The following is a 144,179-nucleotide window of genomic DNA, read 5'->3' on the forward strand; positions in this document are numbered from 1 at the left end:
GATGTGTGCAGTATGTGAATGCGCAGTAACCACATCAACAATCATAATTTACTTTATCTTGGTTTTTAGGTTTTATCGTTTATTTTTGCACAGTAAAGATCATGCTACTTTATTTAGAAAAACATGTCACATCAGTGGAAATTTAAGATAAATGGTCCCTTTAAAAATGAAAAACTGTAATTTTTAACTCCTAACTATAAAGGCTGGATTACCAGCGCAGAAGCCCCAGATTGATTGTGTGTCGGTTGCTTTTAGGTAATTTGATTCCACCACAAGTATAACATCAAACGGATTCTGCATGATTACCTGGGCTTGTTGCACAGGAGTATAGCCTGCTGGTTGCTTTCTGGATCTCTGTGCAAAAAAAAAAAAAAATGATGAAACTACCATACTGTCTATCTATCTATCTATCTATTTATCTATCTTTCTTTCTTATCTGGCTCATGTGTGCTGCAGTTGATCATTGAATCAGTTTGTCCTCAGATCTGTTCTTATGAGCAGGTGTGGAGGTTTTGGTGAACAAGGTCAATGGCAAATCGGTACCAGCTTTTTATCCAAAACACATTTACATCTTAAGTCTAACTGTAGCCGCCTATGCATCTTCAAAAAGATAAGGAGCTACAGTGGGATGAGCTGCTGCTGAGGTATTGTATGTATTATTAAATGCAAGCAAACAGACTTTTTTTTTTTTTTTAGTTTTAATGGTGGCTGTTATCAGATGCAGGCACTTTGCACTAGCTCAATGTTTCTGATTTGCAGCCCCTGTTCATTGAGTTTATGATAATAATATGGTAATAGCGGGACTCAGCACCGCGGACAGCTCCGGCGTGTCGCCCCGCCCCTTCCACAGGCTGCGTGTCGCGCGCGACAACCAATAGCTCTACCGCTGCCTCACTGGATCCAACAGAGTGCGCTTCAAAGAGCCTGTCCACCCAGAGAGGAGAGGAACCTCACTCCGGCTGTGATGCGTAGCGGGGCTCTGCTGGCTCAACAACACTTCGATGGGATAAAACCTCCTGGTCACATTTAACCGCTTATTGTGTGTGTGTGTGTGTGAGTGTGTGTGTGCCGCGAGGACGGAGACGTGCTCTTGTAGCGCGAGCGCGAATGACATTATCCCCCGCGTTTTTCCTTCACAGAAAATCAAAAATATTTGGAGCTAACTTGGAGCCGTTTGGACGTTGAGCAAGTTTTGTTTTTTATTTACTTGAATCACATTTGAGTCGTTTACTTAAAGGGAGCCCAAAGCCCAGGACGAGATGGAGAGCGAAAAGTACTTGCCGGAGCTTATGGCAGAGAAGGACACGCTGGATCCGTCTTTTCAGCACTCCCTGCGGCTACTGGATCAAGGTAAATGTCCGTGGTTAAATACTGGAGTAAACAGTTTAGCTGTGTGAAAACAGAGTCTATTCCACACTGTGCAGGTTTAACGCTACGGTGTTGAGCTGCAGGCTGTATGACTCCACCAGCCCGCCTACTTCAAGTTATAAATAAGAGGTTTGTGGGTCTGCTTACAATTTCCTGTTTGGTCACACTAAAATAGCGAGGTCCTTTTAGCATAATTGCTGTTTTGCCAACCTGTTATGCAGCCAAGATGCCATGTTAGCCAGCCTTCTTCTGTAGTGTAGAAATCAGTAAGCAGGCAGGTTTGACTCAGCCCAGAGGTTAACAAACTTTTCATGTGAATTGGACGAGCATTGGCACATAAGACCATAAATGATGAAATCTCTACTGTTGGCACCTCTAAAGGAGGCTTTTGTTGCTGGTTGTGATCTGGCACAAAGCTGGAAAAAAATGTTGATGTAGGTGATGACAAAGTGAATATTTGTACAGAAAGTGCACATTATATTACATAAAATCAGAACAGTTTGGTATGGATGGGAGCAGCAGCGAAACACTAAAACCACTTGACATCCCACTTTGCAGGCTGCGATCATCTCTATCCCATGCTGACATGTGTAAGCTGTGGTGCAAGTGGTGGAATAATCGCACTCTTATTTAAATGTACATGTGTTTCCTCCTTTGAAGAAGTGGACGTGACCGAAATGGAATTTTGAACGGATGGAGCAGCAGCAGACGCTTTAATTAATCCGCTGCACAGCCTTCCGCTTTGAAGCTGTCGGAATTTTGCAAACACTTCTTCAGACGCAGCCCTGTGGAGCTCCTCATGTGGGAAGTGGGTACCACTCATGGTCTTTGTCTACAGTCTAGCAGACTGTTACAGGCGTTCAAGACAAAGTGCACTAGTCTGTAAACAGTCCTGATGCACTGTAACTAATGCTATTGAACCCCCAGATGCAGCTCCTGCACCAAGCTGTTTTTAGTCAGCCAGCCATGTCCCTTCTAGTTGCTGCTCCCCAAACTTGGGACCTCAAGGGCTCCTTCAAAGGGTTCCAAAGGAGCCCCAGAATAGTGAAGCATGAATTAATTTGAATGTTGTTTACTTGCTGGAGTTTTACCAAAGTGACAAACAGAATAACAGAACCTATGTCACCCTCTGAACTTACAAAATGAATACACACTTACTTTAGGGCTCCAACTATTGTTTATATTCATTATTGATTAATCTGCAAATTCCTTTCTCATAAAACAGTGAACAATGTACCTCACAGCCTCCTAAAGCCCAATGTGATGTCCTCAAATAGCTTGGCGTTTCCGACCAACAGTCCAAAGCTATAGATCAATATTCAGTTGACAATTACATAAAAAAGAAAAAAGCAGCGAATCCTCACAGTTGTTAAGCTTGCACTAGGAAATATTTTGAATTGTTGCTTGAAAAATACCTTAAAGATGAACTGACTATGAAACTATTGCTGCTGATTAATTTTCTGTCAACTGACTGAATAATTTCATCTCAAAGTTACTTTCTCATATTACTACAAACAGCTGAAATCTTCCTCTCCGGTATAATCAGATTTTATTATATTACATTGGGTTTTCTGGTCAAATTAATTGCTTGTTTGGAATTGTTGTGAGTTTCTGACATGAAAGAGTTTGGCGCTCCTGCTATGTCCTTAGATAGCCTACTAATAAAGTAGTTGTAGTGTGTGAATGTGGCACATTATCCACTGTGGTGGAGAGAAAGACATATGTTAGACCCATTGTATATTATTAAAACTCTATATCACCATAAACTATATTATCGCCTTTTGATATGGTGCTGTGTAAAAGTAAATCTATTCTTATATAATCACAGTCTTCTGCTCATTCATTTTATGTTGGAGTAACGGATGTAATGGCCACTACAATATCAGTTGCATCAGCTGTAGTCCCGTTTGAAAGAACAGACTTAGGTCTCAGTGAGCTGATTCATGTACAGCAAGGTAAATTCATTTCAGTCCGCGAAGAAGATAAGGCTGTGTTTTACTCAGCACTTTTTATTATCTGCTGGTTTCGTTATTCAAATCTGGGTTAGTGTTTTTCTCCTAAGAACACTTATACCCTTCACCAACAGAAAGGGCGGAGCACTGAGCACTGTCATTCTCTTTTCTTTTTTTTTTTTAGCAAGGTAACAGCAAATATTGGCCATTTTCCAAAATCAAATAAAAATGATGGAATACTTAAGAGTAAACAATTTCAGAGTAAATGTTCCCCCTGTGTTTTACATTTAAATAGTTTTACCTAGCACAAGTTCTTGGTATAACAGTTCCAGTAAAGTTAGTTTGTGATATTTCTAGTAAGGGCAAAGATTGCAGTTGGACACCATCGCAAGCAGCAGAATTAATCCGTGACATTTTATGAAGTAAGCAGAACTCTGCGGTGCACAAAATTTTGGCCGAAACAGTCTGCCGCAACTCCAAAACTGTAAATACTGTTATCTCTCTCTTACACAACAGATGGAACACGATGCAGCTTAATAGAGCACTTCTTCTGCCATCTTGCTGATGAGTTCTGGACTTGATTATGCAATTGGCAGGGGAAGCAAGGAACAGAGCTACAGTAACTAGAGTTACTGTGTGCAAGCGGCGAATATGAGATTACCCCAGGTCTGGAGAGACTTCCATTCAGGAGAAATTAGGGAAGCATTGTGTTCGAAGCTCGGGGACAGGGCGGGCTGCTTTGATAAGTTTGGGCCATTCGCAGAGCTCTTCTCCCAAAGGGGCCATATCTCTGCCCCTATGACAAGCCTCATACAGTCAGCAGCAAACACTTGGAGCGGGAAAAAATATCTTAACCCAAAATGAGAGACAAGCAGGACAACATGGAATGAAAGATCCTCAGCAGCATACTAATGACAGGGTTTTTTTTGGCTATTATGTATTTTGTCAGAAAAAACAATTAACTTCAGGGCTGTCACTTTATCATTTATAATTCTGATTCCCATTCTGAAAATACAATCTGTCCCATAGCTTAGCTGTTGCCCACAGTAAACTAGGCTAATGTTCACCAAGTCGTGCACCTAAGCGTCTGGGAAAAATTGTAAACTGCAGCGGGGGCAATGCAAATGAACTGAATGACACTAATTCTACAACGTATTTTAGGATTAGGCTATGAAGAAGTGACAGCCCTCGTCTACTTACTGGCTTTATCTGGACTGGAAGCCTACCCCAAGTTAAAATATTTTCTTTGGTCAAACTGTTTTTTCAATGAATCAGTTTATTCTATAAAATGTGACATATATTTTTTAAAAGCCTGTCAGAATTTCTGTCAGAGCCCAGGGCGACATCTCCAAATAGCTTGTTTTGTCTGACAAACACCTTTAAAATGCAAAAATATTCCGTTTAAAATGCTATAAAACAAAGAACTCCAAACCACAAATGTGTTTAAATGGACAACATGTTATTTCTAGTTGCGTCTTTGTCAGGTCAGATGTTTACATGTGGTCACCACACCCATGTATATCGTAAATCTGTAGACTAACAGGCTCTATGATGACAGGTGTGGTAAACCTTCCACACTGCCCACACAAACAAATCAAAACAATTACCATAATTAAGAAGTAGACAATGAAAAATGCATCAGTCCCAAAGAGTGGGGGTACATAGACAGTAATGCATCAACAATAGGAAATCCAAAGACTGTAAACAACATAAAGCAAAGGTATTTAACCAGAATATCTCCACTCATTAAAGATCATATTTTTATTAATGTCCACTAACACACATGTATGTTATTATCCAATTGAATAAATGTTTAAGTGTATGACAAAAAGCAAGGGATTCAATTACATTGGTCTTATGATTTGTTGGATATTACAGTTTTGTATTTAATATATTTCACCTTCTCTCCCACATCATGCAGACACAAGGCCCACAACATGACTTTTGCATAACTATCACTGCTATGATTATTGTGACGATCACAGCTGTTAAGACTTTACTTTCAAATATAATTCACATGAATATTACTACCTTTGTGTCATTTTCCTAGACAGGTTGTATAAACAATACCACGTTTAAATTGTGAAGTCAGCCCCTGGCCCAGATGTATTCTGTTTGTTTTGTATGTGCATGCAGAGCGGCACGCAGCCCTCTCTGAATGTTTCAGGACCCCTGGCCCAGTTTGGACGTAGTAACCTCTGTGCTGCACATAAGCTCCATATCTAGTGCTTTTTAATTGGATATTCCACAGCAGGAGACCCAGCACAATGTTTGAATCACATTAACAGCCTCATCTAACAACAACAACACAACAAATAACATACATTTTCTGCACAGACTGAGCAGGTGTGGGAATAAGTATCCTTATTTCAGACATGATGCCCCGTCGCTAATTCATACATTTTTATCTCATCAACAGAACAGAGGAGTATTTTTAGCCGTGCTTGAGTTTTGCCCCGAGTGAGAGCAGTTCCTGGGTTAGAACGCCCAGAAGTGAACGAAAATAAGCTCTGGCAAAGGATCAAAGGCAGAGATATCGTTTTGTTGGGGAAACAGTGCTTGATAGCGATAATGATCTGTGGATCTGCGGCTGGCCGACACGCTGAGCCACACAGTGAGGTGGAGGCGCAGCCACAGCTCTGAACCTGTCTGAGGCCGAGCGCTGACTGGTGATTTGGCCTGCAGATGTTGTGAACTTGCAAGTGAACTGTAAGAGGGCAGACGGGGGGGAGCTCCAGCAACCCGCTTTGCATTCAGACAAGCAGTGGACTGATGCTGAGCAGTGCTGTGTCTCTCCGCTTTGCTCCCACTGGAATCTGGGGGCGAAATGTAGGCCAGGACTAACACCGGCAGAGCCCAGCTATAAAACTAGCGCCTCGTTTACGGATGCGACGAGTCACGTGGCAGCACTGATTTCACTGCTAATGTGGGTTGCATGTTCTCACTCTTTATGGCAGCGATGATTAAGATCTTTTCTCACTCAGACACAGCACCTGGAAGGTGTTAATACAGTTAGTGTCAAACCTGGAATATTAACAAGAATTATCCGTGTTCCTCTGCATGTGAGCAAACTGACACAGTAGTTCCCAGTGAGACATTATCAGATATTTCATAACAGTGCTTAACAGAAGCTTCACCTAGCTTCACCTGGATGGGCATTATTGACCCGGTCTAACAACTGGAGAGAAGCCAAGAAGAAAAAGTGTCTGAAAAACAGTAAACAAGTATAAGCTGGATATGTAGTGTGTATATCCTTAAAGCTGCACTAATCAGTATATTGATATCTCAACAATGGCTGGATGGATTATGTGTAATATGAAAGGGGTCACTTGTTGTAACAATCCACAGAGAATAATCCCCCAACTCTGCTGTTCCCCTCAGCTCTACTGAGCGCTTTAGTATCTTTCAGTTCATTGCTTTGGTTTCATGGCCACCGCCACTTAGCTGATTTGTTTCACTCTCGCCGCTCCCACATTCCTCTCTTTTTCAGCTGCTGTCGTACTTCTCCTTTGATCCGATATTTCCTGACCTATTCAGAAAATACCGTGTTATTAGGTGTACTGCTGTATGGCTGCAACTTCAAACAACAAGACAGCATTAAACACTGATGCACTGAGAAGCTCACGGTTTTTTTATCAAACAAGAAAGGAAGAGATTGTAGAAAAAACGGTCGTATATTTTTCAAACTAAAAAAGTATTGGTTACAAAGAATTAATTAGTGCATAATTCACATATGAAATTGGCCTATGCTGTAATATTTTGAGTCTGTTTAGAATTCAGCAACATGTCACTGTCACTTTCACTGGACCTGCTTTCTGCTGGTAAAAAGTCATGCCACAAAACAGAATTGATTAATTGCATTTAATAACCAGCTGTTGGTTCATCTGTCTTTTCTTGCATCTCCAAAGCGATCCCACCACCGCCCATGCAATCCCATCACCATATTGCATGGGATACAGTCTCCACCTGGCGCAAAGCTCGCCTTGGGCTCAGCTTGTTGATTTAGTGTTGAGACTGTCAAAAATCCATGTTGAACATGCTGCTCCGGTATAAATGCTGCATTCATATTTCAAATGCCACGGAAATGCGTATTTCCCTCCGTTGCTGAGGGCCTGCCTCGAGCTGTCTGCTAGGATGGCTATCCAGGAGGAGGCTCTCAATTAAAGTGTCCAGCCAGGGCGTCTTAAATAATGCAAACTGCACTTGTTTGGGCTGGATAATGCTGAAAGCTGATATTTCACTGTCTGGTAAGGAGAGCATTTAGATGTGAGTGTTGCTAGGTCTTCGTTAAGGCTGGGTATGGTTTTAAATGTTTCGATACTGGTGCCAATACAGCCCTCAGTGCTCAGATATTACAGGGAGTCTAAACCCGAGCAGCCATTCAAGAACATTAAAAATAAAATTTGCGCAAACAAGACTAGAAATTGGTGGTGCTGGCCTTCTGTACTTGACACATTTACCACGGTACCAAAAAAAAGCTATGCCATTTAACAAGACCAGGCAGTTTAACTCTTAAATTGCAGGAAGGATAGGGAGAGGACTCATGTAATCACATCGACAATATAGCCCCTGCTTTCCTTCCCTGCATCACGTGTAGATCCATTTATAATCATTTCATTGGATGATAATGCATAGTTCTGACAGGACACAGACAGACTAGGATTACACTGGATTAGTTTAAAAAGCAGAGTAACCCCCCACACTGTTTCAGTGTGTTTAGTGTGCCTGAAGCTGAGAGAGAGAGGCAGATGATGATAGGAACGAAACAGAGGGGATGAATGGGTTGGCAGGGCAGTAGAGAAACTAAGAGTCTCTTTCCCCAGGGAAAGGTTATTTGTAAGGGGACTGTACCAAAGTCCCATACAAGAGGCAAAATGTAATCTGAAAAAATGGAGGAGCGGAATGGAATGAGCTTAAATCGAAGAAAAAAGGCAGTTATGGGATCTCTGCTGTAGATGTGTTGGTGATAACTAAGAAAAGTTCAGTCTTAAAAGAACATATAGAGACTCCCAGGCTACTCTTCACCACCTGCTTTCATACCACATCCCCCAGTCTCCTGTTCTATAACTGGAGCACATTTTCCGTGAGCGTATTCTGCACTTGCAGGTAGAGAGAGGTGCATCTCGTCCATGACTAAATCTCTGTCAAAGACGTGTGATTTCCCACTTTGCCAAGGGATAGGAGTGGTAGAAATTAATTGTTTATTAAATTTTGACACGCACAGCAACCTCCTTTTACGATTAAAGTGCTTTATTGGTGTTTCAGATTCCGTAGAGAATGAGAAGTATTTTCAGCCCACTTTTGTTTCCTGAACTAAACTGCACTGTTGAAGTTAATATTTGACTTTGGAGCTTGTTTTTTCCTTGAAAGGGTCCATTCTGGGCCCCTGCCTTGATCTCCCTGCGACAGCCACCGCTTCCCTTTCCCTCTTCTTTATTTATGTCGTTTTGTGCGGTTGGCACCTCTATAGAGTGGATTGCACTGGATTAGCTTCTCCGCCTCCCCAACTGATCCGATCCATTTTGTGTAATCCAACTCAATTTAATTATGTTTATCGTTCCACCTCGCTGGTGCCGAGGAGCAGCAGCACACCTCTACCAAGATAAGCCCGGGGACCTTGTGCCTTTTTTCTGGCAGTGTCTGCCTGAGCCTGTTGCTTTATAAACAGATGGTGTAAGTCACCTACACTCTCAGTAAATACTGTGTTAGGTACAATATTATGATTCTGAGCTCCCCTCGAACATTACTGTGACATGGAAAAAATATCCAAGGTTGAAGATCGTAACCTCAGTTTTTTTGTTGTTGTTGTTGTACAGTTTAGCAGGCTCTCCATCCCTCGCCCCCTCTGATGTTGGGAGAATGAATGTGCCCACTATGTATACAGTCTTCTTTATTACTTCTGTGCGTCTAATCCTTGGCATTAGATATCAAAAGCTCACAATAAAAGCCTAAAATCTTTTTTCAACCACTCTCTAGTCAGTTGGCACAGTTCAAGGGCTCACAGATTGCCCGCTCATATCTTTTTCATCCTTGTGAATGTAGAAATTGTGATGCAAATGGTATTATATTATTTTGCAGGATAAATGTATTCATAGGTACTGATCTCAGAATTTCTATATAGGCGAGAAACGCCTCCAATCCAGTCTCAAACACCTAAAGTGTCGGTGGAGTCAACTGCACTGAACAGTAGATGTTATATCCCAACAAGTTCTGTTGAGTTCTAGTCGGGAGAAAGGAAATAATAGCCTATGCTCTGTTTTGTGTCCTGAATGCTACAGTGTCATCTGCGCTGCCTCTCTAATCTATTATTTTAGACAGGTTCTTTTGTCAGGGAGAGTCTGCTTTTAATTATTTTTTATTTTTATTCAGAATTTTAAAAAGCGGAGTTATGCTGCACTCTCTTCTTGCTATAGCACAGCATACAAAGAAACTAAGACAATAGAACATTCACATCCTGTACGCCATGTAGCACATGCATATTGCAAATCTCATCAGAAAAAAAAATATTTACAAAACAGAACCAGATTACATTCTTCTATTGCCACAAATAAACGTCAAGTGTCATTTTGATGTAATGGGAAGAAACAAAACAATTCCAAACGTCATCATTCTTTCATAAGTAACCATTAGCAGCATTAATTTTCTACAGTGCGTGTCAGTGTCTACGCTTGATGGACAGCAGCTGGCAGGCTGCCAGAGTGCCCGTGTCACACCGTAGGGAACTAGAGACAAAGTAAACAAGCCTGCGCTGTAGCTTACAGGCCTTGGGCAGACAGTGTGTTGTTAGCGGTGGTCCTGAAGAGTAAGGACCACACCAGCATGTAACCAGACCGAAGTGACAGTGGCAGTTCAGTTTACATGCTGTTTAATGTGCTGCAGCAAAGCAGCTAATTAGCTACCTAGCCTCCAAACTGATGTTGCAGTGCACTTGTCCCCGGTGAATGTTGGTAGGAATTGGTGGCTCATTCAACAAGCTACGGTGCAGGACAAGGTCTTCATGTTTCTAAGCTAGATAAGGAGCAGTAAAATAAAATGTGAGTTGCTGGTCAAAGTCTGATGGAACGATGAGGTATCTGCGATATGCTAGATTTAAATGATTGTATGAAAAAAGGTCTCCATCCACGTAGACGGTTACCAGAACGGTATTCCATCAAATGAATCTAAAACTAGCAGTTCCTATCATGAGCCACAAAAAAAAAACACATATGTATAAAGTAGCAGACAAAAATCATGCAATTTAATTTTAGTTGGACTTTGTGGTATTTTTCATTAAATGTCCTGAAAAAAGGGGCAGAGGCTTTGGTGGCGGTGGGCATGAATCTTTAATGAGCGACGGCGGCGGAATACCAGTAAATGAAAGTTAAGTGCGTTTTCTGGGTTTTTGGAGCAGGAAAAGTTATCTTGTAATGTACTGAGGGAGGAGGAGAGATGGATGCTCATTTACCACCAGTGCCAAGAGACCTTTCCTTGTGTCCTGCTGGGCTGCTTGCTTCGCTGTGTCCCCCGTCTCTATTTTAAGAGCCTGATATTAAAGCCTAATTGTGTTCCGAGTTTTCGGGGGCATCTCCCTATGTTTCTGGTGCCCTTTTTTTTCTCCTTGTCATATGACATGCCAGCACAATTGTTGAAAAGCAAAATTTGTAATTTTCATGATATTATATTAGAGTGGCGGTTTCTAAACAGACTTACTCAATGATCTCATCACCTCATTTCCATTAACACAGCGCAGCGACCAGATGCAGCATGTATATATTTTTTTTGTCAGCCTGTTAACATGTCACTGCTGTTGCAATTGGCTGTAAAACATTCATCAAGTCTTATAGGCAAACCATAAACAGGGGTCAAATCAGGATATACGATCCTCATAACAAGCGCAGTTATCCACTCTCTCCTCTGCAATAAAACCATACTGTTGCTGCTGTTTGTGTGACGCTCAAACTGATGGTCCATATGTGCTCCTTTGCTGTGCCATTTGGCAGCACTTCTTGTTAAAGTTTCAACTAGGATTTTCCCAATAAGAGGTTGGTTACTTTGACCTGGAAGTGGATCTCTGTCTGTTTGCTTGTTAAATCTCTGCCTCTCTCTCTCTGTGGCCATCATTAGTCCACAGAAAAAGTTTGGAGCTTGTATGGAATCTGTTTTTTTTTTTGTAGTATATCCGCCATAAGGCCCTACAGCATACTGAGGAGTGCGTGGTTCTCGCAAAGGGAAAAGATTGAATTTGTACTTATACAAACCTTTATTTAAAAGGGACAGATTTTCCTTATCTGGGCAGAGGCACATTGCTACACTTTCTTGTTATTTGTATGTTGCTTAAAACATTTAATATAGGAAATTAGCAGTACTTGAGAAAATATACTTATCACAAAATAATTATGCCAGTTTTCCCACTTCGGGGAACAAAACCGGATAAGGCAGCTGCTTCATTTTAATTTATTAAATGACTTAATTATTGTTGTTTTGGTCACATTTGACTGAAATCCTACAACTGATGAATGGGAATCAATTGTCAACTTCATTTCAATACAAAGAAAATTATGCAAGGTCATTGGCTCCTTCTGAAGACATATGTCTATGAAAACAGGTCACAAATATAAAGTTTTATCTCCCCAAAATGCTGAGTCATTTCCTTAAAAAAGCATTACTTTTTTTGCAGTTAAACACACATTTGGTCACTAGTGAGTATTTACAGTAGTAGGATGTATCTGGGATTGTCTTATAAACTACCTGTATAAATAAACTACAGTGTGTGTGTTCATGGTAATGAAGGAACATGTCTATTCGGAAGATTTGAGGACTTAATAATAGGCAAAATAACATGTTATGATGTTTCTTTTTTTTTCTGCAGCTATTTATTAGGCAGCTCATTCATTAGTGACGGGATCACAAGTATCACCGCTCAATTCTTTGTCATATGTGATGCATCTCTGGCAAAGATGATTGTAATTGCAGGGAGCATGCAGTCCGCACAGTCAACGCCTCCTGAGCTGGCGTGTCGATGGGAGGCTGCAAGAGGTGAATGGATAGAAATCAAGTTTATAGATCTGTGGTTCGCACGTGCCCACCCTTCCACCAGAGGGTCGAGGTTTGAATTGCCGTCTGACCAGGGTTGGTCCTGTGTGAAGATGGGCTGCGTTGATATGAGAAGTAGGGGGAAGGAATGGTTTTCTTTCTTTGTGGTCGTTGTATTGACAACTTCTCATCCTGGAGGAGCTGATAAGAACACAGGATCCAGGGAGACACCCGGAGGAGTGGATTGCATTACAGGGCCAGGAATCAGAGCTGTATTTTGGGGTCTGGAGAGCCTTACAGGTCCTGCGTCAAATCTCGCGTCTGAGGGCGCAGACGCAGGCTGAAACTTAAGTCCAAAGCCGATGGAGAAAGTGCCAGAGCAGGTGGCATGCATGAGCAGCGAGCCTGTAACCTTGTAACATAAATGAAACAGCTGTATGCACGCGGAGCATCGTATTCGAAATCAATGAGGGAAAGTGCATTGATTTACAAAACAAAACAGAAAAACACAGGGGCCCTTGTTGCATGCTTTATGTTTGGTCACAGATCCAGTGCTGCTTTATTTACTGGAGCATCTGCTCAGACAAATGTAGACAGAAACAAAGTATTAGGAGGAGTATTTATTATATATTTTAAAATATATATACATATTATGTATTTTATTAGCTTTTCACATTATTGAACTTAATTAAGCTTTTTTTAATTGCACAATATTAACAGTAGAATGATGTAAGCACGTATAATAACTTGGTATAATATAGTGTATAGTCATTTTGTAAATATGTAACAGTAGAACTATGTCTTCATAGACAACAGTAGAACTCATAATGATTCATAAACAATGACCGATAACGGTGTTGAAGGTTGATCTCGTTGATTTTGCATTGTTTGTGTGGCCCTTTGAAATGTTTTGCCATTATTATCTTTTTTGTGCAGTTTTTCATCTTTGAATTTGACCATCATCATTAAGACACAAAACAGTAAGATACATGAGGTTGCTAGAGAATAATTAATTTACTGAGCAGGTTTTAGTAAAAATACATAATGTGAAGAAAATGAAATTTGCACACTTTTCCGGTTCAGACCGGTTCAGCTGCGCCTCTGGTCAGTGAGGAACCGCCATGTCTCAGAGCAGGATCACATCACCGATCAATATATGATGTGTAACAAAAGCCAAATATCGGGGCACAAAAATATGCGCATCTAACCCTCGTGTAAAGTGACATCACTCCAAGCGCTTGACTTATTGCTCCGTTTACTCCCTTACATGATGCCTTTGAGGCTGGAGAATCCACAGTGCTGTAGGATAAATTGCACTATGTGTCAAAGATCTCATAGAAGTACATTACCCCCGCTGAGCTCCTCAGGTCACCCAGTGAGAGATAATTGTGAACGCTGCTGAGAAGGAAGAGTCCAGCTTACAGGAGACATCTTCTGTTCATCATCGCTCGTTTAAAGCCTCTTCCTTCCTTCAAGTGGTAGTCTGGGGCTCATTCCTGTGGTGGTTTTCTTATGTCCTCTCACTTTTGGAGGTTGTTACAACCCTCAGCGGGTTTTCCAGTTCCGTTTTCCCACAGGTTCACAGTTTGCTGAAATTAAGGTCTCGGGTTCACATAAGAATCTAAATGCATTATGTCTTCTTCTATGTCATACGTTACCCTCGATTATATCTCAACTGTCTTTGGAGCTGTATAAGGTTTCTGTTTATATTAAAGTTTCAAATGATAAAAAAGTTTGATTTTTGACTTAACAAAATATCAAGCATATTAGCTTTATTTGTCAAAAACACAATGCAAAAGTTATATTGGAAATCTATTCTTCCTTTTAGTCCAATTGTATTCCTAATTCGCATCACTTCCTATGTTGTCTTTTTTTTTGAAAGACAAATTTGCTGACAGAATCTGGGGAATTTTAGAATATTTTAGGTCCATATTTACTAAAATCTTTTTATTCTTAACCACCCAACATCTAGCACGTGGAATGGGATTTTGAATGCCTAAAGTCTATCCATGGATATTTTTTCCTCTTTAAAACTGCACTATGTAACAGTCTCCCTTTAACAGATAAAAACTAAAATTCATAAGCAATAAATTGCACCCTTGCTCAACTCAATACACATAGGGGCTTTGCTGATCTAGCCTTACTTGTTCTGGTAGGAGCAGTAGTTTATGGTAGCTAATGTTAACTACTGTTACACCAAGTTTTAGCATTTACTATTAGTTCAGTTCAGTTTTATTGGTCATGTGTAGGTTAACACAGGGTCAACGGTACAATGAAATGTGTTAGATGAGAGAAACACATGTCACCCCAGCAATACAATCACAAGTCATATTTAAATAATTTAAAATGAAAATAAGAGAATAGATTAAAGAGAAATACAAGGATGGAATAACATCTGGTTTTTTTTATTATTCTCATCATATACTTGTGACCGCTTCAGATAAAATTACATAACTTTAAAATTATATATTTTTTCTTAGTGCTCTAATTTTCAAATTCACACGACTCATATCATGAGAACGCATTGAAGGATTTGCTTGTTAACACCACAAACTCGTTCACACATTACACATACCACAGCAAAGTGCATCCCATCTTTACCCCCATGTGCTGCTGTAGACCACTCTCCCCTCTCCTGGCCTCTCCAATGTAGCAGTGTTATCCAGTTCCAATCTACCTACTGTTCTCTCCACATAACACAAATAACCCCCCTGGCAATCGGTAGTGTCTGCCTCATTATCATATTTATTTAAAGTATCGTATGACCCATTTCATTCCAACATGGGTTCCTCTCGTCATGATTGAGTAGTCCCATATTTAAGGTTAGTCTCCAGAGATGCGGCTGTGCATAATGGGAAAATTACTATTAAGCATAGTCACAGTCATTGACTGTCCTTGTCATTAAAATGAAGAGAGAAACACTTCTTCTGTTCCTAAGTAAGCATTGTTTTAGGTTACAATGACTGCATTATTACAGATACATTCAAAAACTGCAGTCTATAAAAAAGAGCCCTCGATCTTTCTTTGGAGGGAATGCTGGAAATCCAACTCACGCAATCAATGATCTGTCATGTAAGCAATACGAGATGAAATACTGAATATGTTGGCTCGGTGGCTAGTGATATAGTATATAGAGTCTTGTTGGTGAAAGGAAAAGGCTGTGGTGCTGCCCTTTGTAACGTGACCACTCTAATGGACCACATCTGATGAATGATCATCATTGCACCAATAATAGAAGGAGAAATATGTCCAATCGCCAGGTGTACACACCAGTGCGATCTTTAATGGCTGAATCTGTCACGAAACGTCTCAAGCTCATTCACAATGACCATTGTCCTGTGGCTGGTAATGGAAGATTAATAGCAGGCTACCAGTCCATCTCTGATCGGAGTTATCGAATGGTTTCCCTTGGATACGTTTCTCAGGACTTGGCCACGTCTGGGCTGTATTGATCGGCTGCTTGCAAATTTATGGTTATGTTTCTGCAATTTGCACAAAGGCAAAAACATTGTTGTCTCTGCTGGCATCAGTCATTGACTTCCTGCAGATGTGGCCGTGGCAGTAGGTCTCAGCTCTATCTGTCCCTTGGTCCCAGGGGGTCGAACCCTCTCCTTTTGTGACAACGTGAATGTCATCGCTGTTACTTTATCCATCTAATTGACTGTGACCTTCTCAATGCTTTACATTTAGGAAACATTTATTGATAAAGGTTGCTCTCGGGTGATGTAAATACTGCACTGTACTGATATGATATGACAGTTTGCGAGTAGGGGGGTAGATATCTGGTTTGTTTTGTCGGACTATTCAGCTGATTTCAAGTACAAAATGTCAAGACTGCCGTGCCATACTTGAGCTGGGGTTAGGCTTTACTTTCTTATAGAATTGTGGATTCTAAAGCCATGGTGTTTTCCTTAAAAACCTAGCCTAACTCACCCGGCCCTACAGCCCCAAACTTTAACCTCAAACTGGCTTTAGCTTCAGATTAACTCCCCCCTGACCTGGCAAACCCCACCCATTCCTCCTTCCCCATGCTGTCTCATTTAGCTTCATTGCACGGGGTTTCATTACCTTTGCCTTAGTCAAATGGCTGGGAGCTGTGGACTGATATTTCAACTGAGACATAATTAATGAGATGTGCATGTCTCCCTCCTCTGACCGAAGCACTGTAAGACGTCTGCTGGGACTAAGTATAGGAGCTAAGAGCAGCAGGATGAAGAGTGGAACGGAGTCTTACTGCAGCTACGGAGGTGTAGCAACGGCAGAACCTGGATAACAAGCAGTTTCATTTTTGTTCTACAAGAAAAAAAAACAAAACAATGGCTTTGAATTGGCTGCACTCTTTCTGTAACTTAAGTCACATGCTGCTTGTTTAGATTAGGACTTCCAAACACATCTAGCCTATCTGTCCAGGGCTCTGAAATCAAAGAGAACATAATAATAATAATAATAATAATATTTTATTTATAGTGCTTTTCAAGATATTTCACATGCTATGAAATACACAGATTCAAAAGATAAATAAAACACATTAACAAATCACAAAAATCTAATTTTCGTTTATGAAATTCTCTAGTTTATTGTGTATTTTTCACTCATACTTCCTTTATAAGCACATTACATGCATGATTATGTTAGCTTAGTGTCTTATGAATCCATGGATACCAAACACAAGGTGTTCCATCTTCATTACATGTGGTTTATAAGCCCAGATGTATAAATAGAGAAAACGGTCCAAAAAGGGCTTAGGACCTAGAGGTTTAAAAGATATACAACACAAAAAAGCTGTTGTGAAAAGGTTTTAATTAGTGATTTGAACATGGACGGATCAGTACAGTTTGGGATCTGTTTGGTCAAAGAGTTCCAGAGAGGGGGGACAGCTTTGGGAAAGGCTCTATCACCCCAGGTCCAATGCTTGGTCCTGAGTGGCAGAGGCAAGAGGATGGCGTCAGACGAACGGAGGTTATGGCGGGGAGTGTGGTGGTCGAGCAGGTCAGTGAGGTAGGAGGGGGCCTGGCTGTGGAGGGTTTTGTGGATGAGGAGAAGGAACAGGGAGCTAGTGGAGGTTCTACAGGACAGAGTGGTGTTGTTAATGGTGAGACAGAAATTATGTGTGTTTTGGTGAGTAATTTGGGACCAATGATGTGATGTAGTCTGAGTTGTCACAGCTGAGTTTGAGAAAGTTGGCTTGCATCCGTGATTTTATTTCAGTGAGGCAGTTCGTCTGAGTGGAGTGAGTTGTAGTGGTGATGGATTTAGCGGAGATGTAATAATAATAATCCTTATTTGTAGAGCACTTTTCAAAAACAAGTTACAAAGTGCTTTAACAAGTTTAAAGAATAATACAAAAAAACAAGATAAGAGCATGAAAAATTAATATAAAATTAGTAAAATACAATAAAATAAAAGGGATAAAATAAAGTCAAATAAGATCGGGAAAAGCTCTCCTATAAAAGTATGTTTTAAGAAGGGACTTAAAAGAGTTCACTGACTCAGCCGACCTGATTTCCTCAGGCAGGCTGTTCCAGAGCCTCGGGGCCCTGATAGCAAACGCTCTGTCCCCTTTAATTTTCAGTCGAGACTCTGGAACAGACCTCTGCCCGAGGATCTCAAGGTACGTGCTGGTGCGTATGGGACTAAAAGGTCAGAAATATAACAAGGCGAGAGGCCATGAAGAGCTTTAAAAGTGATCAATAGAATTTTAAAGTCAATTCTAAAACATACTGGGAGCCAGTGTAATGAAGCTAAAACAGGAGTAATGTGGTCATATTTCTTTGTTCTGGTTAAAAGCCTGGCAGCTGAGTTCTGGACAGTCTGGAGTCGATCAATAGATTTTTGGGTTAAATAGGTGAAAAGGCTGTTGCAATAATCCAGGCGTGATGAGACGAAGGCGTGTAAAATGGTCTCGGTGTCCTTAAAAGTTAACATAGATCGAATTTTTGCTATATTTCTAAGTTGATAAAAACATGATTGAACAAGCTTTGTGGTGTGCTGCTCGAAATTTAAATTACTATCAAACCAAACACCAAGGTTCTTTGCCACAGGCTTAATGTGATTTACTAGGGAACCAGCAGATGGCAGTATTTGATTTGCCATCTGCTGAGACCCGATGACCAGGATTTCTGTTTTGTCTGAGTTCAGATGGAGGAAATTATTTGACATCCATTTTTGAACTTCACAAAGGCAGTTGTTAAGTGAACTCAGCATTCCAGGGTCTGTGGATCTGATGGGCAAGTATATTTGTGTGTCATCAGCATAAATATGAAAAGAAATGCCATGTTTATGGATAATATGTCCAAGGGGAAGCAGATACAAGGAAAACAAAATGGGTCCTAAGACCGACCCCTGAGGCACACCATATTTAACTGGACAGAATGAGGAGACATAGTTGTTTACAGACACGCAAAACTTCCTATTTGACAGGTAGGATGAAAACCATTCTAGGGCAGTACCAGAGATCCCCACCCAGTGCCTCATTCTGTCTAACATGATGTTGTGATCAATGGTGTCAAAAGCAGCGCTAAGGTCCAGGAGTACCAGGACTTAGCACATGCCTTCATCAGCAGACATTAAAAGGTCATTGGTGACTTTAAGCAGGGCAGTCTCAGTGCTGTGGTACTTCCTAAAACCAGACTGAAACTTTTCAAATATTTAGTTATTTTCCAGCACAGTGAGCAGCTGTTTGGACACAATTCTTTCTAGACTCTTTGCAATAAAAGGCAGTTTTGAAATTGGTCTAAAATTATGTGGGAGGGAGGGATCTAAACCAGGTTTCTTTAAATGTGGGTTCACGCAAGCCGTTTTAAAATAATCAGGGACACAACCAGTAGATAGGGAGCTGTTGAAAATTAGATCAAATGGGGCCCAACAGAATCTATTACTTTCAGTAAAAATTTTGTAGGTATTACATCAAGTGGGCTGGAGGACACTCTCATTTGTGATACTGTTTTTAAAAGCTCAGACAAGTCGATGGGATAAAATTGGTTAAAACTCTCTTGTTGCTGGTGAGGAACCTCTGAGTAAGAGGCAATGGGGGTAATAGAGGCTCTGATTGACACCACCTTATTGGTAAAATAAGATAAAAACAATTCACAGTCATCATTACTTCCAGCTGAGGCACAAGGAGGGGTTGGGTTTACCAGCTGATCCACAGTCTTAAACAGAAACCTGGGATTGTGTTTATGTGTAGTAATGAGTTCAGAAAAATAATGTGTTCTCGCATCCTTAACCATGTTATTGTAGTTAATTAATAAATCCTTCAGACTGAGGTAATGGACTTGGAGACTGGATTTTTTCCATCTGCGCTCTGCTTTCCTGCATTCCCTTTTGAGGCTGCGAATGCTGTCATTTATCCAGGGTTGCTTACTAGCTTTAGACGTAGGCCTAACCTTTAGAGGAGCAGTAATATTTAGTGACGACAAGCAGATATGATTGAAGTGATTGACCAGATTGTTGGTGTTGGAATTAGACAGGTGTTGGCTTTGGCTCTGAAAGAATGCGCAAAACTTTGTAACACTTTGTTCATTAAAGATGCGAGAACACACGGAGCTTGGTGAGGCGGCATGAGTAACAGGCGAATCGCAGCTAAAAACAATACATCTGTGGTCAGATATGGTCATGTCCACTAATTCCACAGAGGAAATGCTGACACCCAGGGTAAAAACCAAGTCCAGTGTATGACCACGGTTATGTGTTTGCCCTTTGACATGTTGTTTGAAGTTAAAAGAAGTGGCCATATTTAAAAAGTCAGTTGCATTTACATTGTTGGGGTCATCAAATATGAATATTAAAATCGCCACAAAGAACAATTCTGTCATAATTTAAAACCAGAGTAGATAACAATTCAGGAAGTTCTGATAAAAATCCTCCGGGCGGTTTTGGGGGGCGATAAATTATAACAAATATGACAGGTTGCAGCCCTCCAACTTTAAGAGTGAGAACTTCAAAGGAGTTAAATTCATCACAGCGTACTTGATGACATTTTAAATTTTCCCTATACATGCTCACTAGCCCACCACCACGACCACTGACCCTCGGTTGACTAAAACAATCATATTGAAGCGGACACAGTTCAGCTAGCTGGCTATAGTCATTCATTTGCAACCAGGATTCAGTTAAAAACATAAAATCTAGATTTGCAGACAAGATAAAATCATTTAAGATAAAAGTCTTACTTGACAGTGATCTCACATTGAAGAGAGCCATTTTAAATGAGTTTGTTCTGGGTGCTGGAGTTGGTGCAGTTGTCCTAATCCTTAAGAGATTACTAATATTTCTGTGTGGGATGTGCACATTTCGGTTTACTGGTCTATGCGTGATGATGACAGGAATAGAAGTCTGTGGAACAGCGCTGGGAGCAGACGGCTTTACATGCCAGCAGGTGGAGACAGTTGTTTGTGGCAGTGAGCCAGAGTTCTGTTCAGTGAGCAGTGGTGTGTCCAGGTGTGCTGCATGAATGATTAGTCATTCACGTAAGTCATGTGTGGACCGCACCACATGCTGTAGCATGTGTGCGCAGCTAACATTTCTGAGCCCCGTTTGTTTGGTTGAAGTCCGTCTGTCTTAAAAAGAGACATTCTTTGCCAGAAAATATAAAAATTATCCACATAACACACACGATGAGCCCTGCAGGCGGACTGGAGCCAGTCGTGGAGGCCAAGGAGTCTACTGAAGCGGCCAGCACCGCGACCAACTGTGGGAATGGGACCAGAGATAAAAACGGACTTTCCACACTGCTTTAAAAAGTTAAGAAGACGGTTAAAATCTAATTTTGTCAGCTCAGACTGCTGAAGAGCTGTGTCATTTGTTCTGACATGGACTATCACTCTTGTGATGGAGGACGGGAGCGACGGCATCAGGTCCTGGAGTTTTTTTAAAATGTCAGCTGTGGTGGCACCGGGGAAGCAGTGAGTGGTAGTGTTAAAGAAACGGATGTTTCTGGTTATGGAGTCAAAGGGGACGAGGAGATGCCGGTTGTGTGGTTCCAGAGCAGGACTGAGCAGTATCTGCATCAACACTGCGTGCGGACTGAGGATGGAGTGTGTGAGCTGCCGAGTGTTGTGTTGGAGTAGCAGTAACAGACCTGAGAGAAGGGCTTCCCGACGGTGCAGGGTAGAGACGGCCTCCGGAGCGTCTGAGCACAGCCTCCTTCAGGATCCTACGTCGGGAAGCGGAGGTAAAGATGTAGAGCTGGATGTCATCGGCATAGCAGTGGAAGTGGAGACCTAGACAATACACTGAAAGTAAATATTATTCCATCACAAAATGAAATGAAAAACAAAGTTATGAAGATATTTTAATCATATTATAATCATGAATGGAAGGTAGTAGTAGGATGCATTCCAGTCAAGTACAATTAATACAGCACTTGGCGTCTGCATTTTTTTAGTAAAAGTCATAACTTTTTCTCACCACATGTTAACTGTTTTGCACCCACAGGTCTGAATGTGTAAATGCTGAATTTGGTCCAAATTGCACTCAGATGTTCAGAGCCAGAAATGGAAGTGGGGAGACTTGGCATTGAATTTCCTGAATTTAAAGCCAGCTGCAGTGCTAAAAGGTGGTGGGGGAACGGTCACTCTATACTTGTTTTGAAAATTATTTTTTATTCAGTATATGCTGTCTAATGCCACAGTGTTAATTGATAGCTCTGGAAAGCAGGGTTGAAAACACAACAATTACAACACAGCTTCTTTGCCACCATGAATAAAGCCTTGTGGCAATGTTAAAATAATAATAAACAGGATATGCGATGTTCTTGCATAACAATGTGTAATGACGGCTTTGGCACTGCATAACAACACAATTGTGTATAGAAGCAATATCTGGCCCTCAATCAAGTGTCTTCAAATAAGTGAATCCAGCACACAGACTCAAAAATAACTGACTCACATGAAACAATACACTAGCTTTCATGCTTGTTTAGTCATACTGCTATTAAAGATGGGGTACGCAATTCTGAAGAAATCCAGTACCATGAAAAATACCATGATATAGAGCAAACAACGACACAGCAAGTAATGTAACAAACATAAACTACGTTCTGGGTTAGCAAACTGTCACTACAGTTGCTGTTGCAAAGCTAACATGCAAAGAGGACAAGACGGTTTCCCACAGCCAGCACAGCAGCTCCAGACAGCGAGACTCACTGCTCTCCTGCCCAACAACAGCGTATCTTGGCAAACTAGAAAGTAAGCTGAATGTCCATGGGCAAGTCATTTAACGTTACCCGACACACAAATCATGGCTGGAATAGTGTTGTGTGGCTCTGTCCAAGCCACTTTGTTTGTTTCCCATTTACAGAGCCAGGGGCTGTGTACAAACACTGGATTTTTTTCAGTGCACACACAGAATGGACAGCTAGTGAGGAGGAGATATTAACTGAATCTGACAAAAAAAACATGTATTGGATTAGAATGGCATGTCCTACCTTTAAGGTGAGTTCATTCTTCTTTTTTTATGAGTTAGATGTTAGTAAGTGTATTCATCTCAATAAAGAATATTTCATAAAGTGTTTTTAGGAGTCAATAATGTGTTTTTAAAGGTTTTATTGATACATTTTTTATTTTTCACAATATAAAATGAACAAGATTGGAAGATATTCTCTACCAGCAGCAGAGTTAGCAACACATAACACGTGCATGACCTTTAGCTGCTGAGATTCCATCCCATTATCACCTCCCCACAGTTGGCATGTATGTGCTTCAAAGGCGTGTTTTGCGATTTTCACAGAGATCATTTAATGGAGAGTTTTCACTGCCAAGTCTCAAACACACTTTCTATTATCAGCCATTGTCACAGCACCACAACTGCCCAGATGCTTTTGTGCAGACTGAAATGACCCATTAACTCTGTAGGGTGCAATTTCATTCTGACCGGCTTAAGGCACCAACTCAGACCCTAACTGGGTGAACCTGACGACAGGAGTGGACAGCTACCTCTTATATATTTCAACTTGGAGCTGCCGTGCTAATGATGCAATGGGTGGTGATGCAGTGAGGTATTACACATGACTCTGCCATTGTGTGAGAAAGATTCTCTCTTTCAGATGACATAAAGACAAGTCTTCAATGTGTTACACTGTGAACTGTCATCCTGAAGAGTTTGCATACACTTCACAGTCCCTTTTTCCCCCTCATTTTCACAGCCTTATTTGCTCCTACGTCTCAGTCGTGGGTCTGACATTGACAAGGCTGTCAAAGATTACTGTCAGACAATATACCCAGAGCTAGAGTGCAGGCCTTAAACACCATATCTTACCTAGTTGTTAAGATGCTCAATAATTGTGAAACTATTTCAGCGATTCCTTACCCCTGAATCTTTACTGCTGTTGTTGTTTTCCCTGCTCTCGTCGCTGTGAGTGAAGCGGCGTGCCAGTGGGTGACAACACGCAGCAAAACATGGTTAACATGTTTCATGTGACACTTCAATTTCCTCTCTGTCAATCAGTGCAGCTGCTGTATCTCTCTTATTGCTCTGGTAGACTGACAGCTCATGATAGATCTAGTTTTCGGTTAGCAGCAGAAATGTGTGATTACACAGAGGAGCATGCAAAGACATGCATATATATGCAGGTGAGATATACATATATCTGCTCGTACTGCGTATGCGCACACTCACTATGCAGAGATTCCATTTAAGGCATTTTAGTCCTAAAACAATCCACCTGTTTTGAGACAAAAACAAATCTTGAAATAAAACAAATTGCTACATTACAAAACCTTTTAATTTAAGCAGCGTGTGTATTTTAATCCTGGGCTAAATGAGTTGTTATTTTTTGCAGTGTACAAAAGAGCAGCCCAATTGATTTATGTCACCACGGCTGGTTCTAAAATAACCTGAAATTCCCTGATAATGGATTTTGTTTACAGTAAATCCTGCACAATCTGGGCACAGAGGTGATGGCTCCTGGGCCCTCCCATATGCCTGCTATAGCCTCGGAGAGATTGTCATAAAAATGGTACGTCCCGAAGAGACAGCCGGCGGCGTTGCTGAGTCGACATCCCCACTGTGTCCTAGAGTAGTCCATTAGCTCTACCTGCCCCTTTTCGCCACAGGATCCCCACAGCACTAAATGAAGCCAGGCATATTTTCATCTTCCTGACAGCCTGGCTGCAGCGGCAACCATGGGAGATGGAAGTCTGTGTCAGCCTGCACATTCTGCCGCATTTCTGTCCGCAGGATTGGCCCAGATGCAGATGCACAGAGCACTATATCATTCATACAGGACTTATCTTTTTTAGAACAAGAGAGTTCATTACAGTGAAGAAGGGGGAAGCTGTGGTCCCCACACCTATAACATCTGACTGTACTGAGTTGTCCGAGTTAGCTATAACCTTTAAGTTCAAATGAGCCATAGCAGCCTGCAGCTACAGTATCTAGGCAACATTAGAAATGCACTGGTGTAGGGGTAGCTGAGGAAGTTGCTATGCAAACCTACACTTGCACACACATTCACAAACTACGGTGTGTATTTAAGTTCTAGGAAATGTATAACTCGAGCAATACATGTCCATACATCCTCTGGTCCTAAGCTGCTGTTTGGAAATTCACCTTTTAGACTAATTATCATCATTAAATTGTTAATAATTTACAAGTTTAGTCAATTATTAAATCACTTTTGATTGTGCTGTGTTGAATGACAAAACAATCTTAACTCAAGGTTATTACTTATTGGCTTTATCTGTAACTTCCAACCTCATCACATGGTTTTGATCAGAGTTTGCTCAGTTTGAGTCAGTCTTGAGTCAGTTTGAACAAACTCCATCCACTGACGAAGACCGTGAGGTGTAGTTAAAAGCTCTGGAAAAAGCTATTAGGTGGGCTTTGAGCTGTGATTAACTTCTCAGATGTTATGAAAGACTTCTGGGTCCAAATCTACAAGAATACTATGTTCAATCCATTATCTCCATCCCTTTGCTTGCTTGGAGATATTGCACAAGTCAACCTCCCAATCAAATACAGAAACCCATTACTCATATCTCTAACCCTTGCCAAGAAAACTATTCTGCTTAAATGGAAATCCAAGCAATCATTAAACATCAATCACCAGATCAACCTACTTTTAGATTTAATTTCAATAGAAAAAATAACCCCTAATAAATGCAATATATCGGTCTTTAATGATACCTGGAATCCATTTCACACACTTCTCAATTAATAGGAAACCCTACTACACCTGGGAACCTAGTCCACGCACATTAACTACTACTAATGTTAGTAGTAGTCTTTAAATCTGACACAGGTGTGTTTTGCTGTGCTTGGAGAAAGTGTGCAGCTCTCTCCTGTGTTTTTTGACCGGCGGAGAGTAAATAATTTTCCGTGTATTGTTTAGCAAAAGGGATTAAACCATTAAATGCACAGCAAAGTCATTAGTAGCAAAGTTGCAGAACGTGTAAATGTGTTTGAGCAATGTGAAGAAGAAATAATCACAAAATCAATGCATTCTTATAGTTGGTAAATTGTACCTGCTGGTTGTTTCACACTGTTTGACAAATTTACCAGTATGTTCTGTTCCAGCACAGGAACGCGTAGACATTTGATCCTTTGTGAATATGAAAATACGGATTTATTCAACATTACACCCCAAATCTACACAAGTATAAAAGAAAACAGCCACACACACCTGTCTGAATGAAATCTTTCCAAGTTCGCTTGGAAGCATTTTCCAGCTTTTATGCATCAGAGGTTATAAAAAGTTGGCTGGCTTTGTGCACAGTTTCTTTATGAATAACAGGATGTTGTTGCAGGTAAACACATTAGTGGCATTTAAGGAGAAGCAAGTAATGCACCCTGAGAATATATATACTTACACCACTGCATACAGTTCATGTATAAATGACAAAAAACAAATCATTGTATTTTTATTTGCAGTCTGACAAAGATTCTTCCACTGCTATTTAAGTTTGCTGGTCTTACAAATCCCAGAAAGCATCGTTTCTTTTCCGAGCTTTGCACATTGAGAACTAACTGAACCATCTGCCTCCAGAGTCGCTCTGCTTCTGAAAAATGTTTGTAGAACAAAAACTCCAATCTGCAGAATGAATGCTACCCCATAACACCAGCTATACCCGGAGTATTTATGTGCATTTTGCTGCAGATGCTAGTCAAGAAAGCTTTCAGAGGTGTGGAGGAGTTTGTGCAGCAGCTCAATCTTAACCATGGTGGCCTATACAAAGCAAACCACCCACTCACGTTAGAGATACTGTACATTTAAATGTCTGTTTGCCAAAATGACTGAGACAGTGAAAAGAAAGGAACGTGCACAGTCAACTGCCATACATTCACTCTTTTGGCAGTGTGTAAACCAACAGAGACAGTAAAATCCACTGCTTTTACTAATAATTTACTTTCTTCTCGCTTCATGAGAACACTCATGAAGATGTGTTAATTATCTTGCCCATAAATCATCTCCATCCACAGATGCTAAGTACGGTGCAATTGTGAACACAATCACAAAAGCAACCTTCAGAGGCACAAAAGCTACATCCGCTCACATCCACTGTGGGTTTCCACTCAACATTCAAGCTGTCAGTCAACAGAGTGAAAGAGTTCAACCGGGCACCATCGTTATAGCCTTCCCTTCCTGCCACTACTCCCCTGCGCTATTCACTTACAGCTTTAATTTTCTCTGTCCTGATATTGTTTGGAGTCATGGCAAAGTTAGGCTGTGAGGGACGCAGGTGCTGAGAGCCAAAGTGTCATCCCCTCTGGTGTGTGGTCGATAATGAGACTGGGAGAGCACATGAATAACTCCATGAACCCTTTTTCATTTCCTTAATCTCTGCCCACAGGCCAGTCTAGTAACACTGAGTCATTATTTTCCAACGGTTTGCTCGCTACTTGATCACACATATCGCCTCCTATGGGGTAGGATAAAGAAGGGAAGAAAAATCCACTGCGCAAATGAAAAACGCTCCGTAATTCAATATCTTTAATAAAGATGGTGAACAAATCTCCTTGATAAGCTCTGTGTAGAATCATTAATTGCAGACTTCCTTGCAACTTCAAGCCCGCAAGCAACTTGTGACCTCAGACTACCAGGCCATAGAGGTGGAAGTAGCCGCAGGACAAGCTCTGCCTCCGCTTCGGGCTTTGACCAAGCACAATGAGCCTCACAAAGGAGCTTATTCTTTCTCTCATTTTCTTTCCCTTGATCTTGTCACCAAGCCGGCTTCCCATCGTGATTCTCCGCAGTATCCTCTTTCATAAAATCCCAGGTTTGATGTGCTTCCCGGGGATCTGGTAAGTGCTTGGCAGTGCACGCCAGGTGACTCAGCGAACACGGATTCAGCAGGCCGACACTATCGCTCCTACAGCAAGGGCCTGAAGTGAGACTAAGCACTCACAATTGATTTAATCACTTAGAATAGGAGCAGAATATAGTGAGGCTCTGTTAATGTCTCCCCCGCTTTTAAAAGCTTGGCCACGTACAAAAGGTTAATCAGATATGGTGACCTACTGAAGACTGTGCTATCAAAGTAGCAAGGGTTATTTTTAATCAATCAATAATGCCATCCACAGAGTCACCCCAACACAGTAACATACTCTTTCTCAAAATGTTCAAAAATAAAGAGAGGGTGAGAATTGTAAGAGAAAATGGATGAGGGAAGCAAAGAACAGCTTGACACAACACAAGTGATCTTTAATAGTTTCTACACTGGGGAACATTGCTATAATACCGGTTAATAATTAATTTGTTGACTGACAGAAAATGATTTACAAAAAAGCTAAATGTTTGCCTGTTCTCAAATTTGATGTTTTGCTTCTTTGTTCTTTTATTATATAATATATTATCTTTGACTGTTGGTTGGACAAAACAATCAATTTGAAGACTTTTCTTCCGGCTCGGGGAACTCAGGATGGGCCTTTTTACTGGCTTCTGGCATCTTACAGAAGACAGAGACAAATACCATCAGTGAGAATGAATTCATTAAGTTGCGAAAATGCCTAAAACGATTAATGTTTACGTTTTCTTTCCCGAGAAAGACCTTCAGCAGCTGTGTGTATTATGACTCCTGTCCGCCAGAAGAAATGGTGGATCAGCCACGGTGGCAGGTGGACAAAAAGGTTAATTTCCAACCCTGCGGCAGACTTTGACACAGGAGATCGCTCATTTCCCGTTTTCTGCCAACAGTCAACATTGCTTTCTTTTAATGATGACGACAATGCCCTAACCCTAACACTTTAACCCAAACCATAGCGTTTTCCTAAGCCTAGCAAAGTTGTTTTTGTGCCGAATCCTAACCAAACTTTAACCATAATGATATGAATCATTTTTGGAAGGGTGATTTGTATCAGTTTCGGAAGACACTGGCAAACAATGATGTTCTGCCCAAAACAGCATCAGATCAGAAAGCCCTTAAATACTGGAGGTCAGTTTGGAAGGCAAAGACAAAAAAACATATTTTGTCATTTAGCATGCATTAATAAAATGATGTAATCACTAGACTGACTGTGATTAAGTGAAGCCCTCCTAGAAAAAGTGTTCACTAGGCCTATCTCATTTAGTGAGTTAAATCATTAATATAACATCAGTGTTGTTGTTATGGTTACTTACAGTATAGCCTAAGAAATGATTAGTTAGCAATGATGATTCAACTGTTGACTAATGATTCAACTGTTGACTAATTGTTGAGATGTCCCAGAATACACTGTTAGTGGACATTTGCCCACCATTTAGAGTATTTTTCATGAAAATTGTCTATTACATTTACCCAGCTGTTATGCGAATGATGTTATAATTATTTGCAACTGTAATTGTTTCATCTACAATTTTACAGCTCTTTTGCCTCAGGCCACACTTTTAGGGAAATAAAAAAACAACTTTATTTTTTATTTTTATTTCAGTTCTTTCCTTAACAAATCTCGCAGGTGTTTAACTGTAAGAAGGGATTACACTTCCGGTGATTGAATTACTGTTACTCTGCAATCTAGCAAGCCAGCCCAGGAAAGCATTTAGACAGGGGGCATGGCTGTGGGATTTCCTTGCTTGAAAGCTTGATGAAGTAGTTGAGAAAATGTCAAGGGCTTTGCTGAGGACTCAGTTTGTAGCTGTGAAACATGAGGACAGCCCCTCGACAAAGACACTATGAGAGGAAATGTGAAAGTTTGCGTGTTTAGCGGAGGTGGGGTGGGGTTAATTTACTCTGCTTTGCTCTTGCACATTGATATTTCACATTATTTATTTAGTCAGAGTACACTCTTAAGCAGCGTGGCCTTTAAGCACAGACCTGATTGAAGTGGCTTGTGTAGCGATCAGCAGGCCCTGATATGCTTTATTCATACTAGAAGAGGCAGTGGTGATCCCTGGTGTCATAACTTGTGAAGCCATGGCTGCAGAGTCACTCCACTCATAGCTGCGCTGCAAATGACAACGAGATAGGATGTGTATGAAAACTATATGGGCTTCTTTCCCGGCAATTAGTCTTGACTGAATCGATGAGCGGCTGGATTGTCTTGTTTTCCAGCGCTGCTCTTGGCTCGCAGATAAAATTGGTATTAGTAGACAAGACATTTCTGTGAAAATGATATCAGATTTGTTTAGAAAAGATCTTTTGCAGGGGTCTCTCAAATCCACTGCTTGTGGTAGAAATGTAGCCTCTCAGATTAAGTGGCTCAGCTGCATGTTCACCTCCATCTTTGGAGACATTTCAATGACGATACAGGCTGAGACATTGTTAAAAGGGGAGGGGTGGCGGTGTCCGTTTACCCAGGAGAGAGCCGGTGTAATCCATCAGCCTGGCTGCTGCCCGTTCAGCACAGCCGGCCCCAGCTGCATACTGCTAACCACCCCTCCACCTCGTGCTCTGGCTTCCCTCTATCAACATCTCTCTTTCTGTCATTCTCTGCCTCTCTGGGCTCACTGTGCAGCAATACTGCACAGTAAAGATTTAAGGATGTATTTGATCACGCATCTGACCTGATCATCTGCGGCTGACCTGACCACTAAAAACAGCAAATAGAGATACCATACAAATATTTAATGTGATGCACTATATACCACATGCTAGCTTGCAGTAAACCTTCGTACAGTAACAAGATGTTGTAAGGAGAGTGCCACTAAGTTCTGCTTAAATATAAATCTTACATTTTTCTTACTGTCAACAATGACCAAAACAAACAAAGCTGGGGATGGTACTTATTAGGAAACATTAAAGATTTATAAGAATTAGTGTGTTTTGGGGGATTATTTTCAGTGGTGAATTAATACACAGGACCAGGACAGTGTGTGAAATTGATAAAAAATATTACCAGCCTTAACCTTTAAAGAAATGTTTGGCTTTTTAGGGGATACACATATTTGCTTTCTTTGCTCTCATGTCTGTCCGATAAATGAAGCAAAAGCAAGCTAACAGTTTTCTTAGCTTAGCATAAAAACTCTTAGCTTAGCATAACCCCCGATTCACCTTACCAGCACTAACATAAACTCACCAACTATCACATTGTATCTTGTTTCTTTAATATGTCCAACAATTTAAATGTAAAAACAACAATTTGTGGTTTTATGGGGAGTAAGGTCATGGAACTATTTCTTGGCCAGGTGCAGAGAAGAAGCATATTTCCTGTGTCAAAAACTTTTTACCGTAAGCAACAGTTACTTTTTAAGAAGAAAATACTGACTTACTTTTGAAAAACATTTGTTCATGCCATCTTTCCCATAAAAGGCTATAAAAAACATGATTCATGGGTAAAGATAGAATATAAAGATCTGAATATTAAAGTGGTGTGTCCAAAAATCATGGAGCTACTCAACAACCAAGATAAATTATAATGCTGTAGTCATATCATACTAATACATGAAGTCTCTCTGGTTTTTGTTCAAAAGCCTGAGGAGAACCTGAAGTTAATTCTCCATATTTGCAAGTAAAACAGGCTAAAGTAAAATAAATTAAGCTTTACTGAACAACAGTAATTAGCTTGAATGTAATTCCACTCTGGAATGTATAATTCATAGTTGAATGTTTAGCACCTTAATTTGCTTCTGCCGATTAAACCTTGGATGTAATGTTTTTGGTTTGCTGTCCTGGTGATGGCCTACCACCGTGGCACTTTCTGCAAAATTTAGCACCTTAGCAGCCTCAGTTTGAAAGTGAAAGGTGCACAGAAAAGTAAAAGTGAACAATGCTTTCGGTGTGCATGCCTGGAAATAAGAGAGGGGTGCATATCAATTTCTTATCCATTCAAGGATATCACTTACTGTAACTCTATAGGCCGTCATGGGACACTGAGTAGGTGCTGAAGTACTTTTCACCGTAGTCTAAAACTGTGTCCAAAGCTGTGCGAAGTACTTATAGAGAATATCTCATTTGAAACCTCTAAAATTCTGTAAGGATTTTTATCTAGTTGAGAGGTGATCATACACACAATTAACCATACTTAGACAATTCAGAAAGTCAGACAAAAGCTTCATCTTGAGTAATTCCCGGCTGCTTTTTCATTGAGGTCAAGTCTCCAGCAGACAAATGATATGGCAAGAAAAAATATCCCATACAAGTCAGGTTATTATTAAGAAATATGAGGGCCAAGAGAAATTATCACACTAGCTGTATTAATATTTGATCATTGTGAAATCATTTTAATCTCCTTTTGTAATTAAACTTTTGACAGTCATGTAATGGAGGTTTGGCAAAAGAAATGTGGAAAATATCACATAACTATTTAATTAGTTCCCCGGACTCATTAGAGAATTTCTGCATATACATTGCCTATAAATCTGGTGATTCATATGAGAATGACACGATGGGTCATTTCAAACGGAAATGTTTTTTTATAAATTCTGCTTTACCTTCCTTTGTGTCAAACCTGAATTATCAAGCTAAGTACAAATAAATCATTAATGTTCTATCAAAAAAAAGAGTGAAGATAACAGACAGACACATATGCATTAACCAGCTTAATCTCTTTTTCTCCCACTCTGCTCAGTGTTTTGTTGCAGTCCCAGAAGAGACAATCTGTCACAGGGCAACAGGAAAAGAAATGGAGTGTATTCAACAAACACAAAATAGAGCTGTTGGTTTTGCCTCCCCTGTGGAGTTGAGTTCATGGTCAAAACATTTTCTTTCAGTAGGCATCTATAAACTGTAAACCGGAGATTTATCCCACTGTGTATCGAGGAGCTCAGATCATGACATATTCCGCACACCAGTTATGACATTTTACATTTGCAGCCGGTGCCTTCTTCCTGAGTGACTTAAAACATTGAGCGCAACAGTAGAGCAGGCTTCAGTTCCCCAGATTACAAAAATATTCACAAGCCACCAAAAATAAGGAGCGCAAAGATTTTGGAGCCTTAGTGGCCTGAAATATTCATGTGACCATAGAAGGATCATGTAAGTGCAAAGTGGAGGAGGAAGGAAAAGAAATAAAATCAGAGCTGAGGCGGGATAGTAGGGATTTTTCCCCTCATAGGAGGGATATCATCCGTGCAGCTGGACTAAGCAACTCTGTTAACGCAGTACGGAGTCACTCTTCCCTCTTCAGAGCCTTCGGAGACTCATTAGGATCTCCCTCATAACTGCAAAACTCGTCATGGTGCTGCTCCCTGAGCAGTAAGTCTGGAATATTTCTTGGCATCTGGTTGTTCTTCAAGATGTCTGACCCCTGCTTAATCAAGACATTTTCTTTTAAATCGTATGTCTTGTTTTACCTAGCTTACATGTAATTTACTCCCCAGCAGCTCTTCTCCGCACTTGAGTAGGTCAAAATTAAATACATACTAAGGGCTAAATAGCATTTTGTTCAGAGCAATTATGAATTCTTCCCAACCCATTACATAAAAGATGCTCTTATCTATAATGGGACTCAAGGTGTACTGAGAATGTGAGCAGGCAAAGTTAACAGTAGTGGTCATAGCTGGTGGCATTGGGACTAAATGATTATTTTAAGGGTTATTTTATCAGCAAAATGTCAGCAATTTCTGACAAACATTCATTTGAAAACCCCTGACTAATCTGCAATGTATTAGCATCACAATGAGCATGCAGTATGACATTAGAGGTCCTTTTTCTTAACATCTTTACAATCTTACTGCATTTTAATAGAGAGTGAAAAAATCACATATTATTTAAAACAGGATTTGGTGCCTCTGAGTGTAATTTCACAATTAAAATGTATACACTGAAATGCAAGCAAATTTTTTCATCCATAAAAAAAACTAGATTTTTCACTACATCTTGACTATAGTGGTACAGCAAGTATTGTTTGACAAGGCTTTTTTCCAGTGTATTGTTTTTCTTGTGTTGGGTAATTACCATTTATCTAATTCTAATGAGTTTTTTTGGTCAAGACATTTTCCACTGCTTGTCAAGACATTTGACAAGAAATTTTCTACAGACATCTTTGGTCCCACACATTTGTGACTTTGGTGATCCCCTGACTTTTCATCAAGCTGCAGCGTCACTTTTAATTTACCCAATGCTTTGGTTTATGACCTGCAAAACTAATGACATTCCCATCATCCTCAGCTGTACTTTGTGCTTAGTGCTTATTAGCAAATGTGAACATTTGAACATTTTGCTCAAAGCAACACAGCTCCTAATTGCAGTCACACAGAGCCGCTGAGGTATCTGTAGACTCTTAGCTTGGTTAAAATGGCAACACTGATCAATCCCATCATGTGTTTGAGCCACCGTCTTTAATGCTATGGTTGTTTTCTATACATTCAAAGAGAGTTTAGTTAGGCTAGAGCTATGCTACACTTACCTACGATGGCATATTAGAGCCAGCGAGGGGAGTGATATTCCAGAGAAAATGTATATTCTCTGAGATTAAAGTTTGAATAGGTAACTTTTATTAAAAAAAAATTGGGGCATATTTGCTATCAATAAACCCTAACAGTAGTACAGAAAAAAAGTCCTTCCTCTGGCTCCTTCTACGGCCCCTAATCCACCTCGCACATGCTCTCACTCCATCAAGCTCAAAATTTTCAGCGTGCGGTTTCAGAAGTTTTGCAAACACAATGAGAAACAGCCCCCAGCAAATAAATGACTGCCCATCCCTCCTTTGCCAACAGCAATGTATAGTAGAAAACATGTGTTTCAACACGTCCCAGCTCCACATGGATTATATGCGATGCATTTTGTTCGTATCGACAAGTGGCCAAGAGGCATGATGACAAACAGTGGGGAATAACTGTGGTGTATTAGCCTCTCATCCTGCTGTTAGATGTTGTTGTTATTTTTATTATATTTAGCTATGTCTGAAGCTTGGGGCTCTCTGCCCTGAAGCTCCAAGCACTGGAGGGGAGCCTTTAAAAAGGCGAGTTGTGGTGAGAGGGACCGGAGTCCTGGCTCCTTCTGCTACCATACAAACTTGATTTAGTGGGAGGGGCTTAGTGGAATAGATGCAGACATAGATGTGAAAGGTTTTGCATTGTATTTTATTTTATATATTATATATTGTATTGTATTATGCTCACTTGTTGCCTGCTGCAGCTTTAGAGTGGTACATTTACAAGAACAAGTTCTTTTCAGTCATTAATAATACAAGAGTCAGTATAGACATAGGAGTAGAAGCGGGTCTTTCACACAGTTAGGCAGATATGAGAGACTGCAACAAAGCCACCTGAAAGCATATGTCACATCTTTGTCATTTATAAATGTCTGCAGTTCTTAACCAGTTTTTTAGGTCTGAACAGAAGGCAGTATCTCATCATACTGGCTGGTGAAAGTAGCTTATATGTGATGGCTTTTGTTATTAAAATCTGCATACCCTGCTTTTAATACATACATAGTACAGAGCCTTTAACATTTACTGTTGCAACTACTTCTACTGTGCAGTGGAGGCTGATAGATCATGACTGTATTACCTCAAATACGGGAGCTGATAGCGATATTTTATTAATTACCATATAGTGTACACAGTGGTACTACATAGCAACAGTGCTACTACCTTTGCTTTCATAGGGCTTTGCAGGGTTCCTTTACTCTTAAATGGCTATTCCACTTATTTATTTCTGTACATCAAGTAGGGCTGCAACAACTACAATTATTTGTTCAGAGATATTCAGAGATATCCATCCATCCATCGTCAACCGCTTATCCTGCATACAGGGTCGCGGGGGGCTGGAGCCAATCCCAGCTGACATCGGGCGAAAGGTGGGGTACACGGGTCGCCAGTCCATCGCAGATATTCAGAGATATACCAGAGATATTAAGTTTACTGTCATAGAGGAGTAAAGAAACCAGAAGATTCAAATTTGAGATGCTAAATTCAGAGAATTTAGATGATTGTCTTAAAAAAAAGGTATCAAAGAGATTAATTGATTATCAAAATAGTTGATTAATTTAATAGTTGAAAACAAATAAATTAATCAACTAATTGTTGCAGCTCTAACATCAACAAGCTGGTTATGAAAAAAAAGATACATCCTGTCCTGACTTTCAGTCCTGAGTACAAGTCAAGTTCCAAAAATGCCGGATCCTACACTTCCCATGAAGCAACTCAATAGTGTTTCTAATTAGACGCTCCCTAAATGCCCATGTTGTTAAATCTCAACACCCCCAGCTTGTGACGCAGACTGTTTATAAAAATATTCTCAATCTCAAACCCAGGCTGAGGTAACCCTGATGATGTTTTTTTTCTCAGACCAAAGCTTCCTTCAGACAACAGAAAGACAGAAGATATTTTACAGACTGAGTGCCACTCCTCGTGAAGCTTAACTTCATGTGTTAAATCCGTGGAGGGCTCCTTTTCTGCATGTACAATATGGTATTATGTTTCTCAGCCTGAAAAACACTGGGCCTTTGGTTCGGCTCATTGGGATTGAACTGAAATGCTTGCAAATTCTATTTTTCAACAGTGAATAATAATGCTGCGAGATATCTACTGTGAACCATCATGTCCGTCTTTAAGGAACTAATATAGATCCATGTTCATGTTTAGTAAGCAAACACAATGAACAACCTGTAATAGACTTAAATGAATTTTATACTTGGACAAAATCAGGCGTGTCCATTTACTGTACGATCATGTACTCATCTGCATCGTCTATTAATCCCAAATACAAAAGTGTCAGATAATTTGTGGTAATAAAACAACAGAGGATGTATTAGTAGAGCTGATCCAGAGAGTCTCTGCCAGCCCCCTCGCTGTTGATGCCAAACACCGTCTCGATCTCTTTGTGGAAATGAGTGTATCTCTGAACCTCAAGTGCTTTATTTCATTTGCAATATTGATCTTTTTCCTTGTTGAATTGTGTGATGCTCACTGCCATGAAAAGATGACAAACTGCAATCTAATTGATTTGGCTCAGTTAGGAACAGAGATTGACTGAGCTTCTTTTGCGATCACACGACAAGCGACGTATTTGTTCAACAACATGTTGGAAAATCTTAGAAAATAATATGCATGTGATAATATAATAACCACTCGCTCACCCTTTAATGCTCCCCTAATGCTCGCTGACTTAGTGTGGAAATGAATTTCTCTATTTACCAGAATCGCAGGAGACGCAAGTCAGCGCCGAATGCTTTCAAGAGGCACTCGCACGCTTTCAACCATTTGTCTGCAGTTTTAATTGACACCCGATGAGTAACTGAAATAAAAAATGGAGGTGGTCTGGTTATTATCAGTTATGATGATTCAGTGTATTTTGATAATGCAGCCTGAGATGAGTCCCAGATAATGATGTACATTAAGCTGCACAGTTTTCATTTTCATCCTCAAGTCCCCATCCTCCCCGGCCCCCCACCCTTTCACAGCCTAATGACAGTTTTATGGGAAACTTCATTAGGCAAAGGGACGTAGAACCGATAAACATCAGCTTATGTTAATTGTGGGATAAAGTGGCCTTGCAGTGGTCCTTTCATGTTGAGATAAAAAATAAGGTTTATTGTTGAGGTTGGGGGTTTGACCAGATAGATGATTTAGTGTTACTTTGATTAGTGTTAATACATGTTTCAAATGATTTATTTTTGCAGCTCCATCCTTTTCACTCCTCCCTGTTCATTTGGACATGCATTTAGTGGGGCTTGGTTGTTTTGTTGTTCACCGTGGTCTGCAGATAGCCTAATGAAGAGAAAGCATTACAGGCTGCACTGGTGCTGTGGGTTGCTAAACAAAGACAGTGATGCATCTATAATCTGAGCAGTGAACAATCAATAGGTGTCTTCTGGTCGTAGACCAACACTTTCTTAGAGGCCTTTTTGTTAAGTATCAGATCAGGTCATGTGGTCCACCTCTGGTATAATGGAGGCTTTTCCTTGACCACTGATGCATAAAAAGTTTCTGCAACGGAATTAGATTCTCATTACATGTGTTATTTATTCACTTACCTATTTAGCTGATGCTTTTATCCAAAGTGACTTACAATAAGTGCTTTGAACCATGTGGATACAACCCAAGAATTGCAATAATCCTGCAAGTGCATCAACTTCATCAAATATGCTGAACTGCTTCAAGTGCTACATTTAGGAACGAAAACAGATAGAGAAAGGCTTGTTTGATTTTTTTATGAGGCAAGGTGCAGTCTGAGCAGATGAGCGTTCAGTCTGTCCTGATTTCAGGGGGAGTGTGTTCCACTATTGTGGAGCCAGGACTGCAAACTCAGATTTTGGAGTTTAGTGGAGGGGCTAGGGTGTATGGTATGACCATGTCTGGGATGTAAGATGGGCCTCAGCACTTATTATTTGTTGGGTTTTTTTCAGATGCATTCCACTTTTGTCAGCCTCATTTATCATAGAGGCTCCCCTACCATTATGTGCAGTGGGTCACCCTGCATTAGGCTTGTCATGTACTTCTCTGCGTACTTTCTGTTTACCCGGAGAATTAGTATTTCCAATAGGCAGCGGATCGGGGCTGAATCATCCCTGGCCAACACCTGAATAGATTCCTATTTTGATGTATTTCATGTTGAAACAAGTCAGTAAGTGCATTTCCATCCACCTATTTTTATGCACATTTTCAAAGGCAAATAATGCAACAAAGTGCAGAGGAAACAGACTTAGCGAATAAATCACGACATAAATAAAGCATGTGACTTAATCGTCGCCTCCACTCAAATTAATAGATGAAACAAACAGAAATATCATATTTCCAGCCTGTTTTACATATATGTTATATATATACAGTATGTTTCCATTTGTTTGAGGTTATTTCATTGTGCTGCATTCGTAAGCGCATGATTGTGCTTCAATCAAGAGTGCAGGCTTCTGAGGGTTTGAGCCTAATTGTCCAGTTCCAGTTTAGCACCATCCTCAGTAACTATTACCACCTCAACACCTTCTCTAATATAAGATTTACGATATGGCAACTCTGGCAGGCCTAAAAGCAGCTAAAAAAAACAAACAACCGCATGTTTTTTGTTGATTAATACAAAATTTGTCTGGTTTGGATTAAGGGCAGCTGCTGTATGTTTTCTCTATCTGTAATTGAATCGTACAGGATATGTGATTTATCTGCAATTGCTCCGATGGATCTGCAAACCCTCAATAGTAATGCAAGACTTTGTTTCAGTGGAAAGTTTGGCTTCATCCTGCTGCTTTCAGGAAACTTCACAGCAGTCTGATGTTTTCTAATGTATTGTGTGAAAACAGAATATTTTATGACGAGAATTATTATGAATTATGTATGGGGGAATTTTATTAACCTAAATAGGATGTTTGAGGATCGAACTCATTTCATATTCAGCCTTTTTAAGGCTACAGTTTTGAATGTTCTATAAATTTGCTTTGGAACCTATATCCCCCCTGTATATTGCATAGTCAGCAAGTTATAGGTGTCCTATTATAATATTCATAAATACACTTAGCACTTCTGTAGTGAGTTGATGTGACAGCAAGGTCACTGAGACATCTCAATTAATTCCAAGGTTTTTTTCATGATCAGTAGTGGCTACTTGTTTTTTCTGATAAATATGCTTTAATTGACTTTTTAGAGTTTATGTCCAATATTTGCGTTGTGCCTCTGACACCTTTATTATCTGTGGAGCAGGAGGTGGGTCTTAGTGTTCAGTCGGGTTATGGCTAAAAAGTGATATCCACACAAACGCACGCACATCCTTCTGTGCCTTGGATTCTTTTGAACCTCTCTGCGTCTGCCTCCATGGACTGCTCATTGAAAATATACATGCTAATGCATTCACAAGCTTCTACTTTATCTTTTTCCCCCACTTTCTTATGTCACGCAGGCAGGGGAATCCTGGAAACTTATTAGGGGGGAACCTTTTAAGAACAATTTTGTTCATGAAGTTCATGTAGTTTTGTATATTCACTTTGCTTTTCTTTCCCTGGTCCTTCACTTTTTTTAAATTCCTGCTAATTCAGTTTTATTTTAAACCACATGTAATACATTAAGTGATACGACAGACAACAAGTTAAACTCTGGATACTTGCACGACACCTCCTATTGCCGTCTTATCCTATAAAACCTCCATCTCTTACACAGCTGCTCATGGTTTCATGGATGAGGGCAAATTTGTAAAGCAAAATCCTTTGGCAGGTTGTGAACACTTTCATAATCTCCTTGCGAGCAAGTCTTTAAATGAACAGGTGCCAAGAGAAATGCACGCTGCAACTATCCTAATGATAAGCAAACCACACAGGCCTGAAGTGTACAGAATGCACGCACACAGTAGAAGCCCGGAGCAATTCTGGCATCTTTAAGGGGAGTTGAACCCTTAAAGGCCTTAAAAAACAAGCTGGTGCACTTTGAACAACCTTGGGGATCTTTAGGGAACTTTAATGTTCTTACTTACACAAGCATTTGAAATTTGTGTATATGGGTGACAAGAGCATTCCTAAAGATCCCATGATTTTTGCAGTGAAAACGTTCTTTTGTATTTGTCTAGCCATTACCACTGAGTTTGGCGGATTAAGATCACATGAGTTTGACTTCCACAGAGATCCACAGAATAGAGTCTCTGACTGAGTGGATGTATTTATGATGCTTCACAGGCCGGATACTGAAATGAAAGAGGCACCACTCGAGGGGCTCTCTGTCTTAATCCGTGGACATTATCTCTACACTGTAAGCGGGTCTTGGCTCGTTACCTCGCAGTAGAGAGCCAGGCTGGCAGGGTTGCAGGGAGAGAGGCAGAAAGGGAAAGGGAAGGAGGGAGGGCCTTGCCCGGCCGCCGAGAATGTAATCTCCAGATTAGGGGGCGAGACGAATTCCTGCTGCCAGCCTGACCTTGTCAAGGCAATGGAGGAGCCAGAGTGAAATTGAGATTTCAGGACAGGAGCGAATCGAGGCATATTTTTTCTCTTTTGTGCGTTAGCGATTCTCTTTCAAGGGTCACAGCCTTGACACCATGATTCACGCTAAATGTGTGTGGTCACACTGGTAGCACACATGAAATGTGTGTGGGGCAAACTGTTTCTGGCACTGACCATACTGCCTGAAAGCCTTGGTAGTCAGTCAGACTACTGCAGTCTTTATGGGATGAAGCAACAACATGAGAAGTGTCCAAAACAGCATAGTTTCCTAATTTATTGAGATTGGGAAAGGCAATATTCTCAATTTTGTTCTTATATGTGAAGGCAGTGTGGATTTGGGTATTTAGAAAGCAGTTTATTTATTCCAACATTAAAGAGGTCATTAATGTCCTAAATTAAGAAAAATTTAATACAGATTAATTATTGTTTGTTGTTAGCTACAGTGCAGTGAGATGCGGTTAAAAGCGCCTGAAAACTGGGTTTTACTTCCTAAGAAACGATGAAGAAGAAGAAGAAGAAGAAGTAGTAGAAATAACACATTTACAAATCTATTACAAATCAAAAGTTTAATTAATAGGCAATGAAACACAATCTTGCTAGCTGCTACAGCCTTAGCTTCTTGGTCCAGAATGACCACTAGCTTATTGTGGCTGTTAGCCAATGTTAGCAAACTTTAGCTTAATATTGCTGAGTCACTTCACTGACTTTATTACTCTTTTCTACTTGTGCTAATGTTTTAGCATTTACCATTATACCAACTACCCCTTTTGGTTCAACAAATGTGAATTTGTATAGCTTTAAATATTTATGATTCAATAAGCATCAATCTACATTAAAGTTAAAGAAAACATTTGGATTCAGATGTCGCAAAACTCTGAATGGGGCATGGAAATACAAAAATATCTAGGAAAAATTATGTTAATATAGGATTCTATTGTTCATTGAGGAAATACAGGTTTTCATGGCCTGACAATGTGTACTGGAAGTTTCATTAATGTCAATAAGCTTCCATCTCGAATGTTCTCACATTAGTTTTGACTATTTCAACTTTCTGAGTGCCCTCAATGTCCTTGATTGGTTTATGTAAGCATGTTCTGGTGGATAGAAACTGGAAAATGAGAATAATGATGTGACATTCCTGTTTGAGCATTTCATTCATTTGACCCGTAATTGCAAAACAACAAAATAATGAGTCTGTCTGCCACAGACAGCAGCACACAGCATCAGCTGCATAAAGGAAGTGGCGGAAAGCTGCCGATAAACTACCATTGTGCTATTTAGACAAGATATTTTTTTATTGCCTCAGACAGTTGCTGGAGCAGAAGAGAAACTCACTGTTTTCCAATTTTCAATTCAATTATTTACGCAAGGAAACACACTGAGAGCGAAGCTTTTCTAAGCAGGTGCATCCTTTCTGTGCTGTGGTGAAATGAAGAGCGCTGAATATTATATTAACATTCATAAAATACAATGAATACAGAAAAATTGTCAGTTTTGCTGGCATTTCATGATAGGAATGCGAGCAGCATCGCTTCGAGATAACAAATGTGACTCAACACATACAATTTTATTTCAAATACAATAAGAGACTATACCATGTTGCTTAATTGACATGCCAAATGTTTCCTCTCATTATTTTAGACCAAAGATATTTATATGAATAGTGCATGAAGGCTGATGCACCTTCTTTCTGTAGCCTATTTACTGCAGCTTCTGTGAGAAGCGTACATTGCCCTTAAAGGCACCACAGTTAGATAAATACCTGTAAGTTGAGCCACTAACATAAAAAATTGTGGCATGAAACGCTTTTTATGTATTAGAAGAACCAGTCGGTTTTGCTAAATTGAACCAAGATAAGGGGTTATATGAAAGTGGTTGGGTTTTTATTCACTTCCATGCTACCTTAATGTCATCCACAGCTTTCGCTCACAGCACAAAAAGGTGTCATAAGATCTATAATCCAAAGTCTGTGTCGAGGTAATTCACAGTTTGACACACAGCTGTTGTCAGAATACCCTTGAACGCCCAAAGCCACTTTGAGGTCATGAATAATTAGTGTTTGAATCATTGTGTACACCAGGGAGAATGTACTTCTCATTATATTTGTTAGCTGTGAACCTTTGCTTCACACATATTGTTTACCAAAGTGGCACAACTAAGGGCACCCAGACTGCCTTGTTAGAGAACTGCTGACCCAATGATATTTTCAAATTTTAAACAAAGGGAACACAGGCTCTTACCATTTTGATTGTATTGGTAATCAGTTATGGTAAATGAAACTAGGATAATTCAAAAAGTAAACCTGCCATTATATCGCAGTGTAAAGCAATAGTGTTCATTAATAGATTGGTGTTCTCTGCTTCCCCCCAGTGCATTTGGGTTATCCTCCAGCAAGCATTAGGTGAATAAATAAACATGGGTATCCCTTTTCCTGGATCTGTTTTGTTGACATTAATGAATAGTTCAACATTTTGGGAAACATGCTTATTAGGTTTCTAAACATCATTTCAATGAAAAGATTCACGCGACTCTCGTGATATGTTTGGAGCTAGAGCAAGGAGGTGATTAGCTTAGCTTAGCATAAAGACTGGAAGCAATGGAAAACAGCTAGCACAGAAGCACTGGGGGATGAGTAAACTTTTGTTCGTCAAGGAAAAGTTACAGTCCCCCTTAAACTCATAAATAATAAATTTTACATTTACTTTTTTTGCACAGATTATGAGATACATCATTATTATCAGTAAATTTTTAGAGGCATCGGTAGATGTATCTTTAAACTGTGAAGAGAGCCACCCTAGCTGTTTCCCTCAGCGTCCTGTGTTCATGCTAAACTAGATTAACTGGCACTTGCTAGGGATTCAGCTTAGATAGAAGATAGTTGTGTGTCAGTTATTTGTCTAATCTAGAGTCAGGTAAATTGCCTCAGTATCCTTTGTGTCATCAAATGGTGTATAGCTTTGGGAAAAAGTTATTGTTTAGTATTTATTTTTATTACTATTTATTGTTATCATAAGTATTAAGCATAAAATAAAGGGTTTGTACGGCTGGGGTTTTCCTTTTAAAGAGGCTCAATGAGAATTAGAAGTACTTCTTTGTCACAAAACCCCTGTACTTTAATGTGATATAAGTCCGAATATTAGAATATTTTACATACAGTTTATGATTTAAGTTGAGGGTGAAAGGGATTCTCTGTTGTAGCCGCACTTTCTGGTGGATGAGAGCAAAGAAACAACAAAAAGATAAAAGAAAATCTTAATAAACAATAGAGCACATTAAAAGAAAACAATGCACTTCCAAAAAATAAATTAATTAATTAAACAGTTTACATTTATTCAGATCATCATATTGAGGAACAATACATTCACTACATGTATAACACAGTGACACATGATCCTGCAGCTGTGGATTCCCCGTCTGTGGTGTCCAGTAACGAGGGATGCACCTGCTGTGCAGACACTGTATCTCGCCCCTCAACATGAAATGGTAGACTTAATGACCCAATTGCTTCCCCAACGAGACTCTCCAGCATGCAGCTGAAGTCATGCATAATCCCACAAAATCTACCCAGCTTATGAATTTTAAATGGGGAGGCCTAAATCACAGAGCTGCTTTAAAGTGAATCCATTTCTAATAAGAAAGCAGAGAGCTGGGATGGTGTCCCGTTGTCGGGGATCGTCACCCAGGTGAACGCATGTTATAGATTTTAAATATATGTGTGCAAAGGTTGTAAAATTGACATATTTAATGCAGGAGAAACCCTAAAATAACTCAACCGAGAAGAACCCCAGGGAAACAAGACCTTGGTCTTGTTAGTGCTCCCTGATTAAAAGATAATTCTGGTTTATTACAACTTTGGCATTATGTTAGTAGTTTTGTACTCACAAAGTTAATTGCTCTTATCTGAGATTGCCATTGAGTAAAAGTGCTAATGCAAATAATTCAGCTTTGTGAGCCAATATGTCTCAGCTGCTCTGAGACCCAAATGGAATTAATGAATGAATATTGAATGTGAAGATTTTGTTAAGTTGTATTTGACTCTCTGATCTATTTGCTCTGGAGAAGCTGCTTGTCCTATATATCACTGAATATGTATGTGCATCCTGTTCCCCTGATAAGGGCCGTTACTGCTGAAAAATGTTGGATATTGTTATTGCTGAAGAGCAGCTGAATTTCTTTCTTTCCTCGAGTTTGATTTGAGTCTTGTAACTTAGAGGAACTGCAAATGTGCAGCGCATACAGTATAGTGTAGTATCCTTTAGATTTTCTGAGGCTTCAAAATGGTTTGAATTAACAAGAAGTAAAGGATAATTTATTACAACATAGGTCTTATCTTCGTTGTACTTTCCTTCAGGTTGTGGTATGATTAAAAGAAAGTACTATATATATAGTATCATCCAACCATGTCTCTGTCCAAATTTCAAGGCCAGGTGAAAAACCTCATATCATACAAATGGGGATAACGGCACAGACTATTCAACTGTATCTCCTCAAAGGCAGTCATGGTGTTGCACTCAGTTGTACACATGAACAGGGTTGGACAAGTTACTCAGAAATTGTAAAAAGTTACTAGTCACTTATTACTCTGTAAAAAGTAATAATATTTACTTATTACTTGGTGATGAAAGTAAGTAGTTACGTTACTATATTACTTTCACTACCACCCTGCCCTCCCCCTAAAACAAAATGGTTTTTCAAAAATATATGGTTTCTTAACGCCGGCTGAAATACAAAAAATAAAGTCTCTCCCAACTTTTGAACTTTTTCTGCAGATGTATTTATAAGAGCAGTACTCAGTATTTTTTTAAAACATAAAATGTTGCTTAACGCCACACTCTCCCTATTCACGAGTCCATGCATCACTGGCAGCAGCAGTCGGAGTTTCTTTCTTTAAGTTCCACGTTGCTGTGCTGCTTTAGCAGATGCTTCAATAAATTAAATAAATAATTGTTTGCGGTTAAAACTTATTGCTGCTCGCACAAAGTTTACAATGGACCACAATGTTCTTTGCGTCTTAGACTGTGACACAGAAATGGTGATAGGCTACTTACAGTTGTGGAAATACGCCTCTCTACCTCGTTCTCCATTCTTCCTTTAGTATTTTGGCTGACTTGAACAACATAAGGTCCGGTGCCGCTGACCTGCCGCATAGTCGCTATTTACGTGGAGGTGGATGGTGCGTTCAGTAACGCAGTAACGCAGAGTTACCTGGATCAGTAATAATATTACTGTTATGGAAATAGTAATCCATTACTAGCTACTGGGAAAAGTAATTATTACAAAGTTACGCGTTACTGTAACAACAATGCACATGAAAATCTACAGAAGTAGATATTTGAAGAATGAACAAGAGAACTTGGGAGATGTTTAAATCCAGCATTCTCTCTCACCAGTCACTGCAGTGGCCATAATTGCCAGAATATATGTTTCGGAAAGCTAATTAAAAATGGTTGGAACTCTCAATTGTAATTGTGTGGCGGGACGATCTGACAAGCACTTTGTTTGAAGGGTTAGGGTCACCAAGTAAATTGCTAAGCTTTTGGGAACTTCACTAAAAACAAGTCTGACAGCGCAATAAACATTTCTAAGCAATGAGATGATCACACAGGTTTTTCAGAAACGCTCGTTTATCTTACGTCGTTGTTTCGACCATGTGCGATGTATTAAGAGAGCTGGATATGCTGCGACAATTTGTTCCAGTGGCCACTGCCACTTGCTGTACGACAAGGAAAAAATTCCCCGTGGTTTTTCCCCATTGAGCACCAATATAAAAGATTTTACATAAAAAAATTGACATAAATTTTTATACACGAAGGCTTTATATTTATAAAGCTTTTCCACAGTCTATTTTGTTTGCATGACATCACCAGTGTAAAGTCTATGGGCCGAGTGGGAATGCGTTGGCAGGGCCAGGGGAAGAAACACTGATGCACATGTGCAGCGGGCGTCACGATGACAGTGTTTCCCACACATTGATTTATTTGTGGCGGCCCACCACATTATCAACACTTACCGCCACATATTGATTATTCTTTTTTTTTTTAAACAATTTAAAATGGGTAAAATCGTATCTCATTTCAGAGCTGTGCGCAGCCCATAAGTCTGCTCAGCACTTCCTTGCGCCTCAGATACCAAAATTAGTACATGATATATAGGATATAATGTAAATTAGCAACTCTTACAAGACTCAAATAGAAGCAAAGGAATGGAAAGGATACAGCTGCTCTTCAGGAGTAAGAAAAAACGCCCATGTTTCAGCAGCAAAAGAGCCCATAGAGTCAACCTAAGATACCTTAAGGAAATCTTCAAAACTGAATATTACATCCATTCATTCCATCTGGGTCTTTGTGAAGCACAGCACATTGGCTTTAAAAGCTTTATCAACCCACTGAATTCCTTTCATTCTTTGCATAGCAAAAGTCAGCATTGTTGTTAAATGGAAGATGCGTATTCACATAAAGGACACCAACCATAACAACAGAGAGAGAGACTTCTAGTAATATTTTTCAATGAGTTCCAGGATTCTAAGGCAGTGATTCAGTAAAGGTTTGTGTTGTGCCTCTCAAACGGCCAAATTAGAAAATCAAGCTATTCACTATCCATTTGCAGCCAGAAGAGAGGGGTCTCATAGAGCTGGAAGGGGGGACAGACACATTGTGCTTGTGTCAGTGATGCATGTTTAAATTTCTTTCTTTTGAACAGTTGGTAATGACTCGGAGGTGGAGGTTGTTATCAGTTCATGTTGCTACATTTTCTCCCTCATGAACTCTGGCACAAACAAGATCTTTTGAAAGTTGTTTAGTTAATTCACACTTGCTGATTCTGTGTTGCCATGTTCAGAGGGTGAGCTCATCTGAAGCTTCAGTTTGGCTGCTTATTACACCTGCTGATTGATTGCCGTGCACTGTTGGGGTTTATTTAGACTTGAAATGTAAAATCTTTCTTTGTGGGCAACTCAGAAAAAAAGTGTGGTTTAAGCTTTTAAAAAAAGCATTTTAGGATTTGCTGTTGAAACACAATTTCAGTCACAATCTCCCAATAAATCACAGCTTGAATGTTTTGAGGACAACGCCTGGTGGAAGGAGGAAACTCCATCTTGGCATGTTGCTAGGCGATGCATTAATATTAATATTGTCTTTTCTCAGAATGTGTGCACTCCCTGCCCCCCTTGGGATAAGCTGAAGCTTAAAGATATCTCCATCTCACTGATACTTCTTTTATCCTCGTTAAAACTCATATCAAAGGTTTAATTACATTCTGCAAATGTAATGCCGCAGAGCTTTGTTGAGAAATCACAATTGCCTTTTTAGTTTCTAGTTTGCAGTGCTGATATGCTGATTTATGACCTAGTCTAATTGAAAAATGCGGTATATGTGGTTGTGACGTGTTGGAACAGGTGAACACGTTTGAGGTTGTCATGTTTTCAGGTTAAAACAGGGCTTATTTTGCCTGAAGCTCATAACCATCACATCTGATTCCGAACCAATCCTCAAAGAAGACTTTCTTAAAACGTGAACTGTAAGGCTAAAGAATCATAACTGCTCCCTTTTAGTCTTGTTTTCTCTCCCATTCAAAAACCATTTTGAACACGAGAAATAAATCTGTGGTGGAGTTCGCCCTCTGCCTCACCTCTTCCCCTGCCGGGCTTTTAGCCTGGAGACTTTGTCGTACCCTCCCCATACCTCTCAGCTGCCCTCTCTGCAAAACCATTTTCCTGGCACTGAAACACAGATGTTATCCATCTGATTAAACGTTCAAGGTTACAACTCCAAATGCATCAAAGTCTGCCTCTCCCATAAGAGAAAGCGTGACAGCCAATATTTTTGATAGCCTGGAGGTGCAAGCTCCAGTGTCCTCCCCATAATTTTATTCAGTACAAGTAAATTAGTATCTCTGCTGAAATTATAAGGGAATATGGTGATCGAGACTCAGTCAGTAGGTGAGATGAATGATGCTGAAGATATATTCTTTGTCAATAAAACAGCATTAGTTAATTGTTTCAGTCATTTATCAATAAGAAAACATTCACTTGTTCCATCTTATAAGATGGGATTCTTTCTTTTACATCATTGTAAATTTGAGTCTTTGGGTTTGTGCTTATTGGTTGGACAACTCACCAACCAACACAAGATAGGTTAAGATGGAGATGCTGACCAAAACCAAAACCTGTGCGGACCAGCTGTATCTGGCAACTTGCGCTATTAATAACGCAGACACTACATAAAGCGCTGTATGGATGGAAAAACTGTTGTTTGCCATGAAATGGTTACCTCACCTAGCTCTTGAACCCAAGCTGACTGCTTAAAGTATTTATGCTAAGCTAGGCTAACCACGTCCTGACTCCAACGCCGTACTTAACACCCAGACATAAGAGCGTTATTGATCTTCTTATCTTACTCTTGGAAAGAACGCGAATAAGTGTATTTCCAGAAATGTTCTTTCTTCGATAATGAAGATATTCATTAGTTGCTGTTCCACTGCAGTCATTTTACAGTCTTGTATATTTGCTACTTGTTAACGCCGACTGATTACTTTTTTTCTTTTGTTTTTCTAGAGATTGAAAAAATTCAGAAAGATGAGGGGAAGGAAGAGGAGAAGTTCATCGACGTCGTCATCAACAAGAACATGAAACTGGGCCAGAAAGTTTTAATACCAGTCAAGCAGTTTCCTAAAGTAAGTGCTATAGTACCACCACCAGAGGCATCTCCACGAATGTGATGTGCACAGATAGAGAATTTTAGATTTTGTTATTTATAGATAATGAAGCCAACTACAGTCGCTCTGGTTTTGATTTAAATTCCTTACAACAGCCACTTGACACTTTTTGTTGATGCTTTATGTTATTAGATGTAGCATATCTGGAAGGCGGCGTACAGGCAGAGTGTGGGCTGACAGAACTGGGGTAGGGATGTTACCTTATGTCTGAAGATATTGTTAAAGCTTTTCAAATGTTACAACTGTAATTCTCACACTCCTCCCTCATACACACATCTACTCTATCACAGTGACCTTGGTCAATGACGCTTTGATGTCTCAGTATATTAATTTGTCAATGAATATTTATGAATATATGATTCAAAGGAATTATCTGACAGTGGATTTCATTTTCCTGAGTGGATTTCATGTGATACTTGGTAGATACATACACTTTTTCCAAGTTCTAAAAGTCTCTTTTTTTCATGAAGATTTATAGCTTGTAGGGTGAGAGGATTTGCAGCACATATAGTAAGTCAGTAGACAGTCAGCTTCACTATGACCTCCACATGAAGCCGCTTTGAGCGATAACACTATTGCCACCTTTGAGAGCACTTCAGCCTCGCCCGCCAAGAGGAGCCTTCAACGGCAGCAGCATTTATTGAAGCCTCGCACTCGGTGCATGACAGGGATTTCCCGCTGGGAGCACGATGGGGAGGCTGGTGTAAAAGTGAGAGGGCCGGTCTTGGACAGGGACATCACTCAAGTTTTCACCTCAGCCCTCCAGGGGGAAGGACAGTGGTAACCTGCAGTATGTGGATCGGGAGGACAGCAGGGGGGAAACACACCACAGGAGTCAAACACAGAACCAATAAAGCTCTAGAGGTGCAGTTGGGTTTAGTTTCCTCAAAACATGCTTTTCTGCTCAGTATCACTAGAATTTTAATGACATGCACATGAAAAATGATGCCAACGTCAGTTTAACATACAGGGTGTAATATCAGCGATATACCAGGTTTTTTATTAGTCTACACCCAGCATTTAATTTAACACTTTATCATAGCTTTGAAGATCCACCATAGAGCCCTATCATCTCTGTGACAGTCTCAGTCAACACTCTTTAATTTAAAATATTTGTCACTGAAAAATCTAAACTTGTGAGCACTTGGAATTTGTTTGGGGCAAGAGGGGAAGACACAATCAGAAGGGAAACAATCACCAATATTAAGCAACTCTGAATTTAGCCTCGTTTCAGAACCAACAGCCATGTTAGTGGCTCTGTGAGGCTGTCCTCAGGCACAGCAAAGCTTTGAGTTATGTCTAACAATAGCATCTAAATGCTCATAATGACAGCACCAGCATGCTGATGTGTAACAGGTTTAATGTTTCATCATGTTCACCGTCTTAGTTTAGCGTGTTAGCAGGCAAACATTTGCAAATTAGCACCTAACGCAGAGAACATCTGAGGCTGATGGGGATGTCATTCATTTTGCAGGTATTTGGTCATAAACTGCAGTAACTGACAAATGAAAAAGGTGATTACAATTCATCGTGAGGGAAGCATGAATGTCTGTACAAAATTGCATGTCAGCCTATCCAATAGTTATTGATAATTCAGGCTGGACAAGTGTGGCCGACTTAGTGACGGAAGTTACCATCTATAGAGTCATGCAACTAGCATGGCTAAAACTTGTCTGGACATCTAGGTTAATCTCTAATTGATGCTTGCAATGAATTTGGATGAATTAGGAGTTAATTACATTGTTGGATTGCCAGACTGCTATGAATGACACTATATTTTTAAGATTTTAGTGGTATTCTCCATCATGCATTATATATTATTCTAACAACAGGGCATTCTTTTTGAAAGAAACCACAGTGTACCAATTGGACCAAAGTCTAACATACCACTACATATATTACATGTTCACATTCAATTAAGTAAATCTCCATGGTACTAGCAGTTAAGGTTATATTGCACACAGTACTAGTATCTTGCTAACAAAGGTTTTTTAGACACCAACTTACGTAGCCATTGTTTCAAGGGAGAGAGAGTCATTATTCTTACCAGGTTTTTAGATGAAATTAATTGATGGCGAGCACTGAAGGTTCAGTATGTACATTTACATGTATGTAGTGTCATCTGGAGGCTGATCTGAGTCTCCTAGGTTCACAGCTAAACAGATTTGCTTTGACAGCTTTGATAAGTAGAGCCACTAATACGCTGTTTAGAGCTCCAACAAGCCACTGAAGGAAGACAAATTCAATTTGTTCTATCTGACAGGTAGCAATGGCAAGAGTGATCGGTTTGACTTGAATGGGTTTTCTCTTGAGCTGCAAGCATCACCTTTTGGCTTTTGGCATTGAAGTGGCACAGACATTTTCCAAATAGCCATTTAGGAGCATGTGCGAAGAGGTTAAATCCATCCTCCGCAAACATAGCTTTTTATCAAAATGAAGCGGGCAAGGACGCCGCGCTGCAAGATCCAGGCTGCTGATTCTCTGTGATAAAATGGAGCTGTTCCTCAGCAATGATTTTTAATACCCAACACTGATGAATATTTTGACTTTCTAAGATATTGACAAGATTGATGATATCATACATAGCGTTGTATGGTATAGTTCTGTTGTGTAATGGAAACTTCAATTCTGTAGAGAGCGCTCTGCGGGAAGCAGTGTCTTATACTCATCCAGCATAAGATTTAATTGAAACCTGCAGAAATAGAGAGAGCCTAAGATTTTAGATCCTGATTTAACCAGTATGACACACAACGTCTCTCCTACTCAAGAACTAAAAATACCCTACCTTTTGAGCAAGGATGCACTATCAGCGCTCATCTGTACATTTGCCGGATCTGTGGGCCCTCCCCCAGAAAGCATCTTTTGGCAGTAAGCACCGTAGGCCATTAGCAAGGCGTAAGGAATCCCATTGGTTTATTTCCAGTTCAGACTGTGGCTTTTCTCTGCACTGGGAGTGGTGATTTATCCTTCTGCTGTCGTTCCTGTCCTGCTGTCCTCAGCACAATCACTCTGAGCCGGCTCTCTGTGAGCACACCTTTCGCCAGACTCACAGTATTACATTCTGCAAATGATCAAAAGATCCCAGATGTGCCCGCCTCCCCCCCGCACCCGTTGAAGTTAAGTGTGATTAATCATACAACTTTTCTCTACTTGTGTCCGCTAACTTCCTAATCATCCACATGACGCTTTTTGTTTTAGCTGAATATGGTACAGCCAACTCAAATTTTGTGTAATTTTGTGTATATTTTCAGTGTTTTCTTTTTTAAGCAGCACCGCAACAGAGTAGCAGGCGACAGCCTGTGATTAAACACATCAGCTTTTATTGTGGTGATTACAGACAGCACCAGTGCAATCCTCTCATACAGTCTAATGACATGAACCAGCACAGGAGCCCAGGCAGGTTTTTGTAAATCACATAATCCCTCGTGATAACTAAAGCATTAGCAAAACCCCAAAGTCCCATCAATCACAGTAGGAGTCAGAAGGATTTTGATTTCTGATAAACAGCAGGGATTACAGTTGTGTTCAGTAAGACTCATTATACTTGGAGGACTGTCCCTGTGAGGAGATGTGTGTGTGTGTGTGTGTGCTTCTGCAAACGTATCGATTAATAGGTAATGTGTGAAAATGTCCAGATTAAGACGTCTCTCTGACATTTAGTCAAACAAATATAAAGCAAATCTGCATGATCTCTTTTTAAAGAGTCAGGAACTCAAAATAGTGCCTATCTAATGCCATTATATTATGTCACCATATTATCTGTAATACTGTCTGAAGGGACTCAGGACAGTGAATGCCTAGTATGAGAACAAATTGGTGAAAGTGATACCCATGGCTGGATTAACCTGCTGCAGAGCCCGGGCCAAAAATGAGCTGCTGGGCCCCTAATACCCCTCTGTTTCTCCCCCTCTCTGTGTATAGTGCACATATTTCTTATGCTAAAATATTACATGGCCTCAGGTTTACTGTGGTGTAACACCATTTAAGCACCTTGCATTGTAATAACGAAGGCCTACGCTAGATTTAAAACTAGACAGGGCCTCAAGATCCAACCCTGTCTACTAGAAATCTATATACATATATACTATTTTCTAAACTGCTAACTTGCAAAAGCAAATTAATTTTGCTTTTGAGAGAGAAAAAAACGACACTGACTTGAAGCACGAGAAACTACAACCTTTTTCCTAACTATAACCAAATTTTTTTATAGCCTAAACCAAACCACACCCATCCTCCACTCCAGCCACCTCCCTACAACTTGCGTACAGTAACACAGCACTTACTTGATTGGACGTAGGCATAACAAATTTGTGCTTTATAAATGCAATTTATGTACCTTTGCAGAGTTGCAAGATCAGGTAATACAGAAATACCCAGATGATGGTCATTGAAATTGTGCTTTAGTTGTGCCTTTTCCCCTACTCTTAAACTAAATCCCAATAAATCAAATTGTCACAAATCAATTGGGGCTTATAAACCAATTTGGGGATCTGGGACTGGGGCAGTTTTCCATTTTGCTCAGTCAATAATCCAGATGTTTTTAGCAGTATGTATTTATTCGCGAAAACAGTGCTCCTTTTTAAACTTGACCAGCTATTTGTTGGTCAAGCTTGAATTTTGCATTTGTATTTTTGAATTTTGAATTTTGCATTTGTGTATTTAAATTTTGTATTTTGTATTTTTGGGGGCATTTAAGATGTATAGTGGAGAGACAAGATGTAAAAAACATCTCCGGCCAGGCTTGCACTGTGGACGCACTCTAAACCCCTGCTTGGTATTTTAATCCCTAAAATACATGAGCACCTCAAACTTGATCTCGAAATTAAAGAAATTTAAGAAATAAAATGAATGGAAAAAAGTGCTCTTTAATGGTTAATGAACGATACATCTTTACGTTTTGTGTGAGTTGAATACATTTTATTTAATATGATTAAATGAGAAACTTGGCCACAGGACATTAAATAGATTAAACCACATTGTTTGCAAAAATTTACAGTCATTCAGTTAATCAAGCAATCAAATTAATACAGCAATCTTTAATTAAAAATGTGTTTTCAGTGGATGTCAGAGGAGGAGTTTTTTTAGGTGTTCTGGTAGATTGCTTGGTTAAGCACAGAGTTGTGACGCAGCGTACTGGGTTGAAAAAAAAGCTTTTCTCCAAGCATGTTGATCCATTGGTGCGTAGAACACTGGTAGGCCGAGGACTGAGATATCCATACAAACATCCCAGACACTGTGTCCGATACACAACATGACAGAAATGTAGAACGAGTGCACAAAAGCTGTAGTAATGCGGAGAGATGTCGGCTGTGTGATCTGGCTTAGCAAATCATTGTTCAAGAGACGGCACAGTTCAGTGATCAAGGCTCTATCCAGGTGGAAATGATGGATGTGCAGGACGTCGGTTAAACTCAGCTCATTTAAAACATTTCCTGACACCCTCTGTTCGCCCCGGTAGCGCTGTCTCCTTTGATGATCCTTTTGTAAACATGAATACATTAGAGGCAGGACCTCTCTTGTTTTCTTTGATACCTTTAAATTAAATTTTCCTGACCCAACAATTTGTGTTCTCTTAATATATTTGGAATTAATTATTGTGCAAATTTCACTGGAGGTATTGCATCGCTTCAGGTGATGTATGAAGCGTACAAATGGACCCAAGTAAGCATCTAAGTCCACATCAATCCAAGGGCAAAGCTTTGCAGGAGGCCACTTATTCCCATTTGCAAATTGCAGGGTTGGAATTAGCACAGTGGGGCACATTATTTAACTGGAGCTGAATAGGGCCCTGTATGATCACATCCAGTCACAGGACTTGGGGTAATTATAAAAGTTGAAGGAACATACAGTACAGTAGTTGAGAACTGTTGGAGTTCAGCCCGGCCAGGATAAAAACCCAACAGTCAGTTACTGCATTAGAGCGAATCACTAAAGCTCGCCTCTCAAATCCCTCACCCAGGAATTGGCAGGAGCCTCCTAATAAGTGCTCGCTTTCTGAATAAAAAGGTTGGAAAGATATAGGTGAGGTGCAGAACCAAACTGATTGTTGTTGTTTTTTTTTAACCTCCTGCTAGCTAATTGATGACCTAGATAGTTGAGGGAGACAGCTGTATAACTCACTGTTAAAGGAAAACATGAGAAAGGTGAGAAAAGCATTGCTCTCCTTTTGTCTCCCTGGCCAGCTCCAGCTGACGGTGGAATTATGGGTAAAGGTTGCAGGACTTAGATGGGCATCTGCAAACAGCATAGTAATGCATAACGTTTGGTTTTTAAGGGTAAAATAGCGGTGACCTTGTGAAGTAATCCAGGAAGCCTTTGACAGACGGTGGCATGCCAGAGGTAGTCAAGTTCAATGTTAGCTCAAACCAGCACATTATGAAAATGTAATGTTATGTTCAAACATTCAGGAACGCAGTTCGGGCAATGCTTTGAACTTTTATCAGTAAAGTTCTGATTTCAAAAAAGGAGACGGGCTGAAGCTATGGGCGATGTGACCTAAAATACTGTCACATGATTGTCGTAATGATTATTTTATGCTTTTTATCATATTAATGCATGATATTTCCATCCTCATGTTGACTCATTTCTGATTCGTTTGTACTAATCAATTAACAGTCTGTGCAGTTTAAGATTCTGGGCTTGTAGACAGCACTTTGAGCCTAATTAGGTGGTTGAACTACTGCTTAGATGTTGATTGCCTGTTGTATCTATTCTCAATTTAAAGGGTACTTAAATTTTATTGTTGTTATTTTTTTTATTTCAAAGTCATTTTACTAGTAATAGAGAGTAGTACAATGCCTGTGAAAACAGTTGTATGTCTTCTCTGTAGGGAGCTTTAGAGAAGTGTATAGGAGCTTGACCTAGGGACTAATACTCAGGATATCTTTGCTTCTCGTGCATCAGTTATGACATTTTTTTTTGTCTGTGACCCTTTAATACAATGGGATTGTGACAGTTTACCGAAAACACGAGTCAATTATGGTTGGTTGGGGCACGCTGGTGGCCTAGTGGATAAAGAACGGTCCGTGAACTGTAACGTCCCTGATTCTGGCCAGGAACCTTTGTTGCATGCTATTCCCCCTTTCTATCTCCTTGTTTTCTATCATCTCTAAATTGCCTTTACTGTTGCCGGTCTAATAAAGCCATATGAACGCTTTTGAAATTGAAGGTAGGTTTCAGATTTCATAGAGATAATAAAATGTAACATATGTAATTTTATAATTTAGGCTTATTGTACCTGCCCTAGTCTCTAAATTATTACTACTGGACAAGGGCATTATTTACTCTGGGGTTGTGGTGTAGAGTGTTTTGTCCAACCCGTCACATATGGACGCATCCCTTTAGTGTCATAGTTCAACGCAGTGGGTTTTTGACAGTAAAGGCAGATATAAGATTCGTGTCCTGTGTGAAACAAAAAGTCAACATTAAATATTTTTATTGAAGTTACGTGAGTTATGTAAATTGCGTAAGTTACGCAAGTGACATAAGTTAACTTACATGTTAACTGACGTTCGTAGTTATTTTAACCCAAACCATGATCTTTTCCTAACCTTAACCAAGTAGTTTTGTTTCACAACTTTAATAACGTGCTATTTCAAAATAGCGATATTTTGAAACGCAAGCGTTTTATTTTGAAATTCTTACCGGGCGTTGCATATTTATTGTTTCTAAATTACCGGACATTTCATATTTGTTTTTGCTTAACGTTGCTAACTTGACCGCGGAGCCTTAAACGTCTAAAAGTGACGCCTTGATCAAGCGTCAAGATGTGACAAGTCGAGAGTGAGAATGTGTTGTTTTGTCTTTGCCACATCCCTGGCTCCAACCCAGTTGGATTTGACCGCTAAAATTGAAAAAGTCTCCAGCTGCCAAAATTCAGAGTAGAGAAGTTAATGAAAATGTTGATACACTGATCTAGATCACCTTCAGTTGTTGCCATAGACTAATTGGAGTAATTAAGTTTTAGGAATAGCGTACTTTTTTGTTGTTTTTGTTTTATATTCTTTTAAATTGTGTATAAATGTATTTATATATATATATAGTAAAAAAGTGAGTGCACCCCTCCCTTTTTTGTAGATATTTTATTATATCTTTTCATGTGACAACACTGAAGAAATGACACTTTGCTACAGTGTAAAGTAGTGAGTATGCAGCTTGTATAACAGTGTAAATCTGCTGTCCCCTCAAAGTAACACATCACACAGCCATTAATGACTAAACCGCTGGCAATAAAAGTGAAAATGTCCGAATGGGCCCAAAGTGTCAATATTTTGTGGGTCCACCGTTATTTTCCAGCACTGCCTTAACCCTCTTGGGCATGGAGTTCACCAGAGTTTCACAGGTTGCTACTTGAGTCCTCTTCCACTCCTCCATGTAGACATCATGGAGCTGGTGGATGTTAGAGACCTTGCGCTCCTCCACCTTCCGTTTAAGGATGCCCCAGAGATGCTCAATAAGGTTTAGGTCTGGAGATATGCTTGGCCAGTCCATCACCTTTACCCTCAGCTTCTTTAGCAAGACAGCGGTCCTCTTGGAGGTAGATAGATAGATCTTTATTGTCATTGCATGCGTTCATACAACAAAATTCTGTTAGAGCAATCTCATCTTTGCAGTTTATACTAACAATAAATAGAGTAAAATATATTGCACAGAGGTCATTGGTCATTAGTTATTGCCACAAGACATGTTTTTACTCAAAATCTAAAAAAGATACTTAAATATAAAATATAAACTTATATATAAACAATCAAAAAATATGAGAATAATATACATTAAAAATTTATTAGAAAAGGCGCTGTGTTTGGGGTGGTTATCATGTTGGAATACTGCCCTGCGGCCCAGTCTCTGCTTCAGTATGTCACAGTACATGTTGGCATTCATGGTTCCCTCAATGAACTGTAGCTCCCCAGTGCCAGCAGCACTCATGCAGCCCCAGATCATGACACTCCGACCACCATGCTTGAGTGGAGGCAAGACACACTTGTCTTTGTACTCCTCAGCTGGTTGCCGCCACACACGCTTGACACAATCTGAACCAAATAAGTTTATCTTGGTCTTATCAGACCACAGTACATGGTTCCAGTAATCCATGTCCTTAGTTTGCTTGTCTTCAGCAAACTGTTTGCAGGCTTTCTTGTGCATCATCTTTAGAAGAGGCTTCCTTGGGGGACAACAGCCATTTAGACCAATTTGATGCAGTGTGTGGCGTATGGTCTGAACGCTGACAGGCTGACCCCCCACCCCTTCAACCTCTGCAGCAATGCTGGCAGCACTCATACGTCTGTTTCCCAAAGACAACCTCTGGGTATGACGCGGAGCATGTGCACTCACCTTTTTTGGTCGACCATTAGTGGAACCTGTCCTGTTGAACCACTGTATGGTCTTGGCCACTGCACTGCAGCTCAGTTTCAGGGTCTTGGCAATCTTCTTATAGCCTAGGCCACCTTTATCTAGAGCAACCATTCTTTTTTTCAGGTTATTTGCCATGAGGTGCCATGTTGAACTTCCAGTGACCAGAATAAGGTAGTGTGAGAGCGATAACACCAAATTTAACACACCTGCTCCCCATTCACATTTGAGACCTTGTAACACTAAGGAGTCACATGACACCGGGGAGGGAAAATGGCTAATTGGGACAAATTTGGACATTTTCACTTAGGGGTGTATTCACTTTTATTGCCAGCGGTTTAGACATTAATGTCTGTATGCTGTGTTATTTTGAGGGGACAGCAGATTTACACTGTTATACAAGCTGCACACTCACTACTTTACATTGTAGCAAATTGTCATTTCTTCAGTGTTGTCACATGAAAAGATAGTGTGAGGGGTGTACTCACTTTTGTGAGATACTATATATATATTATATATTATTGTCTATTTTATTTGACTGTTTTATCTCATTGCTGTCTGTATTGCACTTTAACATATGACAATAAAAACCTAAAGGCCCTACACTGTATTGGAAAGATGAACAGAATTTTTAATCATACAGATGATAAATAACCTGTGTCAAGTCTCTATTAAGGACACTAAAGTTCATACATTTTTGTTACGTCACCATCATTGTGAAAACATGAAAACCAATTCAATGAAAATGTGTTATTTCCAAGAGTTGATATAAATACATAAAAATGGAGAAAATAACATTCACATGGTTTTTTTTTGGATGAAGAACCTTAATTGTGTCCTCCCCACTTCTGAAACCAAAGTTACAGTATACCCTTGCTACTGTACTTGTAAATTTAATATAAATTTTATGATAAGGTTTTCAAACAGAGGGTCAATTGGAGAGCATCTTCATGCCATATGAAACCATAACCCGCGAAGAGATGACACAGTGGACCTGTGATAACACGTCTCAGTAATGGACACATGGACAGGCAAAACTGCTGACACGTTTTCATCAGCTTCAGTCGCTGGTAGAGCCACGTGTGACTGACGTAAGAAATGGCTTTGCTCTTTATCTCAAACACACAGATTCTGATTGATCCGCGCTCTCGCTCTCTGTTGCAGTTTAACTTTGTCGGCAAACTCCTCGGGCCACGCGGGAACTCGTTAAAGAGACTACAGGAGGACACTCTCACAAAGATGTCAATTCTCGGAAAAGGATCCATGAGAGACAAAGAAAAGGTAACACTCCACTTTTTGTCCCCTGCTCCCTTTGCTCCTTTCACTCTTTCACCTCCATATCATTTTATCTTGGTGTGCTGCAGTAAGTCTTTGGCACGGTTTGAAGTGAAGGTATGGTGGACCTACCATTAAAGTTAAGAAAGAGGAACTTTAATGTAGGAGGTCCAAGGAAAATCCATCTTAAATTAGGATTTTCTGACAAACTAATGCATTGACACGGGGTGACTATCTTTTCAAGAAAAGTTGTAAACAGCTGATTTAAAGGTTAGGTGTACGTTATCACATTGATCCACAGTTAGTCAGGTTATAAGAGAGCCACCTTCATCACATTGAAAACTCCTTAGACTCAACATACTTTGCTAACCAGTCTTGCTTCATAGTACACCCCTCAGATCACCACAGTAACTCAGACTACATGTGATTGACAGCTCATGGGTCACATAGACTGCATACAGTTTTGAAAAACAGCTTCGTTTTGAAAACACATTTCAAAGGTTTATGGAAATGGAAATGATCTCGGGTATCATCAAACACATCGGACATCTTTTAAAGCCTGCTCTCTCATAGTAAACAAAATACACACTCAGCCTAAACACTCAGGCAAATCAAGTTCAGACTGCACACAGGACAACACTCTATCTAGATCTATGGCTTTGTTTTCCTGTTGTCCACAGGATAAGAAAAATGCCCTTCATAATGATTCGACCATAAATGGAAACTGGTCACAAAAGATGGATTTCATGAAAAGACTTCTAACACTATTCAGTTAAACAACTTCTATCATCCATGATCATGTTGGTACATAAAGAGAGGATATAAATAGCTCTAACAGCGACTCTTTAGCAGCAGAACTGATTGCAGACTGGACTGGTTAACAGAGAATAAATTGACTTCGCTTGGCTCGTCTGCGTCTCTCCACTCTGTCAGGGGTGATTTGTTGGCGGCGATGATTCTCGCTATCATACAGCACATTCTTTTTGATTACTGTGATCAATAGTCTTTGATGGTCGACTCCTCTCGAGTACCTAGAGAAAAGATATGTCATGGAGATGTGCTGACCTCAGCAGCCTTTACCTGTCTGCACAAGCCCTCTGCGGGATTTATGACTGACAGCTTTCTGTCGGGGACGCTCTGTTTTTAGGTGAGGGGATACACCTTTGCTACAAACTACTACTTTACCTTCAGCTGGTTGCTGACTTTCTCTTTTCAGCTGCACACCATGTGGGATCGTAGTTTTCAGCACCTGAAATTCCTCGTGTAGGTCAGGGAGCTGGGCCACTGCAAAGGAAAAAGTGGGGTTCACTTTCAAGACTTTGTCAAGTCGACTGAAAACAAAGCTGTCTTGCTATTATGCAAGCACCAAGTGAGGCACTGTCGTCTTTAAGGACATGTTTCTATTTATATTGTTAAAATACATACTGTGCTGTATTTCTGGGTTGCACCTGGCAGACTGGAAAGGAGATAATGTACAGTTTTCACCCTGGGAAAGACATTAGATGGAAATGTAATTGTACTCTTGCTACTCAGAAAATATAGTATACTAGATGTGTTGGAGGAGGAAACTGTACAATGTTCAGTTCATTCCCTTTTAAGCTCTTACATGTGGCTGAGACACACACCAGCCGTGATAATTGCTCAAATATTTGCTGCTGCAGGACCTTGATCCTGTGTTGACAAGAATGTGAGTGCAGAGAGGCTGAAAGGCACTGAACTGTCGGAGTCAGAGTCTCCCCGCCTGGTTATGGCACCTCGGTTGTCCTGCTGCTGTCAGAGCAGGATGATGTAAAGGCTTCTGTGTTCCGCGCCCCTTCTCGTTAGCGCTTTGATTAACTCATCCATTTTCCTCTCTGGGACTTGTAGTCCCTCTTAAATTTTCCTGATAGACCAAACTATCACATTGTCTTTGTTTCACTTTTGGTAAATCCTACGTTGGGTTTAATTGTGAGCTTCTGCAGAAAAAGACCTTCATTGTCTGCAAGGACTGGTCTGTATGTGTAAGACCTGTCCTGCACCGAAACAATGAATCCACCTGTGTGTGCATTGTCAATTCAAATCACTTTAACAATCATGTGAATTATAGCAGATAAAATGTAAAAAAAAGTGTTTTGCAACAAATTACATATAATATTTACTTAGCTTAGAGGCTTACTAAAACATAATTATTTATTAATTACACATACGTGTAGAAAAAAAAAATACAATGGGCATATTTTGTAAAAAAAAAATAAAAATTCTAGTCCTCATAACACTATTAAAGGGTAGAGTAGATTGCAAATATAACCAGTTAAACCAATTTAGATAATCTTAAATAATAAGGCCTGTGTGATACAATAGTTTTATTGTTGTCAATAACTACACTACTTTGTCTTTCTTAATTCTTCCTGACTTCCCTATCCTTCCCTATCGAGCCTGTTTAACAAAGAGTTAAAACAATTATCAGTCATTTCCGAAAACAGCTGGCCATTGTAGTTTTTAGCAAATGTAACTCAAACAGGGGGGAAAAGTACATTTGTTATGGGCTATTTGCAGACTTGGATTAATACGCATACAGTATGGTGAGCTAGTGGTTATTTATGGCAGCAAGATGGTGTATGTGGACTGAAAATATTGCCCATGCTCATGGTAACACATCACCCTATAAAACGGCTCATTGATAGTAGTCATATTTTTTGGACAACAATGGAGCTCTGTGGCACAGAGGGATCATTCTTATCAGTCTGTGGAAACACGCACAATACTTTACTTTGGATCAATTCATTGTCAGTTTTGGTCTTTTTGTGGCATTAGCTGACAATAAGAAAAATAAAGAATGTTATCAGTCTTATCTTTAAGACATGGTATTTTAAAAATATCACTGTATGGAGAATATTTAATCATGAACAATGTAGGCATCTAGAACTCAATCATCGTTGGATTTGAGCTGGCTATTGAATGAAGAGCAGTGATTATTAGGTGGAATAGAAACTGAAGAAATTGATGATAAAATAATCTTTGAAATCAATTCACTGTTTAACTGGTAACCAGTAGAGGGAGGCCAGTAAAGGACAGACATAGTGTGGTCCTCTTGGTAAGGGTGAGGATCATTGCTGTTGCAAGCTAGCAGATACATTTCTTCAGAATATATATCTGAGTATATGTTGGCATCGCCTTATTAGGAAATGTGGCCTTTGTGTTTATAAGCACCCTTGAATGTCAGAAGTGTAAATGAACAAGGCTGATAGAACTAAATGGCTGTATTACACACAGTAGGATGTGACACTGGCCCTTTAGACAGAATAATAGAATTTGCCTCCGTTTTCCTGTAACTGACCTGTCTTTAATTATATTTGAATGTGAATGATCAGAGCTTGACATTATTCTTTACCTTTAAGCTCCTTCTGCAGGAGCCGCTGTGTCCACAGCGTTGTGGCCTTCTGTTTCCACGGTGAACGGCTTTACATAAGCAGATTTACGGAGAAAAAAAAGTAAACAGGAGAAAGATGCTGACAATAGATATGAGAAACAGACAGCTCTAATCTTGCTTAGCTGCTATAGTACTAGTTCATGGATGCTTCTTATCAGCGCTGGGAAAGGGGCCCCCATGTTTGAAAACTGCTATTATATCTACAATATCATATGCAAATTATGTGGTCACACATGCAGATTGGGTTAATACCAAATGAGATATCCACTAGATATATCATTGACACTTTGTATGTGTTACATGCTTTTTAAAGAAAAGGAAGCCCTCAGATGACACACGCTAACATTGAACTGAATCATCAGTTTTTTGGCTGATGATAGTTGAAGCACACAATAATGATTGTTTTTCATATATTTTTTTCATGCAAATATACCAAGGAACACATGAAAGGGAAGAGGAGCGACAGATCTGCAAGCAGTCGTCTCTTTCTAACACCCTGCTTACATTCCCTTCTCTACACCGGCAGCTCCGTCAGCGCTGGGGCTATGCGCAAAGGAGCCCTCTGCTCGTAAAGCACAGATTTATGAGGGAAATTAACATATCATTAACATACCACAGGCAGTCTTAAAAGAAGGTTATTTATAATTAGGTGACATCAGAAACACTGGCTTGCATGGTGCTGGAGAGGGAAAAGGGGAAGAGGAAGTTGCCGCCATTGGAAAGGCCCCGGAGAAGACTTTTTCTTTTTTGTTGAAAAGAAGAAACTGGGACGCAAAACCTGTTGTTTCCTTTGTGGGATGTGGAGGGAGACAGTTGGGGGTTTTGCTGTCCTATTTCTCATCAATAACATTGTACTGGCCTGCTTCTGTCGGGGCTCAATGGCCTGTGCTGCCCCCTCACTGTTTACATGGTATATTTTTCAGTTTTCAGCAGTCTATTTGAACTTTGCTTCTGCAGACAGTGGTTGCATCTGCTCTACTTTCAGGGGTTTGAGTATACAATGACTGAACAACAAATATATGCCCATATAGGTCTCCACTTATACCTACACCTGTTTAAAGCTAAAACCTCCTGACATCCTGTGTAGGTGACTGACTTGATGTTGGAACTTGGTACTTTGCTCCAGCTAGTGAAGTGAGACACAACTGAGTTTATGTAATGTTGAGTGCAATTCGTGAAAAGAAAGATGTCATGTGAAATGTAAGTCTGGTGCAGCAGTTGTTTTGAACAGACTTTATTGGCAGTGTCAGTCACAACACGTCTGACCTGACAAGCTGATGGACATCTTGCGAACAACATGACATCTTTCGTGAAACTCCACCATACAGATGGATCAATGTATTCATAAAGACAGTATTTGAAAATATGGACACTGTGGTGCAGCTCTAAAAACTATGTTCATACATAGTTAATTAGGAGTGGCAATTACCATACATTTTGTGGGAAACATATTACCTGTCTGATTACATTTTTAGCCATGCTAGCAGTGTCATTGAGTTTGTTGTTTGTCCAGACTGAAATAACATAGCAAATATTGGATAGGTTGTCATGAAACATTTTAACAGACATTTGTAGTCCCCAGAGGATGTACCCCAACAACTATTAATAAGATCCCATGACTTTTTCTCAAGCATCCCCTTGAGGTCGACATTTGTGGGTTTGAATAGAATATCTTCACAACTATTGGATGGCTTGCCATTAGGGCTCTCCCTGAATAACGATTTACATAGTCCAATCAGAATTGTCAAGTCTTGCCCATCGGCAATTGCGAGCGAGAGGGGGGGTGGCAGAATCTGCAGAACTGCAGCCTCTATTCATTAGTCACTGTAACTTACACTGTACATTTAACGTTACAGATAAACTGAGCCTTATTGTCGATCATTTCCTCTCTTCTTGCCTGCCATTCACACGTAGAGGAAAACTCTGCACAAGAGGTCCTCGTGGGTCTATTTAAAGTAGTGTTTAAAAATAATTAATCAGTGGTGATAAATGATTCGAATGTCCCGCGAGATGCCGACAACTCATCACAACAGCGGTGAGGCTGGGGTTCCATCTCTCTGCCACTAGGCTACATCATAAGCCTGCACGGTACCAGCTCGCCTCTTTTTGGTTTTCCATTGGGAAAAGTTGTACTTGTACCTGCTTCCAGGTACTTCTTTTCATATCACCTCCGTCGAGGTTCCAAGCGAGCTGAGGCGATACTAAAATGTGACGTCAAAACACGGCAGACTACTGATTGGTCAGAGAGAATCGTCACTATTCACTGCGTCTTCATTGCGCGTGCCTGACAGAGGACATTATTGACATTATTTCAGCGCTTCTGAGAAGTTTTGAGGTGAGAAATCAACTGTGTAGATTTTGACAGTTTTACGAGAAGTGATGGCGGAACAAAAATGTGCTTGAAAGTTTTCGGAGTTGAGGAGCTCCGCAAGTGGCCGTGGGGGGGAGCCTGCGGCAACCCGTGGGTGGAGGTCGCAAGGCCGGCCAGCCGCCCGCTCACAGAGCCCTCTGCTCCTGCCGTCACACAGACCGCTGCAGCAACAATGTCAGAGGAAAACACAGCTGGAAGGTTTTTATACCGCTTATCTGTCTTTACATTCTGAGGAATGTTGAAACGTTTTAACTTAAATCAAGAGACAGCTGTATGTGGGTCGCTGGTGCGTGTGTCGCATTGAAAATTACGTCGCGGTGGCTGTGTGTGGCATCGCTATGACAACCAGCTACATTGAGGGGTACTACCTCTGGGTACTATCTGCAATGGAAAACGGAGTATGGCCATACCGAGTCGAGTAGAATCGAGGCGAGTTTTTTTTCTTTTTACATGTTTATTTACAGATTTTTATGTTGAAATTTAAACAGTAATAGGCTGTATATTAACTTATTGGGAAGCTTCGACTGTGAGATTGACAGTCGAATCAGGCTCCGCCCATCTAAGCATTGAACCTTTGGCTATGATGTTTTCTTCTGACCTTCATGTTCCCTACAGGATGTATTGTAATATTGTGTTATCTATCTTTTCACCTAGCACCATCATTGAGCCAAAATTTCAGTTTTTCCAATACCTGATAAATGGATGAAATTCCCATCAACACGCTAGACTTAGATGGTAAACATAGTAAACATTACCCCACATAACATTATCAACTTTTACGAGCACAGTGTGCGAGCAAAGACTACAACCTACCACCGTAGGTAGCTAGAGCCCACTGCCTTTGGGCTAATATGTGCTCCTTCTAGCCAGCTTCTTCCTGTTTTCAGTTTTACATTTGCTATAATTACTGTTATAAATATTGTTTAGTAATGTTGTTTACATAAAGTGTGGCATGGGTTTTGTGGGTGGTGCTGGTGTATAGTGTATCCATCACTGTTTCAAAATTTACATGTTAGTAATCCGTGTTTTATAATCCGTGTTTTATACCGATCGATTTGATTCTTTCATACGAAGCGAAAGAGCCCACTTAGGATGTTCTGTTCTCAACTTGTGTGCCTGTAAATCACGGGAGTACTTTTGGTCACAGGAATATTGATCAATATTCACTGTTTTTATCAAAATCTCAATGTTTTTGAAGCTTTATGCTATTTGGAACGTGGTTGTATGGAGAGAAATAGTGTTTTGATAAAAGTGAACATATGTAAATATGGCCAAAACCTGGACATTCGCCAGGTATATTTTTGAAAAATGATGTAATAACTGTATATTAGTTTCTTTTCATCAAATTTATAGTTACACTTGTATTCCAGGTGTATTAGAAGATATTCAGTTGCATTATAATGAGTTGGATGATGGTTTTGATGGTGATATTGCTATTAAAATATAGATTTTATATCAGGCGAGGATGAAAATATATTTTCCTTTATTGCATCTCCATTTACTCTTTCATAGAAAAATACATAGTTCAGTTGATCCATATACCTTAACTTCTGACCTGTCAAAGTTAGTGTAGAGCCCTGCCTTGATTTCCCTAAGATTAGCTAAATTATCTACGTTTTGACCAATAACATAAAGGATAAATCCTCTGGGCACCGAGGATATCTGGACCAAATTCACCAAAGTGGGGGATTGATCAACCGTCAGTCGAACATTACTGTGGGAGTTATGTTTCCTCCAAAACATACTTGGCAAAATAAATGAGTAGTATATAAACAGCTTTGTAGGAGAAAGGGTTGCATGGATACCATCTTAAAGTATTTGCTCTTTTTTTTAAGGTAATAATCCTTTAGACGCTTACTTGAATTAGTCTCAGGGGTGCAGTGTGCTCATTGCTGTGTGTCCGGTACTATGAGGTTTCTTTCTTTAGACTTTCTGTTAATGAAGATGACTGTTCTTGTACTGCTGTAGATCATTAAATAACATTTGTCATTTGTTGAAAAAATGGTCTGTCTGGACTCGGTGATATGATTTTGCCGACACGATTAAAAATACATTATCACATCACATGAAAACTAAGCGACAGATAATGGATCCCCAAATTTTAAACAGGCCCTTCACTTTGTTACTGAGCTACTCTTGACACGCACTCTTAATCCATACACAAACTACTCTTTGTCCACATTAATGATTTTTAAAAATGATCCTTTTACATAAAGCACTATGTTGTTAAAAATGCTTTTTAATAAAGCTACAGCGATCACATAGATGAGATAAAATGCAGCGAACATGGTAGATTATGATGAAGTGTATGAGAGCACATACTTTATCTGTACATTTGTTATGAAAACAGGCAGCTGTGTGAGGACAAAAGCAATCAGTTAAATGTGACAGCCGCAGTTGAAAGCATTGTAAGAAGTGCCTGGTTTCAGACATACAAGTTTACAAGAACTCACATAAATATGTGTCTTTTCGTACCTCTGCAGCGCCGAGACATCAAACCACATTATGTAACAGTTATGGAAAAGCTCCCCGCAGTAAATCTTTGCTGAAGATAAATGTTCCTGGCTGTGACAGCTAACTCATGCTCATTCCCTAGACAGAGAAAATGTATGATACCAAACTGTCCTTTTGTACCAACAGGAAGAAGAGCTACGGCAGAGCGGCGAGGCGAAATATCACCACCTGAACGAAGACCTGCACGTCCTCATCGAGGTGTTCGCCCCGCCGGCTGAGGCCTACGCCAGGATGGGTCACGCTCTGGAGGAGATTAAGAAGTTTCTCATACCAGTACGCTCCCTTCGTTCGACACATACGCACACTTTTTTCTAGCTTTCCTTTTCCTCCACCTGAATCTCTTGTCCGCTTCTCTTTGGCCCCAGCCAACTCATTTCCAGCCTGTCCACTGTGAAGCGTGTGAGTAACAGCAGAGACAGCTGCTGTTTCACTCACACTCTTTGTCAGTTACTTGCACTGTAATTCAGTCAGTGCCGTCGGAGTGTGCGTGGAAAGCTTCAGATTCAGTATGTGTGATCCAGGGTGGGAAGTCGCTGGTATAACAGAAAAGAGCGCAGGAGGGATTCTTTGCATGGGCCAAACCCCGCCTTGGCAGCAGCATGGAGCTTATTTACTCTTCTTCCATTCATTATGGATGATCTTTCCAATGCTCAGAGCTATGATGATTTCCATCTCACCATTAATTATGAGCAGACCTCTCCCCAAATCCCAAACCCTTTGCCCGTTACCTCTGCCCACTGTTGCCATAAAACATATTTATTGGTAGAGTGGACGCATGACAATCATGTTGTTTTATGATTAAAGACCTATTTCCATGTTAATTATGTGTTTTAATTTACCGGCAAAAAACAACTGTGGGAAAAGATAAAGGCAAATGGGGACCCGAGGATTTATCAGCGGGAGATCTGAAATGTTTTGCTGCCTCAGGAACAGCGGTCACGGCAGTACTGTAAAGTACATTAATTAGATATTCCCGGGGCTGTAGCCCTGGAGATAAAGGACGGAATTTAATACTGTGTAATTGAAAGCAAGTCTATTGCTGTGTGTGTGTGTGTGTGTGTGTGTGTGTGTGTGTGTGTGTTTTAACATGCAGCCTCTCTGTGTGCAGGATTACAATGATGAGATCAGACAGGCCCAGCTGCAGGAGCTCACATACCTGAACGGCGGCTCGGAGGATGCCAAGGTGCCATCGGTGAGGGGCAAGTCAGCCGCCCGTGGCAGAGGGACACCTGTTCCAGGGCCTCCCAGGTAACCTGCTTCCAAGTGTGCATTTGTGTGTGAATTCGTGTGTGCAAGTTGTTGTGTATACGTGCACTTTAGTTCAGCTGGTGAATGGGTATTATTTACAGTTAAGGAGCTACTGGGAAGGCAGCAGGGTTTTTTTGTTTGTTTTTTTGCAAACGGATGTGTACAGGATTCTGTTGCATTTTCAGAGTTAATGGTACAGCACATTTAGGATTGCCTCTGTCTGGTACAATAATACCAGACGTATTTAGTCTTTTTTTTTGCTGTTTTTCAGATACCAGACATGGATATCACCGTAGAGTTTACTATGTTTTTTAGGCCTTATACTTTGTTTGTGTCAGAGTAGACTAGTTGTATGTTCAAATGCCTAAACAATTTGGGCCAGATTAAACAGATTTGCTAAATGTGTCTGTGTAAATGTTGGCTGCAGTTCTTAATGAATTTGCATAGTATTACAATCTTTATGACAACTCATATTAGTCATACAACAGGAGACAAACTAACTTTGTCAGAAAAAAGATGTATTACTAGATGGATGGATGGCTTTATGATGCCCACATTATATACATAAGCCACTGTAACCAGTGATGGGATGGTTGGTTAGGGGGAGAATGCACCAGAATGCATTAAATAAATAAAATAAATCAAAAAAAAGAAAAACAGATCAGTGGTAGTAGTGTAGTGATTTTATAACACAATCATTGTCTTGTTCTCATTTAAGTTTAATTAACTCAAGCCACAGCTCCCTGCTCTCTGGTCATTTGATACAAAATAATTATGCTGATTAATAATTATTGTTGTATTTTCTAAAACAGAAAATAAGTAGTAATGTATTTATTTTATTTATGGGTCTATTTTATTTGTTTGTATTTTCAGATAACTGATGAACAGTGTTGTTCTTTAAATTGCTTTGTTTATTAGGGTCTTGGAATTTTTGTAGTATAAAGGTAAAGTCATGTTCCTTTTTCCATCACCACCTCCTCTAAATCTCGTCTGTGCTATTTTTTCGGCTGGTTTGAAATGACACGCAAACAGTGGCTCCAACCTGGTGCACCTGTTTGGTAAATACACCCCATGTTTTTGGGGCACAGTGTGTCAAATGAGCGGCTAAAAAATAGGTCTGATAACTCCAGCCCTCCATGTTCACACTTTCCTGACTTCTCGTGTTTGGACAAATAATGCCTGTCTTTTGTCAGAAGAAAAGGTGAAAGTGGCATGGGGTTACAGCACAACAAAATCTCTTGGATAGGAGGTTACGTGTTTGGATCTACAAAGTGTCTGACTTTGACAATGGAGACTGCGGTTTGTGGCCCATCATGCCCCAATTTTGCTGGTTTCTTTTAACCATGTCCCCAATCTTTCCCCAAACAGTTTGTTTGCCATAACAAACCTTAACCACAGAGGTAGCTGATCAGAAAACAGTTGAAATGATTTTTTTGGAAGGCAATGACCAAAAATCTATTTTGCCATTTATATCTTGTTGGTGTTAACTACCTGGCAGGAAACAGTATAGCATAATCAGCGTGTACATACTGATAAAAAAAAAACAGGACATAGTGCAATAAAACAAAGACTTCTCGTTCAGTGTGATGAGTTATCTGTCTCTGTGGAAGTTGTTTCTCATATTTTACAAGAATGAATGGCAGCAAATAGCTTCTTCTGAAGGCAGAAAAATGAGCCGTGGTATGTCTAACTATGCTGACTGTGTGCAGACATCAGCAGGACTCTACAAAGAGGAGGCAGAAACCATAGATGATTGGCATAAAACTACAGACCAAAGCACTGCTGTTATCCTTAAAAGTTGCACTGTGCAACTTTGCACATAGCTGGGTATTTACTGAACCTGCCAGGTTGTTTTCTGTGCACCAAAGGAAACACAATGGACAAGAGAGGCAAAACGTCTACTGGTGGGTCCCAGGTTCCTCTAGGCAGAGCTGTCAATAAAGCTTAGAGAAAGTTCAGTCAGAAGGACTATTTCACTCTTTCCCCCCCTTTTTTCATTGATCATTACTTCCCAGCCACACCTCTTGGCTTCTAACCATTCATATATTTTACTCTGTCCTTATTACCCAACACCATATACCCACATGGGAGCTAATTGTTCTGTTGTTTTATGGTGTTACACCTTTGTTAACAAGTTAAATAAACTGTGCAGACCACGGGTCTCTTTTTTTTTTTTACCTGGGGGACCACTGGCTAGGTAGAGATAAAATGAAAATTAGAAACACTGGGCTACATGTTTTATAGTTTCCTGTGAATCCCTCGTGTGGAGGTAGGCAATTTGAATCCAGCTGCTAACAATAAGTCCTGTTATAGTCCTGTATAGAGAGGTGATTACAGAATGTAAATACATTTAATAGTTGTTGAAGAACCATAAATAGTATCATAAATAGATTTGTTACTGAACACCTAACTCGTGGGTTGCAGCCATTTTGGAATCAGCTTGTCAGCATTTGTCCCATACTGTACTTCCTATGCATAATCACAATCACGATGTGTCAAGGGAATGCCATCCAGCCAGCATCTTCCCCTCCGTCAAGAGCATCAAGACTCCATCTAGAATCACAGTGGTGATGTTCAGCAGTTATGCTGTGGGCCAGCTATGGCAATCCACAAAATTGGACATTGACAAGTGGAGTTTATGACATAAACAATCTAATCTACATTTAATCATCAGCACCTGATGTCATTAAACATCCTGATTAAAATTAGGAGACAATTTCATTTCGGCAAATATGGAGCATTTGAGGTTAGGGCAGCCTCTCCTGCTGGTGATTTATGCTGATACTTCGTACATTTGGTGGAGATAAGTGTTTGTTCAATGTTATGCCATATTTTAGCTGTGACTAATATTCATATGCTCTGAAACAGGTCAGACTGGCCATTAAGTGAGCAAGTACCTTCAATAGAAATCAGAATTAATAGTAAATAGTGTCTAGTAATACACGTTGACGCAATGTTTGGTGTCCATAAACATTAGCAAAGCAAATTTGCATAAAAACCTTTAAACGCAAATGATCTCCAGTAGATGCTCGCCTCTCTACTATCCCTGTGAACCCACGCTAATTCCAGCTCCTCTGAGACCTCACAAGACTACAAATAAAAATATTCATGTCCATTAGAAGACTTCAACGTTCTCTGTGTCAGCGCTGTGCTTTAAAAGAGAGGAAAAAAAGGTAAAAAAAAACAAACAACAACTTGTGTTGTTTGTTCTTTGTGTTTATCAAAGAAAATACACTTCTTTCATCAGATTTTGAGATAAACAAGGTCACAGAGATGGGGTGTTTGTATTGCTCTGAGTCAGAATATAATTGGCCGTGTTTTAAATCACACTGTAATTAGAATTTACCATGCCTAATTTGAGTGTGATAACACAGGAGTCCCACAGGCTTCTGTGCAGGAAGTCACATGTAGTTTTCTCCATATTCACACTCACATAATTACTTTTTATCAATACCACTGCTCTGGATCGAGACTTTGTAGAAGTCAAATATTCCTCTTTGCTGTGACTTTGACTGGAGCTGTTGCTGGAATAGAAAAACTGCTCTTAAAGGGGAATCACTGTACAGCTAAAATGGAACACATTGAAAGAAAATGACCCAGAGAGCAACCTTGGTGGTTTTCTGCTGCTGCTTCAGATCAGTTAGCTGCTTTTAAAAGAAAGCTCGGTGTAAAATGCTCAAGCAACACGTTACCAAACCACAAGGTCAGAGTGCCTTTGATTCCCAACAAAGCAGCTTGACTTTTCTTCCATCTTGATTACAGTGCAGGTTCTGTGTATATTCATCTAGATGACTGTACAGATCAGTATCTCACAGTAGCTATTTTGCAGCAGAGCTTGATAAGAGTCGTGCTTGCTTACCTAAATAATAAAGTTAAAATCCATAACTTGAACCACAATATCCATTAGATGAATGGTAATGGTTTTTATGCCACATACTTATGTCCTAATGCAATGCGTTGATGCTTTATTTCAAGACTGAACATTACAAAATCAACAAACACACAAGGAAACATCCATCGCGGAACCGGCAGAAACTCTTTTTTTCATCTGCATTTTCCTCAATAGACAGAAAAGCAATTCAGCCGCAAGACATGCTGTGTTTTGAGTAATGGACGTGACTCACTTTTTCTGGACTGGAAGAACTTGCCCTCCACCCTCGCTGTTCCTCTGTCTCCACCTACACATATAACCTCCCGCGGAATGTATCAAATTCATCGCCACGGTTGTACCAAGTCATTCTGGCCGATGTAGGAAATCATTAGCTGGAGTGGAAATAGACGAGGCAGCTAGACTCCAAGCATAATAAACAGCTCATCATAAAGACGTGGAACTCAGTGGACATCCCGTTTTGATGATATATAATACTATCCTTGTAATAGTATCTTTACATTCTTAAAGATCACATGAACATGTTTTGCTGAAAGAGGATATACTGTATGTTACCTTATCCATCCCAGCTGTGCACACATATTCATTTCCCTCTCCAATAATTCAAAGAATTTATCAAATTGGCGGATGTCTCTGTCTTATGTCAGGAGTCGAGGAGGAGTTCCTCCCCTGCATGCAGCGGTGCCCCGAGGAGCAGCACCCAGAGGGGCCCTGCCCAGCCGGGCTCCATCTTCCAGAGGGAGAGGGGTTCAGAGAGCCAGAGGCGCCCCCCCAACTGCTGGATACCGACCGGCTCCTCCCATAGTTCAGGACACATATGGCGAATATGTGAGTATACTGCCACCCAGTACCCAAAAAAGGACTAGATCCAAGTCCACATTGATCATAAATACAAATATACTTGTGCTTGTCATTGTGATAAGGTCTGACACTACCAGTCCTTTAGTCAATTAAAGTAAAATATAATGTAACAATATTTATGTATTTATCAAGCAACATGAAATTTGCTTATTCCATAGTGAATTGGATGTCTTTTGGGCTAAACAAGCAAATTGATTTGTTTTGGGGTAATAGTAGTAGAATGGTTAAAACTGAAGCAGTATCGGCCGACATATCCAAAATCCTTCCCATAATGCAACTCAGTAATGTCTGTCACTTAACTCTGCCTGCCATAAACTCAACTCCCCCACTTTGCAAAACAGGTTTTCTTTTGTATTAACATCATGAGGGTTACTTTCTCAGAAAGAAACTCAGAAAAAGAAGTACTCCTTGTGATGGGTAAATTGATTTGCATCTATAAAACTGGTGGAGTGCCCCTTTGATATCCACAGAATTAAGACATACAATTAGCAGTCATTGATGCTTGTAAGTTTGAGCCAATAAAAGAACTGAAAGAGACAGGTGTATTGCGATATTCTTTAAACAACAAAATGTTGGTTATTTAGTTTGGCCCATTGATTTGGCCCGCTCCCCAACACAGTCAGCTGTAGCAGCAGCAGTCACTGTGACACTCAGCTCATAGAGGCAAATACAGTACTTTAAAACCCCTAGTACCTGATTGCTGCAATTTGTGTCAATCTTCATACTCTTGAGCCACTCTCAGTCAAATCTGAAATCACAGACATGATGCACAAAGCAAGATTTCCAAATGATCCACAACGATGGGGGCACTGTTCCTGTATTAACTGTATTATGTTGAATATTGTGAGCATCACAAATTGTATTCCACTTATCTCTTTAAAGGTTCAGTGGGTAAGTTGTAGTGACATCTAGTGGTGAGGACTGCGACCCCCCCTCCCCCTCCCCTATCCAAGCGAGTAGTATAGCTACGGTGCCTGATACAGGACAAAGAAGTCATCTATGAGAGAAGAGATTGCCAGTCAAGAAATCAGGTTTCTTTAGATAGAAATTAAATTTACTTAATTATTCAGTAAAACCATATGTTTTGTTTTATTATTAATTAATTAATTATTATGATTACTTGTTCATTAATAAACAACAGCCACATCAAGAATGAAGTACTACATGATGTCTCATATTCCTGTAATACAGTATTTTACATCTTGGGAGGGTTGGCTCATCTGGACTAACATACCAAAGTAAATGATGAACATCTCAAAATCACATCTAGTGCATCAAGTATGACCACTGACAGGACAATGTAAACTCACTGTTTCGGCACCACAGTCCATTATATACCACATAATACATGAAGTTTACAAAGGCATTGTCAGGTGAGGATCAAGACTTCTCTGGCTTTGATAAATTAGATAAGCATGCAAATATTACCAATTAAAATTTTTTTAAATACAACAGAAATACAAAGTAGTACTGACAGCCATAATTTCAGCATGTGGTAAAACGATGCAACGTTTTTAATGGGCATTCAGCATTAATTGAAGTACAAATTACACATTTGTGTGCACAGTGGGGAAGCAATATCCAAAAGAAGCCATTTTTTAATGCAAATTCTTAAAGTATTTATTATTGGTCATTTGATAGGCACACGGTCTTGTTATAAATCCCCATTAGCAGAAAAAAGAAAGACATGTTTTCCACCAGGGCAGTAAAATGTGAAGTTTAGCTGCTGATCTGAGCTTCTCTGCTGTTAACGTTTTATTGCCAATAATATTCATCAGCTGTTTGTCTCAGGAAGGTAAGGACACATTTATGTCCACGTAACAAAGCCATAACAGAGCGCTGGAGAACAACTACATGAAATTACAATCCAACTACATATTTTACACATATACACATATAACGCAGTAAAAGTTTAGCTGGCTGATCTGAGCTCTGATGCTGGAAGCTGCCGTTTTATTGCCAATTAGTGATCAGCCTATTGTCTCACCAAGGTAACAAAACCAAAACAGAGTGCTGGAGAGAGAGATTAACTACATAAAACTAATCCAACAACATATTTTGTCTACTAGCACAGTAAAGGTTTAGCTGTCTGATTTGAGCTTCCAGCTGTAAGCTACCGTTTAATTGCCAAATAGTGATCAGTTAATTATCTCAGGAATGTAACCAACAAAGTCAAAACAGAGTGCTGGAGAGAGAGAGTAACTACATGAAATTAATCCAACGAGCCTACATATTTTACACCACAAGCCAAAGCCAGCGCTGTAGAATAAACCAATTCAACTAACCTTACATGATTTTTCTACCAGGGCACTAAAAGTTTAGCTGGCTGATGCTTCCATGCTCTAAGCTAACGTTACGGTTTTATTATCAGCTGATTGTCTCGCTAACGTAACCAGCAAAGTCAACCCACAGACTGGAAAATAAGTAGGCGATGTGAAATTAATGCAACTACATATTTCACACCACAGACAGGGGAAACACCTCAAGTCTCTCTGTGATTATGGCCAGCTATCAAACAACAGCTTTCATTTGCATCGCTAAAGTCTGACAAATTTAAGTTAATTACCTGTCCAGCAGAAAACAGACAACTTCAGCACCGCTTTGAAAACATCTGTCCCACATTATAGCCTTCAATCTGGGAAATTCCACATCCGTGATTTCTGCTGTCAGCTGTTTGTATCCGTACGGACTCCTCTGGTTTCATGGTATAAAGAGCCACAGGCTGACAGCTCTCATGCCAAATGACACGTGTGCTCCTTAATTTGTCCAAATGTCACTTCTCTTTTTACTTCTAATAAACCAGAAGACTACTCAGAGACTGCATATTATTATTATTATTATTGTTATTATTATTATTATTATTCCCTCTTCTTCTATGTTAGTATTTAATGTAGTGACGGGCGACACTGCCAGAATTAAACAAGCAGAAGAAGAACGTTATGACAAAACACACTCTGTACCGCTCTTTGTTTTTGTCAGCTACGGTAGAAACATGACGACAAAATATAGCCCGCGGTTATGTAGATAAAAATGGCTCATTCTAAGGTAATAAAAACACAACGGTTCATTATGTAAGGTCTTTATACACCACTGTAAACATAGTTATGCATATTATATTGCATTTTTGTTAATAGATCCTCATAAATATTACACACTGAACCTTTAATATTGAGGTGGCAGCATAAATATTAGAGACAGATAACTTAAAATAAAAACTGTCCACGTGACTAAGTTCCATTGTGTGTGAGAAAAAAATGTTTTATATGCAGGGTAAACTGGTCCTTTAAAAATTAAATATTCCAGAGCTGCTTGAATATCAGCAATGAGTTGAACTCAAACGTACATGCAGCACTGAAAAGCCCCCCATAACCTATATTTAGTTTTCTGTCTTGCTACATGAGGTGTCAGCATAAAGCGTGTGAGTTTGTTATTGTATCCATTATTGTGATTTGGTCTTGTAGCTTACCTGCACAGTCTTATGGGAATCTGGCTATGATATCAACAGCTTCCAGAGATGAATATATTAGGTTTAGAGTCAGAGCCTTTGTGCATTTGCCAAGAGAGTCTCCTGCCGCACTGTCAAGACAAAGTTCCCCAGGGACTCCGGCATCAACATCGCATATTTAGCCGATAGAAGGAGAGAGAAGGTGGCCCGCGTTGGAAAATTGCCCCAGCAGCCAATACCTAACCACATATGACAGGTTTATTCAGAGGTTGCAATTCAAATGTGTGGAGGTCGTAGAGAATGACTCCTGGACCAGCTGTTTCCCATCATTGTCACAGTTGTAAACTGCATCCCCCAACACCTGCACCTGTGTATCCGGGAGGGGAAAAAAAGACCCCCAACATCTGCCAGATGATAAATCTAACCACATCACTGCAAATTAGTAGCTGAATGAGTTTGACTCTGTGTTATGTGAATACATCCCCATTCCAGGACAAGTGTTCTCTATCCGTCGCTGACAAATTGGTTCTTGTATTCATCAATGAAATGATAAAGAAATGTTTCTTTTTGCTGCCTTCATTTATCACTGTTTAACATCCACTCATATGCATGCTCCCATCATTCTCTTTTTACCGTCTGGCATCGCCACAGGCCAAAACATTTGTTCAGCTGGAGGGGTATTCTTTCTCTATCTTGTTCAGACAAGAAGCACCAGACCTAGGTTACCTCATGGTGATTTTGTCATGATGACACACGGGTGTACAGTATCTTTGTCTAGATGAGGTTTGGTTTACATTATATACCTCTGTTAAAGCTTCCATTTGTACTGAAAGCATCAGTATCAAATTACTTTGAATCCAATTGTTGCCAAACAAAATCACATAAATTATATTATCTCGTGATCCAGTCTTGGAAGCCCAATCAGTCTTGAAGTTACTATGATTGCAGCTGGATCTCATTTCATGTAATTGATTAGGTGCATTGAGATATCAGTCTTACCTGCAGCTAATCCCATTGGAGAAGAATTAAACATGATGTAGTTCTGTTTTTTAGAAATTCGTCTCTGTCTTTTTTTGGCGCCAACATGAAATCCGTGGAGGCTAATCACAGTAGCTAAACTTCACTTTCACGCTAAATCTAGAGCTATATGTAAGTGTACCTGTTTGTTTCTGTTCACACATAAGCTTAATTCCTTTGGGTGAGAAGACCAAGAAATGTGCACTACACGTGGGTTGGTATTGTATATGTTAAATCCTCCAGATACAGTAATCCGTTCTGAGCATTGTGGGTCCTTGCTGACAAAATCTCCCTCAGGCTCTTCTCCACATGTCATGTCCAGCCCTGTTGACAGCCAAGCATTGTTAATTGAATCGTGTTCTCTGTGGCACTGTCCTTGTCCTTTTAATCTAAAAGGGGTATAATGGTTAGGAAAATATTTCAGAGTAATAACAAAGCTCTGCATCCAACTGGTGTGGCCGGCAAGACCAGTCATGAAGATAAGATTGAAAACTATTCACATGGGACACTCCCTGTGAAGACAATTAATTATATATACTATATATTTATATCTCTTGTACATGTGAATCATATGTGGTTGAAAGTCAATCAGACATTTGAGTAATATTTTTAGTAATCCTTAATAATTTTGTGTGATTTGTTTTTGTAGTACAAATTATTTCTTTCATCTCCTAGCTAGTTAGTTAGATGTGGCTTTGGAGATGGTAGTGTTAGTTGGTTGGTCCAGACTATCTCAACAACTATTGGATGGATTGCCAAGAAATTTGGCACAGACATTCATGGTCCCCAAAAGATGGGTCCTAATGACTTTGGTGATCCAAAGTAAATACCTGAAAAAACTAATAACATAGCCTCTGCTGTACACTGTACTGTGTTTAGTGCTACATAGAAAATGTTAGCATGCTAACATGCTAAGCTAAGATGTTGAAAATGTTAAACACGGTGTTGCCACCTTTGCAACTTTTTTGCTATATTTAGCGACTTTTCAGACCACTCTAGCTATGTGTTTGACAGTGCAGTTAGAGTTACATTTCACACTTTGCGGGTGCTTTGAGAATTACACATTTTTATTTTATTATTTTTTTTGTACAGGTTTAGCGGCCGCAAAAGCAGTGTAGTCCTTTTGTGATTGCCCCTCACTCTTTTTATCTCACATGGGTTTTAAAAATGAAAGGAATCGTTGAAAACCATGACCAGCAACAAATATTGGATATCATAAATGATGAAATTATGAGATATTAAATCCCAAATGTGGTAATTTCTGTCTGTGGCTACCTCACAACTCACTGGTCAGCCTATGGCCATTCTTTCTGCATTTCCTCCCAGTGCCTGCTTGGGTTCCTCCTGGCGGCCCGGTTTCTTCCCAAAGATCAAATACATGCAGGCTGGGTAAACTGAGGACTCTAAATTTGCCTGTATGTGTGAATGTGGGTGTAAATATTTGTCCATGTGTTATCCCTGTAATACACTGGGGACCTCATCGAGGATGTTCCGTGCCTCTTGCCCAATGAGAGTTTGGATAGGTTCCAGCCCCACATGACTCTGCAAAGCAAGCAAGAACAGTCGAGTTCAGCTAATTGCATCAGAGCTAGTGATACTGAACTTTACAATATTTTCCAGGGCAGGTGTGTTTCTGCAGGGCTATTTCATTAATGACATGCATTCCCCTGTTAATACTTATCAGACGTGAATAAGCTTAATTTAAAACTTACCAAAGTTTAAAAACAAAGATGGTGAAGTAACAGTACAGAAAGCAAAGACATTTGTTAAGTGTAATACAGAGTAGTGATACTTCAACTTGATGTATGGGCCAACTTTTTGGCGTCCTCAATGTGATAGCTTGAGCAGTATTTTTATCCCTGCAGCGGAAAAGCTTCAGCAAATTCCAGCCTGTTCAGCTTTCTGAAATTTGCTGGCAGGAAGAGCCAAATGAATGCAGATAGCTTTGAGCAATTTTGAGACCAAGACAGATGACCGAGGGTTACAAATACTGGATTATTTGTTTTCGCTGAGCAGTATCATGGGGTGTTATTTTGCTTTTATTGTTAAGGAGTTAAGAGCGTTGTTTGGCACAGCTGTGCGGAGGCGCAACATTTTTCTTTGAACAGATGGTATCGTAATAAAGTCATCTGGGAAGAACAAGGCTTTTCTTCTTCTTTTGATTTGCTTAATTTTCTGGCTTTGTTGTTTGCATTTGTGACACCTTTTGGGTTTTAGCACAGGCCATGCAGCATGTGCAGTTCTCTACAAAGTTCATAATGTGAGGACAGTGTGTTGTTGAACTCATTCGGATTTAGTACAGTGAGCAGGGAACAAATCCAGCGCCTGCTCTGGGTGTCAGTGGCATCCTATCTCTTACAGTGGTATTGTAGAGCACACTGGAGCGGCTGTGATACTGCTGTTGTAACATGCAGTGCCAGGCCCTCTGGTAGTCTCCAGTGGCCTCAGAGGCCAGTCCTTATCTTTTAACAACACGCCTCTCAGCAATCCACTGGCATACAAATGAAAGACTCACTTAGGGGCTGCTCTCTCTCTCCCCCTCCAACCTCTCACTGTCACACTAATCCTGTTTTGTGTTGGAAACACAACACTGTTGCAGTATTGTTATTGAGTAAATGGTATATCAATACAAACACATCAGATATTACAATAACTTCATTATAATCACACTGTCATCACAGTGTGCCTTGCATTTTAAAGTGATTCTACATGTCAGACATCAAAGAAAAAAATAATTTTTAATGTGCCAATGTGATTTATAAACAAAGCATGTTCCTCCTTTCAGCTCACTTGTTACTTAATTATAGAGTAGCTGCTCTAATAAATGGCAATAACATGCCATTGTTAAAGTTTAATGTGGTCTTTAATACCAGACAGTGTTGTCCAGTGTGAGTGGATGGCACATAGATAGAGTCGCCGTTGAGGCAAGAGGAGGACTCTGTGAACATTAATGGCTTGTGCTGAAAACCAATCAGGGTATCTAGCACTGCTCTGCTAACACTGTGTATCTTCTGCATTAAATATAGGGCGTTGTGTATTATGACACAGCATAGTTTATGACAAGAAACAATACCCTTTAGTTCATATATTTCAATTGCTACTGAAAATTAATTTGTTAATAACGTACCAAGAGTACAATACCTGAAAACTCTGATAACCCTTTTCACATTTGCTTGCTACCTGCAAATCTAATGGAAGGATTTCTGTGAAATTATGGTGGATATTCATTGTCCCCCATAATGTCCAATGTTTTGCAAACCCCCCAACTTTTCCCCAGCCCACGTTCATGCCAGAATTCACACTTGTTCACAAGAAATATCATATTACCATGAAATTACTGAGTACATTCATGCTTCCCAGAGGATGAACCTTTTGCATTTTGGTCATTCCATTATCTTTCTTGCAGCGCCAGCCTTAGGCTAAACTGCCAACTTTGAATGCAGGATTTCCTCTTGTTTATTTGGAGTTTTGAGGGGATGAACATTTTAGATTTTAAGGACCTCATGCTGTTTCTCCTGGCAATACCATTATACTGTTGGTAATTTTGTCCAAACACTTTAGTACTGTGGCATGTAATGAGGCATAATTGCGGTCTCTAGGGTTTGCTAGAAGGCCTTTTGAATTTAAGTCTTGGTATGACGGTCATGCCATGTTTTCACATGTTTTTTTCTCTGACATAATCTCATGTCAGTCCCAGATATCAGGCTGTCAGGTGTAACAGTCCTGATGTGGGTATGTTTTGAATTTGCAGCTGATATTTTTCAGTTCATTAGCACTAATGCATTTCCACCTCTAAGAACCAACTGACAAGGTCCTACCATTTTTTGAACAGCCTCTGGATGCTCAAGAGGATGTTGGTAAGGCCTTGATCCCTGGCTCCTCCTGTTCACATGTCAAAGAGTCCTTGAGCAGGACACTGAATCACAATTGCTCCTGAAGGTTAGCCCAGTGTCTTCCATGATAGCTTTTCACCATGGGTGTGTGAGTGTGTGTGAATGGGTGAATGAATTCACTCTCTCTCTTGAATATTAAACTTATTCCATATAGGAAGAGCAGACTGAGCCAACAATGTTTATATATCAGGTATTGTCTATTTATTTTACTTTTTTTGCATCAATGCTTACATCACAATGCAACTTGAATAATATACAGAAGCATACCAAGACTAAGTATGGTAAGGAGTACTACATACTACTATTTTAAATTCAGACATGTCTTATTAAATGGATATTTCAAAGATAGTGTTTTAAACTTGGCTGACTTTGCAGAAGAAATATTTTTTTAAATTGGTGCTACATGACCATAGAAAACAGAGAGAAAATAGTGCTGGGGTATTTCCCTTTGCTCAAAAGGTAGAAAACTTACAACAACCAGAATGCACTGGGCCCGTAGCCTTCCAAGGCCACTCTCACTCCCACTTAACCATTGTTCTTTTGTGTTATACTACCCACATTACAATAATGATACAAAGACAGTTGAAAATCAGCAAAGTGTTAGCATAGGTATATAATAATGTATATATTAAAAGAAAAAAGATGTTGGTTGTAAGATCTCTATGGGGTCTCAGTGTTGAACTGAAATAACCTAACTTGTATTAAACTGTGATAAAAGTTCATGATATCAGTGGCTAATATGACTAATACAGCCCACGCAGCTCATTATTTTTAATTAGCCCCACCTTTTTAGTATGTTACTGCCAGCATTTCATGACACTGCTGCTCTGTGTCTTTAACCATTGAATATTCAGCCCTAAAGGCAGTCATATGTCTGTTAAGTGTGTTTTTCACCTCAAATAATATAACTCTGCAGCCAAGAAGCCTAGACTTTGGTAATTTCTGACAATCACAAGTTCACTTTCCATTTTTAGTCCTGCCATACCAGAAGCTTCTTGCCTGGGTGCTAACTGATTATGTTAATTTATCTTGCGATAATGAACAGTAGAGTAAGAGTTTACATTTGAATTGCAGTGCGTGATGTATAGATAGTTTTACATCTTTAGTTTTTGAGTTACCATGACATATTTGCTGTATTAGAAGTCAAAGTGGATGTATGCCATATACTAGTAGAAAGTTACCTGTTAGCGGTGTAAAATGAAGGCAACACATTGCTTTTTTCCCTTTTGAGAGCTTCTTTATGATCATGTGTCTGAATGGCAAGCACAGTTATGGATTTATTGTGTGTATTTATTTATGTGTAACAAATCTGTGGTCAGTATGGAGTAACCAGCAGAGACAGTTTACTTAATCATCATACAGGTTTTGACTGTCCTCATGTTTTCATACAGAAAGAATATATTATATTTGACAACTGATGCTGACTTCACAATCACAACGATGTGATTTAACTTTTTGTCCTCGTGCCGAGATTCCTATCATTCAATATTTATAACCAAGCTTGTTTATTCCAGCCTCCAATAAGCACTGTATAATAGAGACAACCTTTAAATACCTGAGTTATGTGACAAAAACAGGTATGCTTCTGTCAAAAACATTATTTCAATTTCAAATGGGATGACATTTCTAGCAATGCACAAACTTACTTCAGTAGTTGCCTTTTAGCTAAAGCTGTGTCAGCTTCAAAGACTTTAGTCGTGGCTTTGAGCAACTTGTGTATATTGCATTGTTTTTTTGTTGTTTTCACCTCTTTGAAATGCTAAAGTGTTAACAATTCATAGATAAAATACAGCTGCTTGTGTGTATGTGCACACACACACACACACACACACACAGACACACATACACACTTATACTTATTCAAATATGTTTATTGATTTTCACATATTTTGTACAATAACAACAACAGTGCTTAGTACTCCACAGTAAGATAAACATACAAATAATAATTATTACAGTTATTGCTAGGTAGAAAGATACATACACAGGCACATTTAACCAAAAACCATTGGCTATGATTTATTAATGGAAGGGAACTTGGCCAACTCACAGATAGGTGTAGTCTATGCAGAACCTTAAAGTGATCGTATTATGCTCATTTTCAGGTTCATAATTGTATTTAGTGGTTGTACCAGAACCTGTTTACATGGTTTAACTTTCAAAAAACACCATATTTTTTGTCATACTGCACATTGCTGCAGCACCTCTTTTCACCCTGTGTGCTGACTGCTCTGTTTTAGCTTTGGAGTGATGCATCTCACTTCTAAAAGATCTTTGTTGGGAGTTGCACATGCACAGTACCTAGTTAAGGACTAATTGCCAATCAGAAGCAAAGTAAGGCGGGTCTTGACAAGCCGGTAAACACGGCTTCAGTTCAGCTGTAGGCTACATGTTCCCGAACCAGCTTAGCAACCTAGACTAGAGCAAGAGTTTCAGAAACGACACAGTGATCTTTCACAGGTAACATTTTAACTGCCCACTGTCTCTACATCACCCAACTCTTCCTCCAAGTGCCTCTTTAAGTTCAGACCTCTTCCAACTGGATCCATGCTCAGACATTGATCTATCCAGGTACTCTGTGGGGTTGTTAGAGAGAAGTGGGTTTTGATATAACTACACACCTGTAAATATCTTAACCCAGCTGAGGGATATTAAACCCCTTCTTTAGCTGTTCAAAGGAAATAAAGTGCCCTTCCTTAAAAAGGTCCTTCACACACTTAGTTCAAAAGATGAGTCTGTGAGAGATGGTGCTAAGTTGACATTTTCCAGAGTAGGAGAAGTACTAAGAGCTTGTTGTTTAAACTGAGACCGTATCCTTAGAGAACCATGAAAAATTGGGTTGTTTGTCCAATGATGTTTAATAAGGGGAAGTGGGGCACAAATTAAAGAGCAAAGTGACTTGAAAGCTGTTCAATGAGACACTAAACAGTTGTCTCATGGAACAGTGATCCAAAGTATTATCTTATGGATGTTGGCTGCCCAATAATAATACAAAGAACAGACCATCATCCTCCTTTTTTCTTTCCAAATATTCCTTCCTTATTTGGGATATATTTTTATTCCAAATAAAGGTAGATGTGCAGTTATTTAATTCCTTAAAAAAAGATTTAGGAATAAAGACTGGGATTTGACATAAAATAAATATCTAGAGTATGCCAGGACATTTTTACACAATTGATCATACCAGCAAGCGACAAGTGGAGGGCCAGCCAATTAAAATAATAACAATAAAATCATATTGTGTTTCCAAAGACCAAGATGTTCAAACAGAAAATGAGAGCATGAAGTTTGTTGATCTACAGAGTTTAGTATCAAAATCTCTAACATATTCATGACTGAGGCCTTGTTCTTCTGTCACATCGGTCCTCTAAATAAAACCGATGATTATCCTTTAAGCAGATTCAGTACTGATTATTGGTGTTGATCCTTGCAGTATCGATACTAATGCTACTCAGACGCTTACATTTGCCATTTATAGAACAACAGCGGCTCTGCTCAGAAAATCCAAAACACTGCAAGTATATGAAATGTTTTGCCTTTAGGTGGCCAATGTTACCCTTGGCACACACAACATTTATACACATATAACTAGAACTAGCTGTGTTTTTTTAGCTTTGCTGTCATTAGTGCACTCTTCAGAGCATTTCAAACTGACTGCTCTACACTCCAAATGATGTAAAAACACCCACAGTGCAGTTGTGCATTGCTAAGGAACGTATCATTAGTTGAAAAGTTAAAGTAAATAAGTTACTTTAATGGTAGGTAAACAGAAAATGCAGAATGTTCAACAATTGAAATAATGATTCTCTTTTACAACAGTGACTGCAGAAGGAGCTCATTGGTATCAGGAGCCAGTACCTAATTAAGACTGGCCCTCTGTACCCATCCGTGTCTGTATTTTGGATGGAAAAAATAACTTAACACGTGTTAAAAAAAAAGTGAAGCACCACAACATGATAAAAATGACCTGAAAATCCCCATTAAAGGTTCAGTGTGTCAGATTTAGTGGTATCTAGCAGCAAAGTTGCGAATTGCAACCAACTGTCCAGTCTACCACTGCCCCCTACCGTTTCAAAGAGCGTAGGACACGGTGGCTGACACAGCACAAAAGGTGTCTCTTATGAGACAGAAGAGAGTAGCCAGTCAAGAAATTAGGTTTCTTTAGGTAGATATATTAAGAAATTATATTTACTTAATTATTCAGTAAAACCATATGTTGACTTGGCCAAAACATGGAAAATGTAAGCCAAGAGTGTGAAACACTGTGGCACTGTTTCTGCACGACAGTCCATTATAAATCTTACATCAATGATAAAGGAAACACGTTACTTCTCTTGGTGATTATGGACCCTCGCCAAAACGGCCTGCCAGTAATAATATCTGGCCCGCGCCCAGGTATTATAGATCTCAGTCATGACAGCAACAGTTGCTTACATAATCACTTCCTTTTGAGTGGTTTTGCCTGCAAAATAAAAGCGCGAGAACGTTTTTTTAACAGCAGTGCCTTCTTTTGATGTAAATTGAGAGCTTTTACTTTGAAAAATTAATAAATGACATTACAACAAGTCTGTAGCCTACCTGACGCACCTTTAAAATAAAACCTGATTCCCCTGAATGTCCTCTGCCTGGAGATACTGGGGAAATAAAAAAGCGTCCATAGGTTGATGGATGCATATCAAACACACACACACACACACACACACTGCAGCACATGCTTTATTGTGAGCATGTGAAACAGTCGCTTCATGATCAAATTGTTGAAGAGGGGAAAATAAATTCTTGCAACATGGGATGAAACACACAGCCTTCTAGGTGTGAGTCCTGCGCTTTACCAACTGAGCTTACTAAACACCTTAACATTTAGTTCAAATATTGTCTGATAATTGTCTTATATTCTAACCCACCATCTAATGGATGAAAAAATGGCTCCGATTAATTATTTTTTCTTTGAATGTACATATTCAACGTAGTGTTGAGCGCCTACACAGCCAGAATTCTACAAGAAGAAGAAGATGAACATGGTAACGAAACGCGTTCTGTAGCGCTGTTCGTCCATTTTAGCCTACTGTAGACACATGGTGCAACATGGGGACGTCCATGTAATGGGAATCCGCGGTTAGGTAGATAGAAATGCCTCAATTTAAGGCAGGGGTTCTCAAAATCTGAGACTGCCGGTTTCACCTCAGACAAAGCTTGGGAAATGGTGCCCCCCACCACATCTTTAGTTTACTTTGTAAGTTTTGCTCAATTCCTGGATGCCTATGGGATCGTGATTATATTTTGTGATCCCATAGACACTCAACTTTTTTTCCAAAATAGCCTAATATTTCTGTTTGACATAACTGCTGACTGCACCAAATAGTTTTATAAAAGGTCTGTCTTTATTAGTTTCTGACTATGATGGGGGAAAACAGTTCCCAAAAACTACCGTATCTCTGAAGTCTCATACATGTAGGCTATTCTATGTGATCTCCTTTTGATAGCTAATGAAATAAGTAATGTCATATTGTTTCACTTCCATCCACTGAGCCTCCCCTGAAACTGCTTGGAGGTCCCCTAGAAGCCCGCCTCACACTTTGAAAACCCCTGTTCTAAGATAATAAAAGCATAATGGTTCATCGTGTAAGGTCTTTATACACCACTGAAAACATAGTTATGGATCTTATATTGTATTTCTGATCCTCAGAAATATTACACACTGGACCTTTAAGTTGAATAATCCTCTATCGCAAAAAATGGAGCATTTTTTAATATTTGTTGCATAGCTTGATTGAATTAAACATTTGAACATCATTACAATCAGAAATCATCATCAAAATCCATGCCAACTTGTTCACCTTCTATTGTAGATTATTTTAGATTGCCTTCTTACTGTAAGCCGGTGCCCTCCAAAAAGCATCATTTAAATATTAACAATTAACTGTTGTCTGTGTTGTGATGATTATCTTTGACTATTGAAAACTATTCAGAAATTACAAGGGAAATTATTATTTTGTGTTTTGTGAGGCAGAAAAGGGTTATGATAGGAAATAGCAAATCAAAGTCTGCAGTTTCATCTGCCTGTTGAAAAGTGTTTTTAATTAATCATTTTTGACAAAATTGCACTGCTTTTTGAAAACCACTGCTCCTATTGTTTTTGAAAGTGTTCAAGGGGTTTAATATCGTCACAAGTGCAGATGCTGACTAAACTTAGTCCTTGCATTAGCATGGGGAATTGTTGTTTTGCACAAGCTCTTGTAACTGAAGAATTACAAATGCCAGGAGGGACTTAATTCCCTCCAAGCTACTTCAACACAAATAGAAGGGAACTGACAAAGACCTCCACAAAAACCAGCAGACCTCCCAATGACATGCAAACAACAAAGAAATCACAAAGTAGTCTTGAAACCAACCCAATGGGATGACCAAGGAACGTTTGGAGAATGTAAAAATGATTCCTAAAGCGCAAGTGTTTCCCTAATAGTGACAGAAAACCATGTCCAAGCAACTGTTGCACCAAATATATTACCCACAAAGCATTACCTCATCCAGGTCACTTTGTTGAGAGTGAAATGTAGCTTCTTTACACTTACTTTGTTTCTGGAGTATTAAAGATAAAAGAGTCAATTGAAATACTGTCACTTGGCAAATGCATGTTTCTAATCAGGAATTAGAGCCTTAATAATATGGATGCGATGAGCATTTTCTTCTGGTGCTAAATCTTACAGACATTAATTTCAAGCATGCAAATCAAGGGCAGATGGAATTAGAAAAGAAGTGTGTGGGGGATGAGAGATGTGTCGCTAGGGGTCGATGCCTTTTGTGGAACATAAGTCCCATTTATCCCAAATTAGGACGGGTGCGGCATTGGTTTGCTTTGATGTTCCTCTTGGCGGGGGTCTGGGTGGAGTGCAGAAGGGGGACGGGGCAGATTGCTGAACCACAAACAGATGTTCAATGCTCATCCTTTGAGGTGCTGATGAAACATTGCCACAGCAAGAGTCTTTACATCCCACTGTCAGTCAGTTGCCACTCTATTAGTAGTGCACATAGGGTGCTATACCAACAGCAGCAGATGAAGCAGTTTGACCTATATCTGTGCTAAGTTTAAGGCTTTGCCTTAGAAATGGTTGCAAACCAATTTCAGAAATGTGTTTAGCTCACAATTAAACCAAACAACAGAGCACAAGGCAGCTCTGATCTGACATCTGTCCTCTCGGCTTCTTCACTCTATAATGTTAGTAACTGGTTGTGTTTTGTCTCTATTACTTCAGGAATATGATGACGGCTACGGAACAGCTTACGATGACCAAGGATATGAATCGTATGACAACAACTACAGCAATCAAGGACAAAAGTAAGTTTTTTCAAATAACCCATACTAATATTCCTAGGAATACTGTTCATATTGGACACACCTGCAGCATACAACTCACCCAATCCAAAGGTTCAGGACAGGAAGAGCCTTTCTTATGTAGAGCGGTGGCAAATGTCGGTCTTAAATTTCTTAAATTTCCTATTCCAAAAATAAGGCCTTAGAAGTCTTAAATTTCGTTTACCAAGGTCTTAAATTTTTTCTTGTCCTTTAGTAGGACTTAATTAATGCTGTAACATCAATGAAATACTGAAATGAATACTTTGTGTGTGTGAGACTTCATAATTTACTCCGTTTGGTGTGACTCTGATGTTATACAGCAGTACAGGTAATGTTCCTGTTTACTTCAGTGTTCAGCTTTACGCTCTGAACTGTGAAGTTTTTGCGGTGCAACAGCTCTGGCATCCAGCTCTGCGCGAATCAGTCAGTTGTTAGAAAAGAAAAGAAAATGTCTCTGTAATGCTACACATTAGCTCGACGACTCAGAATGGGCAAGTGTCTGAAATTCAGAAAGCCAGAGATACGAACGAGGCTGAGGGCAGTGGCGCTGAGGTTAGCACAACAAGCTGATCGGCGTGCGCTAATGGAACAGCAGAGCTGGAAGACCCGCAGAAGGTTACTGGTCAGTGAACAGCAATGGAGAGACAGGTGTGTATGAGACGAGTTGTAGGGTAACGTTATGTGAATGGAAACATCAAACTAAAGCACATTAAACTTACATCACCCAGATGCGCCGATCACGGGAACGAATGAAAAACAAACCGGAGCCCAACTCCTTATCCCCGCTGTTTTCAAGCCAATACTATATAATACTATATTTCAAGCAGCCTTTAGATGCTCTAGAAAAACAGACCAGGATGAATAATCACTGAAGAAATTGGCATATTATATTACATTACCTTATCTAGCCAAGGTGTAACTAATTGCAACAACTCATACCACACAATTTGTTTGTATTTTTGATTTTACCCCTTAAGAGTTCTTAGTGCACAAATATTGTATTCATTTCATAGTTGTCATTTACACTGTGGATAGTGGGGACAGGTCTCCTTCAATTTTTTTAAAAGTATTTGTTAAATATGTTCTGAAAAATGGCTTGCAACAAGAAATGTTAAAAAAAACTTATGAAAATACTTTGAGAACGGTTTATTTGCACTATAAGAAAACATGCAATGCAATTTAAAGATAAAAGACATAAATGTTCATTGTTCAAAAAAGTTTAAGCTAAAAAATTTAAATAAAGACAATTCTACCATATATTGGTGCAGAAAATCTCTCCCATTTATGTATTTCAGCATTGAATATTTCATCAAATAGTGTTAAAATGTCTTCTTGTCTTGTTCTCGTGAACCCAATATTGTGAATCGTGCATGTGAGCTAAGTGTATCGTCACACCCCTAATCTGAACCCTTAAATTCAGGTAACTTCGTAAATAATTGTCTCTGGCTTAAAATTAAAACAGATTTTCCATTAAACGGAAGTGAAGTTGGTATTAAATTGCATCCTTGGTGGTATTAAAAAGGTCTTAAAAAGTCTTAAATTTAACTTTGAGAATCCTGGGGGTACCCTGATGGAATAAGTCTGTGTAATATGAAAGGAGTTGCTTATTTTAACATACAGAAAACTATCACCTAACTCTGCGGTTCCCATCAGCTACACTTTACTTTTAGCCTCTTTTAATTCATTGTTTTTAAGGCCCAAAACGTTATTGTTTAACTCATCGCTGTCAATAACCACTTTACCCTTACCAGGAGGTGAAGCGAACAAGCTCTGATAAACCCACTGTACAGCGGACAGACAAAATTAGTAACTAGCCGGTGAACATAGCGGAGCATTCAGCAGCTCAAGAGCCAGGTGTTTTTTTCTGTTGGTTGGTGGAGACAAAAACCGAGCTAAAGGTTAGTGAATACTTGATTTAGGGTGGGTTCACACCCACCTTGTCTATTGAGTTGAACAAACCCTGGAGCGTTTACCTCCTTGGTGCTGTTTGTTTAAGTTGGGGTAAACGTTAGACTCAAACTGGTGCGAGCCAGTCAAAGGGATCTTGATTTTCAGTATGGATATAGAGATTAGAAGAATTACAATCAAAACAAGAACGACATATTAAAAAAATACTATAACAAAAAATACATGCATTATGTAATAATAAGTCATATTATTATTATAATATGTAATATTTATTCTTGACAAAAGGTCAGCACCGGATATATTGAACATTTTTATGTATGTAGCATGTAGGGATATATATACATTAATTCATTCATTCAAGGAGATACATTACAGATTTTTTAAACATAAAAGATTTTATGCTGCTGTTTGTACCTGCCAACTATATGACCTGTAACCAAACATTTCCACCACATGGGTTTTGTTTACAATTTCTGACCGAAGTTTTTGCCTTTGTGAACGCAGGTGGAAAATTTAAACAATGTATCATCCATACGTTCAGGAACGGGATCTATAGTTGTATACCCTTACATTCACCAGGTATGACAGCCAGCCATTTACATTTACTCTTTTTGGTAGAAGCTTTTATCCAAAGCGACTTACATTTGATGAACAACATACAAGCATCAATAAAGCATAAATAGAGTAAGAGATCTACAAGATACTAGCAAGAATGGCAATAAATACTAGTACGAGCTATTAGCACGTGCAACATCAATGGGGTAAATACCTAGGGGAAACAATAAGAGTTAACGAATAGTGCAATCAATGCAAGAGAATTGTAAGAAGATACAAGAAAAAGAGCACAGGAAGTTCAAGTTGGAGATTAGAGGTAGTGGTGTTATAAGAAGAAGGGTTCTTGGAAGAGATGAGTTTTCAAGAGCTTCTTAAACTTAGAGATGGAGGCCCTGCTCTGATGGCATGTGGTAGCTCGTTCCAACATCGTGGTGTTACAGATGGGAACATCAGGGACTCAGATTGCTTTGTGTGTAGAGATGGCTGAGCCAGACGGCATTCGTTGGACAAACTTTTATAATTGAGTTTAGGTGGATGGGTGCAGACCCAGTAATCACTCTGTCTGCAAGCATTAGTGACTTGAATTTGATTGTAGAGGCCATGGGGGGCCAGCGGAGGCTGCTGAGTAATGGAGTGACTTGAGTCCTTTTGGGTTGATCAAAAACCAGACGCTCTGCTGCATTGTGGACCATTTGTAGGGGTTTCATCGCAAGACAACACAGTCTGAAGAGGACAGTTGGTCATCAATCATGACACCCATGGCTGAGGCGCCGATTTCTAGTTTGATGTTATGGTAGATCGGTTACTTGGCTGGAATGACCAAGAATTAAGTGTTAGAGAGGTTTAGTTCAAGGTGGCAAGCCTTCATCCATGCAGATATGTCAGAGAGACAGTGATTCATGCTGAGACAGTGGTGTCATCTGGTCGGAAGCATAGGTAGAGTTGCATTTCGTCTGCATAGCAGTGGTGAGAGAAGCCATGCGAGCGAATGATCGGCCCCAGTGAGGTGGTGTAAATTAAGAAGAGAAGGGACCCTAGCACCGAGCCTTGGTGCACACCTGTTGAGAGGCAGTGAGAGAATGACAATTTTCCTTGCCACGACACATTGTAGGAATGCACAGAGAGGTAAGATTTGAACCATAGGAGTGCTTTGCCCAAGATGCCTATTGTCAAGTTGGTGGATAGTGGATAGTGATTGATTGTGTGAAAGTTAGCTGATAGGTCAACCAGGATAAGAAGCGAACTGCTCCGTGTGTGCTAGATCTGTAAATGGGCAAATGTTTGTTAACACATTCACCACCACAACAACAACAAAATTGCAGTTTTTTGTTGTCTTATTTAAACCACAATAAACACAATATTTCCCTAACCATACTGTGGGTGCCATATACTGTGTATTGTAGAAATAAATAATATTAAACATGTCGGCATTGAAAGTGTTCTCTATGTAATGCAATACAGTTCAACAGCACCACAAACTACATCCTCCAAAATGATCATACAGTTGACTCCCTACATCACTTAACTGAACTGAAAATTATAACCTTCATGAAGGTATCCAAGGAAGGTTAAAATCAAGGGCAACTGGACTTGTTGAAGATACTCAAAGACAGTTCACTTCTCATCTGAGAGGCTTCTTCAGTTCTGACTGACAGGTAGCGAAACCCAGCTATTTAACCTTTGTGGGGTCATAGTCAAGATGATCGATACAGTTTGGTTTGTTATTGCTCCTTGCTGTTGTGATGACAGCCATTATGGTTGTTGGATACACATGAAGCCAAGTTTGAAAGACCATTGTTGGCATTCTCACATACACATTGAAGAGAACAAGAGCCTTCACATTTGAGTATACAGGAAACCCACACAAACAGACCAATACCTACTTTTCAATTCCCACTACCCACCAGAGCATATGCTAGCGCCATCAAAAGAAGATTAAACATTGTGATTCTATACATGTCTGGAGTATCAGGGAAGCTCAGGAGAATTTTCACCACATCCCAGTGTTTTTTAAGCCCAAGAAGACGCTAAGACAGATACTGGTCCACCCTAAAGACCGCACACCCAAACACAAGAAAAGCAATCTTGTAAATGCTGTCCAATGCAGTAAGGAATGCACATACAGAGTATATTGGGGAAAATGAAACAGCCTCTACACAAAAACACATGGCCCAACATTGAACACCTCAACTCAAGACTCAGCAGTTTACTTGCATCAGAATAAAAAAGGACATTCTTTAGGGACCACCATGTACATATTTTAGACAGGGAGGAGGTTGAAAGAGATGTCAAGGAGGCCATTTACACCCAAATGGAAAGACTTTCACTTAACAGGGGAGAAGGTTTGCGACACCACTTATCCCCCACTTGCAATGCTGTCCTTTCATCCCTTCCCAGGAAACTAAACAAACACTCACATTTGGCCTCATGAGAATGTCAACAATGGTCATTCAGACTTGACCTGTTGGTGTTTCAAACACAACAGCCAGGAGCACTAACGAACCAAGCTGTATCGATCTTCTTCACAGTCACCCCACAGATCTTAAATAGCTGGGTTTCCCTACCAGTCAGTCAGAACTGAAGAAGCCTCTGGATGAGAGGCAAAACATCTTCAAGTCTCTTCAACCAGTCTAGTTGCCCTTGATTTTAACCTTCCTTAGATAGCAATGGCCTAGATGACTGAGAACCTTCACAGACTCCATGAAGGTAGGATATATAACAGGTTGGTCGTATTAGACTGCATTAGTTAAAGCTAACAAGAGTGTTCTTACAAGTAATAAATAACTCTGGGTTCTCATGTTGTACTTTTGAGTTCATACTAGGGCAAAAACATGACAATGACAGTACTTCAAACAGCTTCAGTGAGTGCACTGAATTGAAAAGCACTTGAATATGCAATGTGTTGTATTTATGTCTCTCCAGGTCTAAATGAGCAGCATCTAATGCCAGCGACTTCACTGCAGTCTGGCCATTTGGCCTTGAGTAAATGTAAAAGAATATGAGGTAGAATTGAGATTTTAAAGGTTCATAGCAGCTGGATTATGGTGCATGAGCTGTTAGGAGTCATTTATGCTCATTTTCTGCCCTGTTTGAAACTCAAAAGAACACTTCCTGTTAATGAAGTACTTTGTGAAGTGTGAAATGTTTTGACTGACCTTTGGGTTGTCCTTTAAGATTCCCTTAAAAAAGCAAAATTTAACATTGAACCCTACTTCTTAATAAGCAATCAGCCAGGTTTAGAAAATGTAGAAAAAAGATCGGATGCATCGCAGGATCTTGAAACAGTATTCTGTTTTTGAATCTCTGATCCCAAAACAAACCCAGCAGACTCAATGACACTCCAATGTGTTTCTCATGTCGATGCAAAATAAACAGTCCTGTATGTTGCTCCATTTTAAAAAAGGGCAAAGCTAAATGCAGAATATTGATTTTATCTAGGGAGGTATCACACTCTCCAAGCCACACAAGGTCAAAGGCTTTCCGTTTGGTTTGTTGGTGTCCCACTGTATTTGATGAGCACACAATGTGCTACAAATATGTATGCCTGCCTGCACCACTTCAAAGAAAGAATGATTGTTGCCACATTTAGTGTGTCAAAATTGGATTGAATTGACAGCAGCTGGAAAAAGGAAAACAGACACAGAAGAAAAAAAAAACATTATTCTGTCCCTTGGCTTTTGTTAGCAGGGTGGTCAATGTTTTCTTTTGTGGTGGAGTCAGAATGTCACCCAGGCTTCATCCATCTTTTGTGCTATCTGTTTTTTTTGGGGTGGGGGTGGTGGCAGATCACACGCCTCCACACACACGCACACACTTCCTCTCCCTCTCTAACACAGTGATGTATCTTGAAGTGTTGCTGCTTAGGTGTAGAGATGCTTGCTGGGGAAAACGCAGGTCCGCCTCAGGAATCTGCAGCTATTTGTTTTAAAAGCAGCATTGTGAATAATGGTGGGGGTGGGGCTGGGGTACTTGGTACTTGGTGGTGGAACAGAAGAAAAATGGAGTCCATCATGTAAAGGCTGGAGGCTGGGTCGACTCAAAGAGATTTTCATGTCTGCTATCTGGCGGGAGACAAAGCAACTAATAGGGCCCAGCCTGCGCCTCCAGAGACAGCTGATTCACTTAGTTTTTCTCTTATTTGTGTGTCCTGTGTCCTGGATTTGGCTGAAAAGATACTGTTACTGCAGGCTGACATTGTGCATGTATACAACATAAGCGTTATTCTTTGTTTTTGTGATAAATGATCTAATTTGATACAATTTGGGTCATCCATAAATATAAGATACATTGCGTGACATGTTCGCTTGGTCCTTTGTTTAGTCCTGCAGGCAGCACATAAAGAACTACTTACATAAAAGACATTCTAATGCTATCATAAAGCCACAGGTCTGTGGTACATACAGTAATCTATAAATTATGTTTATTGTTGCATTTTAGCAACCTCAGTTAATACTGCAACATAATACTGTCCTTCCATTGCTTCCTCCTCACAGTCACAGTCCTATTAAGCTTTGTGATGGACAAAGGTGCATTATTTTCACCCAGAACCTGAGGAAAGTTATAGCAGGTCCCAGCTGCGGCAGGGCCTCCAGGAGGGTGCGTGCATGTGTGTGCGCCCGTGCGTGTATGCTGGTGCATGTGTGTGCGTATGTGGAAGTCTCCTAACAATGTTTCTCGAAGCCTAAGGAGCTCCCAGTCACCAATCTGAGCTCTGACTGCGTGGCAGGATTTCAGTTGCCGGAGGATAACAAGCAGAACAATTTACAGTCTCTCTGTCATGGTATTACCCCAATGGCTTATGCTAGAAACAGGCCTGCCATTTGTGAACAGGAAGAGAAAGGAAGAGGATGGTTTTAAAAGGCTTCTGCTCTTCAAAAGGTTGTAAAGCCGCATCAGTGGATTTATTGATACCTTAATTATCTTGAAATATGTGTCCATAACAAATGAAATACATTTGGCTGTAGGTGGTTATCAGAGTGCTTTGTCAAATGATAAATTCTCTTACTATCCTACAAAATATGCCCACAAAACTATTCCTATTTTAACTCAAAAGATCAGGTCTGACTTTCCACACCAGACTCACCATCACCATCACCAATGATAATGATTGATTTTAATAAATAAAAGAAAACTTAAAAATTAACTCATTCCAGCATTTCAAAGATAGATTTGCTGCTTTGCTGTGTTTATTATCCTTTTAACTGGATATCATTGGGTTTTGGGCTGTTCGTCAGCCAAATAAGCTATTTTAATATCACCTTGGAATATTTATTTTTTTTGCCAGATTAATCAGTAGTGAATATAATTGTTGGTTACAGTTTTATTGTACATACAATGGCCATTGTAAAGCTCAGTGCTCCGGCTGTCGCCATCTTGACAGTGCATGAATCCAGCTAATCCAAACATGGGCAAAGAGGTGGAGCCGAGGCGGCTGAATGAAGTCTGTTTGCTGAACCACCAAGTGGGTAGCCACCTGAGAGGGCACCAACCTGTCACCCAAAGCAGCCGCTTCCTTTTTGCACATAACTTAAAATTATAATTGAAACTGGTGAGTTTTATACAAATTCACTCTTTGTACTGTAGTCATACATGGGGAAATTAGCTACAGCGACCAATACTGTTTTTTGTTCCAAGCTGTAAACATGCTTATTTCTGCCGTAAAATTTGGGCATTTTAACATAGTGATCTATGAGGACTGACTTGCTTCTGGAGCCAGCCTCAAGTGGCAATTAGATGAACTTTGGCTCTTCCAAATTGTAAGTACTATTATCAGCAAAATGTACTCAACTATCACATACTTATTATTTCAAGTGATTCATTCACTTCAGCCTTTACCTGTAACTAGCGTTTTAATGTTAGTCCAACTCGGAGTAGTTAGTAGTAGTAATTTACAGCTTGCTAATTAAATCAGTGGATCATATTTTGTGTACTAATTGAATGCTGTGCACATTCTGTAAATAGTCAAGTCAAGAAAAAAAAAAGTTTTACAAACTTAATAAACTCATTTTAAAATTCCAGAACATAGTAAACACCAGTTTGATTAAGTTTTGTATACACATAAACATTTTCTTAATCAATTTCAGTATTTGAGGACATGTACTCAGTTACCATCACTGTTGAGCGTTTTAACTGGTATAAAATGTTATACTGCACACTGGTTATACTAACCATTGCCAAATGAGACAAGACAACCTATGAAACTATACTGTACACATTCTGTCACTCCGAACAGCTGAAATTGAGTAATTTAGACATAATTAAATTTGAAAGGCAAATAAGGCGCTCACAACCTTAAGACATGAGACTTAAGCTAAAAAAAAATGTTTTAGATGCTCTGAAGACATTTTGGGACATTTACATGTCTCAGAAGAGAGCTGACGCCTGGGGGAACCTCATGGAAATGCTACCTCAGCATGACAGCCATGGCAGTCAGTCTGCCAGCTCCTAGATCACAGCCTCCTCTTACCGTGTTTATACAACGCAGAGCACTGAGCCATCATCTTTTTTTGGAGAGACAGCAGAAGGCTTCATCTCAGGAGAGTTATCAGAAGCTGCAGTGCTTAGGTACAAATCAAGTGCTAAGGTCAAGGAGGATGAAGAGGGTTGCTCATGTGTAGAGCGTCTTTAATTTTATCAGCAGAGAGAAGGTGACGTCTCTGTAGGGAAATGAGAAGGATGACAGCTGTAGCATAGCCCTGGCTGGACACTTGGCGAGGTCACGGCTAGGTCGTCTCTCGTAGCTCGGGTGCGATCAAAGTATTATTTTATACTTGACACCTCAGAGACGGCTGCTGACACCTCGCACCTTCCCCTGCATCTTGCTTTGGTACGCCACATCGTAGGCTGGATCCCGGAGGCCCGTGGGCACAAGGATAGCTGTGTGACAGTGTTTTAAAGGGCAGAAGCATCCCTGAGGAACAACTGTAAATCTTAGTACAAGAGACTGGCACGGAGGAGAACTGAGGAGGAGAGTTGCAGGATTTCAAAGTTTCATGGTGTAGCAGTTAAGAATTGAATGTTTGAAAGAGCCCCAAAACTACTGAAAAAACGCCTCATCACCAACACACACACACAAACCCCCAGTCGTAGTATTTTTCACTGAACAACTTATGGACTACACCAAATTGTACAAAAAGTAAATGTATCAATACTTCTTTGGGATGGTCTTTAGAACTACCTCTGTATTAACACTAAGGAGCAAGATATCAATCTAAATTACCTGATGGGTTTGTCAATATAGAATGCCTGCGTACATATCCAGACAAGGGCACCCAATATACCACACATAGGGAGGATTAGAGTTTGCTAACACTAGCTAATGCTAAACAACATTCACCATGCATGCTTGTAGCAGCCTGCTTATCCTTGTAACATTAAGGAATGTCACAAAAATATACCAGCATCCATCCAACGAAGGTTAAAGTCAAGGGCAACTGGACTTGGTTGAAGATACTGGAAGACGTTTCGTCCCTCATCCAAAGGACTTCTTCAGTTCTGACTGACTGGCAGGGAAACTCAGCTATTTAACCTCAGTGGGGTCGTTTGCCAGGATCCTGGCAGGATTTTAGCATGCTAACATGTGCTTGTTTGCACAAAACAGTCTGATGTCATTAATCTAGCAGACATTTGTTCTAAACCAAAGACCTGATTGTGTCACTAGATGTAAAGTGAAGGGTTCACTCACGTGATTATAATTCATCCTGAAGGGGACATGAATGTGTGTAGAATATTACATGTCAATCCATTCAACAAGTGAGACATTTCACAAACTAGAGGAAAAGTAAGAGGATCACTAGAGTCAATAGAATATATCACCAGGTCAATAATATTCATCCTCAGAGAACCATGAGTAGAGGGTAGAGTGGAGAGCTGGACCGAGTGGCAAAACATCTGTTACCATGGCTGCATTTAGCAAACCGGGAGTAAAACAAGTGATTATTTGCTCAAATTAAAGGTAGTCGGACTCGACAGTGATCCTTACTGCTTACCAAAGAACCAGCGGTCCAGCTCTTTCCCATTTTGGATGTGTTGTTTGTGTTTTAGCCGATTCAAGCAAACACTGCTGCTCGTCTTTCTGCCACTCAGTGGGCGTAACTGCGTTCTGTGACATTATGCGCTTACCCTCTATATCTACATTTACATTTACATTTATTCATTTAGCTGACGCTTTTATCCAAAGCGACTTAAAATTGCTATATACGTCAGCGGTCACACGCCTCTGGAGCAAGGCGTTAAGTGTCTTGCTCAGGGACATTGGTGCATGTTTTACATTGGGGAATTGAACCCAGGTCTCTCAAACCAAAGGCATGCATCTCATCCACTATACCATCACCACCCCATCATCTCCAAATTTCATGGCAATCCATTGATTAGTTGTTGAGATATTTCTAGTGTTGTAGTCAAGACCGCCCAAACCGTCAAAGTCAAGACCAAGACCAGAGTTTATCAAGACCGAGACAAGACCTGAGAGCAGTCGAGACCAAGACCGAGGGAGGGCGAGACCGAGTCAAGACCAAGACCAGTTCCCTGCATTGCATTGCACGCAATAAAATGTTGAACGAGATCATAGATATTCACAAATTGATCTGGAAGATCCACATTCCCATTAAATCACCCACATACAAACACTAAGAGCTGAAATCAACGTAAGCATTGCGGGGAGGGGTGACAGTTGTTAACAGGAACAACACATGTTTAATTAGGGTTACTGGTTGCATTTGAAACAATAAGTTTTACTTCCAATTAAAGTTAGGATGTTATCAAATCAGACAATGCAAAAGCAATTTATTGATATTCCCAAAGTTATAGTCTTGACTGGTCACGAGTCCTCAATGTCCGAGACCGAGACAAGACCGAGTACAAAGGCGGTCGAGTCCGAGACGAGACCAAGACCATCAAAAAGTGGTCTTAAGACCAAGACCGGTCTCGACTACTACAACACTAGATATTTCAGTCTGGACCAAAGTGATGGTTCCGGCCAACAGACATTGCCATCACAGCTGAAAACAGTAGCCAAAGCAGTGGTTTTCAAGGGCCGCAGAGTTCCAGCTACACCCTTGGGTGAACCTAAACTGTTTTTTAGATTAAAGATACAGAGTAGTGACTTGTTCTGTCCTCTCTTCCAGGCGCAGAGCATATATGCATGTCAGTGGGCAGCAAGCTGCTGGCTATACTTTTTGTGTTGTGTTCAATTGCTGGTGACACAATGTATTTGATCAGCCTGCCTTTGTCAAAGCTACTTCTTTGAGGTGTGCTTGTTTTGTCAAGGCCCTAAGGCAGACAGAACCCATTTAGTACAATGGGAATATCAGCATTTTTTTTTTTTATCTTAGTGCAGATTGGCAGTGTTAGCTGTCTGCTAGTGAAATGCCTGCAGTGCTTCACAGATGCTGGGTAGCTAGATGCCGTTTTCCAGGTAGACAGCTTGTCAAGATGAATGACAGGTGCTGTGGCAGGAATTAGACCATCTGAAGGGAAGGAGGGCGGGATTTACAACAATCTCTCTGTCTCAAAACAAAAAGTTGCATATTGTAAATGTAATTCCCCTTCACTAAAATGTAACAGAGATTCACAGATTCCAAATAACAATGTTACAACCCAAACATGTTTCCAAATGTGGGATTTGAAAGAACACTGTAAACTGACTTGCCCTAAAGAAGCAGCATTTTTCCAGAAGGAGGATTTTGTGCACTTTCCAAACAGAAGGGGAAAGTAACATAAATGGTCTGTACCAGACAGAAGACTCATTTGTAAAGTCAAATCTTTGCCGTAGGCCATTTTGTCCGTCTTTGTGGCTCTTCAGCAGGGGGTCAGAATTGGAGATAGCTTTGCAATCAGCCACCACACTGAGCAATCACCACTGTATCCATAAGGATGGTTTCCATTTGAAATTATGTGAGCTTCATTTCATACTAAATGGCGAAAAAAAGGTAGTGTTTTTTCCCCCAATCCATTTTCATTGCATTGTTGAAAAATCACCAGTGAGCTGGTATAATCAGAGCGTTCGGTGTGGGGCACTCTTGTCAGCATTTTACCTTTTCAACCTTGTGCCAAGAATGAATGAAAAGTTATTACACAAGAAGCATCAAGTAAGTTTTTTGAGTATTCACAGCCATGATCAGCTAAAATGTGCAATCTCCAAGAAATAGGCTAACAGAAGAAAAGCAGCCACTCTCCACATCAGGCCGGCACTGTATTACCTCTCAGCCCCTCGTAATGTCCTCCTAGATTTCTTCAAATTTATCACAGAGGACTGGAAGAGTAATGGCGATGTAAGAAAACAAAGTCCACTAGGGACGTGTACTACATCATTCAGATTTAACACCGCCATCTGTTTCGTGGTGCCCGGGAATGGCAACATCAGTGCTTAAGACGAAGCGTTTACAGAGATGACAGATGCTCTAGAGAGGCAGGGTTTTTACCTGTGGAAAATTAGGCCTGGAATCAGATGCCTGATGAAAGAGACACACTTATCTAATAGGTGTTGTGTTTGCCTCTCGTGGTGCATGCCTGCGTTGAAGACAGATGTGTTTTTTTTCCTTCTTGGCCAGTGAAGTTAGGGGGGACACAAACCAGGGGACACCTTCTGCTAATGAATGTCAAATCAAAAGCTGACCTATTTAGAAAATCAAAGCACTTTCACACCTATGACAGGGCAATATCTCGAGTGAGATCTAACCACCCCAGGCACCTCATCTCATGCTTGTGTTCATGCTGCCAGCTGTGCACTTCTGACCAGGCGAAGCTGTGATTTGGGATCAGTAATGATGAATGTTGAATGCAGGAGGCACTGGAGAAGGTTTTCAGGTTAAAGCTTCCCACTGTTTTTCCCTTCCTTTTATCTCATACCACCTTAAATTAGAAATTTCTAGGTTTTTTTTTCTTCAAATGAAACCAGCGAATGGAGAATGTGCCTTAATGTACCATCTGCATGATGACACAATGTTGTATGGAGATAAAGTGCATCAAGCTAAATATTATTGTGATTACGCAGTACCACACATACAGTATACCATTAAAGATTTTGTATTCTTGCTTGTTAGCATTTGCCAATTTTAAAAAGCCAGCATTAATCTTATTAAAACATGCTGGGGAAAAGGTTTACTAAATTTTAATGCTAAATTGGTCACTTAACGTTAGCATACTTTTGTCTAAAATGTTCAATGTCATATATTGGACCTGTATCAAACTTTTCATTAAATTATAGATTTTGTAGATTGGATAGATAAAATAGATAATGTTATTTTCCATTAGATTTTTGTCATTTTACTCATAAAGTACTAACAAACTCTGAACAACTCTACATATATGGCCAAATAACATAAACATATATTTTCTCACCAAGTGTCCCTTGCTGATAGTGCTATAATATAAACTAAAAAAAGCTTTACCGTGTAGCATTAATAGGTAATTTTCAATTAAAATGCTGATGTTAAATGTACTGTAGAGCACTAGAACTTTTGGCTACACAAAAGCAGACTTTTACCGGAAACTTTGACCTTCAGGATACGTCTCAAGGCTCACCGGTCTCTGTAATTGAGAAGAGAAAGTAACTATGGAGAGACGTTGTATAGCAATATTGATAAAATGTCACCTCAGAAATTAGAGGCACCTAACAGCTTTTGTTGCACTCTTCTCCTTTGTGCAAAGAGCAGGTCTGTACTGGCAGCTTTCCGCACAGCAGACTGCTATTATTGGTCCTTTCTGCCCTAAGCAACAGAGAAAAAAATGTGGGTTTTTTTCAGTTTTATGTGAGATAAACAGTGAAAATAAATGAAGGGGGAAATGCTGACAGCATGTAAGCAAGCCTCTGAAATATTGTTAGCATTGCTGTGGTTTGTGTTATTTGTTATGTTTTTTATTGTTGAATATGACAGAGCTGTACAGGAAAGCCCAAGATTACCAAATATTTCACATACTTTTCAATGTGTCTGCAAGCACCTGTGAATTGTGTCAAATTGATTTCCTGACATTCATAAAAACTGATGTTTATTTTGAAGGCGACCTCTCTGGAATACACCTCTGCATTTTAGCATAGTGTGAAATCTAATTATTTAGTATCCTGTCAGGACTTGTCTCGGGGTACACAACATGATGAAAACATGCATTCAGTGTCTTTCTGTCTCCCTCTCTTCTCCCTCCCTCTGTCTCTGTTGGCCAATGAGTGGTGTCAAGGATATTGCAGTGACTTGACATCCGTGGCAGATGCACGGTGGCACGTCTGCCGCGAGGGCTGACTGGAAACCTGACGCTCAGAGCAACAGCAGCTGGCCTCGCTTCTTGGAGGGAGACTACATTAGCACAAGGGAAAAGGCTTGTTTGCTTCTGCTGGCTTGGCATTGTTTGTAGTTGAATTATGATCTGTGTAAAATTTATGCTAAGCCTGACTTTAGGCACAAGCCTCTGTGGGGAGCTGTCTCATGTCTCATTGAGCCACCAGTGCTCTTAAAATGATTCCCCCCCACTGTCCTCAATTGGTCATGTTGTCTTGTTCGTCCTTACCAAGAAATTGTTGCAGGAAACAATAAAAAAGCCAATCAGTTTGTCATGTTGTTGCTGTTGAGAGTCATTGTCAGTTTTAGTGAGGCTGCCAAGGTTTGGATCAGATCACCCAAAATACAAAAAATCCCAATTTTTTCACTTACATTTTATAGTTGCTTTACCCAGGTTTTGATATTTGTGTTTATGATATTTCTGGCTCCACCCCAATACACAGGAGGCATAGAAACTGTTGTTTGTGGTGATCACAGCATTAAAACAATTCAGTTTAAAAAAAAATTCTAAGCAAAGTTTCATTCAGGACAGAAAGTCCCCATTACTCTCGATAATCAAAACAATGCGACAAAAGTCACTGGAGACCCCAGTGACTTTTGTTGAGATTCAGAATTTTTATTGGCAAGTGAAAGGCTGCGCATGTGGTGGGTTTAATTCGGAGCCTGGTATGAACCGCTGGAAACCCGGGATATTTATGATGATCGTTTGACACAGATCTAGCCCGGGCACTGGCCTTTATCTCACCATGTGCTGTATAAAGTGTGAAATCTTGTGTGTTTGACAGGCTTTGACATTGCTATGTTTTATTGACTGATTATTTTACTGTTTTTTTTAAGTTGTTGTTTATGATTTATCTGTTGATTAGTTTTTACTGTTATATGATGTTGTTGCTTAGGTTTCTTTGTTGTTTCTTATCTGATGGTCTTGTTTTTACTGGCAGTGGTGTAATCTAGTTTTTTGTAGTGAGTATACCGTGATTTTTCCCTCCCAGCCTCATACTCCCCCCGCCCCAGAGCGACGTCCCACAAGCACCACTACTCTCGCTAATACATACAGTAGGCCTATACATGTGCATGTAATAGAGAGCATTCTGAAAGACTGCAAGGCTATGTGTTATCAACACCGCAAAGACTTAAACAGCCAATGACAGTTACGGGTGGGCAACCACGTCACTTTGTGTCGACATGTGTCGACATGTGACATGGGGACATTTAAGGGCTCCGATCAGGAGTTGTAGCAAAACACTTGCTAGTGACAATTCAGAATATAAAATACATTGGAATATGGGCCTAATGCTGTAATCAGTAAATAGTTTTTTTTTGCTTAAGTAATTTTTTGGACAATGCTTTCTCTATATTTACATTGCATAGCGTGTTTTCTTATTGTGCCAAAAAAACATTCCCATAGCACTCACATTTGTTATTTAACATTTCTTGTTGCTATTTTCCAGAACATTTTTAACAAATGCTTTCAAAAAGTGGTGGTGACATGTCCACAGCGTCCCTAGTGTAAATGACACCTATAGGTGGGGAGAACAGACTGATTTTCTAGTATTTAGTGTTGATCACTATCTTACTCAGCCAGTTAGCAGCTGCATAAAGCCTTAGATATATGAATGTGGTCACTGGAGCATAGGTTTCATCAGCTGGCAATTTTCAATGCACATTTAAGAGTGTAAGTTGCAACTAGTATTATCTTTTACCATTCCTAGTGGGTATACGCGTATACCTGCGTATCAGGTAGACTACACCACAGCTTACCGGCTAACCGGGAGATTTATTCCTACTGATTCTGATGTGTAAATGCCACAAAGCTATAATTGAGTGAACTGACGAGGTCAACTGAGCTGAGATAATACACTTTGATAAATTAGAGAACAAACAAGACAAGAAACCATAGCCGGGCTGGCCATCGGGAGCACCGGCACAACAAGAGCGAGAGAGATGCGTCGATAAGATAAGCAAGGTTTGTGTTTGGCTGGCTATTCAGCCACAGCATGTGACTTTTGCTGAAACATTTTCATAAAGTTGAGACAAGAGAGCTCGTGATCAAGTGAGAGAGAGGGAGCATGCTTAATGTTACACTATAGTTGTGTGATTTATCAGTGAAGTGTATGAACTACTGCAGACTGGCGTCTCTGTTAACAGTGACATACAGACACACATCTCCTCTATGAAACATCTGCATCCTCACTGCGCTGCGTTATTATAAACTGTGATGAACTGGTCATGCGTCACATCTCTCTCTCGTCCAGGCGCTGTCACTCCCCCTTCATCGCTTTGCAGTTGTCATGAATTAGTTCCTGTTGTTGACAGTGTAGTTGCTGTGGCTGCCTTGACATTGGGGTTGGTGTTCAACTTTTCAATTGTTGTCAAAAACGATTAGATATAAGTTATCCTGGTCATTCAAATAAACACAAAAAAGATGAATAGTGCACACCATTTAGTATGTCATCATTACATAGATGGACCTTCTCTCAGCAAACCCTAACTGTGACTGACTTCCAGTGTCCTTGATGAATGGTTATAATTCACAAGAATTAACAAATTAGAAATATATCTTTGACCTTTAAGATAATTTCTTAATTTCCAAAAAATATAAATATTTTTTTTTGTTTGATGGGCTTGCTTCTCTGGCATTTGGCCATTGTGCCTTCAAAAAACTAAAATGATAAAATTCCATGCTTGGTCTACATACAACAAGAGGTATGAGGAAAAAAAGGCTTTTTATGATTCGGGTGAACCGCCGAATGAAATTAAAGCCAAATATTCCAATATAGAAGAGTGCATCATTTTAATTTCTTTTACTAAAAGTGAAATGATCCATCTGTACAATAGAAAGTTAAAAAATATACTTCATGTTAACGCAAAGCAACAGACCAATTTAGCTTTATCATTCAGCTAGTGTGTAGCATTTAGCATGATGTTAACAGCTCCTTCAGCAGTATTATAGCTGGCAAATTTAATACACATGCCAAACGAGTACAAAAGGTTTTATTGAATATGTGTTGTATAATCACAAAATCTTTTAGTTTGATAGCCTTCTGTATCATCCAACAGACCAGTACATTTGCATTTCATGTAATAGACCTACAGGAGCACTATAAATAATAGTAAGTAATAGTGGAAACACTGAAAGGTACGTCTTCAGTTTGCCAGTAAATTTATTGGAATATACAAAATGGAAAAAATAATGAAAGGTTATGTGACGATATAATAATTACTAAATGATTTTCAACATTGTGCAGCTTCTTTTTATGAAGTGGATACTGTTCAGCGAAAAACAGACTTAATGGTATAACAGAATTAGTTGAAATTGATTTCCTGGAGTGCTGCAAAAATGTGCTGTAATTTGATAGAGGGGTGGAGTGTCTAAACCTCTCAGGCCTTAGTTTGGCTTTTAATGATCACACCGCAAAAAGCTACTCCATTACAGTAACTGGAGTAAAATGTAATCCGTTACTTCCACCGTGGTGTGTCATTTCCGTCACCTCTTTGCCCTCAGCGGTCGGGCGGTGTTGATGTGTTGTGTTGGGGTGTTGGATGGTGCCTTCAGCTCTCTAATCCGGAGAGCAGAGAGGTGCTGCTGTCGCTGACAGACTGACTGACAGGCAGGCGGAGAGGACCCAGCTGTGATGGCTGGTGTCGGCTCAGTGGCAGCCTTATGATGAATTGCCTCTCTTGAATGATAGCGCTGTTACCGAATGATACTGACGCAGGATTGTTCTGTCAGCATCTCACCGGCGACCGCAAATAAAAAAATAAAAAAATAAGTGAGAAATGAACCGCTATGCAACTTGCCTCCCCATCTTTTTATTTTTCATTAAAGATGCCACCTCTCATAGATCTCCATATGCAGTGATATGGAACTGGAAGTTTGTGCAGAAATACGGTGGAGGAAATTGCCTTGTAGAACCACAAATGTGGCTGAACTTTTGAGCGATTGAAAGCTGCCTCTTGTTTGCTTTTTCACTTTTATATCCAGCAGAGTATATATGGAAAAAAATTTGTTTCTCTTTATTGCCCCTGCATAAATTATATTTGATTGCATCATGATAAATATTACTTTGATGTTGTTCAATAAGACCGAAAATAAGTTACATTCCATTTATTTGCTGATAACTGCAATTTCCTTGATGCAGAACGTATTATTTTGCTCTTATTTTATGTTTATTTATACATTTTGATATTCACCTCACTGTTCTGTCTGTTTACAGCTCAGATGACTACTATGAATACGGACACAGTGGGGAATCATATGATTCATATGGTGAGTTGCAGACCTCTCTTCCTCCAATATATATTGTGTCAATTGTCGGAACAACATCAATTTAGTTTAGTGACTGCACCGCTGGCTTCATATCAGTTGCCATAGCACCGGGTAATTGCGTGATGTCTTAGACACAATCAAAATAAGCCTGTTTAAAGTGATTTCCACAGAGTGGCATTGTTCTTCTCCCAACGCAAATAAAAACCAAGAATGATTAACAAACAAGTAAACTTTTTTTTTATGGCGTACAGTGTTAATTAAGCTACAGGAAATTACCCTAAAAATTGTAGTATTAAAGAGTTTGCGCACTAAATCTATTTTTTTATTTTAATGCTTTATTCAAAACAGCATTACTAACAGAAACCTAACGCAAATGCTGGCCTCAGGAACTGATGACTCCCTTCAGAGCAGAACTGGATCTGCAAAAAGAACTACTATGCTTTAACCTGCTATGTCTTTTGAGAAATGCAGATTTTTTTTATTCTTATGAAGTAACAGAAACTCATTGCGGGGTTTGTGTGTAAACATCAATGTATTAAATGTGAGTTAACATGGAATGTTTAACCTTTTCAGAGTGTGCAAAGGCATTTTGAAGAAAATAGCCAGCAGCTTATGAGGATATTATAAAGTATGCTTATATGAAGAAATGTCAGTGTTTTCTTACACATCATGCTAAGCTAAATATACAGGGCAGTAATTGTGTTTGATCCCTTTATTCCAATCTCCAGCTAACACAATCTCTTACCTACACTATGAAACTGTATATTACTAAATCCTCATGTGCCTTCTTTGTTCAAGCACTGTTTTAAAAGCCAATACATGTTGGTGAGTGTGTTTGTGGGACTGCCAAACAGTAATGCGTGGCTCTGCAATCAGCGAAACAGAACAGCTTTATGCTTAGGGCCACTTTCAGCAACTGAACTCTGGTTCAGAGGCTGAAAAGAGCTGTCAATAGCTCCGGTTGCCGCAATGTTCAGACAAAGTTAAAACCACTGAGATAATGTTCAACAGTACTGTGTCAGCTTTTGACAAGATACAGTAAAAAGTGTGCCAAGGTCATATCTGCTGCAGAGTGCACTTTCATGATAGTAGAGTTAATATACACTACAGCACAGTAGACCATGCTGCTGTACAGCTGACGGTTGACTCTGGTACAGTTATGCACCATTTAATAATCTAAAACAAAAAGTATTAGCTTAAAATATTATAAGAACGCAGTGTGATTTGAGTTGTGATGATTAGGTTGTGCATTTGTGTCTGCTGAGCTAAAAGCTCCAAATAGAATTCAGCTCTCAGACAAGATTACTTAAATGTATCATGTATTATATGTAAATATTTAAAAGAAAATTAGTTAGCAACTAACTGCAAAAAGATAACACAATTAGTTATTTTAGAATCACTGCAATCCATAATTCTTAAGTGTTATAGAGATTTATGTTGCATGTCTTTTCACATCTTAAAGTAAAATGACAGTGACCGTTGGGATTTTGTTTTGAGAATTTTTTGGCCTTTAAAATGTACTTGTCTGGCAAAACAAGGTGAAAATGGTCATTACATCCTCTGCATCAGGAGTTTATAATATATTGAAGACCTATGTGCATTCATTGCATGGTTAAGAGATTTGAATGTGTTTTTTGGAAGTCAAAGCTAATAAAAACTTTCCCCAACTTTTCCGACCACACAAGTGGAAGAACTAAGTGCCTTCAACTCATTAGAGTGCTGCGTACCTCCACATAAAATAAAAACTCTGCCGCATGGCTCACACAGAAAAAGGCCGACAGTACAAAGGAAACAGATAAACAGCGTTGATGTGCATCCTTGTTCTCAAAACACAAGGTTACCTTGGTCTGTTTCTTCAAAGTGACTGTCAGTGAAAGGGTGACAGGTTTAATTAAGGGGTATTGGCTATGTGCTGCCAACAGAGAGCCTGTACACAGAAAAAAAACAACCCTTTGTGAGCCAAAGCTCTAGGGAAGTCTCAGCGCTGGCTGAAGATCAGACAAAGGGTGCCATCGATACTGGCACTTTCACATTGACAGTACCAGGGGGTGAACAGGGGCTGATTTGGGCTAATGGTAATTGTGACCTTTTTGCCGGGAGCCACTAAATAGCTCCTTTTCAGGTAGCTATTTGATCCTCGCATTCAATTATCTGAGATGCATCCTTCCAGGTGAAAGGCAAGCTTTTTGGTGTGAGTTACTGTTTGTGTTCCCGGCTTGAAACGGTCCTTTTGTTAAGAGATGAGCGGCATCGATAGCACACATTCAGAGTGCTCACAACTTCTGCTGCATTATTTTCATGGACATTTACACAACATTTGCATAGAACTTCAAAGACTTACACGAGTTGTTGTAAACGAATGATTAAGTATAAGGCCTCTGTAATCACTCCCCATCTTTTTCTTTTCTTTTCTTAATCAGGTCTGGAAGATTGGGCAAGCAAGGCACCATCAGCACGAACAACCAAGGGAGTGTACAGAGATCAGCCATACTCCAGATATTGAACTGTTTATACAACTGGCACCTGAGGCTATCACAAGTAATGGATTTTTTATGGACGCTCCCACCTTTTTAGAATTGAAAACTAAACCGCAAAATAATACGAAATGGAACGGTCATAGTGAGACACTGAATGAGTAAAAACTGATTTTCAAAAATGGCATCACCATGATTATAAAAACATCCTCCCACTGGGTAAAATGTGTTGAGGTAATCTATCCTGTCCTCTAGGAGAAATCGACTGGACGTTGAGATTAAGAAAGACTCCAGAGTACATTAAGTTTCTCTCTCAGCTATGTGATTGTGAAGAATGACATTGTATCAAGCTATTTTACTTGGTAATGATTAGTGAGTCACTATAAGTTGCCGATACAATGTTTCTACACAGCTGCCAGTGCAACTTAATTTATCACCCTCTATTCTTCGAACCTTGAACTGCGTCGTTGATCAATTTAAAATGTAGTAGCTTAGTTCTAGGAAAGTGCAGTACTGTAGATATTTTTTCTGAGGGTAATTGGTGAAATTGTGTCCCTTGTAAATTAAACATTTACAAACTGAAACGTCATAATGTATACATATTGTTTTGCTGTTTCCTCCTTTTTGTAAAATAATAGTTCTTTAGTGTTAAAGGGCTTATAAAAGCATGGTGTGCAACTGTGGATATTGTCAGCTGTTTTATTTTGAAAAGCATATGTAGTTGTGTTCATGATTACCCCCCCAAAAACATCAACTTTAAAACATCTATAAATAGCTGCTCATACTTTCTGTACACCAAACAGCCAGAGTTGCAAAACAGTCAAGGAGCTTTTTAATTTTTGTGATTATAAAAAAAAAAGTCATTTAGATGTAATTTTTTGATTTAATCAAAGAAACTTTTCTGACTTTGTAGCCATAATAATCAATCTTAAGCTACTAAATCACATGCTGGTGAATTGGTAATCATTTCCATCTAGAGATTTGTTCAACTATATTGATTTTGAGCTTATGTAAGCCCTTTAATATTTTCTTCTTTGTTGATGCTGAATAAACATTTTGAAAGAAAACACTTGTGTTCGAGAGAATAATTATGGACTTATAAAAAAGCCTCTAATTTAAACTAACAAACCCAAATGAAAAAGCTACATACGTTTTGGAATATCTATCCAGTAGATAGAAGCCTGTAATGAATTTAAACATGATGTGTATCTTCGTAACGGAGTGAAAAACAAAATGAAACATATGTTATTGCTTTAAAAATCCAAAGTGGTAGCAAGATGGTATTACCAAAAATACATACAAACGGTACAAACAGCAAATGGCTGTGTGCGACCTTGCAGATGATCTTGGTAATCTGATAAGAACGGTTTCCTATTTGTGTTTGAACGCCATGTGATGCATTTTGTTGGAAATCTCTCCGACTGAGATTTAGAGGATTTAGCGATAACGACATTGCCACTTTTGAAACACTCTCCACTCTGTTTGTTCGTATAATTCGGTGTGAAGCGAACGCTGATCACGTCAAGCATCATCAGTAAACACACATTAACTCTCTGAGTGTTTACCCTGACAGAAACGTAACACTGCATGAAAGCCTCCTTGACCTCTGGCCATGTTCGGTTCAGAACGGGGGGGGGGGGGATTGCTCTCTCTGCTTGTTTTGCTCTTTCTGTTCTCCTCCGGTCATGTGACCCTCTCCCAGTCGTTTAAAGAGCCTGCCTTTGCCCCGTCCATTAAAGAGACTCTAAATGACCCCCAGCTGACCTCCGCAGAGAGAGGATGGCAGTAGCTGTTTAAAAAGACCTCCGTCCCACAAGGTAAACAACCTGACCCAGTTTAACCTCTCCCCTAACGTAGTTGAACATAAAACCTCTCTAAACTTAAATGTAATATGTTTTCCTGTCTCTGTTAAGTCCGTAATCTAGCAACAAAGCTGGGAATAATTAGATTTCTGTAACAAAAAACTGTAAAAAAGTATGATAAATAGCAGTGATATTTCAACAGACTGTATAGTGAAATAACTTTCTTCTAAGGCTTTGATAAAATATATAATTGAACCATAAAATGTTATGTGTCTTGGAATTTGTTTTCATTATATTACTTGTAAAATATGTTTATGGTGTGAACTTGTATGGTCATAGCGTTGTTTATATTGCTTTCTAGGTCAATGTCCCAGCTATACCAGGCCACCCATCCAATTATCTCATTGGCGCTAAAGGTATGTTGTTTTCTGCATTAAGTGTCAGATGTTTATGATGATGTTTTGCATTTACACAACAAAATATACTGTGGGGTCAAATTAGGAACAAAAATACTGAAAGGTTGGATCAGGTGAAGCTTGGAGATAATTGAAAACCTTCCAAGAAGTCTGCAGAAAGGGACCTAAAGCACACTTCTTTTCAGCTCCTAAAAGATTTATGTTATGTCTCTGGTGTCCATGAGGATTTTGTACATGATAATATCCTGAAAACCACGGGTTCAAGTATGATATCTGAGCTTTGAGGCCAGATCAGGCGAGCTCTCTGTATTCTTGAAAATGTTTGACGACATTTACAGAAAAATGGATAGCTCAACTTAATTTTTCTTTCAATTATTTGTAATAATATGCATTGATCTAAAACCAAAACATGCAGTATAAGCAGTTGTATAAGAGTTCGGGTTAGTAGCAGTTTAACAACAGAAATCCTCCGAGATGAAGGGTTGACCCTCAGAGAAATTCTCAAATGTTGGTCTAACCCATTAAAGTGTTGATTGATTTGAAAACCAGAGGACACTACTTTATCATGACATATGAAATATTAATGTGACTTTGAAGCAACTTGATGTCCTCTTGACAGATATTTAATGTTGAAATTTTTTTCCAGAGCTTGTGAAATCCTCACAATCGCCCCTAGTTTGGAGGTTCGACCCTCAGCTCTCCTGTTATACCTTTCCACAATCTCCCCAAGGGGATTCTTGTCCTGCTGGATTCTGCCTCACTTTGTACCTATGCAATTAGTGTATAAGAGCACTGTGTCATCTGAACCACAATGGGGTCCCTGTAGCTGCAGTTTGAAAATGACACCCTGCGCTTCTATTAAGGAGAGAAACGTAATGCCTGATTGATTGTGTTGTTCCAAAAAAGTGCAGAAACCAGAATGTATCAAAAGGACAGTCCTAAAAATGTCCTTCTTTGCTTTTTAATGTTTTTTGAAGCTCACATTGTTCATCTTTCTCTTCTTGCCTCTCTTAATAGACTTGAAAACCAAACACGAGCTTCCCTCCAAACATTCTAACCAAATCCTGACAAGGCCGTCCGTCGTCACAAAGGACCTTCCCTTGGCCAAACGGTGGACTTTCAAGTTTTCACAGTCTGGACTGAGATGAATCCTGTGGGGGGACGAGACTGAGAGTGACCTGTTGAGGTGAAGAAAAGGAGGAAAAAGATAATGCATGTATCACACATCGTCATTCTCCGGAGAAAGGGAGGGAAAGACGAAACCTGTGAGGCAAATGGAGTTCCTCATCCTCTGGGATGATCTGTCGGAGGACATTTCCTTTAGCGCTTCACCAACCCTGTATACATTTTACATACACACCATAGTGTGCTCTGAACTGGCTGTGAACCTGCCCTGTCTTTCTTGATTCACACTGTTGCCACAGTGGGCTCATCTACTACATACTGTATATTAGAGATGAACTGTCGGTTACTAGAGAGGATGAGTAAACGAATAATGCCATATGCATAAGGGAATCATATTTCACATATTATCATATTTCATTTGATCTTATATTGTTGCGCTCATTAACATAAATCCAATCCACTCCCCCGAATAAATAATTCACCAAGTGCCTTATTGTTGAGTTGTTATGGCAGTTTTAGATGTTTAGTCCTATTGCCAGAGTTAAAATATGGGGCAGAACACTAGAAAAGGTCGCTATTTTTTATTCTTTTACGCTGTTTTTTAGGTTTGCTGTATGCATTACCGCAATGCCGGAAAAAACACCACCGAGCCACACACAAGAGTACAGTCTATTCCAGATGTATGGCTTAATCAGAATTGACTTCACTGGATATTACAATTCCAAAATAGCTTTCTATCGGATGGAGAGCTTCATTCTGTCTTGTGCATAAGTCCAGATAGGCTGATCCGTATTCCACACAGTTGTATGTCCTCAGTGGCAGACAATAGTTTTCCATTAGAGGAAGTGATTCTCTCTGGAGCCTCGGGCCAAGCCTCACACAATAACACTGCGACCTAAAGCTTGCATCTCGGGCTCCTCGAGTCAACTCTCATCACCTTCGGGGGTTGATTCCCCCTCTGAGGTGGCTTAAAACGACAGGCTTATCTGAAGTAAGCTTGTCCAAGTTAATAAAGTAAGAGCAGCTTATTTGATTAGGAATGCATACAAAGGAGGATGTACTGATCTGTAACTGCGAGACAAGTCCATTTCAACAGTAGAATACAGATCGATGGGTCCTGAACATTGGGTGGAGGGACTACTGGAGTTTTTTTTAAAAGGCTTCAGAAAATCTGGAGCAAAATTAGAGATAGCTTCAAAGCCCCGAAATCTTCTCAATCAGCTTCTTACTATGAATGATGGGGGCCTACATGAACACACATTGTTCCACCAAACAGTTTTTTAATGAATGAGAGATTTCTACATTTGTCTATTTGTCCTTTGCTCCTTCACTGATTTTTAATAGGCAGGGATAAATGGAAATATACATGGTGGGATTTTTTTTTCACATACTAATCCGAGTTTAGCAACATTTGAATCTAAATGTGATGACAGTTGTGGTGTTGTTTGCTCATGTTGCCGGCACTGTCAATCAAATCTGATCATATCACACACACACCGTCCTAAGAAAAGCAGATTAGGTTTCCATCCCTACAAAAAACCAAAGTCCCAACTTTTATAAGAAGGATATGTGCTAGAAAAGTAACTTCTTGGAGTGCCCACTAGTAACTGGTTTTGGTAATTATTGTTTTTACATTTTGACTTTTGTAATTAAACAAACAAAATATAAAACATTAGTGAACCTTGGAGAAGCTGGTAGCTGGTCATGAACATAATGGAAATACTTTTTTTTTTATCAGATTAGACTAGATTTGATTTTTTATTTTTTTTTTACAGCCACTTGGGGCACCATAGTCAGAAATTTTTTACTTTCATACTTGGTGGCTTTGCTCATTTCCTTTCATTAATAATCTCAAAGATTTTCATTAAAATGAATGTCTGTTCAATCACTATCATCCATTTCTATGGCCCCCTGATGAAAGTCCCAGCATTGGCTGTAATATGAACTAAGTGTCTATGGTGACATTTCAGGAAAAAATGTTTTATTAAGGTAGTGCTAATGCAAAATGAACGTTTCCTACTGCTGCAGCTTCACATTAAAAGCATTTAACTGGATTAACACAAATTGACTTTTATTATGAAGTAGTCATAGTAAATGTAATTTGTTTGTCAGTGAGATTAGGGCTTACCGCTATCGTCGTATCAAAAATGTAGTTATTGCCAACATTTTTGACAGGTGATCAGTTTGAGATATTGCAGGGAGTAATGAAACAGTCAGGAGCAGCCATGGTGAGGTGTTAGATGAAAAACTGGAGGCAACAGGCTGCACACTTCCAAATTCTGAGCGAAAAAACCAAGTCCTTTCACTGTGCGCTGCTGTTCGCGGACTCATGCCGAGTGCAGCATAAAATCAGATCATGATTGCTCACAGAATGATGGAGAATGGCCTGTTACTGCCTGACTGCTTTATTAAAATGACAATAGGTTGTTTTTCCTGCACCCAGAATTCTGTAACCTATGCTTGCTGTTACGCCTTCCACCAGTAACCACATGTGTCAACAACCAGGACTAAAATCTTTGTTTGATTAGAAGGATTACAATTTTAAAAGCAAATGCAACAAAAGATAGTTGGCTACTACTAACAACTTTCAATATTGTTATTAATCTAACACAGTAATGGTCAATTTTATCTGTGTTTTTTTTTTTTGGTTTAGATTCTATTTTAGGTTTAGTGTTTTTTAAATAAATGGCTTTTTGAAGTGTGCTTATGTACTTGGATTCTTCTTAATCATGTTCAGGATCTAAAGAGGCCGCCTCCTTCCTTTTGTTCTGTAATTAACTGGAGGGCTCTTAATCTTACTGAGATTAAAACAACCTGATCAATGTTGAAGTGTCCCTCTGACTCCTTTAGAACGGAGCCCTAATGTGACCACTGGTCAGTGTGCATTGCCTGCTAAGTGGAAACTCAGATTGTGAAGGATCGATCATTACAGGGCTTTGAAGGAACATGGGTGAATAACAGCAATAATACAGAAATTGCACCACCATTATATTGACCAATGGAAATCTTTTCAACCAAAAAATACCCAAGAAACTTTTTTTTTATTCAGGAAATATAATTGTTTTCATGCTCTTATATTTGTGAGCATTTTAGTCACTTATAAGGCAAGAAAGCACATGTTTAAAAATATCAGATAGGCTATAAAATATAGAAAGATAAGTCACAGGTAAGGACAAAAGACTGTGAGAAAAAGGAATAGGGAAAACAAAAGAGGCATACTTCCATTAAAGGTACAAACCCTTTCTAGGGAGAAGCAGATATCAAACAGGAACTGAAAAACAAAACGTTTTTAATACATGTGTGTGTAAAGTTATTGTGCACTTTTCAGCCATATGCTGTATATAAATTATGGATTGTGAATATTGTTCGTAATATTTGTCTATAATTTTCATGTGCTGTTATGCGTTGAACTCAAAATCCATACGTAAATACATGTTTAGGTTGTAGATACCCTTATCGGTAATAAAGTTTTCCTCTTGTTAAAAAAGCATGATACATAGTCTTTTGTCAAATACATTGTGATAGAGCAGCACTGACTACAATGTGAACCTCTTCTCCCTTTGACAACCCACTTCAAAGTCAGTATTTGTCCACCACACTGTGTCATGTTGGGAAACAAATCATAAAGGTAATTCCACTGTCCCGACTGTTGAGGATTGACACTCTGTAATGAAGTCTGAACTAAATATAGTTTTATTAACTCTGAGGGGGAAGCTCATGATGAGTTTTGGCAGCTGGCATGTTTTTCTAACTTCAAAACCCAACACTGCAGGGATATTATTTACCTTGATACGCCCTTGAAATAATAGTTGCAGATCAAATAAGTTTGTGTTGCAAAGGCTGTCTCAGTCTCCAACCTTTTAAATATTGTATGTTCCCCTCCGCTGCTGCCTTGGATACATCTCTCTCCTCATGTAAATGCTGCTCTTCTTTATTCTTTCAGCTTTTTTTCCCCCTGCTTCCATCCTTCAGGCCGCTCCACTTTGAAGTTGTTTCTCAGCCGTGTGAAATTCGAGATTAAAGTCCATCTGTTCATACCCACCCATCCCCACCGCACCCCCACCCCGCACCCCACCCCGCCAATACATACACAGATGTAAACAAAAACAAAACCAGACAAAAGGCGGCTGTTGCTTTTAATAGGTCAAAGGCAGCCGGAATATGACTGAGCTAGAAATCTTAACGGGCCACTTTCAGCCTCACTGGATCAGTTACACCTGACATTGCTATTGCAGACAATGAATATCTTATCTATTTTTTATTTATTCATCAGTGCAGAAAAAAGTGCTGTTGAGGCAAGAATTCTTTAAGGGTTTGTGCAGTCCTCCAGGCCTGAAAAGGTGTGCTTGGTGGTGTGTGTGTGGGTGTGTGCACTGCAAACAAATTTTCTTCCTCTTTTAATTCTTCTTTCAGGTGGGAATAGCAACATACTTTTTTTCCCCATAAACCCAGTGTGAGGTTTTTCCAACAGTCAGCCAGGTTAATAAATGGATGGATTCTGATGATATCCAGTCCCACCTCTACTGTACTGTTCGCTTTTCATTCCAGCTGCAGCGGCGGCGAGGGAGAGCCCTTGGCGTAAATATTCTCTGTAAACCAACAGCGCCAGTGGAGTTGGGAGATTAAAACAATTGTTTGTGCTTTCAGTGCATATGAGGAGCTATAAGCAGACAGAGTGCTCAGAATGCAATAACAGAAATTATGCTATCATGTTGCGAGCTTAATATGAATAGACTCGTAGGGTAAGAGGATATTGACACCGCCATTAGGAAAGTTAAGAACCCATCACCTGTACTGTTTACCTTAACACCTATTTCCACTCATGGAACATTGACCTTCTAAATGATGTTTGCCTCATGTTAAGGTGAGCGTGTTTTGCATTTAAAATGTCCTTATTCAGCCACTACACCTTGGCCCAGCCCAGGAACATGGTAAAAAATGGAGGAAAAATGTGCTGCCCTCTTATTCTTGAGGAAAAGTCTGATTACACTTCACAATGAGGGTATTACCTTGTACTCTATAATAGCCTTGGTGAAATATTATAACTAGGAAATTATAGACTGTGTATTTCTGCTAATGCACAGTATACTTGCAGTACAGAGGCGCAACAACATTAGTGTGATGACAAATGTAATGTACTACAGGTTTTTTCAATTGCTAACCTGCATTGGTCAAAACTCTTCACACAGTCAGCGAAACAGAAGTGTATGTGGACCAAACTGTGAATCATTTTTCATTGCTTTCACACAAAATGCATTCAATGACTACTTTCTCCAGAATCCATGAACTCTTTTTTCCATTACTACTTCACCACCTGCAAAACACTGTATATCTGCAGCACATTTTTCAATTGCTAACACACTTTGTCCAAAACTGTTAAAAACACATTCAAAACAAAATGTTTGCAAATTTCCTGCATTTGCTGTAGCTGGACAGATATACAGTGGGTACGGAAAGTATTCAGACCCCTTTAAATTTTTCACTCTTTGTTTCATTGCAGCCATTTTCCAAAAATCAAAAAAGTTCATTTTATTTCTCAGTAATGTACACTCAGCACCCCATCTTGACAGAAAAAAACAGAAATGTAGAAATTTTTGCAAATTTATTAAAAAAGAAAGACTGAAATATCACATGGTCATAAGTATTCAGACCCTTTGCCGTGACATTCATATTTAACTCAGGTGCTGTCTATTTCTTCTGATCATCCTTGAGATGGTTCTACACCTTCATTTGAGTCCTGCTGTGTTTGATTATACTGATTGGACTTGATTAGGAAAGCCACACACCTGTCTATATAAGACCTTACAGCTCACAGGGCATGTCAGAGCAAATGAGAATCATGAGGTCAAAGGAACTGCCTGAAGAGCTCAGAGACAGAATCGTGGCAAGGCACAGATCTGGCCAAGGTTACAAAAAAATTTCTGCTGCACTTAAGGTTCCTAAGAGCACAGTGGCCTCCATAATCCTCAAATGGAAGACGTTTGGGACGACCAGAACCCTTCCTAGAGCTGGCCGTCCGGCCAAACTGAGCTATCGGGGGAGAAGAGCCTTGGTGAGAGAGGTAAAGAAGAACCCAAAGGTCACTGTGGCTGAGCTCCAGAGATGCAGTCGGGAGATGGGAGAAAGTTGTAGTAAGTCAACCATCACTGCAGCAATCCACCAGTCGGGGCTTTATGGCATAGTGGCCCGACGGAAGCCTCTCCTCAGTGCAAGACACATGAAAGCCCGCAGGGAGTTTGCTAAAAAACACCTGAAGGACTCCAAGATGGTGATAAATAAGATCCTCTGGTCTGATGAGACCAAGATAGAACTTTTTGGCCTTAATTCTAAGCGGTATGTGTGGAGAAAACCAGGCACTGCTCATCACCTGTCCAATACAGTCTCAACAGTGAAGCATGGTGGTGGCAGCATCATGCTGTGGGGGTGTTTTTCAGCTGCAGGGACAGGACGACTGGTTGCAATCGAGGGAAAGATGAATGCGGCCAAATACAGGGATATCCTGGACGAAAACCTTTTCCAGAGTGCTCTGGACCTCAGACTGGGCCGAAGGTTTACCTTCCAACAAGACAATGACCCTAAGCACACCGCTAAAATAACGAAGGAGTGGCTTCACAACAACTCCGTGGCTGTTCTTGAATGGCCCAGCCAGAGCCCTGACTTAAACCCAATTGAGCATCTCTGGAGAGACCTGAAAATGGCTGTCCACCAACGTTTACCATCCAACCTGACAGAACTGGAGAGGATCTGCAAGGAGGAATGGCAGAGGATACCCAAATCCAGATGTGAAAAACTTGTTGCATCTTTCCCAAAACGACTCATGGCTGTATTAGATCAAAAGGGTGCTTCTACTAAATACTGAGCAAAGGGTCTGAATACTTATGACCATGTGATATTTCAGTTTTTCTTTTTTAATAAATTTGCAAAAATTTCTACATTTCTGTTTTTTTCTGTCAAGATGGGGTGCTGAGTGTACATTACTGAGAAATAAAATGAACTTTTTTGATTTTTGGAAAATGGCTGCAATGAAACAAAGAGTGAAAAATTTAAAGGGGTCTGAATACTTTCCGTACCCACTGTATATATAGAAAATCTTTGTAGAACATCCATCGTCAACTGCTTATCCTGCTTACAGGGTTGCGGAGGGCTGGAGCCTATCCTAACTGACATCGGGCAAAAGGTGGGGTACACCCTGGAAAGGTCACCAGTCCATCGCAGGGCCACACGTAGACAAACAACCACTCACACGGACAATTTAGGGTCACCAGTTAACCTAGTCTGCATGTCTTTGGATGGTGGGAGGACTCCAGAGCACAAGAAGAGAACCCACGCAGAAACGGGGAGAACATGCAAACGCCACACAGAAAGGCCGGGGCAACCGGGGTTTGAACCCACGACCCCATCTTGCTGTGAAGCGACAGTGCTAACCACTGCACCACCGTGCCGCCCTTTGCAGAACATTTACATCCATTTTATGTTTTAGAGAAATATGTGTAATGTTTTGAATGTGGTTTTACTGTAAAACTGCAAGCTGAGTGTAAAGCAAGTAAGTGCTTATATTTTAGCAGAACTGGTTCAAGGTGGTGGTACATCAATTACAGGCTGTGGTCAGAGGGTCTCAGGTACTAGTGTTACAGTTTTTTTCAATTGCTAACGTGCATTGGTCAAGACTGAAGTCACATTGTCAAAACTCTTCACGCACTCAACGAAACAGAAGTGTATATGGACCAAACTGTGAATCATTTTTCATTGCTTTCACACAAAATGCATTCAATGACAACTTTCTCCAAAATCCATTAACTCTTTTCTCATTACTACTTCACCACCTGCAAAACACTGTATACGTGCAGCACCTTTTTCAAATGCTAACACACTGAGTCCTGTAATACCCTGCATTTTTGCAGCAACCAGTCTGAAATATATAGAAAATATTTTACATTTACGTACATTTTATGTTTACATCTATGTGCGTAGAGAAATGTTTGTAGTTTTATGAAATTGGTTTTACTGTAAAACTGCAAGCTGAGTGTAAAGCAGGAATTGTGCTTGTATTTTAGCAGAATTGGTTCAAGTGGTTGGTGCTTCTATTACAAGTTGTGGTCATTGTGTCTCACGTACCAGTGTTACTGTGTAAACAACTGAGAAAAACTGAATTGCAGCACTGTAATTTCTGGAACTTTTCACAAGTACATTGCTGAATGCAGTTTTTCTTCAGTTGCTTTGGTACATTTCTAGAATCATTCACAGATTCTTATTGACATCATAACAGATATCTTCTTCAATTTACTGTAGCACACAAAAAAAGTACATGTGGAATAAATTATTTGCACATTATTACATGTTCAACCATTTTGCATGTAGCGACTTATGCAGTGAACTTATGACTAGATGTTTTGGGGGGTAAGGCTACTCAACAGAGAACCAGTAAACTGTAATACATTGTAATCAACATGACATGCAGTAAGCAACTGATAATGTAGGAAACAGCAGACAATTGTACATAATCATTTGCATAAATGTGTCAAAGCATTTGCCATTTGCAATTTCGATCATTTTGAGAAATTGCTTTTACATATGATGTGCACACATGACTAGATGATGTGGTTGAACAGGTAGAATTTCAATTCTGATCTGAGAAATGTATCAAAGTGACTGAAAGCAACTGGATTCTATAATGAAATACTGATTTATATGAAAATATCAGTCACATTTCAAGGATAAAAGTTCAACAAATGTATGTAAAACTTCCTGTTGTTAGTGTTTTGTAGGTCAGTGTGTTATGAGTGAGATTGTATGCTTTCTGAATGGGTATTGTTGCCAGTGTTTTGGCTGAACGAGTTTATTTTGAGGCTTATATGAAGTGTTTTGGTGGTTTGAGTGACTTTTGGAGGTGAGATTAACTGTTTGGCCAGGATGCATGTTGGTAATGCAGACTGTGTGAAGAGTTTAGAGTTTAGTCGCTTCAGTTTTGACCATTGCATCTTAGCAATTGAAAAAAACTCTAAATAGCTACTTACAGTGTACAATAAAACTTTAGCATAAGCATATGACAGCAACTCTCACTGTTATTGACAAAGTCAAACTTTGAAGTTCCTCAATCATTGTCAAGGTGATAAATAATTAGAACAAGTTTAATGCCAGCCAAGGAGGTGATTACTGGGAGGTTCTGGCTCCAGGACGTAAAGCAGGCCATCCATTAATTGGTTGGTGGTTCGACCCCCAGCTCCTTCTGTCCCAACAAGTACTCCAACCTAAACGACAACATAGGTCATTTTAACCAACCTCCAAATGCGACTCATATGAGCGTATCCTACAATAGCGCCCCTACAGGTGGCGTTTGTCCATGCCTCCCAAAACGGCAATGTCGAACTCCATTTCCCAAGCGGACCAAAGTTTCTTTTTTGTTTTTTTTTATTTGTCACATACATGTAATGAAATTCATTATCTGCATTTAAACCATCCCTGAAGGGAGCAGTGGGGCAGCCACTGTACAGCGCCCGGGCAACACCTCCAGATTTAATGCAGCGTCTGGTCAAACAGCACTGACTGGAGAACCTACCTAACATGTTTTTGATGGTGGGGGAAACCGGAGCAAACCCACGCAGACACGGGGAGAACATGCAAACTCCACACAGAAAGGCCGGAGCCTTCTTGCTGTGAGGCCCCAGTGCTATCCACTAGGCCACCAGTTTTTGAGTGGTCGAAAAGACTAGAAAGACGCTACACAAATACGGAGCATTTCTATTTACACCACATGACATAAACACATGGAGATGCAAAGGAGGTGAGCCGTGAGGCCGAAGTGTGCAGGTCATCAGGCATTCAATAGCTGACTTAGATTTAGGCACACACTCCTGTAAAGGTTAGGCTTAGGGTAAGGGGCTACGGGGGGCTGTGAGTGCCTTTAAGACTAACATAGCTTTAGTCTTAAGTAGCTAGCTAACGCTACGTAGCTAATGTCGCTTTGGATAAAAGCTTTCTGCCAAATGAATAAACGTAAATATAATGTAGCTAATGCTACTATGTAACTTATATAACTTACGCTACCTTCATAACTTAATTAAAAAGACCAGTCAATCTTGTTTTACGTGGGAACCGAACGTTGGTCTCTCAGATGAAAAGCAGCTAATTCGACATCCATCCACCAGAGATGCTCACAAGTCTTTGAGCTGGAGTCCAAGTCAAGTCTCAAGTCTCTCGTGGTTATTACAAATGCTGTATGACCTGCTGCGTTCAATCCAGGTTGCTAATTAAACTGCATAGCTATAAGGACTTCTGTAACTGTAACCTGCTTTTCATTTACAGAGCACAACCATGTAATGTACAATACAATACTCCCCAGACTCTTAAACCCAGTATAACATTAACTAAATAAAACAGTGACGTTGCATAATCAACAATAAAGCTGTAACCTGTTTTTAACTTACAGAGCAGAACCATGTAGCCTAATGTATGTGTGTCTACAATTATTGACAACTTATAAACTACTGTAAGTCAACAAACCCTGTTGACTCTCAAACCCAGTGTAAAGTTATAACTAAATAAAACATAATCAACAATCACATCAACAATAAACTGTAACCTGTTTTTAACTTACAGAGCACAATGTGCAATGCAGTCAATGACAGCTTATAAACTACTGTAAGTCAACAAACCCTGTTTATTTTCAAACCCAGTGTAAAGTTATAACTAAATGTAAACTAAACTGTAAAGTTACATAGTCAACAATAAAGCTGTAACCTGTTTTTAACTTACAGAGCACAATGTGCAATGCAATCACTGACAGCTTAAACTGTAAGTCAACACATCCTGCAGACTCTCAAACCAGTGTAAGTTAAAACTAAATAAATCTGTAAGGTTAGATGATCAACAATAAACCTGTAACCTCTTTCCAGCCAACGGCAATAATTAAGGTGATGGCAGCCAGCGGGACGTAAATAATTACCTTAATCAACCACCACAAGTTTGGCAAGTAAACAAACGCTCGTTCATCTTTTCATAACGAACGACAGTTGGAGTAAACCTCTCGTAGGTCGTAGCTGAAGCAAGAAGCAAGCTAACGTTAGATGGCCAATGCTGAGCTAAACATGTTCACTCACCACAGGTTACTAACCTATTTGCGTTCTTGGTTTGGGTCTTGTTTTATGAAGTTTTAAAGCCAAAGTTTATGATGAATGGCGGAGCGGCTGCCGGTGTTTGTTGTCCTCTCTCACATGCGGCTGCGCGCGGCAGGTGCTACGTGTTACGTAGGCACCATACTTAAAATAAGAGAAAACTGATAGCCACTTACCTAATTTAGTCTCATAAAATATTCTAATATCACTTTGGAACTAATAATTAAATGATTAACTATAACCACAGTTAAAATCAATACCTCGTACCCTGAAGGATTTGGAGTTCTACATAGAACAGGTTGGCGATGCATCTAGATATACTGTATATACTAGCACTGAACCACAAGCATTTATTTAACAGATTAGAAGAAGAACACACAACATGAAAGCTAACTAAAATGTACTAAACAAAAGAACAAAGTGTGCGCATGTGTGTGAAAAGAAGAGAATGTGTGTGTGTCGTGTGCATGCCCGTCTGTTTCTGGGATCTGCACTGAATGCTCAGCATGCACATGCATGAACACACGTGTTGCAAACGAAGAAAACAGAGTTAAGCAGGAGTTTTAAGATTTCTCTTTGCCTGTGTGATTGTGTTTGAGGCCAAATCAGAGGTGAATATGTGTGATCTGTGTCAGAAAATGGTGCCAAGTAAAAAGAGTTTGTTGGCATGATGATGTATAAGGCCACCAGGTTGCCTGCTTGAGCTAAGCTGCTTTGATCACGCATAACAATATAAATGTTAAAACTTTTGTCATTATGGACATCGTAACATCAGTTAGATTCTCTACAGCTAAATCGTTCAGTTAATTTTATGGAAACAATTCAGACAAAAAAAACTATTTCCAATTTTTGCTGAGAAAGACTTTTGTGCCTGTGCCATATAGACGCCAGTCCTAAATATAGGCAAGGTGAGATCAGTGATTGAAGCAAATAAAGGACTGGGCTATTACAGTTTTTTTCAATTGCTAACCTGCGCTGGTCAAAACTGAAGTCACATTGTCAAAACTCTTAACACAGTCAGCGCAACAGATGTGTATGTGGACCAAACTGTGAATTATTTTTCATTGCTTTCACACAAAATGCATTCAATGACCCCTTTCTCCAAAATTCATGAACTCTTTTCTCATTACTACTTCACCACCTGCAAAACACTATATATCTGCAGCACATTTCCAAAACTGTCCAAAACTGTTAAAAGCACATTCAAAACAGATTGATGGTAAATGCACTGCATTTCTGCAGTGACCAGACTGAAATAAGTAGAAAATCTTAAAAGGCAGACAATATCACTTTTGGAAATGTGAATTCGGTCAGCACAACAACAATTGCCAGAGTCCTGGAGAAACATAAAATAAGGACGAAGCAGTTGTACACTGTACCATTCGAGAGAAACTGTGAACGTGCGAAAGAACTCTGTTATCAATATAATATAATATCTATAATATAATATCCAGGTAAGATGTCTGTTCAATAATCAATCAGGGAAGATACACAGTGATGCATAATGTGAAGTCCATTAAAACTGTATATTTACTGTATTTTAGAGAGTAATGGAGCTGGAAGCCAGGGAAACTGCACATACATTCATCTTTGTGGATGAAGCTGGATTCAACCTGGCAAAAACACGCCGCAGGGGAAGAAATGTGATTGGATAGAGAGCAACTGTGGATGTCCCAGGGCAGAGAGGAGCTAACATCATGATGTGTGCAGCACTGTCCAATGATGGTTTGCTGTTACACAAACCCCTCATTGGCCCCGACAATACGGAGAGGCTCATGTCTTTCCTGGATGACCTGCATAATCGCCTTGCGCCAGCGGAGGAGAGAGGAGCAAGAAACTCCCCTATCTTTGTTGTTGTGTGGGATAATGTGGCATTCCACCACTCTGCTGCAGTTACAGACTGGTTCGCTGCTCATCCCAGGATGTCAGGACTGTTCCTGCCTCCATACTCCCCCTTCCTAAACCCCATAGAGTTTTTCTCTGCATGGAGGTGGAAGGTGTATGACCATCATCCACATGACCAGATGACCTTTCTGGATGCCATGAATACGGTATGTGGAGACACTTCTCCTGAAGACTGCCAGGGTTGGATTAGACATTCCAGAAGATACTTTCCAAGATGCATCGCCAGGGAAGACGTGATGTTGATGTTGATGAGAACTTGTGGCCAAATGCAGCAGAGAGGGAGGCCTAGCACCCTCAAGTACTGTACATTATGCGTGTTTGAGGTGTTTCTTATTTGTATTACTGTTTGCAGCCCTGGAATTCCAGAAACTTGTGGGGGGTTTTGTTTCAATTTACAGTAACATTTTTCACAGTTTACAATACTATCCACAGATATGGAACAAGTAAAGGATATTGAAGCAAATTGCTGCATTTCTGATGCATTCTTGTTACATATACTTTAGTACTGTCAAAGTGAAAATAAGTTATTGTTATTGTATAATGAAAACCTAATTTATTCGCTCATGCTTCAAAGATAAAAGTTCTTCATTTATGTAATGCTCCCTGTTTTTAGTGTTTTGTAGGTCAGTGTGTTATGAGTGAGACTGTATGCTTTCTAAATGAGAATTGTTGCCAGTGTTTTGGTTGAACGAGTCTATTTTGAGACTTGTATGAAGTGTTTTGGTGGTTTGAGTGACTTTTGAAGGTGAGATTAACTGTTTGGCCAAGATGCATGTTGGTAATGCAGACTGTGTGAAGAGTTTTGAAAAAGTGGATTCAGTTGTAACCATTGCATCTTAGCAATTGAAAAAAACTGTAATTGAAGTTTTATATTATTTAACAAAAGTATTGATGCTATTTAAACCATAATTCCCAACACTATTATAGTGGCTGCCTTATTAGGAAGTGGTACCAGTAGAACTCAAGACATACATGGTTTAAGTCTGTGGTCAGTCATTTCCAATGGCTTTGGGGCAATCCCCTGGGAAGCCGGGTGAACACAACTCAGCTTTAGCATTACATCACTGTTGGATGAGATGATGAAACTGTCAGCGCTCCTTTCTCTGCATGCCCTCAAAATAAAGGTACAGAGATGAACCTCCTGACCTCTGGGATTGTCCAACTGTGTGTCGTTTTATTTTTTTTTTCTCACAGTGCAGAGGAGGATTTCATGCACTTTCATCCTCTGTCTCAGACTGACCTCTTCATTCTTCTAACTTTCTCCCATCCATTTTTATTTTCAGTGTCATTGTCTAGCTTACTCTAGGTCAGCCAGATATGCAACCCCCTGGGCATTTGACTTCTCACAGCCTGACTGTGTGTGTACTCTCAGTACATTCAAGTATTGAAAATACACAGAGACACATTCTTTTGGAAAGGCCAGTTGTGTAGTGTATTGTTAAGATTAGGCACATAAGATGCAAACTCTACTGCTGACATGGGGAACTTGAAAGCAATCCTTTCCGGATGATTAAGCTAGGCCAATGTAACTAAATACATTTACAACAGTGCAGTAAAGTACAATGACCTGCTCTTTTATGAAAGCGCTCTGAGATAAATATTGTTGTGATTTGGCGCTATATAAATAAAATTGAATTGAATTGAATAGTTATTAGTTACAAAAAATCTACTAATAATTAAAACAATAAACTTTATTTATAGAGCACTTCACAAAACAAAGAAGAAAGTGCTTCACAAAGACACAGACAGAAATATAAAATAAAATACTACAGTGAAATACATACATACATAAAATACATGACTGGCAAAATAATCATTTAATCAAACATTAAAATGAGCAGGCAGCTCAGATAATATCAGGATATGTTTTCCAATAAAAATGCATTTTTAAAATTATTATTAATTTTGGCTATGGCCCCGAACAGTATAATATGGAATGTTCTTGTTCTTTCTTCTTGGAGCAGTAGTGTGAAACCGGTGGCAGGACTGATCATGCAGGGAAAATGACAAGAATTAGTTGTTCTATCTCACACAGGCTCCGCCCTCTACTGGACTCTATAGGTACTACCTCCTCCAATCACAGGCACGCACTTGCCCACTGAAATTTTATCATGCACGTAGCCGACCAATAGGATGTCGCTACCGATACGTGCGTGGTGTATAAATAGCAGTGTCCCTACTGCCTCAACATCCTTCAGCGAACTGCTCACTGAATTCACCATCTCTACGGATGGAGTCGCCACTTCTAGAAAATTATCTTTGCACCCGGGCGAGGTGACCCATGTCCTGCCCGGACAAGTCCAGGCCCCCACCCCCTGCCCGCCGACCTGCGGATGGGGAAGGGAGCGACTGGCCAAGTGACCATTATGGAGGGAGAGAGGCCCGCTGATGCTGCCACAATCCCCCGTCTGGTGTTCAAGACGCTATTGTTTTGTGCTGCTTGTGTAAAACTATGGTAGGGCTTTTGAGAATGTAGAAACCGTTTTTTGAGTAAAACATGTTAATTACATTCCTCAAAGAGATAAGTTAACTTCTCTCATCAAAGAGCTAACGTTAACTCCTGGGGTGAGGCAAAGGGTTCGCTAAGGGTTCGCTGCTGTGCTCACCGATGCTAAGCTAACGGTTCGAACCGAGTGAGAGGGTGGTTGAGGCCTGTTACATAAACAGACACGCCGCCATGCGGACATCTCTTTCGCGAGCGGTCACAACGCAGCTAGGCTAGTCCGCTATAGCTGGAGAGAGACAGCCAAAGTCAGGGACAACAGAGATCGCTCGCTGCTTCGGTTGGGGCTCGTAGTGCCTGTTGCAGCAGGCGAGGCTGTCTACCCTGCCGCTGCTTCACATGGAAGCTGTGAGCTTGAGGCTGACGTCAACACTGGGTCAACACCAGTCACACTGGCTGTGGTGCATTCAAGGCCCGGTCAGCCTTTTCTAACTCCGGCCTAACACCACGGCCTTTTCGATTGCAGCCCATGGAAAAAGTCTGCCTTATTGTTTATTTAAAAAAAGGACAGTGGCTGATGCACACCACCAGACCTCCTCCCTCCGTTATGTGTCCAGCATGCATTTATTTGTGTTTCATGTGCTGCTGTGTGGCCCTGCGTGCTGTGCAGCCTGCTGTGTCCAGGGTGTACCCCGCCTTGCGCCCGACGTCAGCTGGGATTGGCTCCAGCCCGCGACCCTGTATGCAGGATAAGCGGTTGATGATGGATGGATGGTGCTGCTGTGTACACACTGAAAATGCTGTGAATGTTCAACTGATTAAATACAGTACATTCCAAGAGCATTCTCCTCCCTACTGAACCCCCTCCATCTTCGGCTTCAGTCCCCACATAACTGCACGTTCAACAATGCTAAGCTAATGATCCGACCTACGGCCCACACTGCTCTCCTTGCTAAGCTTGAGAGGGACAGTAGGAGGGCCTGGGTCTTTGCTGTGCTATTCAAACCACTGGGACAGAAACCCATGTCCCACGTCATTCTCCTGGTGGCATCCGAGCGAGACGGTAGTAGGACCTGGGATTCCTCCTCACTAGCTAGCTGTCCGGCCCACGCAACGGGTCGCCTACATCGCCTGGCAGCCGAATGAAGGACTGCTGCCATGACGGTGACACAATGCAGCAATGTGAGCTAACTCTGCGTTCCCCGTGCAGTCACGGTTCCACGGGAACACTGCTAGCTCACTGACAGTGTGTGTGTTCCTAAAACACACAACCACATTGTCAACATATGCTCAACAGAACCAGCGCAGCGTTCAGCTGACTATCTGCGAGAGCACGAGTCGAGCTAACGCCAATCTAGGTCAAATATAGCCGGAGAAACACAACCAGACAACACGTCTCTTCCAGCGGTTTATTACAGTGGACAGCGGCTCATTCTCCCAGCAGCAGCTCGCTGCAGTGGAGAGAAGGATGCCCCGGCAGTAGGGACACTGCTAATTATACGTCACGCAGGTATCGGTGGCGATGTCCTATTGGTCGGCTACGTGCACAATAAAATTTCAGTGGGCAAGTGCGTGCGTGTGATTGGAGGAGGTAGTACCCAAAGAGTCCAGTAGAGGGCTCTGCCTGTGCTTATAGAGCTAGGGTTACCATATCGTAACCTTCGTGCCCCAAAACAATTTATGTAAAAATCAGTGGTGGAAAGTAAGAAAGTACAAATACTTTGTACTTTACTTAAGTACTTTTAGTTGTTGCAACTTTTTACTTTCACGTTGCTACATTTCTAAGCCAAATAGAGGGTATGGGTGTATGGGGGGAGGGACTGAGTGACAAAACATCTAATACCATGGCTGCATTTAGCAAACCGGTAGTAAAACAAGTGATTATTTGGTCAAATTAAAGGCAGTCGGACTCAACAATGATCCTTACTGCCTACCGAAGAACCAGCGGTCCAGCTCTTTCCCATTTTAGATGTGTTGTTTGTGTTTTAGCTGATTCAAGCAAACACTGCTGCTCGTCTTTCTGTCACTCAGTGAGTGTAACTGCATTCTGTGACGTCATGCGCTTACCCTCTATAATGACTTTTTACTCCATTACATTCTGCATGAGACATCGTTACATCATTATTAGCATGCAGAGCACTTGAGTAGAGCGCATTGAAAAACGAATATATAGCTGGTATAGCCGACTCTGCGCGAATCAACTTCGCCCAGCCGATGCGACACCGGCAATGGTAATCTAAATAAGTTACTTTTGCGCGGACCCGCCTCACTCTCTTGTCAAAAGTGAAAGCGAGTGTTAATGTTAATGTGTAGCCTACCCCTTTCATGAGAGGATGAAGAGGAACTGTACTTCTGGGAACGAGAAGAGAAAAACTCAATGAGAGTGAACTGCAGGAACAGCAGCCAGCCAATGTTTGTTCTCTCCTCTCAAAGTCTGATGTCAGCAGATCACAGTAATGTTAGGTTAATGTGCAGCTGGAGTGCGTCTCTCTCTAGTCTGTCTGTCCTGTTAACGCAGCTGTGCAGTGCATATCTTGTCTGTCTGTGTCCTGGTTGCTCGCCAAACTGTCTGACCAATGTTAGAGTGAAATACAACTATTTATTACTTTTGATAAACGCCATCCGGCCATAGTGTTTATAAACTGTAGCACGGAATAGATAACCGTGTTGAAATTAAATTTGCGTATTCCAGCAAGAAACATCTGTGGGACCAGTCCAGACAATACAAGGATGTGATGACAGTCCTCATGGGCACACATTATTTTAAAACAAGAAAGTGATGATCTGTTTCTCAGTCAAGACTTAGTTACAGCTCTGGACTAATACAATATGGAAAGCAATGAATTGACATTGAATATTAAAATGTTGATTACCTAGGCAGACTGGGCAATATGTATTCACATATCAGTAAATAATAAGCATCACATATTCAGCCAAGTCAGAGTATAAATAGTATTTTATATTTGAAAATGCATTGAAGGAAACCTGGAGCAGCCAGTTTGAATGGGCCTGATGCAGCTGATAACATTAATAAATAGAAAATATATATAATTTGCAGTGGCTATTCTTTAGTTTGTCAGTAGAGTAGATGAGGAGAGCCAGTACAAGCACAGTTGATCAATATCCACCCTCAGCCAGCACTAGCAAAGACCCAGTATAGACTAGACATCTTTAGCAGGTCACACAGACCCAGGTGAAACACATCCAGCCTCAGCCAGTACTAGCACAGCCAGAGAAGTACAGCCAGCATCAGATACAAGATACTGTGAGTCGCAGCCAGTTTGTGACCGAGCAGAAACGTAACTGGTAGAATTTTGACTGGATAGATCTAGTTTGTTTCCTGTTTCAAACAGATCGTTCCACAGCCTTAGCCACATGATTATTATAGTTCCCCTAACGAAGCTCTCCTAACTTGAAGTAGTCATTTCAACTCAAACCACAATCCCTAAACCTAACCAAGTCGCTTTTGAACTATGATCCCCCGCTGTCCTCCCACCCAAGTACACAGCCAATTGCTTTACAGCGTGTCTACACAGCCTGTTAGCAGAGCAGCAGCGGCTTCAGCCCCCCGTCTGTCTCTACAAAGGAGTGTACACATGCCATTAGGAGGAATTCACAACAGGTGGTGGTAGGTGAGTGTTTTGCCCCTGTGTCACACTTCAAAATGAGTCTGTCTGTACAAGAGCTGAAGTTTAGGCATTCATTTTAAAAACATTGTGTGTAAACTATGCAATTTTCACAGAATATTTAGGAGACAAATGTATTCTGATGATTTACCACATGAGGGATGCTTTTTATGGAGCGCATATATTTAGTTCATCTTTTAATTAAATATGAACCTTCAAGACTGGTGTCTCTATGATCTGCCAATTAGAAGAAAAGAGCGTTTGGATTTAAAATAATACACTACCGCTGCTTTATGTTGCCTGTACCTCCACAGTCATTAAATCCCTGCAGACGAATAACTCTCATGTGGCTGCTCATCCTGAGAGATCATTGCGTGTTATGGTAGGTCATATTTAGGGCAAATTCAATGAGGTAATTTGGTTTTAGATTTAATGAAATGGCTCCATTTAACATGTCCAAATGGTCAGAGTGGCTGCCGTCTCCGGGAGTGGTGAGATGTCATAAATCAGCTCTGAGGACATTTCCCTCCTCCCTTCTAGATAAAAAAGGCACTTTTTGATGTTAATTTGTCTCATAGCTGTGTGCACACACATCCCAAGGGAAAATGAAAGTGGGCCTCCCCCCCAATCACGGACATCCACTGTTCTACAACCGGCCCCATTTAATAAATCACTTGGGGAAAAATATCACATCCCTTGAGTGCTTCAGACAAGGAAACCCAAACCACCACCACCCCTCTGGAGTTCCAGCAGGGTCACGTTCGTACAAGAGCTGGGGAAATTAGCATTTTTTTGTCTTTATCCAAGCAATTCTTTAAAAGAGAAAAAACTGGGCTTCTTCAAATGACTTCCCCTAACGATACTCAAGGGTACACTGTGCTTTCACTGTCTTTGTTAAAGGACAGCGCTATCCTAATTTCACTTTTTGTTGTTTCCCAAGCCATTTGTCGGACAATGCGACAGCCTTTACACACATGCTCTTGGGAGAAAGACATCTTAAACTTTTCCCAAATGCCTTCGAGTCATCCACTCCAGTTCCGTCACGCAGAGCATAAACAACCGGAGACTTCAAATGCAATCAGAACAGGTAATCCTTCATTTTGAATGAGAGGAACAACAACTGCATTTTGAAAACTGGTATCACAACATGAGTACAAGGTTTTACAATTTTACACTTTCAAAGAAGCTCATGTTGTGATTGTAGAACACCCCAGGAGATGTGACAAAGCAGATCACGTTACTTTTCCTGCCTCCTTGTCTGTTCTTTGTTCTTCCCAAAATAACCCTTTCATGCAACACCATACAAACATTCTCCGTGATTAGTTTTTTACCCTCCTCCTGTTGATCATCAAGAAAAAGACATTCACCTTGTTACGTCAATGTGATATTAATACACATGTTGGTACAGTCTGAATAAACTGTACACTTTTATGTAGAGTTCATGATAGCAATCTCTAACAGTGTCAAGGTGACACAGGTTGGAACTCAGTGCTGTCAGGTAAAGGTTAAAATCCACAGAGAGACATTTTCACCTTATTTAGCACACTGCAATAAATGACTTATCACTTAAAAACAAAAAACACACTGTGAATGTAACAACATAAGTCGTTGAGGAAATGCTTCTCATGTCAGATCACTCTGTAAAAAGTATTTATAATAATAATAATAATGAATGAGCACAAAAGGTCAAAGTACATAAATAAACGAGTACAAAGAGAGGTGCAACAAAGGTCCCCTGCTGCACTTGAATCTGGGACGTTGAAGTTCATGGTTGCTGTCTTAAGCCCTAAGCAACAGCAGTGCCTCCTTATTCGCTTTCGAAAGTTAGATGAGAAGATCAATAGTTAGTTAGCTTAGCTTATCAGTTAGCTTAGCATAATGACTGGAATCAGGGAAACAGCAAGCCTGGCTGTGTCTAATCCATCTCTACAGCTTACTATTTAACATGTTGTATGGATGTTTTTTTAAAGGTTCAGTGTGTAAGATTTAATGGCATCTAGCGTTGAGGTTGATATTAGGTTGACTGGGTGATGATGGGACAGTGGATAAGACACATGCCTTTGGTGTGAGAGACCCGGGTTCACTGTGGGTCACCAATATGTCCCTGAACAAGACGCTTAACCCCTAGTTGCTCCAGAGGCGTGCGACCTCTGACATATTTAGCAATTGTAAGTCGCTTTGGATAAAAGCGTCAGCTAAATGAATAAATGTAATGTAGGTTTCTTTAGGTAGATATATTAGGAAATTATATTTGCTTAATTTATTAGTAAAACTCATATGTTATTGCAACTTGGCTACAGATGGAAAATGGAAGCCAAGAGTGTGTAACATTGTCACTGTTTCTGCAACACAGTCCATTATCAACCACATAATAAATTAAGTTTAAAAAGGCATTTTATAACATTATTTCTCTCTGTTATTATGGACCCTCGCCAAAACTGCTTGCCAGCAATAATATCTGGACCGCAGTCAGATTATGGTGCTTGGGTAGTGGAAAAAAATGAAAATAAATAAATACTTTAATAGTGGTGCAGAAATAGACCTCAGTCATGACAGCAACAGTTGCTCACATAATCACTTCCTCTTAATGTTTTTTGCAGCCTTTTTGCCTTATTTCGAGTTGAATTGAGAGCTTTTTCTTTGAAAAATTCTGAACGACATTAAAAAGGGTCTGTAGCCTGCTTGCCACACCTGAAAGAGCTGTGAGAGAACGTGATTCCCCTGAATGTCCTCTGCCTGGTGAAACTGGGGAAATGAAAAAGTGTCCATAAGTTGATGGATGCGTATCAAACACCGGAACACACACACTGCAGCACATGCTTTTTTGTGAGCATGTGAAACTGTCGCTTCATGATTCAATTTGAAGAGAGAAAAAAAATTGTCATAACACCATTATATGCAGTGTAAATATTATGTTCTCACACACTATTTAAAGGATAATAAAATTGCTCCGGCGCAAAGCTTATTTGCCTTCCCTGCTGTATAGGATTACTTCTCCTTTTTCTTTGAACGTACGTACTCAACGTAGTGATGAGCATCTACACAGCCATAATTCTACAAGAAGAAGAACGTAGTGACGAAACGCGCTCTGTAGAGCAGTTTGTCCGTGGGACATTGCCGCTTGTGTCTTGTAAGGGGGACCTGCGGTGTTGGAGATAGAAATGGTTCATTCTAAGGTAATAAAAACATTTCATTATGTAATGTCTATACACTTAAAACATAGTTCTGGATCTTATATTGCATTTCTGTCAATAGATCCTTAGAAATATTACAGACTGGACCTTTAATCAAGTGTAAAAGAACAATTTTTGGTTTGACAGGGATTATGGGCGCAGTAATTTTCTTGAAGTTAGCTAAGCTAACCATGTCCTGGCTATAGCTCCATAATCAGGGGGCCAATATTAGAGTCATATCAATCAGCTCATCAAACTCTTGTCAAGAAAGTTGTCCAAAATATCAAACTATTGCTTTCATGTGTTGACATTGTAAGGTTGATGTTGGTGGAAATGTTTTTGGTTGATTCACTTGTGAGAAGAGGAGGCAAGTATCCCTCACACTCCATTAAAGGGAGAGTAAGTGATTCTACAGTAGGATTTCTGATGTCTGAACTCAACTCTAAACAGCAAATACACCCCTCCCTTCAGTGCTCCGTCAGAAGCTCCTCCCCCCAAACTTAAGATCTCTGAGGTTTCTCCAGCGTTGAAACACGTTCGCCCTTGCCTGGTCATATAACTTTATTTTTCACCCTTCTTCTTCTTCTTTTTCTTCTTCTTCTTCTTCACAGTGCCTGGAGTCCTGCATGTCATACTCCCCACATTACTCCACTGCACGAGGTAGGAAAACAGTTTTTATTAACATCTAAACCTATATATGTTTCTAAATATGTACACACAATATGAATACATATCATATACATCTCACAAGATGTTTGAAGCCTGGAAAACTATATGTACAGCGATGTAAAATAGTAACTAGCAAGTAGCTGGTGTATTAAATGGGAAAGCTATTGTCTCGTCAGTCTTAAATCTCGACACTGAGAAAATGTTTTCCTCCTCTGTCAGCATGCAGCATGAAGCTTCCATTCATTAAGGGCTGCCCCGACTAAATATTTGCCTATTCTACTAGTAGTCGTTAGTTCAAGCCATTAGTCGACTAGTTGTCACATGTTTATGGTATAAATTTAATTATTTAAATGTATATAATTGGGACATCAGACAACAGTTTGAGTTCTAGGGCTGAGAAAGAATATTATAAGTGAGAAGAAGTACAAAACTGTAATAATGAGCCTTTAAAATAATAATAATACATTTTACAAGGCGCCCGCGGTGCTTTTAACTACAAGCGGTAATGATTCTTAACATGTCGGAACAACCAGCAAGGATACATTTGGTTAATTTATTTCAACACAGTATAACATCACACAAGTGTTTTTGTTCAAAACATGAGAAAAAATAACTTTCAACCTCACAAGAACAAATACTCGTGGACTTCAACATGATGGACGACACACAACAAATTACACGTTAACTTGCTCCTACAGTTTGCAGCAGTGCCATGTATAATAATATGACAGACAAAATGAAAAATACATCCATGAGCAGTCAACAATCTCCTGATACTTTTGTCCCAGCCTAAAAGACATGGCACAGCTCCTAAATGGAGTGTGAGGCTGTTGTTTTTCTGCACCTAACTGAACTCTTCTCATCGACGCTTTAGTGAACTATTAAGGGGCAGCCCTACATTTCTTCCATGTTTTTTTCCAGATGAGGAGAATCTAATGTGTCTTGTGACCCACTCCAAACACAAAACTTGGATTTTCTGAAAAATGCAATTATTTTAATGACAGAGTAACAATTGACTCCTCTCAAATGTAATTAAATATCACAAAAAGAGCAAAATTGGAAATGAACAAAGCTGCTGGAATGACTGGCAGGGGTTCAACCCGTTGAGAGCCCCTCCAGAGATGTTTGCATCCAGGCTGAATAGCTTCAGCTGGTCTGGTGGAATTTGATAGGGCTACCATGACCATACTCTCATACCCTAATGAAAGCTTTGTCTTCCTCACATGCACATCATGTATGGAGGAGATCACACTTAATCCCCTCTTCTCTCAAACCCAGTAAATGAACCAAAAGGTTAGCACATGTTTCAAAACACAAATTAAAGGGACATTAAGTCATATATTTTGATGTCTCTCAGCAGGAGGAATTCCAACAACATCACCAGGTGTTTGGCACAGACCTCCCCACCCCTTTTAGAGATCCCATATTCACAATGTAGAGCAGCATGCTGGTTAATTACAGCAGGGCTCCAACAGAAACGTGTGCTGAAGAGGAAACATGTTGCCATGATAAATGCTGGAACAACAATGCAGCTTTGTCAGTGTGTCAGGTTCACTTTTTAACCTTCGGAGATAAAATATTTTGTGACACCGTTTGGCTGCTTTTAGTGCTGTCCTGCACCGCAGAGCTGTTGAAAATGGCAGTAGGTTAGGGTGAGGTATGTGTTTCTGTGTGAGCAGCAGGAGGTTTGGCTTGGGAAGGAAGCCAGAAACCTCAGCTCCAGGCCAACTGAGTAATTTTGTATTGATCAAAAACCTCTTGTCGACACATTATGATTTTTTTTGAGTTACGAGGTAGGAGACCCTTACATTGCTGCCTCTTTAAATCAAACCAAATCTTGCTTTGAACCAAGTGTGTTTCATAATGCACAGCTTAGACTTTGTTTAAAGGATTTGATTTGCATTAAACAAGCACTTTAAAGCGGCTGATGGAAAGGCAGCATGCATTAGGGTGACTATATTTGGTCGATGAGCGGCGAGTCTACAAGCTGTCCCTACCAGGCGGCTTTCACATTGGATAATTGACAGCACAGATTCTCACGCCCTCGCACTGCCAGGCTGTTGGCCACAATTCAACATGGGAGATGCTCATTAACATAAGTTGGGAAGGTGCTGTCGGCCAAGTGGTCTGCTGTGAACATTTTTACATAATATAATGTGCTGGTCAGGGTGGAGCTACTTTAAACTACTGAATATAATGTTGGGTAGTATAAACTATAACAATGCATCATATTTTGAAAGCTCATATATATACACCGATCAGCCATAACATTATAACCACTGACAGGTGAAGTGAATAACACTGATTATCTTGTCCACCTGTCAATAGGTGGGAAACAGGAACTGACTGGGACAGAGCATCACCAAAACGAGAGCTCTTGTAGGGTGTTCCTGGTGTGCAGTCGTCGGTATCAAAAATGGCCCAAGGAAGGAAAAACCGTGAACCATCGCCAGGGTCAAGGCGAGGTAGTGTAATGCTTGGGCAATGTTCTGCTAGGAAACCTTAGGTCCTGCCATTGTTGTGGATGTTACTCTGACACGTACCACCAACCTAAACACTGCTGCAGACCATTTAAACCCTTTCATGGAAATGGTATTGCCTGATGGCAGTGGCCTCTGTCAGCAGCATAATGCTCCCTGCCACAAAGCAAAAATGGTTCAGGAATGGTTTGAAGAACACAACAAAGAGTTCAAGGTGCTGACTTAGTCTCCAAATTCCCCAGATCTCAATCCAATCGAGCAACTGAGACATGTGCTGGACAAACAAGTCCAATCCATGGAGGCCCCACCTCACAACTTACAGGACCACAGCACACCTTCAGAGGTATAGTAGAGTCCATGTCCCGACAGGTCAGATCTACACATTATTAGGTAGGTGGTCATGATGTTATGGCTGATCTGTGTATGTTTTGTATGTAAAATTTAGTTAAGTGAAAAGTACAAATTCCCTTTGAAATGTGATGGAGTTGAAGAAGCTTAAAATGGTAATACTCAGGTAAATTTACTAATAATTGCTTAAATAATAGTATATTAACATTTTGGGAAATACATTTTGTACAATATATACTGTATTTATAAAATTAGTTTTCTCACTGAGGGTTAGATGAGAAGCTCAAAACAAAAGTACAAAGCTCCTGCCTAGCTTAGAATGATATACAGTATATATATATAGTTTATATTGAACTAACTTCATTCCACAGTAGCAATAGAAGAAAGACTAAAAACCTGCTCCAAACAGTGTGTGTGTGACAGAGAGAGCTAAATCAGACACACAGAAACTCTCCTACTTACTGCCATATCATTGCAGCTAAATGTATTTCCTCATGCAACAAAAGGAAAACCATTGTTGTTTGTATAAAGTAACTTAATTACTGTAAATTAATTATATAATTTTTATTGTTTACATGTGAATCTGTGCTCTGGCAACATTGCAACCTCAACAACCTAAACATTCATGGCAATGGGCGAGAAAGAGAGAGAGAGAGAGAGATCTCATCTCATGGAAACAAGTTTCTGCCACTACATATCAAAGTTTCCTCCTCACTGGAGGAAGAGGTGTCCAGGCTGGACCCTGATCCTTCTCACAAGAGGTGTTACAATAGCTATCACAATAGAAAGTAAACTCAGTGAGCGTGTCTTATTCCCCTGCAGCAAAGTCGCAGACATCAGCCCAAGGATCGGTATGTGAGGTCACGCCACACGGAGGCGCTTCTGCCGGCTACACATACAGGTCCGTGTGTGGCGGTGGCGTCACTTACTGATCCTTCAGAAATGCTTGGGAAAATCTAGCGTGTGGAGGCTACAGCTACTCGGTCAATAAAAGAGCTTTGTTACTGAAAAGCTATTTGATTCAGAAAATAGCGACGCTACCACCAAGCTACTGAGAAATGTAGTTAAAGTAACGGCGCCGCTTGCAGCGACGATACTGCCCAACACTCATTATATTACTTTACTTATTACTGGGTGATAAGAGCAACTTGTTACATTACTTGTTACGTTACTATATTACTTTCACTACCACCACTCCCTGGCAATGCGCCACAATTAAAATTTTTAAATAAAAAGGCAAAAATGATTAGCCTTTTACAAGAGTATTGTTTTGTTTTTGGCAATAAACAATAAATCTCATCTCAATCCAGTTCCTATTCTATTCTTTCAATCATTTCAACATCATCTCACTGAAACAGTCAAGCCATTAGATGTTAAAATGTGAACTGTGGGTCTGCATGTGTGTAAGTAAGCTCAAGAAAGAGGGAACAAATGTGACCCTCCTTTTTCTTACTGCCAACCATGCCACAAGCCTGTTGTTGGTTACTATGGCACTGTGAAATGAAGAAAGTTTGACAAGGGTGCCATACATTTTTAAACCACTTATTGGCATTGCCTCAAAGGTAGCACTTCCCGCTGCCCTCCCCTTCAGCTGCTGTACAGCCACATCAGTGTCAGGCCCCGGCTCCCTGGAGGAGGGTTGCTATGCCGGGCCGGCTGGGACTTGGGAGCCTAATTGGGGCCTGAGGATGCATCCCTCTGCTGCAACAGCTGTGCTGCCGCTGGCTGACGGTAGGATCAAAACCCTGTGACTAGCCAGGGGTCAGAGGTCGCCTGGTGGCTGCTCAGCATGCAGAGCCAGAGGAGGACTCCGCTGTGACGGCAGGCTGATCAGGCAGCCCTGTCCTGCAGTCTTCATGAACTCTGACTGAAGCCCTCAGCTGCTCAGTCTGTCTCTGTCTCTGAGAGGAACATAAAGATAAATGGTGCTGATGCAAGTATGAAGTTTGAAATCCCTTGCTGACATATGTACAATGTAATGACTGTTGACCCGTTGCTTTCTTTTAACTTCTTTTGTCCCAAAAACTGCTGCAATAATGGTTCTACCTGATCTGCTCAAAGCATTCTTCTTGTATGCGTGTCAAAAAACCAAATACCAAATACACTGAAGATTTGATGGATTTCACCAGTGTTGTGACCATCTCTCTCCACAAATTAAGAGTCATTTGGCTGTCCCTTTAGTCTCTCATGGCAGGGTAGTAGGGGTGTTTGTAGAGGCTCACCGGAGACAGAAATACGCTCAATAACGTCAGAAAAGGAAGCACAGGGATTAGATTAAGTTCAGCGGACCTTGAGACAATCACTGCCCATGGCATCTTACTCAGCCAGACCAGACACACCAAATGTCAATGCAAGTGGTGTGATAGCTCCAGGAAGAAAAAGAAGAGAGGTGGGAAAAAGCTAAATATCCCAGCTTGGACCTAAGACACCGAGCGAGAGAGATGCGTCGCTTGCCCACTATGATTATGCACTCAGATAGTATTTTGCTAGTGATAACGTTAGCGAGCAAGCAAGCAATGGTTAGCCAGCCATCAGCAATCCAGGCAGGTTGCATTGATCGGGCGCAAACAGCAAGCCACCCAAGCTACCTGCCAGATCAGCCCCGGGTGTCTGGATGAATTAGCTGATGCTAACCACTTAAGCTAGTACTTTACTACATTAGCTAGCTAGCAATTCATACTGTACGCATGAACATGTAAGAAATACTGGCTGTGGACTTTGGTGTGGTAACTGGTGTTTCACACTGTAGGGGAGTGAAAGGCACTCCTGAGCGCACATAAATCGTCACATCCTTTGGATTTTCCAGAGTCTTTTAGGCCAATAAAGAAATCAGTCAGGCTGGCAAGAAAGTGATACATATGTATATTACACGTGAATTGCTTCACATTCTTAAATATTGCACCTTTATCTCTTGACAGGTCAGGTTAAGGTGGGACTGTATCTGTTTTGGAAGGGGCCACTCATTTACTCCCACTGATTATGGTGAATAGCGGCAGAAACACAGGTGAATAAAAACACGGCCCGCTATGGCTTGTCTTTAAACTGGCCTGGATTTCATCCACCTAAATAAGTTTGAGATGACCCGAGTGACGCGACCAAAAATGTTCTTGACAGGCTGGGACTACGTCGTTTACTCGCCCCTACTTGGCATTTTGAAGCAATATTTAGTTATGCTGTTGTATTTGTCAACAAGTATAACTCTTCCTATGGAGCATCCATAACTTAATAAATACCTGAAAACATAATAAAACCTATTTTATGTGGATATGAAATATGAGGTATCTCTCTCATAAAGGCAGGAATGTGTGTGTGTGTGTATTTGTATTTCAACCAATCGACCTCACATGTGGCGGGTGTGTTGCAGCAGACTCAAGGGAGTATAGTGTCGCATTTGGTGCAATTTGGACACGCAACACGTTCAGAATGAATAAACTTTGAATAAACTACAGTACAGCTCAAGCCACTTCACTCTGCAGCAGCGATGGCTTGGTACGCTCTTGGGGGCGAGGCTTATATGAAAAGGAGTTATCGTCATCATGCAGGTTAGATATAAATTAGAAACAAATGTGTTGAAATGTAAGAGTAAGAGTTTGACGACGTTCTAAGGCAGCGCTGAATATCTAGCAGTATATTGTGGTTTTCAAGCTCCCTGAGAAATCTGTGAAGTGGACCTTGATCCTTTTTGCCAAATTTCTCTTTCCTGACTTTACAGACTTTTAATACACTGTATTGAGCATGTGTGTAATCATAAAGTATAACAATAAACGTAATTATAGCTATCAT

At 40.0% G+C, this 144,179-nt stretch overlaps 1 protein-coding gene across 1 annotated transcript; it reads left to right on the forward strand.

Annotated features, from left to right (window-relative positions):
* Positions 1 to 914: 914 nt before the first annotated feature.
* On the forward strand, positions 915 to 112,359 carry khdrbs3 (KH domain containing, RNA binding, signal transduction associated 3). The gene is made up of 9 exons (XM_038725612.1): positions 915 to 1,350; positions 49,035 to 49,153; positions 59,708 to 59,824; positions 68,239 to 68,385; positions 69,221 to 69,360; positions 73,897 to 74,077; positions 89,719 to 89,801; positions 108,772 to 108,824; positions 111,245 to 112,359. Exons 1-9 carry the CDS (start codon positions 1,260 to 1,262, stop codon positions 111,325 to 111,327), a joined length of 1,014 nt encoding a protein of 337 aa, XP_038581540.1. The 5' UTR covers positions 915 to 1,259; the 3' UTR covers positions 111,328 to 112,359.
* Positions 112,360 to 144,179: the final 31,820 nt, after the last annotated feature.

Source organism: Micropterus salmoides, unplaced genomic scaffold (genome assembly GCF_014851395.1).
Source record: "Micropterus salmoides isolate LMB-PRFRI ecotype aquatic unplaced genomic scaffold, ASM1485139v1 Ms_hic_scaffold_17, whole genome shotgun sequence".
NCBI classification, from domain to species: domain Eukaryota; kingdom Metazoa; phylum Chordata; class Actinopteri; order Centrarchiformes; family Centrarchidae; genus Micropterus; species Micropterus salmoides.

What these genes read in the sequence shown, in the direction of transcription:
- khdrbs3 (XM_038725612.1), top strand. Translation starts at nt 1,260, where the DNA reads ATGGAGAGCGAAAAGTACTTGCCGGAGCTTATGGCAGAGAAGGACACG. An exon ending in AGGACACATATGGCGAATAT is followed by an intron (nt 74,078 to 89,718) that starts GTGAGTATACTG and finishes CTATTACTTCAG; the next exon opens with GAATATGATGACGGCTACGG. An exon ending in TACAGCAATCAAGGACAAAA is followed by an intron (nt 89,802 to 108,771) that starts GTAAGTTTTTTC and finishes GTCTGTTTACAG; the next exon opens with CTCAGATGACTACTATGAAT.